The sequence below is a fragment of the Carettochelys insculpta genome, chromosome 20 (genome assembly GCF_033958435.1).
Source record: "Carettochelys insculpta isolate YL-2023 chromosome 20, ASM3395843v1, whole genome shotgun sequence".
In the NCBI taxonomy this organism is placed as follows: Eukaryota; Metazoa; Chordata; order Testudines; family Carettochelyidae; genus Carettochelys; species Carettochelys insculpta.
In genome coordinates, this window is record NC_134156.1 from 11,416,328 (window position 1) to 11,560,506 (window position 144,179).

At 42.3% G+C, this 144,179-nt stretch overlaps 2 protein-coding genes across 6 annotated transcripts; one reads left to right on the top strand and one right to left on the bottom strand.

Annotated features, from left to right (window-relative positions):
• Positions 1 to 3,034: 3,034 nt before the first annotated feature.
• Positions 3,035 to 66,343, bottom strand: MBTD1 (mbt domain containing 1). Of its 5 annotated transcripts, none has more exons than XM_075014531.1 (17): positions 66,299 to 66,343; positions 55,943 to 56,144; positions 54,196 to 54,329; positions 51,516 to 51,630; positions 51,333 to 51,415; positions 39,583 to 39,700; positions 37,553 to 37,687; positions 36,993 to 37,081; positions 36,157 to 36,391; positions 34,002 to 34,057; positions 33,644 to 33,748; positions 28,816 to 28,963; positions 25,899 to 25,981; positions 25,181 to 25,415; positions 22,775 to 22,852; positions 13,734 to 13,913; positions 3,035 to 7,395 (listed from the first exon to the last, which is right to left on the bottom strand). In XM_075014531.1, exons 1-17 carry the CDS (start codon positions 66,317 to 66,319, stop codon positions 7,277 to 7,279), a joined length of 2,136 nt encoding a protein of 711 aa, XP_074870632.1. In that variant the 5' UTR covers positions 66,320 to 66,343; the 3' UTR covers positions 3,035 to 7,276. The 5 variants fall into 5 exon arrangements, with proteins under 5 accessions (XP_074870632.1, XP_074870631.1, XP_074870634.1 ...); XM_075014530.1 differs by having other exon boundaries at positions 51,333 to 51,418; XM_075014533.1 differs by lacking the exon at positions 13,734 to 13,913.
• A 382-nt stretch (positions 66,344 to 66,725) lies between these two features.
• UTP18 (UTP18 small subunit processome component) lies at positions 66,726 to 95,166 on the top strand. The gene is made up of 14 exons (XM_075014524.1): positions 66,726 to 67,300; positions 68,575 to 68,705; positions 68,876 to 68,971; positions 70,021 to 70,097; positions 70,379 to 70,464; positions 71,633 to 71,758; positions 72,403 to 72,577; positions 73,478 to 73,578; positions 75,581 to 75,671; positions 78,825 to 78,948; positions 85,196 to 85,370; positions 92,656 to 92,798; positions 94,240 to 94,305; positions 95,098 to 95,166. Exons 1-13 carry the CDS (start codon positions 67,025 to 67,027, stop codon positions 94,262 to 94,264), a joined length of 1,626 nt encoding a protein of 541 aa, XP_074870625.1. The 5' UTR covers positions 66,726 to 67,024; the 3' UTR covers positions 94,265 to 94,305; positions 95,098 to 95,166.
• Positions 95,167 to 144,179: the final 49,013 nt, after the last annotated feature.

A 144,179-nucleotide genomic window follows, 5' to 3' on the forward strand; every position in this document is an offset into this window, starting at 1 on the left:
ATCACACTTATGCTTTTGCTGAGTCCGTCTTTGCGTAGAAGTATTGTGCCCTACATTCTGCATTCCAGGACTACCACTTAATAGGTGCCTTATGCCAGAATTTGAAGTTAAATTCCCAAGAGGAATAAATAATTCAGTTCATAAACTGAATAAACACTACAAAGGCGGTGAAGTGAAAATGTAGCATAGGGCAACCAGACTAGTGGGGGTGCCTGTTCTGAGTGCAGTAATGATTCTTGTAACTAATGGTGTGTAACAGTTCTGCAGCGAACAGGAAGATAATTGAATATCTTGACCCATTTCTTGCCCTTACTGTTCTGGGGGGGAAGCTTAAACCAGTCAATAAAAAAATCTTAATGAACAGTACTAGCAGACAGGATTATGTATCCTTATTAAAATAGCCCAGACAAACTTCTAGAGTGAGAAGCTGCTCCATTACAGTTGCATATGACTTTGATTTAAAATCTCCCAACATTTAACAATTCAGGTATAGGGTGGATGATGTCCCTGTGGATTGAACATTTCTACAGTAGGAATTACACCTGTGAGACTGTTCAAAGGAACAGGGATTCATTGGACTATGAAGCTTTTATACATCATTTTGAGCTATAGATCTTCCAGCACTTTAATGAAATAAGAATGAAGGAAGGGGCAATGTTTCCTTCAACTTTTTTCCAGTTGGGGCCAGAATAAATTTTGTATGTGCAAAAGGCATATGGTGATGTACTACCAGCTCTGGGTGACAGGACATGGTTAATAAGATGGGTGGCCCGAGAACTTAAGTTTAGAGGTGACAGCATAAAACCCAGCCTTTTGACTGCTATTCCTCTACTCTTCCTGGGACCATATTGGGCTTGTCTACACTTGCTCCCAACTCAGAAGTGGGCATGATAATCAGGGCTATGGAAGATTACAGCACTTCATTAGGCTAATTTTCCCCCACGGCAACTCTGAACTGCCCATAGTTACATGCATGCTGGTGCTTTGAAGTTGCTGGGGAGGGGACTAGCCTAATGAAGTGCGAGCTCATCACAGCACTCAATTAGTAATCTGTGGCCCTGATTACCATGCCCCCTTCAAAGTTGGGGGCAAATGAAGACCCAGCCATTGTGTCCTAGAAGAAACATTTGAGTACAGTTGTATGACATTTAAGAATAAACTGGTCCTATTCTGGTATGATAAAACCCTTAAGGCAACCTCAGTAATGAAGGCCCATATGGAACACAGCTTACCCACAAATTATGCAGCTGAGGCACTTAATCAGTAATTTATTTCACAAAAGATGTTTGTAAACTGTGCTTAAACAATACCACAACTAAATACCTAAATGTAATGTTCCATGAGCAGCAATTCTCAATTTTCAAGCACTCACATTAAACAAAGCCTGATTCAATTTAATATGATAATCTAGGTAGTACACTAACTTGTTTACTTTTGTAATGAGTTCATGTTTTTAGTTATGTACCAGTGACTGCCATGGAGAGGGTACAGCAGAGGGGTTTGCAGAAGAGTGAGTGGTGATATGCCAGCAGCCTTCAACTTCCTGAAGGTGGGTTCTAAAGAGGATGAGGAGAGGCGGTTTTCACTAGTGAGGAGCAATGGTCTCAAGTTACAGTGGGGGAGGTCTAGGTTGGGTATTAGGAAACATTATTTCACTAGGAGGATGGTGAAGCACTGGAGTGCATTACCTAGGGAGAGGTGGTGGAATCTCCATCCCTAAAGATTTTTATGTCCTGGCTGGGATGATTTAGTTAGGATTGGTCTTGCTTTGGGCAGGGGGCTGCACTCAGTGATCTCCTGAAGGCTCTTCCAGCCCTAGCATTCTATGATTTTATGTAAAAACAAAAAAGCAGTCAAGTAGCGCTTGAAAGACTAACAAAATAATTTATTAGGTGAACTTTCATGGGACAGATCCACTTCTTCAGACTCAATATTTAAGGCATCGAGAGCCAAAAACAGTAATCAAGGTTGACAAATCAGAAAAAAAATGATCAAGGTGAGCAAATCAGAGAGCAGAGGCGTGGGGGGGTTGAACCAGGATGCAAATTTTGCATACTTGGCTTAATCTAGTTCTTGACCCCCCGCCCCTGGCTCCTCTGCTCTCTGATTTGCTCACCTTGGTAATTGTTTTCTGATTTGTCAACCTTGATTACTGTTTTTGGCTCTTGATGCCTTAAATATTGAGTCTGTTCTGCTATGGCTATGGTCTGAAGAAGTGGGTCTGTCCCACGAAATCTCACCTAATAAATTATTTTGTTAGTCTTTAAAGCGCTACTTGACTGCTTTTTTGTTTTGATAGTATATAGAGTAACATGGCTCCCTCTCTGTTATGATTTTATGTATAATATTCAGAGGTAATAGCTCTCATGCTGCTTGGGGTCTATTGCATTGCCAAGCTGTTTCAGGCTGCCTGCATTGCAAGACAGTGCTGCACTAGTTTGTGCTTCCTTTTAAGTCACAGTTATGAAGATTAAAACCTTAAGATGCAAAACACTTCAGTCAGCTGGGGCTGCCCTCCTGTTGACTTCAGCTACTCTTCTCATCCTGATGGACTATCAGAGTTGACAGCAGATTGCTCATAGATTGATTCATCATGTCTAAATAGACTTGATAAATCAATAGTCAGTGCATCGGTCACTGCAGCATCATTCTATCAAATAGTGGAGACAAGCTCCATTATTAGCATCAGTGCAGTCTTACAGCTCCAATGCACTCAGCCAGGCTGTGGCAAGAACTGCTCACTGTTAAGTGAAAGGTTTGTGATCAAACTTGTGGCAGCCTTAAAAATTTGCCTCAGCAATAGAACCCTTTATCTCCAATTCCAGCAAGGAAACCTTCACAGTGTATATGGCATTTTAAAGGAACAGTGACCAATTTTCATTTCTATAGAAAAGCAAAGCTTTTAAAAATAATTGAAACATAACAAAAATTAAAATATTCCCCAGCAGTGTATTTAAAAATAGATTGGATTAATGTCTATATTTCAGTTATTTATAATGAGACAAATAAGATATGCAAATACATTGTGGTATCTGGATTAAAAAACAAAACGTACTATTCACAGGGTCTTATTTTAACATTTTTATTTTGTGTAAAAAAAGGCAAATTTAGTGAATTATTTTCATCTTGTACACAAAGTTATAATTTTAATGCTTTTCACATCCATGCTGAAAATCTGCAGTCTGGTAAAAATGAAAGTAACATTAATTTCTCCAAAAGCATTTTTCACTTAGTTATATACATTTCATGAGAAAGTTTTAAACACTTTCTCATGGAACACACAAATTACCAAGAAAATAAAAGATTAAATTTGTACAGATATTGATCTATATATCAAATGCATACAGAAATGATGTAAAAACCCTATTTATTTAATTTTGATCCCCAACCAAATATAGCTTCCCAAGGGCAAAAATTGATTTTGTGTTGTATAAATGGTTGTGACTTTACTGTTTTAAATATGAAAATTAAAAAGAAAAAAATTAATCACAGTTTTTTAATCCTTTCCCAATAAAGGACTGTTACCAAATATATTAGCACCATAGTACAAATATTGGTGGGAGAGGGTATTCACATCACATAAAAACAATAATAATAATAAAAACAAACAAACACTGAAACCCGTGTTAGTATCCGTAGAACAAGAAATTGATAACTGCTTTAGCTTTTTTTATACACAGCAAGGAAAAGGTTAAGAAGTTGCATTTAAAACAACATAAAAATCAAGGTCAGCAGTAAAATTCTGAGGCATAAAAGTAGGGGGCAGTTACAATGTAATTTTATCTATTTGCACTTCCCCTGGTTATTAAAAAAAACTGCTAGGCCAAATATTGAAATTACTGTTTGATCCACAATTTTAGTCGGCAGTAGAGATTTAAGACCTGTATGCCTGACCTTTCTTTTAGCCAAGGTTCACAGAATGAAGATTGAAAATTCTTTGAAACATGTTATTAAATTAATGCTAGTACAAATATAGTAAAGCCTGTATTAAGGACACCTCTGCCAACAGGTAACCCCACTGTTATAAGAGACCATCTTGAAGACCAATCCAAGTATCAGTCTGGTATATTTGCTCAGGTTTTTGCAGAAGCAAATCTCTCCCAAGCATGTGATTTTAAGTGATTCCTTACATGTTCACTTAGAACAGGTTTCATTGTACATGACCGGTAAGTGAAGCATTTAGATATTTGGATTCAGAAACCAGAGTGAAATTCCATCCTCAAATATACCTGAAATTCCAACTGAAGTCAGCATATGTATTTGAGGAGGAATTTGGTTTGCAGAGAGGAATGAATGTTTCATATCTACATAACTATTTTCAAGGAATACTAGAGGTTGACAGACACCAAATTATGACAACACAATTCTCCACCACTTCCCCTACAATCACATTTTACTATAAACCAATCAAATATTCCTCTTTAAATTTAACCCATATTAGGGATGTAATAGTCTGGATAATCCAAGTTCTGCAGCTGGGCAAAAAGTATAGGGAACTTTTTCTGCTCCCACCCATGATCTGACTTGCTCACTATGGACACAATTCCTCAATTCCTCTTCACATTAACCCTTATTCCTACAAAAGTGGTTCTCCTGAAGTCAAACAAGCTATTTGTGTCACTATGTCTAGTCTACACTAGTGCTGTAAATCAATCTAAATTATGACAATTTATGTAACTGAAGAAGCATAATTTAGGTTGATTTACAGCAATGCCTGCACCGCTGTGTTGAGAGGAGATGGTCTCTCACCAACACACCTTACACCTCTTGGGGAGTGGAGCACAGATGTTGATGAGAGAGTGCTCTGCCATATACTTAGCTTGTCGTCACCAGACCTGATAAATCAATGATTGCTGGTGAGCAAAGCCGTAAGTGTAGAGGTGACCTAACTGCTATTCCGTATAAGTAGAGCCAGTCCTTGTGCTCTGTAGGTCTAATTCTGCCAGCCCTCCTCACATTGAGTAGTTCTTTACACTGCATGTGAGCAATCCCAGTTAAATCAATGCCTGAAAGTATTAACCAATCTGAGGAAGGACCGACAGAATTTAACTATCTGACAGGTGACGGGGTGGTACTTGGTATGACCGAAGCTCACCAAAATGCCTATTTTGTATCAAGTATATGTAATCCAAAATTCTAAACTTGCCTTTATAGCCTTCTATCTGTGAACCAAGATTGAAAAACTATATTGCAGCCCTTGTTTTGGAAATTTTTATTTTGTGCTCTTTGAATAAAGTAAATGCACTGGAGACATCAGGGGCTGAAGGATATAAATATGAAACCGGTCAACCTTTACGGAGTCCTTTTAATATGGGGCTAAAATCTCTTTTCCACTTGAACTCACATTTCACACCTGATAATCCATCTTTTGTTTATATGAGGAAATGGTTGTCAAAAAGGGGGTCAATATTACAAAAATTTGACTGGGGCGGGAAGAGAAAGTGAAATGGTTTCCATACATTTCTACACTATACGGGACAAGTTTTATTTCCAATAGTAACTACAAAACTTTACATCATCATTAACCCCTCTTGCATAGAATGAGATAAACCTGTGCATATTACCAATGTTTATACCCAAAGCTAGAGCAATATTTTAGAAAATAATCAAATTGCTGGTTTTCATCTTTCTATGCATTTTTTTAAAATGTTCAAACAATAATATTTCAAAAATGGTCTCCCGGGGCTCTGTGGGCTGATATTGTTAAAGCATTTCTTAGGCTGAAGGACCACAGAAGTTAATAATTTTGATTGATTCTTCTAAGCCCTCTGTATGGGTCAAGAGTCAGATGATTATTGTACTGCTCTGAAGGGGACCTGCAAAGACCCAGAAGCACTTATAGAACATATGTTGTTTATTCCTGAGAGTTTAGTTAATGAACCTTACTGGTAAAAGCTAAAGCTCTCAACGCCCATTCTTCCAATCACAACTCCGCAGGATGGAAGAAAAAGAAAAAAAAAAAAAAAAATCAAGCTGCTAATCAACTCCAAGAATGAAGCCACTGCCAAAATCCATATGGATTTAAAAATGGGGAAGAAGATTAAATTATTGAGCATTCATTAAAATGACTCATATTTTCATGTTAGTCACCATAATCTGAGAATTTATCTAAAAACATCTGTTCAGTTAAAAAGAGAGTCAAGAATTATGAGATGATTAAAGTAAAACTGGAAGGATGCCGGTCTTTTAGAATCAAATGACTCCAATTTAGCAAACAGCAAAACTAATTTTCTTCTGATTCCAACTTCAGTGTTATATTTCCGAAAATCAGAATATTAAAGCCTCTGAGTAAATTTACTGAGTAAATTTTTGCCTTCATAGTAAATATTTGTCTAATTCATGTGGTGCATCTCTTTGGGGTGCCAACCATATGCAAGTGTTTGCAGAGATGGAAAGTAGGAGTCTAGACTTTTTCGGGGGGGAACAAAAACCAAGAAAAGTCCTCAGATTCCCCCATCTCACTTTTCATCCAAACGTAAGAGAGGAAGAGGTCCTGAGTTTCTAGTAATCGTTTCCTCACTAATTTAAACATTTCATTTTATGTAATTTTCCATGAACCTGCTGAAATTCCAGTTTAAACACAGGGCCCTGTAAACTTGAGCACCCCAATACTAAGGCCCCAATCCAATACTCACCAAAGTCACTGACTCAGGCTCTGAAAGAGTAAACGTTTTGAGAGGTTAATACCACACCTCGTGAGAGCACCCCAGAGAAATTGGAGCTACTCACACAGGTAAGGCTTGGCAGGGCTGGTCCCTTTAATCATTTATATGTTTTTATGCCCCAACACCAGGACATCAGTTTTTGCACAATGAAAACCAGAGGTGTGACTCCTACCAATCACATTAAGTCCAAAATCTCCCAACTTGTACCAACAAGGTTCATTTGTAATGACAGTTCATTTGTATTTGCAACTATATCTTCCTCAAACAGCTTCCTGCAATCCAGCTAAACTTTAATTTTACCAAAAAATTAGAATTTCAGTTTAAGAATGCACAATAAATCTGAATTTGAAAATATTACAAAATTCTTTCAAAAGCTTCAAATACAACACAAAAATGTCATTTTTGTTTAATAAACTGTAAAATTTTCTCACTAAAATAGTTTCCCCACCCCTTCAAAAGTCCTCAGCTGAAGTTTCATCTATAGTTAGCAAAGTGCCCCAAGTACAGCTATACAGCTGTACTATAAAAATGGGATAAAAAGTCAGTCAGTCTTGGAGACAGGCTCTTCTCCCTACCATCACCACCATGTCCCCTCACATTTCTGAGCTGTCTTATGGTTCTTGTTTGATGTAGTAGCTGGCAGACCCATTGCTTTCCTGATCAGATGCTCCTTGAAGAAAGTTATACTCCTCTCCATCTAGCAACTCCTCCTTCAACTGCAGTGAAGTCACTAAAAATAAAAGATCAAATTAAAGACACAGAAAGAATTCAAAAGAATTAAGATGTTCCTTCAGTTTACTAACACCTAACGTAATTTTCTTCCCATTAATAATGTTAAACTGGGCATTAAAGACTTCAGTTTATACAACATTTTAAAAAATTACCTAAAGAAAGAAAGAAAAAATATAAAATAGCTTTGGATTTGTGGATTTGAAGTGCAGCTATAATCATAAAAAAGACTGTAAAACACATATTTATATGTTTTTATGGAGGGCGGGGTCAGGGTGTTCCACATGGATTCCTTTTCAGTGAGTCCAGATCCAGCTTGTATCAAAAGATGATCTTCATTTACTCCCAGCCCAGTAAACTTAACTTGGGATCATGGCTGGAGGAAAGAGACCCCAACCTAAGCCAAGATGCATCTTTCTTATTACCTCCAGCATACATAGCCAGAACTTAGCTGACAATGTCCATGAGGCAGAATATATTCTGTTCATACTTCTGCAGTTGGGTTGTGTCCATATTGCTAATAGTGCAGTGGTGAGACATATTAATCTCTAATACACATTACAAAGATATAGTCCCCTTCCAGCCAAAAACCTAAAGACACATTTCTTGTTAACGACTCACGAGTTCCCTTGTGAGGTAGGCAAATACTAAACCGATTTCACAGACAGCAAGAGAGAGAGAGGGGGGGTAACGTGCCCATGATCACATTGTAAGCATGTGCTATAGAACAGTAAATCAGACTTCATGTCTAGCTCTTTGATCAGCCATCTTCTCTTGGGACTCCAATGCTCTCGCAGGAAGCAGATACTTTGACTTTTCTGACAATAACTGTACTTTTAAGCTACGCCCTTAACATCACTTCAGATGATTGGATAACAGCTTTACAAATGCCCCCTGAGGTTTAATTTCAGCTTCAGTCACTACATATCAATACCTCTGGGTCAGCTAATGATGGAAACTGAAAATAGATTATCCACTCTTAAAAAGAACAGACGTTAGACAATGATTGAAAGTGAAGTAACTCTGAAATTATGGTAACAATTTGTCTATAGGTATGGCTACACTGCTAAAAACAAATCACTTGTAGTAAGTAGACACATCCTAAAAGGTTCAGCCAGTAAGATGTGCTTAAAAAAAAAAAAAAAGGTGCTTTCTTAAAACACAAATATCCATGTTGCACAGCAAAATATTCCAAGTTCCAAAAGAAGATTTTGAAAAAATCCTCTGCAAAATCTGTCCTTCTGAGCCATCTGCATACACAGCAACCATCTTAGCACTAAAAACAGTTGACATAATAAGGAAGGCCATTTTAACACATGGTAAATTAGGCATCCACATACAAGACTAATATTGGAATTAAGAAGCACGTTACTGGAATTTCTCATTGTATATTGCTGAACAAGTGTTGCAAGTTTTGTGCAACTAAGAAAAACAGATGTAATTTAAAGTGTTTCACTAACTAGGACTGTGTTCTGGCAAAGTGACAGAATGAAATCTGCAGGCAGTGTTGCTTTAGCTCTGTTGGTCCCAGGATATTAGAGACAGGAGGGTGAGATGATGCTTTTTATTGGACCAAACTTATGTGGATGAGAGGTACAAGCTTTCACAGAGTTCTTCTTTAGCTTGAAATTTAACAGTTTTCTCAGACAGATGTTTGGCTTCCAGAAACAGAGTGATATGCTGTGGTTTTATAGAACTGGTGTACTTAGACTGGGTTAGAGCACAGACTAGATCAGCCACTCATACACAGGCTGCTTATTTGGGACAGTAGTTCAATTTAAGTGGAAAAGAGATCAGTAAGTAATACTTACATAGGGCTCTCTGGGTTTTGGTGCTCTCAAGCTGAGGTACTTTACCTCCTCCTGTAAGTCTTCTGGTTACAGAACTGTTTTTAAAAATCACTGCAAGCTAAAATCACTTCTTGCTAGTTAAGTATTACAAAGTGTTTCAGAAATTTGGTAGCTATGGATTTCTCTAGTTCAGTTTCACGTTTTAGAAGCAGGAAAATCTCACTTATTTTTCCTTTAACTTTTCCATGAATTAGCATATTTCATGGCAATGAAGTAAAGCAATCTGAAAGACATTTACAGTTACAAAATGAATGCTTGTATTTATTACTGTTATTTAACCTTTACTACTGTAGCATCAATCAAAAGCCAACCAGACTGGAGCTCTATCGTCCCTAGGCACTATGCAAATACACAGTGAGTGACAGATCCTATCCCGAAGAGCTTGCGGGCTGGGAAATTCTGCTTACGCGGGAGGAATGGTTGATGAGGCATCCTACACAAGTATTAAGGCTTTGATCCTACAATTAGATCCACTAGCACTAACCCTTGGATATTATTGGGTCCGATCACAGGATTGGGGCTTTAGGATTTTAAATTAAATGCAAAAGGTCAAATTCTGCCCTGGGATACATGCGCAAGTCTCCCAGTGACTTTAATGGGAAGGGCATCTCCAGAAATACACGCTGTTCATTAATTGTGCATGAGTGAGAGTTTTGGCTGTTAAACCAGTTTAAAAGGAGAACAGCAATCCACTTTTTCCTCATACGCTCAGCTCCAAATGACACCGGCATAATCACTTCCATCACTGTTCAGCAAGATGATTGCCATGAGGAACAGACAAAGAAATGCAGACTTTAATTAAAATTACCAGCATTTTAAGTTATCATTCATAGTTTGCATCCAAGGAGAAGAGATTATCCTGTGAATATGAAGATGGATACTGTTTCTCCTTCGTCTTCCAAAACAACAGATGGTGGAATTTAAAAGCTTTCTTTAGTAGAGATGCATAAATAAGGCTTTTGGAACCAAGTCACATTATTTTTGCTACTGATGGCAAAATTCAAACCTACAATTTCACTAGTTCATTTCATGCTTTAATTTTGGTTAAATAGAATTAAGCATGGTTAAAACCCAGGTATGGATTTTCAATCACAGATACCTCAATACCTGATTTACATTCATGGTCATTTTTGGTAAGCAACAGGCCGGAAAAGCTGTATACAACAGAGAGGTGAGAGGATATTTGCAACTATTTTTTATGGTCCAGGATACTTTTTTAAATCTTTCATCTTTCTGTTTTAAAAAAAAAAAAGTGATCTGAAACACAATGACAAATGATATTATGGATAGGAGTACCTAACATGTTGGATGCCTCTACACTAGGAACTAACTTCCAAGGTTGGCACTACATCAAAGTAGCCAGCAAAGAGTCTACACACTTTTTTCTCTTCCTTCAAATATCAGATAGGGGGCCGTGTTAGTCTTTATCTTGGAGAACAACAAGAAGTCCTGTGGCACCTTACAGACTAACAGATATTTTGGAGCATAAGCTTTCATAGGCAAAGTAGGGAGCCCAACTTCGAAATCCTTACTCCATTCCTGGGAATGTGTGTAGACGCTCTACTTTGAAGTTGCTTACTTTGAAGCAAACAACTTTGAAGTTCTTTTTGTAGTGTAGACACAGCCGTTGTAATTAACGTCCCAATCAAAGTGATACTTATCAATATATGAGCATACATGAAAAGCAGGAACACTGAAAAGAAAATATGGCAAAGTTTTCATTAAAGGTGCAGTACCCACATTAAAAGGTTGAGTAATATAGAAAAAAAAATGATGGCTATTTGATGACCAAATGAATGACAGAAGCATTAAAAGTTTCAGTTACTGGATAACAAGTTAATAACATGTCTTTTCAAATGCAAACATTATATGTGGTGAAATCTAAAAATAAGCCCTCTAACTTGTTGCTATTTGTAATCCTGTTTTGAACTTACAAGCCATTTGATTACTTTTATTATGGTCCTATATCATCTTTCATTGTGATACACACTCCTGCGTTAAATAAAAAGAAAATTTAGACACTAAAATATTGAAAAATCACTTAAAAAAAAAAAAAAAAAAAAGGCAGCAAAGCATGATGTAGACCTATGAAATCAAGCAACCTGATGACCATACAGGTTGAACCACTCTAGTCTGGCACCTTGTGGGAACCTAACTGGTGCCGAATAAGAGAGTTTGCTGAACCATGGGAAGTTAATACTTCTAAAAGCCCAGTAAGCAGTGGAAGACAACATTTAGGAATAACAGCACAGAACACTGACAGCCAGGACTGGTGGCTGAAAACAAACTTTATGGGACCACAGAAAACTTGGCCACATCCATGATAAGTGGACATCTGGCTAACTGAAATCATGCTTGACCGTGGATGTTGCTGGGTGAGAGCGTGCTGGACCCAGAGAAGTTCAACCTGTAGCTCACAGAAACCTCTTCCCTTCTTGCCTCATCCCAAATCCTTGCTTGTTGTCGCCTGTCCCCCTCGGTCACATCGAATGTATAGCAGGAATCTTTTATTAGTTTTTAGAGGACCATGCACATCTAAGGCATTAAATCATAAGCAACAATAGTGAGATCCTGTTCTAATTATGCTAATCCACAGAGGTTCAGATTCTTATTCTACAACTTGAAATGTTTTGGTCAAGTTTACATCTTTGCCAGTATTTAAATAATGCTTGTGGGTTTGCCCAGTACCTCAAGAATATCCAGTGAATTAACAAACTTCCCGTTTTGCCTTGGATCTGTTCCATTAGCACTAAGATCCTGACAGTTAACTATTTAATTACACTTGATTTTTCCCTGCTAGCAAATCTACAGAAGTCAACACCATGACTTTTCAAGCTACACCTACACAGTGCAACACTTGAATGACAAGCAAAGAGATAAATATTTAATTATAGTGTCTTAATCATTAAGCCATTTGGTCCAACATACAGCTGATGGGAGATTCTGAGCAGAAGAAAAGACACACTATGGGCTCCCTCTCCTCATGAGCTCAGCGAGCCATCTGTGTAGTGATCTCAGTACAGGAAGCCACAACTTGATCTCCCTTGTACCAGTGTGATGTAGTGTTACTAACAGCCCAACCAGGAAACATCAGATGAAACAAGGCCCTGACCTGATGGGACAACGCATGCCAATAAAGAAAATGGGACGAGTTTTAGAAAGTAGCTTCTTTCCGTAACTGCCCAGACACCATGCCTTTCTCAGTAGAGCTATCTGAAGGCTGCATTTTCATATATTACTTAGAAGTTTCAAAACACAGATGAAAACAAAAGAAAAGCAGCATGACTGTGCCAGAGAGCAAAAGTGATTATTAAAGAAGCAAGATGAAGTAACTGAATTCTATAACCACACAGGCACTGGGATGAGAGGGGAATGTAGTTACTTAACGAATCTCCTGAAGCTTTTGTGACAGAAAAAATGAATATTCCAAGCAGACTGGATACCAGTCTGCAATACATGGCTTGGAAAATGAGGGCCTCATCTTGAGAATGTCTGAGAACTCCCATGGGGTGCTGAATGCCTTCTGTTTGCAGCAAGTCACTGGGAGCAAACCCCAAATGTAGCAGCGGCCACTATAATGTAGGGAGAAAACTGCCAGGCAAAACATGATTTTAGATCAGCACCCAAAGCCCCATTACTGTTTTCACAGCATCACACCCTATTAGGTGTCATGGACAATTTGAGTATCCAATACCTCCTATGTTTGAAGGGAAATAGTGGTGAGCATCTCAGAGTTTTTTCCATCTCTATCATCCAGTATTGCCTTATGCAAAACCATAAGACTTACATAATAAGACTCCAACGTTTTAATTTACCAAGCAAATATCATTAATAAAACAAATTCTTAAAGGGTTTTCCCTATTCACTGATTAAGATGGATAAACTTCATTTTTGTTAATGTTTTTTAATGTTCAAATAAAATAACTCTTTTGCTTTGGGAGCAAACACAGGGGAAATAAAAACAGTTTTGTTTTAAAAGGACATAAATCCTTTCACATTATGTGTTACCATGGTCTGAAGATACTTAAGTAGCTTAAATTCAAAAGCTCTCCTTTTTCAAAACAGCTGTGTTCTTTTATGCAAACACAAATCGCTCTCTAGTTACATACAGTGCCCAAGCCTTTCAGAATAATGAAGAGTGTTTTAAACTATGATGGTGTGTTACATATTACAATTCAGCATATTAACTGAATGTATCTACACTCTTTCCAGTATGGTATTTAAATGACAGTGCCCATAAGCCTCAGTAACATGGAATACATATATTTGCCCTAGGATGAAGTTTTGAAGCAGTGGGAACCACTGTTCCCTCATTACACAATCAATGAAGTGGACAAATATGGGCCAGTGGAAGTAACTAGTCCTATTACTTTAAAGAAAGAATAAAAGTAAACAAGTCAGCATATTTCATGCCAGACCATGCTTTGTCCCCCACCCTGTTCAGCATTTCCCTCTGCAGTAACCGAGAGGCTTCAATGGTGCTAATTACCTGTTTTGAAGTTGGGACTGAACTCTTGGCTAGTCCTGGGAGGCTGGAAGGCCTCCGGGGCTGTCTGTGCTGGAAGAGTTCGATATGGAGGAGGAGTCAACTCTTCATTCCCAGAGAAGCTCCTCCGCACCCCTAGGCTCGCCAAACTGACAGGCTTCTTCCCAACTGGTATCTTCCTCTCTAAACATCAAGTCAAACTAAAGTAAACGCTTGGGTCAAACTGAATTAGGTAATGCAGACTCGTCATTGAGACAGGGCTGCCTCATTTTCCAAAATCCAAAGCTCAGTAGAAGGGTCTCCACGTGAAATGGCAAAATTCAATCATTTTGGGGGAGGTTAAAAATCCTGCATGGTGACAAGTATCAGAGGGGTAGCCATGTTAGTCTGTACCCACAGAACCAAGAGAACTCCTGTGGCACCCTATAGACTAACAAATTTATTGGAGCAAAACCTTATGGTCCAATAAATTTGTTGGTGTATAAGGTGCTGCAGGACCTCTCGCTGGTTTTGTTAAAAACCTCAACTCTCAAATCACTAAAGAAATTTTTCCAGCCCTAATCCTTTTGGTAATCTACCAATAAAATAGGAAAACTTCACAGTGTCACTGCAGCAGCTGCATTTTACAGCCAAACATCTGATCTCCTGATTGCATACTGAAACAATTTTGTCTCTAGTGAAGACGTGCAGTTGCTATTAGATATAATACAGAATACAGGAATATTTTGTTTGTGAACCAATCCTGCTTAAAAAGGAGCTTTTATTCTATTTTATTTTATTTTGCTAGTTCACTACATACAAAATTTTACTTGCGTAGCTCACCACCATTTAGCCTTTCCATAGTGCCTTACAAACATTAAATGTGCATTCTAAGTTATTGACAACCATAGCTTCATTACATAGGCCAATTTTCCTTCCCATTGCTGAATTTATTCCTGCCTCATCAGATAAGGAAATCCTACTTTGTTTTTGCCTGCAAATAGAGGCCTTGGTCCTGAAATCAACTCTTGGGGGGGCAAGTCCCTCTGCCTTGGACAGCCTCACTGCAGAATCAGGGCCTTGAACTTGAAATGACAGCATTTCAACATCACCACTGCATACACTTGTTCTCAAAGCTACACTCATGAATACTAAGATATTGTCAGTCTAACCAATGTACCTTGGGCTAACACAAGGGAATGACCCTTGAAAAAGCATTGAAGTCAATGAGACTGTTCATGCTGAGTTACACAAATGATTACGTTTCTTGTCTAAATCAGGGCACATGTGATTAAGAATTGACAGATCAGGGAATCAGTTTGTTCTTCTAAGAAGGAAGAGATGCAATCAAGTGGCAAGTTTTTATTTTATATATATGACTAGAACTTTAAAGAAAATGAGGTCACATCATCTTTTAAGTGGCCTTAAAAACAAAACTAATTACTAGGAAGCTGTGGTGCATGCTGTAAATTGCCATACTATTCATTAACTGTCAAAGCAAATTGATAGCTTGTTATCACCACTGTCTTTAGCAACATTATATTTGGTCACAGTGTACCAGTTCAAAATTTAATCCATTTCAAGTTGCTATTGAAATCAGAACAGCCTCCAAAGGTAACAGGTGCATGCATAATGTTTTTAATCTTGCGGTATTTTCCTTATTTGGGAATTATTTCAACCTATACCAAAAAACATTAGCAAAAATCAGATAAATAGGAGCAATCCATCATCTCATAATAATAAAATCCTGTCCATTCAAAATCCTGAGAAAATATGATGTGCTATAGTTTCATTTAAAACAGAATAATCATCTACCCAATGTCAGAGAGGTAGCCGTGTTAGTCTGTATCTTCGAAAACAACAAGAAGTCCTGTGGCACCTTATAGATGAACAGATATTTTGCAGCATAAGCTTTCGTGGGCAAAGACCTGCTTCATCAGATGCACGAGACATCTACCCAATGATAGATGCATATATGAGATGCATCCATCCAATGCGTGTACACAAGAATTCCAACCTGATCTCCCTACTGTGAATAAGAAACAAGCATCAGTGATGGACACACTGATGGACGAGAATCTAATGACAGAACTGAAGATGCAAAACACGGTCACACATTACTCCATCTGCACACAATTACATACAGTGCATATTGGATATTATCACTGTAAAATGGTGTCACCACAATGCGTGAAAGTTTTATGTTAACCTAAGTAGTAGTAGACAGTTATGAGTGATTAGAAATATATGCCCTGATAACTGGATCTTTCAATGAGCCATATCAACACCAGAAACCATAACAGTAATTTCTTTGCAATTCACCTGATAGGGAAAGATCCACTGTCATCCATTATAAGTGATTTGCATAGCAACATACAATTAAAAAAAATTAGATTAAAAAATTAGATTTCTTCAAGAAGGCCAAGGTAATAAGGTCAAACAGGAAGCTGGCTGATTTTTTTCCTTTCTTGATCATCTCTGTGTTCAAAATGGAGCCTTTTTACATTTTAACAGCCTCTTACAGGACTAACACAGGCTGTATTACTTTACACATCAATTAAATACCCTACAGAAAGGTTAGATTAAAATAAATGAAGTCAACCTTGCATTTTTCAAACAGATTCTGAACTCCAATGTCGATGCAGATGTTAATCAATATTAGAAGTTATTTTTCCTATGAGTTTTTTTATATGAAATGGGCAACAAAAACATAGCAAACAATACTTCTTAATCACATTAAGAAAACTATAAAAAAACCAATTTAGCCTTTATTTTCCCCCAGGTAACATTCAATGTTTTGGAATAAAAGCAATAATATAATCTCAGCACCAACATACTTCTTGTGAGCAGCTTTAAAAAAAAAACAAAACTGAATGGCTACATCTAGAGTGAAGAGATCTGTCGGCAAAAGATACACACATTGTGCAATACATTTGTGTATCTCCTACTGACAGTTCTGTCAGGAAAGGCTCTGCTGTCACTTGGCTCTCTGCCGACACCTCCCTTCTTCCTCGTGGAATGCTGTGGGATCCATTTCCAGTTAAATTGCTCCCATCATTCAACATTAAACTAGGGATCATTATTACCTGTGTTACTGCTTGCATTATTAAGAAACACTGTAATGACCTAATATGAGTCCTAAATTACTATTAACAGAGTTTAATCATCTCAGAGTCCACTATGCACGTTTAATAGAACAAATACAATTAGCATTCTCCTTTCAACAGCACGAACCCACTAAGAATTTGAAGTCTTGCATTAGTAAAGTTTCCAAATCACATTCAAAACATTTAGCAGAATGACTCAAGCCATTCTGAAGTGCAACATGAGTAAGTAGGAGTACAATGCATATAAATAATACATTTGTAAAAAGTTACTCAGGAGGTACAGTACTTTCTTGTTAAATCCCAGTATCTTGACTGTTTTTGCACATTGTGGGGAAAAAGCAACTTAATACCACATAGATTTCTACACTTCAAAAATGTTCTTTCCAAAACAAGATTCCCTCTCCTACCTCCCTAACTAAAGATGTCTCCTTGTCATCATTATTTAATGAGACAGCAGCACTTGTGCCACTAACTTATTTGGGACAAAAAAACCACGAGAGCCAGTTATAAGGTGTTTTCATGCTCTTGTCTCCTTCTTTTGGCCAATTGAAGACCATCAGATTCTCTTCTCTGTGCCACAGCGCAAATCCACTCCAGGCTAGTAAGAAGAGAAGAATCCATCACCTAAGGGCAAGAGTGTGCCTTGGTGACATTAGATGAAGGAAGCTTTCCTCTTGGGTTACACAGTTTATCACTAGTGTTGTGTGGTTTTCAAATAGCTTTAAAGAGATTCACAGTGGAAAGAGGGATAAAGAAAACAAAGAGAAAGATGTTACGCAGTGTGCCTAAAAAGCTCCTTTCAGCCAATCCTGGAGTTCTCCAAACAGAAGTACATCAACACGCAGTACAAAACTTTAAGGCTCATCTATACTAGCAAGTTCTTTCAGAATTTCAGGCCCTTTTTTTGAAAGAACACACGGCGTGTCCACAGACAAAATGTGCTCTTTTGATCCAAAAATGAAAAAGTGGTTCTTTGAATGCCCTCTTACACTCCCGGATCAGGAAAAGCACCTCCTTTCAAATGCTCCCCCCCCCCACAAACAAAAACAAAAACCCACATGTGTAAATACTCCATGGGCCCTTTTTTCAAAAAGCAGTCCTCATGGCAACAGATTTTTCAATCCCTGGCCCGTTCTTTCAAAAGAGCAGGGTTTGTGCGGACGCTCTCTATCGAAAGAGCAGATCAATTTGTCAGTCCACTTTTTGCATGTGTGGACATGCTCTTTCAAAAGATCTTCCAGAAGAGATCTTCTGAAGACCATCTTTCAAAAGATCACTGTAGTGTAGACGTGGCTTTCGTATGCAGCAGCAGGGTCCAAATATCCTGTTAGCACACTGCAAACTAACATGCTGTAGAGTCACATGATGCAATGATCTTCACTAAGTCTCCATACTGACAATCACCTAGAGCTTCTTTCAGACACTAAATCTTCAGAAGTTCCTTGAAGTGCATTACGTTCCAACGGGCATTTAAAAAAATGCTATGCAAAGGTTTTATAGCTGAAGCACAATTTATACATTCAATTAAGTTTAAAAAAAACCCACCACAGTGTAGCAGATCTTCAAAACAGTTATGTTACCAGGACCACTTCAGAGTAGGAAGTCTTAACAAGTAGCTAGAGGAAGGAGATGACAAATTAGCAATGGAGGATGAGGTTGTACCTGTTTGCTATCACTTATTGAAGGTCCCACTGCCTTGCTGCATTCCGTCCTTTTGGAAGACACGAGCAGCAAGCTCAGACCTTCAGTGGTTTCCTAGAGATGCCGGCCAGAATCTGCTACTGATAGAACTAGTAGGACTTGGTCCTTGATTATAAAGGCCGGGCAGGAGAATGCAAAGGTCAATCAAAGCCCAGAAGAACTAATAAGAGAACTGGCTACCTCTTTCAAATGCCAGTTCTGAATGAGGCTGTGATAGGAAAGGAAGAGTCTGTCTTAACCCCAAGAAACCTGGCCTGGTCAAGGAGCCTACCTGACACAGTTTGAACCTCTCTAGTCTGGCACTCCCTTATCCAGCAACATCCGCAATCTGGCACAATTTCACTTAGCAGGAAAACAACTTACCATGGGTGTGGCCAAGTTTCTCATGGATTTCATAAAGTTTGTTTACAGCCACCAGTCCTGGCTCTCAGTATTCTGTACTGTTACTTAGCTCTAATTTACCCCCCGCAATGTCTTCTAAGAGCCCAGAAAGCAGTGGAAGTATTGGGAAAGAGTTAGACAATATTGACCTCCCATGGTCCAGCAAATTCTCTCATTGAGCAACAGTTAGGTCCCAAGGGTGCCAGACTAGAGAGGTTCAACCTATAGTATGTTAACGTGTCAGTGAAGGACTATTGTCTTATGTTATGCACTTTTATGCCGATGCGGCCAGCTAGCATTAAGTGTCAGTTTATTTGCTGTAAAATTTAGATGATCCCTCTCTGCAGGACATTCTGGCTCAGATGAGCTGGTGATAATTGATAGCAGTAGTGACATATCCAAAATCCTCTTTCATCACAAGGGGATGATGGAAGACTTACTGAGGCAGCTGGCCCAAACATAGGCTCAGACTGAGCTAACATCTCAGCGAATTGCCAGCAGTGAATTCTGGGTAGTTGCCCTCAAGGTCTGAACTTACTGCTCTTCTCTTCCACAAAGGACAGCTTCACGGAGCTGCAACAGATCTCTTCACACAGACTCTTCTTTAGCAAAGGGTCTCAGAGCAGAGGTACAAGCTGGAAAGGCTAGAGTGTGGGGAGCAAGTCTCCAAGAAGAAATCTTGATCTCAAACAGGGCTATGAACCCTGGAATAAAGGTTATGAGCCCACTAGGAAGGCTGGATGCGAGGGCTTGTGGATGTAGCTCATAAACCCAATACTATACTAACTCGTTATTTGACGCATGAAAAATTTTGTTGAAGTTACTAGGGAACCCAAGGGGGAAAATGATGCACTGACTAGTGTGAAGATATGGCAGTGCTGCCTACTTGGCCTAACCTCCAATTAATCGAGCAGTGCCGTTGCCAAGAGAACCGCTTCTAAATGGACATCTGATTGTATTTCACATTGTTGTAATGTAACTGGACTGAAACTAGAGAGACCGTGTCTAGGTTAACTTGCTTGGAGGTGCAGATTCACTGCAAACAGACTGGACAGCTTTCTCATCACGCATTTACAAAAAACAGTACTGCTTACATATGAAGACTCAAAAAACTACAAAACTTGTTTTTGAGATGGCGGGGGAACAACATTCTCCTGTCCTTGAAGACATTTATTTCCAGGCACTCCTCATTTTAAGTTAATCAATCACCATACAAGTGTTTGTCATTCATCTCCTTATGCAAATTTGAATTTCATGGTACATTTGAATGTATAAGAGATTCTTGGACCACTTTACTTATATATGAAATGATGCTTAGCATTGATTTTGTTACAGTTGCTTACTACAGCCTCACCAATTTTTTCTTCTGGAAGACCCTGCTTACACGACTCAGTATTTTTCATATAAAGGATCTACAATAGTGAAATAAAACTTGGTTTGGTGTTTGGAAGAAACCTGGATCTAAATGATTTCATTTGTATTCAAATACAGTCAAAACACTTTTTTTCCAGTTATTTAGTGAAGAAGAGAATTTTTCTCCTCTGCAAATGCAAGCTGTGTAAAAGTCAGGAGGTAGGTACGTCTCAACCCTGTCACTTTTGCCATCCCCACCCACTTGATTTTTAAGGAATGTCACACCTTCAAAGAGACTAGAAAAGAAGTTTAAAGCATGAAGTTGAATACCTAATTAGGAAGCTGTCAATATTCAAAACTTTCTGCAGTGAGCTCACACTAATGGCTAACCACACAAAAGCATGAGGATTAATACTTATAAAATTTGCTGAAGATAACACATGGTATCCCAACAAAATTTTAACTATTGTACATGCCCTTGCATAGAAATCTTTTGAAATCTACGTTTTTGCCAGCAAAATCCTAACAATTTCACTTCAGAGTGAAAATGTAGAACTTGACAACCCGAACGGAACTGTGAATTAAATTTGTTTTTGTGTATTTAAGATACAGGTTGTAGCTGCAATAACAGCAGTTAAAAGAAAAAAAATGTTCAAGCTTATTAGGAAATTGCAAGTAATAATAAGTACCTTATAAGCATATAAAAAGGAATACAAAAACCTGACTTTTCCACCTCCACCAAAACCAACACACACCTTCTTTTCTATAAAACTGGAAATGCTGCAGGATAAGGAGCTCTTAACTCTAGATGTATTCAATTCACACTTAAATGAACTCTAGACTACAAAACAATGAACTAGTAGCTTCTCAGGAAGGAGCTCTGACTAGACCATAGTCATACAATACAGAACTTACTGGTAGTAATGGCCTGATAATCCAACTTGGAATTTAAACCTGATAATCAAGCCTAGAATCAGAGCGCCACACATTCGATCTCTTCCAGCCCTATATTAAAGGATGTCATGCAGGTCAACGACCAATATATGCTTACTTGTGGGGAAGTCGCATCTCTTGTCAGTGGAACTGCCCACTTTCTAACACAAGTAACATGCTGGCAGCCAAAATGAAGGCAACTGGACTGCAAGAGATCATGTACAATGCAAACGGATTAAAATTGATATATTTGCATTCTCACTTTTCTTGCAGTTAATTTTGTCCACTATATCATCAGCACTGACTAACAGCTGCTGTAACAAAATATGTCTCTCCTGCATGAAGGAAATACCAAGAATGTGAACATAGGCAACGACTTAACCAGTCTTCCTTATTGATACCACAGAATCAACCCTTCACTCTTATTCGCAGAAAAATGAATTACTCTCACTAGATATGGATTCTCAAAATTTTTAAAAATTAAGTGGCAGCTCTACCAGAATACTGTTGCGGCACTGTTTATTGTATATATTTTTACATGAGGCTCTTACCTTGAATTATTGTCTAACATTTATCATCCCACATTAAAATTTGCCATGCATTTTGTGCCAGTTAGCTGCTATCCTCCACTGCTCTCTTTCAGAGGCATCCAATCTTTTGCAAAAAACCTTACAATCCTTTGCAATCGAAGGTACAAGGTGAATTTAAGATAAATATAGATGGATCTGATCTCCAACAAGAAAGGGTACGAGAAGGTACAAAGCATTCTTGTGACTGGTTGTCTCTACTTCCTTTGTTGCAGACAGAAAACAACATTCATTTGAAACAGAGTCATAGAAACAGGAATTGAGGGGCAAGGGGAGATGCATCATTGTAAACTTAAAAGTTAAACAGATTTGTTTGAATACAATAATTTGCTCCGAGGGAGATACGATTAACATGGAATTAATTTGGACAGCTGTTAAATCCCTAGTTTTGAGTTTTTTTAAAGTAACGCTATGCTAATTGACAAGACTAGTTCACTAGTGCAATACTGCTGAGTACTTTTTTATGGCAACACTATTCCCCAAAAAACTGATAGGCATTTTAAAAATCAGTACCATTTCGAAAGGGGAGATTCATAAAGGAACTGAAAAAGATGATACCTTGTCCTTGGTTTTCTACATCTCATGGATCAAAACAACCTGGTTCTTACTTCTACAGCTTTGCTATAGAGAGTTAAAAAGTGAAGAGCCATGCATATATTAAGATTTTGCTCAAAACCACCTTTCTATATCTTCATGCTTGTACAGAATTCCTTACCTAGAATTGTTTTTAGGCGTATCAAAAATAATTTAAACTTATTTGTCCATGTACAAACACCACAGAATTTACAATATCAATCCTTTCAAAACCACTTACTTTCCATTTGATTATTTTGTTGCAAATTATAAAAATATGTTTCCCAATTAGTAAAATGCCTCCTTTTATGGTATACTGCACCTTTAAACATAACACTTATTTCACACATAAGAAACATTTCCAACCAGCATAATTTGAGACTTTATAAGAAGCTGAGAAAGGGCATATAAGCACCACTCTGTCACCCACTTTTCTTGTGTCCTTTGTACTGTTGTGACTTAGCTTTTTTCTTTTGCTTTGATGAACTCGACTGGCTATCTCTTGATGCTGAAAAATATTAAGAATTAAAATATCTGAATTAATGCTTTGGGAAAATACTGCACAATCTGTCCTATTAAGAAATATATAGGAGAAAAAGGATTTGCTCAATAAACAAATGAATACAGCATCCATGTAAAACAGAACATATTCACAAAGGAAAAAATCCTGTACTTGAAATGCACCCATTCCAGTCACCACTGGAACACAATTACCTACATCATGTTTCCTGACCTAATGTCTAAGACAACACACACACCTGCAGCCATAGCTGTGCTTCTTTGAGTAACTTGTTTTTTTATTGCTATAATTTTCCTGCCTGGAGAAAAACCTAAGTGTTGCTTGCACTCTTATTTGATAAAAGGCAAGAAGAAAATTGGGAGAATGGGAAAGAAAAATATTAGAAAAACAGACACATGAAAAAGACTTACATATGAAAAATGGACACAAAAACACACAAGTTAAGCCAGAAATAGCGATAACAAAAATTAACACTACAGAGACAAATTATGAAAAGAGGAGAGAACAGAGAATGAAACAAAAGAAATGAAGTACAGTAAGGCAATTAGGAAAAACATGATGAATAAACAATGTCAGATATTCTATATCAGTCATAATTTGTAATACATATTTTTATATTCCAATTAGTTCATACTTCTTCAGTATACCCATCTAAAGGAAGAAGAAGAAAAATCCTGTAAGTTGACTGAACTGATTACAGGTAGTCCCAAAAGCCTGCCAACATTTAGGCTACATCTACACTAGCCCCTTCCTTTCAGCAGGGGCATGGTAATGAGCGAGTTGGGAAGATGCTTATGAGGCGCTGCCATGAATATGAAGCACTTCATTAGCATAATGGTGGTCACGCACAATTCAAAAGAGCTGCTTTCAAATCATGCACTGCCCGTGTAGACGGGGGCCTTTTGAGAGGACCCTTGGACTTTGAAAGTCCCTTCTTTCTAAAACCAAACAGGAAGAAGGGGGTTTCAAAGTCCAGGAGGTCCTCTTGAAAGATCCCCGTCTACATGGGCAGTGCATGATTTGAAAGCAGCACTTTGGAATTGTGTGCATCCACCATTATGCTAATGAAGTGCTGCATATTCATGGCAGCATCTCATTAGCATCTTCCCAACTTGCTTATTACCATGCCCCTTCCGACAGGAAGCTCCTTTGTGTGACAGGGAGGAAGAGCAGGGCTGAGCTCCCACCTTACGTGCCAATGAAAATAGACTCGTGTGCCACTCGTGGCCCGAGTGCTGGTGGTTGCTGATCTCTGCACTAGTATTTGCAGGATCGAACCTTATCGTATGCACTGATTTACTTCCCAACTTGCTTATTTTTTCCGACAGGAAGGGGCTAGCACTGACGTAGCCTTAAAGTATGCAAATCGTAAATTGCCAACCATACTAAGATAGTAGCTAGTGTTTACATATTCACTCTCAAGGCTCTAGACAGGTTTATGGGACAGAAAAGCCAAGGATGCACATACAAGCAAATTGCCTGGGTTGTTCAAAGTAAATCAGTGCATACGATAAGGTTCGATCCTGCAAATACTAGTGCAGAGATCAGCAACCACCAGCACTCGGGCCACGAGTGGCACACAAGTCTATTTTCATTGGCACGTAAGGTGGGAGCTCAGCCCTGCTCTTCCTCCCTGTCACACAAAGGAGCTTGCTCAAAGCCATGCTGCCATGCATTAGCAAAAGATCAGTTAATACTACCAACCGCCACCTAAAATAAACATACAGAGATTTACCGCTTATTTATCAATGAAGCTGTTGAAAGTAGGACTATTAGTGACTTTTTAAAAAAGTATCACTGGCGCTCAGACTATACAATTTTGGCATTCTGCCTCGGAAAGGTCGCTGACCCCTGCACTAGCACATGTGAATAAACTTTATACATATGCATCCTACCACTGATTTCAATGCATAAATTTACCAATACATATTTGCAGGATCAAGGCCTCCGAGTATAAAGCACCATATAAATTGTGCTATAAAATGACGAATGTTATGTAGGCCTAATGCTCAGTAACCTGCTTCTTCTCTTACCCAAATAACATCAGTGAACCCCAGGAGTAGAAACAGAGCACAGCCATGCAAATACTCTGAAGTGGTTTATCAGTTATACAGTCAAAGAGATTAGAATGGTGTGCTGCTGAGCATTACTAAAGGTCTAGTCCATATTTTGTTCCAGCTGGCTGTAATTATGAGACTGACCATACATACATAAAACACAGAAAAGCAACTGATAAATTCTAGAATTAAAAAAAAAAAAAAAAAAAAAAAAAAATCAGAGTTGAGAGAAATCATTTACAAATGCATAGCTACTTACTTTGTGGTGCTGGAGGCTGTAGCTGATATCCAGTTAATTGGCACCACCCTACAGGATAGAGGTCAGGAGACTCACAATCCACCCACTGATCATATTCTTCTTCCCAGCCATCGAAATGTATCCTCAATAGGCGATGGATGATGCGGGTTACTGTGGCCACACATACAAGGCGTGGTTCCATAAGATCTACAGCCTCCAGTTTCATTCGAATGTGAAACCCATGGTTTGGAACTTCCTGGAAAGCAGAATGAAGCAAGAAACCCAAATATCAGGAAACCAAAATGTCCAACATTTTATTCTACAAAGATTAAATAAGTCACAGGGACTAATGTTTCAGTCAAGTTTAACTTCAAGTGGCATTATTCAGATGGTGAAAGTCAACACGGTGAAATATCAAGGAATCATTTAAATAATTTAGTGTGCTCCTATTTTGTTACATCATAAGGTTTTTTCGGAACTATGTGAGCATGCACACAAATGTTTTCCATTTCTGATAAACAATTTCTACTAGCTTTTTTCAAACCATACTCAAATGGACTTTGAAAATAACCGTTCCTGTGTTTCGTGCACAAATTAGCACATAAGTAAAGAAACTTATTTAAGATAGCTGAAGAGACTAGTTAACCTCATGGGACCCAGCAGGCAGGAATTCACAGCACAAAATGCACTGAAAATACCGTACATGCCATACAGTTGCTTTACCAATGACTTATCTTACCTTATTGAAGAGTTTTACAGGTGCTGCTATAGAGTCAGTTTCCCTGAGGTAGTCAAACCATTTGAAAGGGAGTTTTGCATAACCTGTGAAATTTAAATAGTACCTTCGTACATGAATTGCAATCTCAGTTAATTTAAAAACAACACTATTAGTGCTACATTGGGCACAGAAGTTAGATGCTAAACTGAGAATAATATTTTGATATTAAGTTATCTTTCCATATTGGGCTCCACACATACCAAACACAGAAAAAAAACTAAGTGCTCTAACAGCATTTTTATAATGATGTAACTAAAGACAAATCTGAAAAAAAAATTAATCTTTCTTGGGGAAGAACATAATTTTATCCTTGGAAAGCTGGAATTGTTTGGAGAAGACCGGCTGTAGCACTGTCAGTGAAATAACGTTTTTAAAACCTAGATAATAAGGTTAGAAAACAAAGCAACAGAAGTAATGAAGGACTTAAAGACTACTGGAGTGGGGGGCCCTCTCTTTCTCAATAATGTATTGAACATTTGTTTATTCTACTGAACTTGCATGAGACAGAAAAGACTGTTTTGAGGAGAGTTTTCCCCGCACACTGCTTCTTACACCCAATAGTCTCAAATTTTGGCCCTTGGACCAAAAATAGTTTGCATATTTCTTTGTGGTGCTCTATAATATTAAACATCCTGAAAAACAAACAGGTGATGGGGTTGGAGCGACAGGATCTCACTTGAAGTGAGGAGCAGAATAAAAAAGGGAGAGCCCTTGGTTTAGTCCAAGCTGCCACTTCAGCTCACAGTTCATTACGACAGGGTTATATTCCTCTGACATGTAATTAAACTTCAACAAAGAAACTACAATCCCAATCCTGGGATGTTGCACGTGTCCTCAACTTCAGTGGGAGCCGTGAGTGCTCCTCCCTTAACAGTATTGGCCCCTGTGATTTAAAGCCCCTTTTTACATAGTATAAAATGTTAAGCTAACAAGATGAATATGACAAGGGTGGCAGCAAATCAAGTTCACATCATCCTCAGGAACCGACATGTTTGATTGGCCGCAGATTCATCAAGACAGCCAGGCAAGAGGCACAGAAATTCCCCCCCCCCGCCTCCCTTTTTCAGTTAGCATACAGAGCTCTTCTGACACACACATTTAATTTTTTTTTTTTTTTTTAAAAAAACAACAAATATTATTCAGTTTGTCCTCACAACAAGCCTACGAGGAAAGACAGAAGCAGAGGATGTACACACCAGAGCTAAGAACAAGCACTACGTTTGATTTTAGCTTAAAGGCTGAGAACTCAGGACTTCCAGTTCCCAGCTCTGTAATTTAGCCACTAGAAACATAACTCTCAGAAGTATTAAGGGTGCCTTGACCATTATATGCCATTATTTCTGAAGCAAAATGCATTAACCTAATGAAAAGGTTAACATTCTGTGTAACAGTCTTACTGCTGCTTGTTAGTCATACATCTACACTAAGTTTTGCTAAACTGAACATGATTTATAATAATTGTCTAACAATGGATAATCCTATTGAGAATAGTAATGAGGGAAAGGCAGATGAAAGCAAACAAGCAGAAAAACTGCCTTGATGTAAGAAACAAAGAAGTATATTAAATGATATCAACATAACTTCACCTTATGTTAGAATCAGTGATTAAAGAGTAACATTTACTCAGGATGGTTCAAAAACAGGCATCTTTTATCAGCTGTTGTGTACTGTTCATTTAAAAGTCTGTTTTTATCAGAGTGTGTGCAGACATAAATTTTGTCATCATTAACATTTTCATTCTATAAATGACTCCTAAATCTTTGTTTTTTTGGAGAGCGGCAGAAAGCATTAGGAAAAGTGCACACAGAATATGGACTATATGTTTTCGGCAGTCCAGATTTCCCACGATTTTCCCTGCAGTAATTCTACTGAATGTCATATAGCTCCAGTAAAAATCTGCTAAGATAGAGATTCTCCAAACATTAAAAGCCAACAGATTCCGATCAGCAAATGGGAATGTTATGAAATGTTTTTCTTTTTGTTGCAGGTACAACTGTCAGAATAACATTCAGCTGTCAACAAATATGCAGAAAATCTCTGCAATCAGTGCCACTGGAGGCTTGCTCTTAGCCAGTACATAGGTTTTTCTTTTCTTATCCTTCCAAAATCTTAAGAGATTTTGAATAAATAGGGAACAGAGAGAAAAAAAAACAAACTTATGAGGGGGGAAGCCCAAAACAGACAGTGAGTGCCTATCATCTGCTATAATGCAATTACATATGGTTGCTAAAACAACGTAATGAAGTTTAAAGATGAAGGAACCAAAAAAACACTGGCAACCACTTTGAAGTACCAGCATGCGTCTAGTCATGGCGCACCCGCCGGTACTTCGAAGTGCCATGGCAACTTCGAAGTCCCCTTACTCCTCAAAATTTTGCCCCGGCACTTCGAAGTACCGGCAGGTGTGCCACAGCTAAATGCAGGCTGGCACTTCGAAGTTTTAAACTTCGGAGTTGCCGTGGGGGAGAATTTGCTTAATGAAGTGGTGCCTGTGCACAGCAGCACTTTATTAGTAGACTCCCAACACCCTAAGTACCATCCTTCCTTCGAAAGAAGGTGGTAGTGTAGACAAGCCCTCAGGAAAGTTGAGTTGTACAATGGTCCTCTTCCACCATAAATCTTTGTGTACTCATACTCTCCTGCCACCACTTGATTTGACCTTGAACTAAACAATCATTCAACTTGGGCTCTTCTATACACTGAGCTTGATGTCCCTTTCTCAGATAATTTTAAACAAGTGCTGAAGTTGATTTGTAATCAAGTTGGCTCAGACACGGACACAAACAGAGCAAAATGATTTAAGAAACAAAAAAAGTGATTACTTACAATACCACTGAAAAATAATCAAAACAGAAGTTGGCCAGAATTGTACAAGTACCTCTGGGTGGAGTTAGCTCAATCGCATTAATTTCACAGAAACCAACAGGGAAAATAGAAGGGGAGGTGGCATGGTAACAAAACCAGTCAGAACCATCTGCTGCTTCAGAACCATCAATCCCAATCATAAGGTATCCATCCGCTAAGACCTTTGTAAATAAAACAAATATTTTCATTAAGCACCTTTATGCTCTGTGAAGCGAAGGCTAGAAATTGTATGTCATCTTTCAAAGCAAAGAAAGAAATGAAACAAGCGATAAGCAAAAGTTATGTATAAGGGAATGTAAGCTTGAGGAAAGCCGCATCTCTCCAAAAATTTTTATTGTATATGAAACTGGCAACATTAACAGAACGCAGATTAGTGACTCAGATTTTTTTTCATTGTGCATTTGACAATGATTTGTGTAGTATCAGTTTCACTATGTTTGTTCAGTTTATTTTCCTATATAGTTTGTGAGGTAGCTGGGAAATCAAAAACACTGGCAGACGCATTCTGGGGGAGGGGTATTATCCAAACCTACCTTTAACTGTAAAAAAAGGAAGCAAAGCAAAGCCCAGATTTTGCATTGCTACTGCATCTTTTGGCCACAAACAACTTTCATAAATGCAATCCTCTGGCTGCGTCTACACTATAAACTTTCTTCAACGTTAACTTCAAAGTAAGCTGCTACTTTGAAGTAACATGCAGAATGCCTACACGCACTTTCCCTTACTTTGAAGTGAGGGAGGCTAACTTTGAAGTCACTACTCCATTCCGAGGGATGGAGTAGTAGCTTACTTCAAAAGTTAAACTTCAAAGTTAAGTGTCTGTAGACGCTCTGCACTCCTTACTTCGCAGCAAGGAGTCTGCCAAGCAGGCGGTCCCCCAGAGGACAGAGACACTGGCCAGCCCAGGCAGGGCTCTATGGTCCCTGCCAGCCACCTTAAAGGAAACAGCTCCCCACCAATCCCAGGCAGAAAGCTGGGACTGTGCCACAAAGCAGGGGCAGCATGAGCTTCCACTTGGAATGCCCCTGCTTGAAGCACCATAGCACCTCCAAACCCCCGGCCACCATAGCAGCACACCAGGACCTGCCTGCTTCCATGGACAAGGAGTCCAATAACTCACTGCGCCCGGGTCAAGGGCCGTGCCAGGTGGGGACCCTTGTAGACTGAGGATGAGCTGAATGACCTCCTAGCTCTGTGGGGGTAGGAGGAGGTACTTTGCCAAACTGGAGCCCGCCAGAGAAACGCCAAGGCCTTTGACTGGCTAGCCAGTGGCCTCACTGCCCGAGGCCATTCCGACTGCACTGGCTGCAGCGTGAGGATAAAAGTCAAAGAACTGAGGAAGACCTACATCAAAGCCTGCGATGCTGCCAGCCAACCAGTCGGGAGCACAGCCCGTTCACTACCCCCACTACCAGAAACTGCACAGACTCCTGGGGCCAAGGGAGGTGGCCACCCCAGAGCATGTGGCAGACACTGCCAGACCCACCCCACCTGCCCCACCCACAGACAGTGAGGACAAGGCAAGCCCCTCCGGCATTACCAGGCCCTGTGTGTGGAGCAGCCGACTGAGGGCAATGATGAGGGCTCCAGTGATGGGACCCTCGTCATTACGCTCTCCTCCGTGACACCCAGCACAGCCTCCTCCAGCTGAGCCTTGCCCGAGCCCCAGGAGGTCAGTACATACAGGACAAGTGGGATGTCGCCAGAGATGTCGCCTCCCACCCAGAATAGCCCCACAGCCCACATGCCTAGGGATGCGGGAGGGAGCATGGCCCAAACCTCACCAGGCAGGAACCTCTGGGCATCTGGGATCCCATGGGCCATTGGGCAGCAGGGGAGTGGGGTGTGGGCCAGCGGAGCAGGGGCATCATCCTCCCTCGGGTTGCAACCCAGCACTAATGGGTCATCCCCCGTCCCCTTCTGTCTCCACAGGTCCATTGTCGGGAAGGCAACGCAGCACACTGAAGCAGGCTGCAGCCCCAGGGGGCAGGGAGGCTGCCCCGTTGCCCCAGCCTGCATCCCCATGCAGTCAAGGCAGGGACTCCTGCAGACGGCACTGGCAGCTGCCTCCTCGTCCCTCCAACCGGGCAGTCGTGCAGGAGATGACTGGGATGCTCTTGCACTGGCTAGTGATGGAGTGGGACACGGGAAGTGCAGCTGGCCAGCAGTCTGGACTCTGTGGCCAGGGCCTTGGCCACCCACCTTGACCAACTGCCTGCCCCCCTACCCTCCCCAGCTGCTCACCTCCTAGCAGATCTGTCACTGCCTGCCTGCCTGGAGCTGGCTCAGTGACTGCTGGATGAGGTGGGAGCACCTGGCCTAACCCCAGTGGCCCCCTCGCCAACACCGTGTAGAAGCCAAGCTGGTGGCACCCCCACCCCAGCCATACCTCCCTGTGATCCCGGGTCCTGTTGCAGCCCCACAAGGGGCTCTGGATGCAGGGCGGTAGGGGCAGCCATGGCTAACATGGGTCCCGGCCCCCCACACCTCTGGGCAACTGAGCCTTTACCCCACCCAGCCCCTCTCATCCCCTTGCCTCCCTCCTGTGGACCGTTCTCCCCATGCACTGTAAATAGTTTCCCATGTAGTTCTGTTTTGTTTTGCAAAAAAGTTTACTGTCCCAACACTACTAAAATTCAATATTCCCCCCCAACCCCATGTCCCTGGTGCTTGGTGGGAGACTGGTGAGGTGGGGAGCCTGAGAGGTGGGGGGGGGGGGGGGCATGGTGTGGAGTGTGGATGGGAGGCTCAGCACAGGCCCTGGGTGAAGGCCTGGCACAAAGCCTCCTGGACGCTGAACCTGCCCTCTCTGCCTCGCGACATGGGGCAGTGGGTGGCTGTTCATAGCTGGTCCATCCCTGGATAAAGGGCTCCTGGTGGCCCTCCAAAAGGTCCCGGAGAACACAGCAGGGGGTGATGATGGAGGGGACGTTTGGGAGGCTGACATCCAGCCTGGTGAGGAGGCTGCGAAACCTTCCCTTCAGCCTCTGAAATGCCCGCTCAGCTGTGCCCCTGGCATGGCTGAGGCGACCACTAAAGGTATCCTGGGCCGATATGGTACATCTGGTAGAGGGCCGCCTGAGCCACAGGTGCAGCAGGTACACGGCATCGGCCGTGATGCCACAAGGCAGGAGCTCCCACGGGGGGGCGCGGGGGGGGGGGGGGAAACCTACGTGCCCTCCTGTATCCAGTGTCCCAGCCACAAAATCTGGAACACCCAGACATCATGGGCCCTGCCTGGCCACCGCATGCACACACCCAGGAAATGGCCCTTCATGTCCACCAGGGTGCGGAGTACCACCAAGTAGTACCCTTCATGTTAATATAGGCACTCCCACTGTGGTCCAGAGCCTGGATTGCCATGTGTGTTCTGTTCAGAGCTCTGAAACAACTGGGGAAGCACAGGTCCATGAACCCAGTGAGGGCCACATCCAGGTCCCCCAGGATCATGACTCATGGCAGGAGCACCCTGTTGATGGCTTGGACGACCTGGGGGGGGTGAGGTGGGGGGGGGGCGGGGAAGGAGGAAGACATATCCATGACCACCTGACCAGGAGGCCCCCCTGTCCCCTCCCCACCAGGAACCTCCTGCCCTTTGCCCAGTAGCCCTCTCCCCAGGGTAAGTCCACAATGGGGGCCAGACTTACCGCAATCATCACCACTCCAATGGTGGCCTTGCTGATGCTCAATTGGTGGCCGATGGACTGGAGGCTGCTGGGGTGGCCAGCCTCCACAGGGCAATAACCATCCTCTTCTGCATTGGGAGCACTGGCTGCCTCCATGTGTCCCAGTGCTGGAGGACTGGGGCAAACCAGTGGCAGAGGTCTTCGAATGTCTGGCGGATCATTCTGAAGTTCCTCAGCCATCGTTCGTTGCCCCAGTCCTCCTGCACCAGCTGGTCCCAACGCTTCGCTGGTGGTGGCAAAAGCCCACCCATGCCAGCTCGGTGGGGGGCGGGCTTGGGAGAAGGACAGTAGGGCTGTGGCCGGGGCCTGCAGGCTGGGTCCCATGTGGGAGACCTGGCCTTGCCACTGAAAAATCAGGGCGACCGGCATGGCCCTCAGGCTGGCCAGGGTGGAGAGGACCTTGTCCTTGGGGAGGGCGGGAAGCAGTCATGTTGCTCGGCTGTTCTCCCCAGCGCATGCTCTGTTGCTGTACGCAGCATGGCAGCCTTAAGCATCTACAGGGTAGGGGTGTTGGGAGGGGCTCTTTAAGGGGTCAGCTGGCTGCAAGCCCAGAAGGACTTGTTGGCCATGCGACCCCATGCCTGCACCATTTCCTGGCCCCTTACTTTGAAGTAGGGGCTAATTGTGTGTAGAAGCTTAACGTCAAAGTAGGGGGAAGCCTACTTCAAAGTAAGGGAGGGTGCATTTTGTGTGCAGATGCTCTTCTTTGAAGTATAACTTCGAAGTAATTTTGTAGTGTAGACACAGCCTCTATGACTTATTCACATAATAGTAAAACTGTGTAAGATAAGGGGAGGCTGTTATGTGGACGTTAGATTGTGTGAAAAATATCCAAGTGAGAATTAACAAGAGGTTCCATGGCACATTAGTTTCACAGGCATGTTTGTTTGTCAAAGTTCAGGTGGAATTTTGACCATGCTTGAATGTCCATATAATACTTTTCATCTGCCACTATAACAATCAATCATTTTTCATACCCCAGTAACAGCAAGCAGGTAATTAATAGAAGTAATTGGTAAGAATTCACAAAATATCAGCTTCTCATTATTTATTATTATTATTATTGTTCTAGCTGTAATTTTGAACATATAAGGCTAGAAACAGGATTAACAGGGTTCAAGTCCAATTCTCCCACAAAAGCATAAAGTCTCTCACCTTTCTAATGGTTGCAACACATATTGCAGACAGGTTTAAGGGATCGATAGCTTCCAATTTCATTCCCTCCTTGAACCATTCTCCACTCGCATCTACTTCTTTTACCTGAAGAATCACACAACAGCATTACACAGCCAGCCGAGGTGACAAGACAATATAGCCACATCCATGAAACAATGTTTGAAGCAAAAAGACCAGGAGACCTCTCACACTCCCTAGCAGCATTTAAAGAAGTAATTTCCAGTAGTGACAAATCTTTGTACAGTAACTTGGTATAGTTTCTTGGTTATATTTTGTGTCTTGATGCCTCTTCCAACTGTGAATAAACAACCTTAAGAGTTCTTGTTTAGAATCTTACCTTGGCAAATAAATGAGGGGGGGCATCATAGTGTCCGTCTTGTTTTTTTGTAATATCTACAAGGGAGTTACAAATCAGTAAGTATTTATGAAATATACAGCTGTATGCATGTAATATATATTAAAAAAACCCTTTTCCTGATGCAGAATCATTAAGGTAGCCATCATTTAAATACTCGTGAATCTAAAATATATATGGAGGCCAGAGCAGACCAACACCTAGAAAAACTGGCAACAAAGATCACTTCATTCAATGTATATATTTTGAGGACGCTGGGGGACAAGGGGTATGAGAGCATTTAGAGAAATTCCACTACCCAGAAGGATGGATTTTATCACCAGAGTGAAATGCATAGTCGCTTTTGCAGAAGTTTGTATTATTCAAGCAGGGAACTGACAAATGGAAAGCTTGTACACATAACTGACTTCAAGACTTAATATAATTTAATTTGGATTTAGAACATAGGAACAGCCATTCTGAGTCAGACCAAAGGTCCATCTACCCCGTATCCTGTCTTCTGACGGTGGCCAATGCCCCAGAGCGAGTGAACGGAACAGGGAGTCATTCAGTGATCCTTCTCCTGTTATCCATTTCTAGCCTCTGACAAAACAGAGGCTACGGACTCCATTCCTGCCCATCCTGGCTAATAGCCATTGATGGACCAAAACTCCATGAATGTATCTAGTTCTCTTCTGAAACATGTTAAAGTCCTGGTCTTCACAACATCCTCTGGCAGGGAGTTCCACAGGCCTACTGTGAACATCTTGGTATACTGTAGTCATGTTGTTTATTACCTCATTTTTTCACCAGATATTTTTGAGAAACATTTTTGTAGTGCACTGAGGTCCATAGGTCTGAAAGGGTGTTGAAGCAGAGAAGTAACCTGACATTTTCAGACATTTGGAGTTCCTGGTTAGATCCTCTTCTCTTAAATGAATTCCAGCAACTATATAAAAATGGTTTTATGTAAACTTCCAGGAAGCAGCTCTGAGCATGATTTCTTTCACCTGCTTCTCTTTTATTTTCATTTCAGTGAAGGTTTTCAGCAACTACAAATAAAAGTTGAACATCCTAAGTCCAGCACCCTTGGAATCTGACCAGTGCCAAACGAGACCTTCTGTGATCCAGCAAGTTCTCAATATTGTATAGCTGCATTACCAACACTATCAGTGCTTACTGGGCTCTTAGAAGACATTTACGGGTAAATTAGAGCTAAATAATAGCACAGAACACTGACAGCCAGGTCTGGTAGCTGTGAACAAAATTACAGGACTGCAGGAAACTTGGCCACACCTACAATAAGTGGACATCCAGCAAAGTAAAGTCATGCTGGACCACAGATGTCGCTGGCACAGAGATTGCTGGACTATGGAGGTTCAGGCTGTTCTGATATTTTAGAGTCCAAAGCTGGCACAACATGGAACTTTTTGATTTCTGTTCTATATTGCAGATGAGTGGCTTATGTACAAAAGGAGCAAATGTCTTAGCAACAAATGTTAATTTACCATTTCAGAAGATCACGAAGTAAAAATACTTTGATAACAGGGGACAAAAAAACTCCACTACATATTTGTCAGCCTCTACCTTTTCAGTCCCTCTTCTGCAATGCAGTTACAAGCTACCATACAAAAATATGAAGCACACAAAGAGCTTGACCTCAGATCAAAATAAACTGAACTCAAATCAATCGATAACACAAGCAATACCTGTATTGACTTTACTCTACCAGTGTATGGTGGAAGCTGGTTGGGCAATGCTGTGTAATTCCAGGGTGCCAGCAGCAACACATGCTAAACACACGGAACACCAGGCTTTGGGCACAGAAGCCATTTGTTTACTATTGCTCATAGTCTGAATATTCCTAGATACAATCTGATGGATGGTAACTCAGTAAAGTTTAGCTGAGCTCTTCCAAAACCCTGAAGGAAACACTGATCATTGTTTATAACTAAACCATTTGGAATGGAAATCTCAATGGTGAAGAGAGTCTTTATTAGCCTCAATACACATGTTATTAAAGATATAATTTCTTGAAACAGAAGCTATTTCAGCCAGATTATTCCTTTTAGCCATATCACTGCATGACGTATCCTTTAAGTAGGACTCTACCCAGACACTCTTGCCAGCAAGGATGTTTGCAATACAACTTGCTTACCAGATCTTTTGAAGCGATGTCCTATACTTCGGGACCAACCTATATGATGAATAAGTGGGCTGTACATATGGCACCAGAAGTCATCATTTTTGTCTTCGCTTTCTTCATATACCAATCTTAATCGTCCTCCAATTACACTGTCTACAACTGCTACCCGTGTTCGACAGAGATGCGTTTTGTCAATGACTTCTACTCTCATGGAAGGTTTGAAAGGGTACTGCATACTTTCCAACACCTTAAAATAGGGGAAATGTTTAGTCATCTGCTTTTAAAGCACCTTCCACTAAAGTCAGTCTCCAGTTTTTCTGCTGCAAAAACATTAATAAAAATTTTCTCCCATCTGTATCAGGATGATATAACAATGGCAAGATCCGTGAAGTGAACTTCTCACAAAAAGATATCCTGAAATGGTACAGCTATAAGGAAGGCCCTGATCCAACTCCCGCTGAAGTTAACAGAGCTTTTCATTGGCTTTAATGGGAGCTGGCTAGGTCATCAGTAATTGATAACAGTGTCTTGCAGAACAACAATTAATTTGTAAACTGATAGGAAAACAAACCAGTTTTTGCTTGTTTTTCCTACACACTCAAAGTACAAGATTAAAAAAAGTTATATATCACAAGCTTGGATATAGACATTCTCTGGGTAAGAAAAAGAGTAGCTGCACTTCTATCTTCTCCCACAAGAGGGTCAAAGTGCCATTACAAAACAGTTCGATTGCTTATACATTAGTGAGGTTAGTAACAGAGAGAAAGCTGTGCTAGTCTATATACTATCAAAACAAAAAACCAGGCAAGTAGCACTAGTGAGGTTGTGTTTATATCACATCAACTTACCTTCTGAGAAAAGTCAGGAGGAAGAGTTTTGGCACCAGTAAGTCGTTTCACTAGAAAAGCTTTCCAGTTTGTGTATTTGTGTTGGATTGCTGTTGCAAATGAAGGGGGAAGTCAATGATTACTAATTAAGTTATCTATCAGAGATACAAATTTAAAGTCAATATTTGTAAAACAATATTAAATGACTGCTAAAATATCAGAATTAAAATGTATCAAAAAATTTAAAAGGCTGAATTCCTATCCGCATACGTGTATGTAACTAGGGGTAGAAACTGACCTAAGATTTTAATAAGGAACAGCTCAAATAAAACTGAGTATACTTTAACAACTGATTAATTAATTACTTGAGACATGATCTTAAACATCCGTCTTCACAAGAGTTAGGGACACTTCATGTATCCCTTCTGCAGGATCTCGTCTTCACTGACCAGTAGGCAACAACATTTATTCACAACTCTAGATATGATTCCTAAATAAGTATCACAATGAATTCAGCTAAATATAAAAAACATAATATGACCACCTCTGTTACTGAATCAGGAATACTAATATTTACATACTTCTAGGTGGAACTAGAGGCTTCCCACTAGTTGCACACCATCCAACTGGGTGGATGTCAGACCCACACACGTTGCACCAGAAGTCAATACTTGAGTCGTTTTCAAACCCTTCATATCTTAGCAAAGCATTGTAGCCTGAAAGAGAGCAATTCCATCTTTAAAACCTATAGCTGAGTGGTTACAAAAATAATTAATACAACTCTACCCACCATAAAGCACGTCCACTGATCTTAATATTTTTTTAAATAGACTACATGATTCAGAAGGCATCTTGCTGGACTTTATGATAGTCAATACAAAAATTAACAAAAAATTAGGAGATACGTGTGTATCTTGTACAGCAGGAAAAACTGTATATTGTATTTGAGCTATCGTATAAGATCTTATAATTAATTACCTATGTATACGCAGTACAATAGTGTGTTCAACCATAATTTTTGCAGTCTCTGACTTTTGAGTGTTCAGTTGTGCAAACTTCAACTTTGCATTTACCTGGCGTTTTACTAAGAAAGGAGATCAGTAGTGGAGTTACAAGTTTACTGATCTGGAGCTATTTGATTTTTGTGTTTCCTGGATCTGAAACTTGCATAATATGAAGAAGCTGTTCCTTGAAAACTCGCCCAATGCAAAACACCTGAACAGGTGTAAAGCTGAGGTGTGTGCAAGCTCTAAAGGTGGGAATTTCTCTCTCCCTTATTACCTCTACAAGGACAAAATAGTCACACACTGTTCGTGCTGAAAAGCGCCTTCAAAGAAAACTGCTGATACTGAAAGCTTTTCCATAGACATTTGCTAAATGACTACTTTAAGATCCACTGCAGTGACATTATAACTCCCACTGAAGCTAACTGGAGCTGAAGGCCCACAGCACATCACAGAAGACAGTTGCAACACCCTGTTTACGACATTTGTCTTAGTGTTATAGTTCTGAGCAGGTCGACCAACAAGACTTGCCAGACTCCTGAGGAATGGGTAGGGTGTAAATGAAGTAGGGTGGGGAGGGAGTGGCTCTGTGCTCCCAAGAAGGGCTAGCCTTTGCCCCGCCAGCCCTCCAGCAACACACAGCACACCACCAGCCCCAGGCCCTTTTGAATGGCTGGGCACCCATGACAACTGCCCTCTTTGCCCTCCTCCTCCTCTCCCACACCCCCCAAGTAGGTGGGCCTGGCTCTGAAAAGCAGCTCCTTACTGCTTTCAAAGATGACAACACAGATCTCATTGACTTCAGCTGGAGGAGGTGCAGGTTTTGAGTCAGTTATTACAATAGACCAATTACTTACGCAGAGGCTGTGTTCTTGCACAACTCCATGTAAGTCAAATTTCACATGACTCTTGGCTGCCACTACAGACAGTAGCTGGGAAACTGACAGTGGTGGGCAGTTTCCTGTCTCCTATGACTGGGGAGCAGCTGAGAGCCAGACAGTGTTTCCCAGCAACTGTGAGTGGCAGCAGCGAAGACTCAGGCTGCTGTCCTTGACAGAAGCTGTGAAACCGCTGCTGTCAGAGGTAGCAGCCTGACTTGCTGCTCCTGCCACTGATGATGAGAGTCAAACTGCTGCTCCTGACAAGAGTAGTTTCCCCGCTCCTGTTCCTGTTGGGAATTGGCACCTGGCTCTGGGCTGCCTGCCACTCACAGAAGCCAGGAAACTGACCAGGGCTGCTGCACTGGTCAGTTTCCCAGATCCCGAGTGGTGGGCAGCCCAGAGCCAGGTGCCTGCCCCCCACCAAAGTCATGTTCACCCGAGATTCACGCAACTTGAATGTGTGTATCTCGGGTTTCTACAGTATTCCATCTGCATAAATCAATTCTCAGCTAAAATCTTTTTGCTCTTTTAAATCCCTCTCCCCGTCCCCAACTCAACTACATAGTACTCAGAACAGTGAGCCACATTCTAGACACTACTAGGATACCTTTTTGAAGTTTGTGTTTTACATCCTTCTTGCTTTTAAAAGATACTGCTCAATTCCCTGAATTGTGAATTCCCTCCCAATACAATCATCATCACACTCATTTTAATACAAAAGTTCACCTGCTAATTTCACAATTCCAGCTATCCAGAAGACTTTGGTAGGTAGGCTGCAGTCTGTGTTCGGAACTTCCACTCGCACTCCTTCTGAGATATCACCCCAGCATGTCCCCATGGGTGCCTGCAATTAAGTTAGAAGGGGGGAAAAAATCACATATCTCTATTCCATTTCAAAATGAAATATTCATTTTTATTTTATTCAAGCCTGATCAATGAGCTTAACAAAACTGGAAAAATATTCAGAACAAATAAAACACATTTTTAGAGAATTAGAACTCTTTGAAAGTCAACTTTCATTTGCTCAAAGTTTATAAGGATAAGGAGTTTTGTTATATAATTACCACCACTAAAACATTTCAGCAGTTCTATGACTCTCAGTTTAATAGCTGCAAAACGAAAACACTAGTAAACTTACACATACTCACTACCCAGCATCATTCCACAACATGTTTCAATCCAGTGAGGGAATCTGATCTCAGTGATGTTGTAAATCCACAGCAACTCTGACTTTAGTGACATTTATTTGGGTTTATATGCGTGCCTCATATCACTATCTATCCCATGGTCTCTACAGCAGCAGCTTCTTTTCAGAACTCTGAAGAGACCTTCTGGAAACATTTTCTGCAAATTTAATGGGATGGGGTTTCCCTTCTACTGGTTAATGCAGTTCTTATGTCTTTATAAGAACAAGCTTTTGCATGGCCTTCAAGTGATTATCTCCTCAGATAAGAGCAATGAGAGATGCAAGTCTATGTCAGCTGCATGCCTCCAAGGAATATTAATGGGAATTGCATGACTGGATTCTTCACACACTGCTTCGAAAGTTTAGATTTAAATGTGAGCAATAAAAATAAAAAAAGGCAAATGGACTTTAAGGGATTTTGTAAATTGTAGATATAAGTCAAATGTCCTTTTATATTCATATCAGAAGGGTAGCCATGTTAGTCTGCATCCACAAAAACAAGAAGTTCTGTGGCACCTTACAGATGGACAGATTTTTTGGAGCATAAGCTTTTGTGGGCAAAGACCCAACTTGTCAGATGCATGTAGTTGAGATTCCAGAGGCAGGTCTAAATATATAGGCTCATGAAAAGAAGGGAGTACCAGTCAAGAGGAAGGCCAGAGTCAACTCTTTGCCCCAGAAATCTTAAGCTCGAAAAAATCTGTTAGTCTATAAGGTGCCACAGGACTTATTGCTTTTTCATTCTGTTTGTGAAGGAAAGTTTCATTAGTTTGGCATGAGGAAATGTTATTGGCTTGATAACTGACTAGTCAAAGGGCATGCTGTAGGAACACTGAAAGCACGTGATATGCTGAACAATCACTAGGCTTTATAGTTTACTAACCTACAATTATTAGCAACAGAATCAGAATCTTTCCTGTAAAAAGTTATAACTTGCAATTATCACATTACTCAACTGTTAGTTATCTAGTCACAGATTAGCATTGATATCATATGAAACAAAAACTGTCTCAAGTGTTTCTCTAAAAAAAGGACAGCAAGTCCATGTTAAACTAAAGACTACCCAAAAGCAGGTATCCAGATTTTTGAAAATTCAGAATAGTGGCCAAATCCACACCAAAAGATGTACTGAGAAGAACAGAGTCCAAACAGCACAGAAGCAGATTTTGTGCAGGCAAAAAAACATTTACTTGTTTTGTACCGCACCAGGAAGCGAACACCTTTTATCTAAGGCTCTATGCTTTTTTACTAGTCTTCTTGCAAACACATAGACTTGAATGCAATTCACTGGAAATGCCACAGTATTCAATCCCTAGTCTCTCAGAAGCTAAGCTGTGAAAGAGAGGGGAAGAGGAATTGCCCTAGTTCTGAATACTTCGATGTGCAAGTCTGGAAGTTTGCCGGAGATCAGCTATGGCCACCTAGCAGTAGCAAACATCTAATTTATCATTACAGGGGAACACAGGTACCTTTTACTAATCAGAGTATTGGAGGACAGACAAGCATTAACTGTCTTCCCCAGTAAGAGAAAACATGTCCATTACAAATAAGACAATTTTGTTTTCTTGATAACTTGCCTCAATGTTCTATCACAATTCCAACACTAATCTAGACTGTAGGGCTTTCCCTTTGGCCATTAGAAACAGAGAAACAAACCTGAAGGAAGATAGTTTCTTACTGATGTATAAACAAAGCACTTTTCTACAGTGAGATTTCTCCATTTAGGAGGATCTCCTAATCCAGCTACAGTTTGGTCAGCTGTGAGACATTGTTTTTTCACTTTGACATTTTAGGGAGCTCTTATCTACTTAGCTTTCAGTGTGGTCCTACTATATATCCCCTACTGCATCTGAATTTTCATTTGTGGTTTTTCAGAAGAGGAAGGGGAAAATAAACTTAATTTTATGAATTGTCAGTAGCCTTCTAATACTATGCTACAAATGGCTGCAAACAGCTAGGAGTGTTAATATCTGAAATGATCTGATATGGGGCACAGCAGCTTTCCCTCTACATTTTTTTCTCTGGGGCAGAATAAATTTTGTTATGGGCACCAAGGCACACGCAGATGTGCACCACCAATAAAAACACATACTGCTGGCTGTGGGTGCTCTACTAATCAGCTGGGTGGCACCTGAATCTCTCTTGGGTGGCCACCCAAATGCTCAGCTTACAGGGAACATGGGTGCATGGCATTTTGTTTAAAAACACATTTTATTTTACTAAGAGTTTACATTTTTAGTTGATTCAGAGAACCCAAGTATTGGAATGGACAGGGCTCTTTCTTTCTCCTCTCCACAAGTCAACAAATTCCTGACTTGGCACAACACTTTTATAATTCTCAATTGTGGATTGGTATGGGGTAAATAGCAGAAAGTTAAATTTGTCCTTGTCTGTGAAAACAGTGGTTCTGCTAGTTTCTCCTATACCAATCCATATGGTTCACCCTTCAGAAGAAGAGAGCCATCCTGGGTAATGACCACCTTGGAAGAGCTGGGTATTGTTATTGTATTAAATGATGCTATACAATATATCTAATATACTGTATAGCTCTTTCATTTCTCACCAAATGAATGTTCTTAAGGGAGGAAGATTAGGTAACTCAGGGCTATGACAGCCATCTTCCTTCATGTCTTCTCACTCATCACCTAATTAATCAATGTTTGCACAGTGCTTTAAAAACAAACTTAAAGCACTACATAAGTGCGAAATCTTATTCACCTGCTCACTGGAAGGGGGATAACTCTGAAGTCTGGATTGGCATAGTATGAACTAGCAGAACCATAATATACAGCTAAGAACAAATTTACCTTTCAAACTCATGATGAATACATCCACCTCAGGTTCCTCCCCCATCAAGGAAGATCTTGTTCACCATTTCCTGATCCAGGGACCACTCGAGAGGGTTCATCTGAGAGTGACAGTCGCCTTCCCTGCAAGGTAAGTTGCAGTCAGGAAGATCCTGCTGGACACCATCTAATTTCAAACTTAAAGGGCCTCCTAAGACTAAAAGGCTGACTTTTGTAACTCTCTTCACAACAAGCACCTCACTCAGATAGCTTCCCCTTACTGGGGAAACACCTGATTTCTCCAGGCCCACCATGCCTTCAGGACTGTCCTGATTCTACGATTCTGATGTGGAACCTTGGACATAAATGCAATGAGATGCTGCTGATTCCCGAGATCTGAGAGGACAGTATTCTGATACCTTTTGTGCGGATATTGTCAGCACAAAGTAACAAGAGGAAGGATGAGAAAGGACAGTTAGAAGTACAGCAGTGCCACCTAGTGTACAAACCGAGAATGCTCCTTTTGAATCAAAGTGAACTAACAATTGGACTTTTCTGTGATAGGAGAATGAAGATATTTGGTGCCAAAATAATTTTCATCTTAAAGGAATTTTGAAACATATGCCACCAGATAAGCCTGCAACATCTATATTGGCAACAGTGTGGAAAAATCAAGAACACCACACTTGCTCATTAACTTGCCTATTAGCAAGCGTTGATTAGAATCAAAGTTAACCTTGTTCTGCTCATTAGGAACATTTTGTGGCATTCTCCCAATTTTTTCTGAGTGTTGAAGAAAATTAAGCTTGTTATAGAAATCAGGGATAATGAAACAAGAATTTAGGTTAGTTACAAAAATGGCAAATGGGAGGAGAGAGAGAGAGAAAAAAAAAATAAGACAGCCTATCTAGTGATGGACTATACTACCACTGGAGAGGGCCAATGGTTTAAATCAGGGGTGGCCAATCCATGGCTCTTGAGCTGCACACAGCTCTTTAAGCCATTAAATGCTTGGAGCCATGCGACAGGAGTGTTGTCCACTGCTCTGCACATGTGCCCCAGTGCTTGGTAGGAAAAGCACATGGTGGTGGTGGCAGTGGCTGCTGGAGCTCGGGGACTCGGAGTGCCTGGCTCTGGGGGGATATTTATTTTTATCTACCTAGATATATATTATAACTATATAGACAGGTAAATGTGTCTCTTTGCACAATATCCACATGGCTATTAGTCCCTAACTGTTGGCCACCCCTGGTTTAAATGTTGCACAGGATTTTGCCCACTTAATCAGACACAGAAAGGTAAGTGAAAGATAGTGTTTCAATGACTACAGCAAAGGGTCCAAATGCACAAATTTTATTTACGGCTCTGCCACCAACTCACTGTATGACATTAAATGTGTTACATCAGATCTTTACATCTAAGTTTTTCCACCTGTGAAATGGACATAAAAAGCACCTGATGCAGGTAAGTGAGACTAAGCATTGCTTGAAAAGCACATTGAACACCTTGGCTGTAAGGCATGTAGAAATACACAGGAGTATTATGAGCATCATCAACATACACCAAAGATTACAGTTTCCTCTCCATAAGCAGGTAGGATGGGGTGGGCAATAACTGTTGATGGCCCTCCCACCCCCAAGAATTTGGTAAGCGGTTAGGTGCTGCTCTCCCCTATGATATTAATGGAGGAGGTGCAGGGCCTGGGATGGAGGTTGGGTGAATCAGGAAGCTCAGGGTCAGAGACTGGGTTGCATGAAGAGTAATGGATTCTGGGTGGGAGTATAGCTGAAGAAGGGGCTCAGAGTACCAGGGTGGGGGCATGAGCTGTGAGGGAATTGTGAGGAGGAACGGTGGGTAGGAGCTGATTCAGAGACTTTGGATTGTGGCCTGGGGAAGGGAGCTAGGGGGGGAAAGGAGTGGGTGGGCTGCCAGATGCAGGCTTTAACCAGGAGGTGCTTACTGTAGTAGGTGGCTCCTGGCCAGAAGCCCAGCAATACCTTAAGGCAGGCTCTGTGCTCAGTGGCTGTCTCTCTCTCTGCAGTGCATGCACCTTGAGGATGGTGAGGTGGGGGTGGGGGTTGCCCGCTGCCTTCTCTGCGGACACAGCCTAGGCAGCTTCCATTGGCCAGAAACACACATGGTCTCAGCACCCAGATGCTCTGAATGGCTTCTAAGAGGGCAGCAAGCAGGGAGCCTGCTTCAGGGTCCTGCTGGACATTAGTGGCCCAGAGTATCATGGTGGGCTGTATTTGGCCCACAGGCCATATTTTCCTGCCCCTGAGATAGAGCTTCCATTAAAGCAAAGACCTCTGAAGGGAAAAAAACTCTTACCTTGGCATTACATATTGAGCACTGAAAAAGCAAATGCACACCTGAACTGCTGAAAAACTATTGACTCAATAGACAAAAGCACTTCCACACAAAAAGATCAACAGGACAAAATGGCTGCATCTACACGATAGTCACCCTTTGTAAGAGGAATGCAAATGAGGAAGATATAAAATGAAGGGCAGATTTACAAATCTTGTGCCTCATTTGCATAATCATGTGTGATCGTGTCTCGGGACAAGACTTTTCCGAAAGCAAGAATAGCTGTCTAGACGGGGTTCCTTTGGGAATGCCCCCATTTTCAAAAGAACCCTTGTTTCGGGAAGGGTTCTTTCAAAAACAGGTTTCTCCCCTGCTCCCCACGAAGGAACCCCATCCACATGGCTGTTTTTGCTTTTGGAAAAGTCTCTTCTGGAAACACAACTGTGCAACATTATGCAAATGATGCATGATTTGTAAATCAGCACTTCATTTGCATTCTTGACCTCCCTCATTTGCATTCCTCCTCCAAAAGGGGACTGTAGCATAGCCAAGGCCAATGGGATCTAATAACTGATTTTCTGCTGTTTAATCCACTCTGATTCTGTCAGCCAGAGCCTAGGGCTATGTCTATACTACAATGTAAATGTGATTGTCTTAAATGCAATTTTATAATGCTGGGTTTTATAGATTAGAATTTGAGTGTCCTCACCTCCCCACAAAGTCGAGTTAGTGCTGCCACACTGAATTGCCAAATATCGACTGTTGCAGCACTGCATTGTGGTAACCTACTCCACAGTTCCCTCAGCCCTACAGCATTCTGGGTCTTTTTTGCTGGTGCAGTATGGGGAAAAAAATGCCCCGCAAGTGGTTGTGGGTATGTGATGTTATCTTCCCACATTGCATTGCCATCATTCCCCTCCCATGGAAAGCAAATGGCCATTTTTTCAGAAGGAAAGAAGGAAAAGTAGGGAATCCCACGTGAAAGAAAACCAAATAGGCTGACTTCAGAAGGTGACTGAACCATGTAAACTGGTTGCTCAGCTTCTTTTCCCCATTGAGAGAACAGCTTTACGTATGACTTTTGCCCGATCAGCTAACTACCATACCAGGCAGGGGACTGTCATACCCACATGCCAGAATGACTCTGTGCCATCTCACACTCTGTGCCCACTTCAATTTCCTAGACTTCCTGGTGCCGAATTCAAATTCATGGGCTTCCTGTTACCTGCATCCTGCATACCTGGAGAGCAGTGGAGATGGAAGCAGACAGAGCAGACAATCACGGGTCACTGGGGAACACATACAGGACACCTCTGGAGGCCAATAAGTTCGATGTAAATAATTGTTGTTTCCACACTAGCATTAATCTGAACTTTTAAATTTGAACTTGGTGCTACACTGACTCACTCTGTGGGTGTAATACTATTGACCTTAGCCTGCCCTAAAATCGACCTAATGGCCTTCACAGTGAAGACAGTGACACTGTAAAAATTGAGCTAACTTCCCTAAAAATTGACTTTATGATGCAGTGTAGATATAGCCTGTGCAGCCAAATTTAGGGACAAATACTATAAAAATCTTAGTCTGGTGAGTACTCGTCACTCATGAGGTTAATTCTACTGACCTTAACCGGAACCGGATTAGGCCCTAAATCAGGGGTGGTCTGCAGTCAAAATAGTGACAAGAGCCATTTTTTTTTTCAAATTCAGTTACAAAAATCAGAACTTTAAGAGCTTCAAAGCATGTGAATACCAGACAGTCTTTAACACAGGGGTGGCCAACCTTTTTTAATCGGGGGGTGGGGGTGGGGGGTGGGGGACACACACGGTCAGTTTTTACATGTTCCAGGGGCCGAACACAAAATAGCCCCAAACCACTCCCCCGTCCCCAGGCTTAACCTCTTTCAGCCCCAAACTGCACCTGCCCCCAACTTCCAGGCTCGACTGCATAAAATATCAAACCAGTCACTTTGTAATAACATGGGTGGATCGAATTTTCTCCACATGCACATTTTTCAAGCATCATTGTTCAATTAATATTTCATAGTGTAAAAAAGTAAACACAAGTATTTCAAACCGCCCACTTGCCCACCTTAACCCCTGTCAGCCCCAAACTGCACCCACCTCTCCCAGGGGAGGTCTGCATGCTGCCACTGCTGCCTGCTCCACTGCACCTTCACCGGGCCGATACCTCTTCCTCAGCGTGCCTGCGCGGCTCCTCCCAGCCCATCTATGCCCTTCCCCCCCATACAGCGTGGGCAGCTCCCTGACCTGCTGTGTCTAAATAATTGGACTCAATTTGATTGGTTTAACAACCCGGATCCCTCCTGCCGGCTGTTAAAACAATTAAATTGAGTTCCATTATTTCGGCACCGCAGGGCAGGAAGCTGCAAGGGGAGTCAGAGGCGGCAACACCCAGAGTTGCAAATGTCTCCTTCAAGAGCCGCATGCGGCTCCACAGCTGCAGGCTGCTGACCCCTACCCTAGATAGATTTGGTTTGGTTTTGTAGCTGTGGAATGTGTGTTTATATCCATAAATTATAACACATAAGTAGTAAATAAACATCAGACGATTAAGACTATGGAACTATATTAATATACTTTAAGCACATGATACTGCTAGGACCTAAAAGGTTAAAAGGTTTTAACTTGATTGCCCAAAGTCAGTCACCTAATTAAAATGGGCCTGATTTACAGATTTCAACTTGCACTAAGGGGAGTGGCAGGTATTTCAAACCTCTAAGACTCAGGCCTCTTATGTCTTGTGCAATACCAAGCACCTTGTTAGATCTCACATTTGCTTTTAGAATTTTCTTTTTGAATTAACAAACCTAGTTAAATATTAAGATACATACTCAATACAAAGTCTTACTATAAAGGATGAAAACAGTACTCGCACTGGTCAGACAAAAAACAAAAGTTTTGTGTTTTGTTGCAAATTCTTATTACTGATTAAAAGACTTCCTGATATTGGTGCAATTAGCAGGAAAATAGAATTTTTCAAATTATTTAAGGAAGATGGTCTTAGAATGAACATAGAAACAGCTGTTACAATATTTTTAGAGTATACACAAATATTGCAGTACAATTGTCCTCCAAAACCAAGAAAGTTTTCAATTTAGTACCCTGCATAAACCAGGTGAAGATGACATGGATGTGTCTACGCACTGGATTATTGGTTTCTCATCAACAAACCACTTCCTATTCTTACGGGAAAAAATAACCGCTCTTACAACTTTGAATTCTTGATTTTTCAGCCAGTTGTATACAAAAGCTGTGGAAAGGCATGGTCTGGGCGTACCAACCACAAAAATCAGATCACTAACCTGAAGTCCAACTACTCTGATGATATAACAGCATTAGCAAAATTTGCAAGCATTTTCTGCACTAATGCAGTTCCACTGATGTTACCAATGGTGGAAGCTATAGCTCATACAGTATGCAGGTTCTGAGCTATCATAAGTGAATCAGTGATTAAAAAGTCACACAGCTTCGGGGGCTAGTAGCACAAGTGGAGCCATGCTGTTGAAGAAACATATAAAATTTCCCCTATCTGTGAAAGATGTGGAATTCTTTTGGTTTTTACATTTATGAAAAGAAAAATTCTGTGATCCTGTCTGGAAGTGGTAAATAATTATTTTGAAGAGCAAACAAAAACCAAGCAAACAAAAACACCACAAATTATAAGAGGACTGTGTTCCAGAAAGAACAGAGGAGTTATATGCCTACATTTCTTTGATGAATACTTTATACTATGTTCTTTGAAGAACAGTGTAGAGCAAAACTGAATACCAAATAAGACCCACAGCATATTGAACAATGCCCAAAGACTTGAGGAAGTGAGGACCTACAAGCAACCCTTCAGGAATGCTGCTGAACTTAAGGAACAGTGTACAAACACACTGCAGGGCAGGAAGAAGAAATAGGCTTCAGGTACAAGTACCCTTGGTGGCAGCATGCTGATTGTTCTTCAGCTCTGCCGGCACTCTGCATATCGTATAAAATTCAGGCTGAAGTAGGAGTATCAATAGTTTGTATTTTAAGTTACTAATAGGCTATGTGGAGTAATGCCAAAATGTAATTAATTCTTTAAAAATTAAGTATCATAATACTGTGAACAGGTCATGCAATTTTGTCAGGTTTTCTCTAAGTCCATTACATTTTCCTTGGGCTGTTCCAGAGTAAGGAATGAAGCAATCAAAAACCAGGACAGTGTACAACTTATAACAGTACACACAATCATTGATTTTTCTGTTGGAAATGTTCATTAGTTATATTTGAAAGCATAATTAGACTGAGTATCTTTTACAATCTGCTGTTGCAGTGGTACAGGCTCATCTTAACTCTATCTTTCACTATGTACTAATGAAATTATTTCACAGAATGTACATTATTTTGAAACCAAAATTAAGAGATATTCAAGCATATGGAGTTTGGCACCAAATCACAAAGCGACACTACTGCAGGGCTTTGTTCTGTGCAAAAAGGCCCTTAAGCATGAAGGGTTCAGTTCTATGAAGTGCAGGTGCCCTCAGTGCCCATTGACTTAGGAGCTGACACTGCACCTTGCAACATCTTGCATGAATTTTAGATCTGGTTGGTTTGGATATAAAATGTTCCTTTTTCTCCCATGGAAGGTTTCAACTAAAAACAATAAGGCTCCTTCTTTCTCCTCTTATTCCTGAGGGGACCAAAATAAAAATTTCAATAGAACATTTTGTATTTTCATGAACAAATCTAAAAGTTTTAGCTTTCAACAGATTTTCTTCTTCCAGTTTTCCAATAGAGAACTAGAATAAATTATATGTTATCTAGGAAGGCAAATGCTTTCTGTGAAAAAAATTCACTCTCAGAAACTCAATTTCCATAAGAAAATAGTTTGACTGAAAATCTATGAGTGCTAATTAATTTAATTTGCAGACATGAAGCAACAGAGAATTTATAAAAATATTGATGTAACTTGCATATAGAGCTCTTAATGGCTGGGTCTATACTAGCTCCCTACTTTGAAGGGAGCATGGTAAGTAGGGTGTTGGGAGATTATTAAGGAAGGGCTGCTCTGAATATGCAGCACTTCATTAAGTTAATTCTCCCCCGCGGTAACTTCAAAGTGTTAAACTTCGAAGTGCTGGCTTCCGTGTAGGCGCGGCTAACCCCCTGGTACTTTGAAGTGCCTAGGCAACTTCAAAGTCCTTTTGTAGCCACGGCTAACCCAACGGTACTTGGAAGTCCCCTTTAAGACTTTGGGACTTTGAAGTTGCTCAGGCACTTTGAAGTACCGGTGGGTTAGCCATGGCTACATTGAAGCTGGCACTTCAAAGTTTAACGCTTCGAAGTTGCTGCGGGGGAGAATTAGCTTAATGAAGTGCTGCATATGCAGTGCAGCACTTCATTAATAATCTCCCAACACCCTACTTACCATGCTCCCTTCGAAGTAGGGAGCTAGTGTAGACAAGCCCAATGAGTACCTTTTAATAGGATTCTGAAACATACACAAATGCTATCTGAAATATGAATTTGATATTGCCTTATGTAGCCAAAAACCCTCAGACTACTGATAGAAGCTTATATCTAAGTTGTTCAATGCTTAAATAAGCATTTTGTACTTTCATAATGCTATGTACAAAGGAAAAGAATGTGAATAGGTTTATCTTCATAACAACAGAAATTCTCCCTTTTTTCCAGTATCAGAGGGGTAGCCGTGTTAGTCTGGATCTGTAACAGCAACAAAGGGTCCTGTGGCACCTTATAGACTAACAGAAAAGTTTTGAGCACGAGCTTTTGTGAGCACAGACTCACTTCCAAGTAACCCAGCTGACCGTAAGAACCTGTTTAAGAAATAAGACAAAAACCTTGATCCAAAAGACCAATTTTATACATGCTGACATGTTTGACTTGGTCTACTAGGTAGTTTCCATTTTTATCTTTTACCATACCAATGGCTTAAGATACTAGCCTTCTGTTTTGTAACTCTGAACCTGAATCATATATAGCAGGAGTGGCTGATATTCAGAATGGTTTCAAGTGCAAAAATAAAGCATGCATATGTCCTTCTATAAATTTCAATTAAAAACGTTTAAATATTAATGTAGTGCTAAATGAACTGATCAAGTACTCTGCAACTGAGTTAGCTGTTGTTTTTTTGCTAAAAATAAATTAAAACATCTCACAGAAAAAACAGTGGAAGATACTTACATGTTTAAAACAGGTAACAGGAGCTGCTGTTAAATTATTGCTAGTAATGTAGTTACCCCAACTGAAACCTTCCACAGGGACAGCTGCTAAAAGAAAGTTACTTTGTTTAGGAAGCTGCACAAAGGGTGAATGATAGATATTATGTTTCCACAAATTAGTTTAATTTCTGTAATGCACAGTTACCTGTTTTAGTCTTCACTTGGTTCTGCAATGTAGCCTGGTACTGAGCATATGCAGCTAGTTTAGCCACTAAAGGTTGTTTCTGAAGAACTTTAGCCTTTTTAGTTGGAGGTTTACCCTGGATAACAAGACTTAAGTAAATAAACCCGTTCAAAAATCCCAGTTGGAATTTTTTTAAAAATGTGCATGCAATATGCCTCTTACACTGCTACACAAAATCACTTCAGAAAGGTTCAAGAATAGTACATTCTTAGTTTTGAAAACAAAATACATCTCTCACAAATACATCTCTCTTGGTTGGCAAAAATTTTAACAAACATAACATGAAAGTTGTCCATTCAAGTACTGCATGAGCCACACCCAAAAAAGCCGACGCAAGGGAACATCTGGAACGTTATTTTTGCCTGCATATGGAAACTTGCACAGCACATGGCAACAGCTGCTATTGCACAGATAATGGGTGAAGGGACTCAACAGCTGCAAACCGAAACGATGACTTAAATGGCAGAATCTTCTCTAGTTCTGAAGACCAGATCATGGCAATCATTAGTCGACACTCCCTCCCTTCAGCGGATGTGCCACGTGAACAGAGGTGAAAGTAACTTAAATGTCTTACAGGTACAGTAGGGTTGCAACATGTTGATTTTCGCGAATGGAAGGGGTGGCTCGGAGCCTGGGGAAGCTGCGGCAGCTGCCAGCACCCTGAGGAAGCCATGGCAGCTGCTAGCACTCCCAACCCCAGCGAAGCCTCCAGCACTCCCGCCCCAGAGCCGCTTGCAAATAACTGAATTCACGAACATTAAGTTCTCGAATGCGGAGACCTTACAGTACTGTCGTATTGCAAACCCTTAGCAGGGGGCCCTCACAACTGTGGAATGTGGGAGGTTCAGGGCACAGGTGGTGAGTGCAGAAGTCACGGTAGAGTGGGGCTCAAGGCAAGGGGGTTTTGCAGTAGCTCTGGGTGACTACCAGGCTGCCCAACTAACCAGTCCCTGGGACTGGAGCTTGGGTGTGCTTTAGCCACACCAGTTAGAGTGTAGCGACACACGCCATTCTGTGCAGGTGCAACAGCTTACTTCTACCTTTGAAAGTGAGAACCAATGTTGGGCTACAGTCTTGGTCTCCTGCCACTTCAGGGCTCAGCCGCTACTATTTTTATACTATGTTCTATGCTAATTAACATTTTAAATAAACCAAATTAACAAATGTTTAAAAAAAAAAAAAAGAATTCAAACAGTTTCCAACACGCCAGAGTTAATACTGCTCAAAAGGTCAAGCTCTATACAGGGCCCTTTTTAAAAAGTCAAATATGTGACTACAATAACAGGAGTAGTTTAGCCACTGTGATCTGTGAAGCCAACATGTACTTTGGGGCTATATCTATGGACTGTGGTGACTGCTGGAGAGGGACATATGACTGTCCCTGTGTAACTCCTCCCCCTGACATTCCTAGGCCAGGAGAGAGCCCTGCGCCTTCCCACCCCTGCCCCGCCCCACTCCACTCCACTAAAGGCCCTGCCTCTTTATGCCCCCACTCTGCTCCTCCCCTCAAACCTCTGCCCTGCCCCATCCCATTCTGCCCCTTCCCCTTAGTGATGCAGCTTGGGAGACTACTGGGGATCATGGTGCCAGCAGCAGGGGGTCAGACCCTCCAGCACTCACTTCCAGATGAGGCGGGAAGTGAAATGACCTGGCACCAATCTGCTGTGCTCCCAACCATAGTACTCCATTTGCTGATGCTGGTGAGTCCAAGGGTCTGTGAGTGGACTAGTTCCATACCTTCCCCTAAGGCTCCTTCCCTGCTCCCAGCAGTAGCACCCCCCGTCCCCCTGCCTTGCACTCTGCTAGTCCTCCAGGCCTGGGTGTCTGGGACAGCCGTTCAGGGAGGGGGCACGTGACCCTTTATGTCCCTCCCTGTGCTGACCCTGACCAAACACTTATAGTTAAAGAATTATCCAACTCTTTCCCCTGCAAGTGCCTTATGCCCTTTGCAGCACGAAATGAAGGGCAGGTCTACACTACAGAGACAGCGGGATCTAAGCCATGCAATTTGAGTTACATTAATAGTGTAACTCAAATTTGACACAACTTAGATCTACTTAGTGCAAGGTCCACGCTGTACTAGGTTGACAAAAATCATCTCTCCCATTGACTCCCCTTACTCTTCTCATTCTGGTAGAGTCTATAGTTGACTGGAGAGCAATTGGTGGTTAATTTATCATGTCTATGTTAGGCACCAACCCTCCCCATCTATCTGGCCTGCAGTGAAGACATGCCTTAAATACTCACCTGTTAGTGAGGCTGTATTTCAGATGAACACATTTCTGAAATCAGCTTTGGGCATTTAAGATATCTAACTTGATTTAACTTTAGCTTTAGTCATGTTGCTAATGTAACTTTGTAATCTTATTTTCCTGTAAGCGTTAAAAAGGCCAGGTTTAGGCTTAGAATTTACCCAGCAACAGGAAATGTGCACTCATTGTAAACAGCAATTGAACAATATGGTAAAGTTTTGACCCACAAAAACACCTATATTAACATGTTACTATGAGTTTATTAAAATAGCTACCTAATTTTTTTTTAAAAAAATCCTGTGTAAGTTGAGACAAACCAGACCAGACAGATAAATGCTTATAAACGTGCAAGGGTAAGTATATAAACAAGATGGTTTCGTTACCGTTACCTGAAGTCTGGCCAGAATGCTGGCCTTCTTGGAGTTTGATGAATAACTTCTGGAGCAAGAAACACTGCAGAAACGCTTTGTCTTAGAGTAAAAAGCATCTCGGACTCCAACCATCCCACACATCTCACAAGTAGCTAATCAGAGGAGAGAAAAGGCTCAGCTATACCATGTGACAGAAGTTCAGATTAAATGAGAAATAAAACCATAAGATAAAGATTCCATCATGAATGTCTAATGGGTTGCAGCCACACTTAGCATGTGTAAGTCTTTGCTGGATCAATAATATGATGTCTAAACAGTGAAAATGAAGCTAACATTACAAAATGACTAGTCCTACTGACTTCAGCGCAACTACTCAAATGCCAACTCTTTGTTGTTTCAAGGTTGAAATGGTACCCCTCCTCCCCCTACCCCCACTGTTTTCATTAACAGAAAGAAATGACCCTAACCCAAAGCTTATATTCACACTGCATGCTACCCAGTTCTAAGGTTAAAGAGACTTCTACAAGCATGCATCTGTGAATGTAGACTTCATTCGATGTTTGCTACTTCCAACCCAAAATAAGATTTGTGTCACTTCTCTACCGTTCCTTGAATCGCACACAAACCTCTCCCACATATCACGGCCAGCCTACACCCTCATCCTGCAGGAACAACCCACTTAATGGATTGTACTACCCACTTGGCTCTAGGACACACAGAGAAACACACATTGCAGATGACTTGTGCCCTTGTGATGCCCCAAGTGGGTTTTATCACAAAAGAATTCCACTTCTGGGCAGTGTAGCTGGCCTACTGTCCTTCTATGACAATGAAGGCGATCCTCCCTTTTTCTCAAACTAATGCAGTTACAAATGTGCGGGTCTGAACAGTTGCATGCTGACAGAGTTGACTTAACAGCAGTAAAGAATTTTTACCAGCACAAAAAGAAAACCAATATAATAAAGGCTTAATGCATTACAACATTATACAGAACAATGTAACCCTGGATTCACCTCGTAAAAGTGCTGACGTTAAGGCTATGTCTACACGTACTCAAAACTTCGAAATAGCCATGCTAATGGCCAGATCGAAGAACGCTAATGAGGAGCTGAAATGCATATTCAGTGCCTCATTAGAACGCCACTGGCCGCGGCACTTCAAAATTGCCGCATTTCGCTCCCGCGCGGCTTGTCTACATGAGGGGTGTCCTTTGAAAGGACCTCCCGTGTAGATGAGCCACGTGGGAGTAAAACATGGCAATTTTGAAGTGCCGTGGCTAGCGGCATGCCAATGAGGCACTGAATATGCATTTCAGCGCCTCAATAGTAATCTTCGATCTGGCCATTAGCATGGCCATTTTGAAGTTTTTGGTAAGTGCAGACACAGCCCAAAAGAGGGTAAATGAAACTTTGAAAGGAAAGACTGGCTTAGCATCTTAACAGAAGCCCGAGAACTAAATTGTATTTGAATACAAATTTAGTTGTTAAAAATAGAATACAAATCAAATAATCAAAAATATCTATGTAGTATTTGCAACTTTCTTGACTTGTGAATAGAAATTATTTCTCGTTTCTGACCGTTAGGAGTAAAAGTCTTCAACTAGTTTATTATGCTCTCACAAAGAAGGAGTCAATGTGTATCTTCATACCCACACAAATGACATCTCATCTTGAAATAAAACACAGAATATGTGAAGTGAGAAAGAGAAGCCAGTGGATGCAGTTAGAAACCCAAAAACTGAATTGCAGAAAACCTTTACACTCACCCATGCCAGATTTACCATCTGGATAAGTATAGACCTGTCCATTATTCTTGATAATGGGGAGACTGGATGGTAAGGGGGCAACTTCTTCTTCACTCTCATCAGAGCTGGAGCTGCTACTCGTGTCCTCACTACAACTATCATAACCATCAAACATCCCGAATGAGTCACGTCTCTTCCTTTCTGGCCGTGAAGAATGCTCAGTCTAAAAAGTAAAACATAAAAACAAAGAAAAATTATAATTCTCTGAATGTAAAGATTTTGCAGATCCAGTAAACTGCTGACTAAATTATCCTCTCTATATACACGGAGCTACGCTCAAAATAGAACTTCTAAAGGCAGAATTAACCAGTAATTTATACAGTTACATACAAAAAATAAATCCTGTCTCATAAAAGGCTGAAGGGCAATGTGACAAGTCAAATTTCTTCTTTTGTTGACATCACTTCAGAGTTCAATTCACCTGTAATCTGGAGTACTGATAGCATCAGAGCACGTAGGCAAATGAGAGCATCCTAAATGGCAGCAGCCAACTCCACTAGAAGCTTTAACATACCTGTGCTGCGCTCATCATAGACTTTAGAAACATTTGTGTGATGAGAAAGGATACTCTAGTGAGAAGGGTACTACTCAAGTTGGGAAACCAAATCTTTGCTCCACAAGCAACTTGTGTGACCTTGGACAAACCTCTTAGCCTCCCAGTGGCCCTTTTCCTCTTCTGTAAAATGTGGTACTTAAGATCGCAAAGCACTCTGATACCATGGTAATGGGGGCCATAAAAATAACTTCAGGAGAAAAGTGACTGATTTGTTACAGTTACATAGAAGAAGAAAATCCCACCTAATGCTGAGTGTCTAGAATATATATTTTATACAACATCTTTCACCTCAAAGAATCTCAAAATTCTTTATAGAGAACTACTGAAATGTCAGAATTGATAGCAAGAAATTATTGGTTGAACACACTACACAGTAATCCGAATGCGGGATTTTGGCCAAAAGACGCTGAGGCCCTATTCATATTAATTCCTCTTAATGTTCACACAACAGAACACTGTGGACCTCATTCTTCTTTCACTTACACCATTTTTAAATTGACATACATCCAAACAGCTGCCTTATTCCCAATCTATGATGGTGAGAGAAGATTCACAGGCCCAGCATCTATTTAGTCATTGTTCTTCACTGCTTTCCTTTTTCCTCTCCCTTTGTGTTAGCTGCTGAGCAGACACATCTGTTCATCCACTAACCTGCTCACATGTAACCTGCCACACACTTGCAAGTGCCAAAGTGCGAGAATCTCAAAGACTGACCATTTGTCTAGTGCTCCTTCCCTAGGACCTGAAAAAGGCAGAATCACACTCATAAAAGTTACAAAGCCAGACATCTATGAATGAAGACAACATTCATGGTAATGTGCATGTTAAAATGTCATAACAAGATGACATCCCTTGCAGACCAGAAAACTACATGTTACACAGAAAAGTTAGAAATAAAATGTTGGACTGATATACATCTATTGAATGAGATCTCAAAGCATTTATAAACAATAATTATGCTTCACAACACCCTCAGAAGTAGATATCCTCATTTTATAAAGGGGAATTTGAAACCCAAGGAATTTACTCCACTCATCAGAAGCTGGAATGGAAGGCTGTGGCCAAACAGGAAAAAAAGATCTAGTGCTCACCAAATCAACTGCTCTCCACCCCTTGGATATAAATTGAGAGAAGTTGGTTAGGAGCCAGATCAGCAGAACAGAGTAAAGAAAAACAAGTGATTATTTAAGCATGAGTTTGGGGAGCGAACCACACAGAATAGCAGAAAAAATGTCAGAGGTAGGTTTCGTTCCTGACATTTCTGATGAAAAACGGGGTGTTCAATAAGAGACTGGAAGTGATATAAAAAGACTGGTGTTCACTTTTCTTTTCTCAAACTGGACCATCTCACTGTACTGCTAATATAAAGCCTTCCCCACAATAATCCCCCAAGTCTGTTTCCTGATCAGCATACTATACAGCTGTTCCATTGAGAACATACTCATTTCACATTTGGCACCTGCTGGCCCAGTAACCCAATGTGGTGAGATCAACTGGCTGAGGACTGGAGCATTCTTAACCCCAACTCAAATTTGACCCAAACTTAAATCAATGAAAAAACTTGCAATGACTTCAAAAGGCCACGACCAGACCAGGTCCCAACTGTCAGAAAAAAGCCTCACCTGCAGGCCCTTATTTATTACTATTACAAGCCAAAGAGATGCAAGCTCAGTTATTACCTCCTGTGAGTTAAAATTAAGTTAGCAATTGAACAACATGTTGCCATGGATACAGTGTTCTACTGACAGTCTTGGTCAGTTACAGATCAGCACACTAACCAAAAGTAAAGCAAGTCTTCATCCTCAGTATTCCATTAAATGTACAACTTCTTACAGTTAATGTTTAATACTGTATAGACCATATCATCCAACCTAGGTCAACTCCGTTGTTAAATCATTCTTAGCTGCAAGGAATCATGCTAAGGGGAAAAAAAAGTGTTAACTTGTTTCAAGAATGTATGAAGCTATCAATCTATTCATCCTCAAAATTACCATACATATCAAATAGCAGCTTTTGAAATGCCATATATCAAGGGGTTATTAGCACATGCTCGCTAAAGGTGGCATAACATTCCTCCATAAATTTTGTGCTTGGTCAAATTGTCTCATTGTTTCTTAAGACACTGAAACGTGGAAGTTTTTGTTTCAAAGGGAGGGGGCAGCATATGTTTAACAAGACAGCTTCTATAAAATATTTTTATTCAGATTTTTGTGAAACTGCAATGGCCTCCTTCTTTAGGGAAGAATTTGCTTCTAATACTTTTAGTGCTGATTACTATTTGCATTCTAGATGTACGTTCATGGATTTAGATTAAATCTCAGGAAAAGCTTCCTAATTTTAAGACCAGTAGGACAATACAACAGACTGCCTCGGGATGCTGACATTTCTTCACTGGAAATTTTCAAAAGGAGAATGGATAGTTATGTCTTGGATTCTTTATACACAACAAAGCCTGTAACTTGGCAAGGGACTATTAGATGAACCTTGTAGATCCTTCTAACTCCATGATTCTATAATTTGTTCACAACACATTTTATAAACTGAAAAAACTGAAGTTTTTCCAAAAGGAAAAAATATACACACTTTCAAAATAGAAATTCTAATGAAGAATCTTACATATTAAAATATTTATATTACACACAGCCCCTAGTTATTTCATAAACCCATTCTCACTTGGCCAAATAATGCAATATATGACAAGATTCCACGATCAACATAGCTATCATGTACCAAGACCCAGCTTTTCAGAGAAACATTTTCAGAATATCATTAGCGTGTGTGTTCAGGGTAGGGGGTGGGGGAGAGTGTATTTAAAAAGTATACCATGAGACAGACATTTGTAATGTAAAACAAGCATCTGATCTATGCAGTGCTGCTGAACTACATAACAGATGTAGCCTATAAATAATAAAACATGTGGCAACATAGAAATTAAGTCATGTCATGGGAATCTATAACTTACTCAGGGCAATATTTCGGACTCTGGGGTCTGAAGTGTAAAAACACAAAAAGCTATAGATAATAAACAATATCTCTAATTCAATGGTTCAAACAAGAGAGAATTTGGTCTGCAGGACTGATTAAATAAAGATTCATGTGGACTTCGTGTTTATTTTTTGGTAGTAGGAACACACCTTTGGGGGAGAAGTGAGAATACCAAAGAACATCTTGAGCAACCAGACCCAGGAGGAAGTGTTAGCAGGCTCTCTCTCTTCTAGTGTCACGTTTTCCTTTTATATTTCAATCTTTTTACTCTGAACCACTAAAAGATGCCTGCAGCTAGATAAGGAAGTGAACTTGCATCATAATTCCACTTCTGTGACTTCGATTCCCTCATGGCATTCATGATGACTATTAGTCTATTTCATGCTGCCTGTGGGGAAGTTGCTAAGATGCAGGCACATAATCCTAATCAATTCTGTTGTTTCTCCCACACACTCTGGATACATCTGTGGGAATTTCCGCCCAAACCTATAACGTGTCTTAGACTACGTCTAGACTGAAGAGATCTGTCAACAAAAGATATGCAAATTGTGCAATGTATTTGCATATCTCTTGCCGACAGTTCTGTCAGGAGAGGCTTTCCTGACATTTGGCCCATCTACATGGGGCCAACTGTTGGGAAAACCCCATCTGCCAACACATCCCTTCTTCCTCACGAAATGAGGATGACCGGGATATTGGCAGAAGGCTCCCAGTGCAGCAGACTTCTGTTAGGAGACTTCCATGCTCCCAACAGAAGCCTGCAATCTAGACATAGCTAGTGTGTCCAAGAATACCTTCTTTCCCTTAAGGAGTCATGTGGTATGCAGTCACTAAGTCCCAGCAAACTCAGTATCTCCCAGAATTACAAGCTTTTGAAGAGCTATATACACATACAACAGACATCTAATGTGTCATAACCGTAACATTTATTGAACAAGATCTTGAGATCCGCTCTAGTAAGTATAGAAATAGGGGAAGGCATATATAGGCATGAGAAATGTAGGTAAACAAAAAGCTATTTAGTGAAACTGGAATTTTGCCAAAGCACACCTGACACCTCTACTCTTGCAATGTGTGCCACAGAAGCCTTTTTTAAATATCTTGTTAAAAGACAGAATCTTCTGCAGCAAAAGAGAGGAGTACTAGTTCTCAAAAGAGTGATACTGCTTCCCACTGGACTTGGGTTTGCTCAAATGTCCTATCTTGCTTAGATTGCAAGACCTGACATCGCAAACCAATTCGGAATAACCATAAGAAGAGTACCACGCACAACTTTCAGATTTGCAATCAAATACCAGAGTAGTAATAATAATCATTATCAATATGTGGAGAAGAAAAGCAGAGAGCACTGAGTTTTAAAAAACCCACTCTTTTAAAAAGTATGCCTGAAACTAACAGCAGTTTCTGTTTTCTCTAATGAACATTAAGTAATTGCCCACTAGTAAATAGATACGCATAGTGTGACCTGCACATGCAAAAAGAAAGGGAACAAGTACTTTTCAATGATGGATTTAGCAGGGAACAGGCTGTAGAAAGTTAGCATTAATGCCAAAATTAGAATTAGGATATAGGCCAGCTAGTGTCACATGCTGACAACACAAAGGAGGGGAGCCCTGCCCACAAGTATCCATTTGCAAAGCATACTGGGAGCGCAAGAGTCTAGGACCATATGGATTTTTTTAACCTCAGTCAATGAGAATGCTAGCATGGGAAAGTCACAGCTGCTGGAAAGAAAGTCCTGAATGTGGAATGATGAGCACTTGGCTATGGCTTGCTTCCTTAAAGGGATTATGGACTCCTCAGCAGGAAAGGCTTTCAGCATACTTGGGACACACTGAGCATTGAAAATATATGGGCATATGGGACTGAATGCAGCTGCTGGTGAAAAAAAATAGCTATGTGACGCTTTAAAGAACTGTTTCATCTGTGTCTTCTAGCACATAACCATTCTAACCCATGAATGAATGTCTGATGACATACGGTCTACCTATATGAAAAATCTGAAAACACTTAATCACTCCAGTAATCGGGTGCCATCACAGAAAAAGTTAACACTTCCCCCCCCGCAAAAAGCTGGGCACGCAAATGTGTCTAAATTAGAATGTGCCAATCAGATAAGCAGAAATTATGCTCCCTACCATATGTAATTATCTGATCCACATAACTGTAGTAGCTGCATGTAAAAACTAAGCATAAGACTTCATGCATTCTTATACACAGTAGTGTGCCTCTTTTTTCTTTTTTTTAAATTGGGACCATCCACAACACTATTGATAAAGGTCCTCCACACAAGCCAGAGCACAGCACAACACAAAACAAAGCAAAATAAACAAGTTACCACAATATCCAATACATAAATAATTAATCAAAAAACTTCTTAGATGGTGTAATTTTGGAGAGTGAACTCAAGCAGTGGCAGACCAACCCCAAAGTCCTCAGCTGAGAATATCCAATTACTGGGCCTGGGTAGCTTGATAACAAGATCATCAAGTCTGAGTTTAACTGCCACGACAAGACAAGCTGAAAGTACATGTAGGGGTGGGTCTAGATTCAAGACCATGCATACCATTCAAAAACTGTTTACGGAAGAAAACAAGGAACATGTGCAGAACTCTGAACCCCGTTTCAGAGATGACAAAGACCTAACCAACACAGAAGTGGACAGCTGCATCCTTCTTTAGGTTCAGTCTGCAGGGGATATTCAAAGCTAACGCTAAGTACACCACACAGAGAAGAGGTGAACGTAGCATGGATCAATTCTTGTGCATTAAAAGATCAGCAAAACCTTTAAGTGAGGGCGTGCAAAGTCACCACTTTCACCCAATACCCAGAACAGGGTTCAGCAACTGCCAGCAAGAGTGCCAAGGGCGGCACGCGAGCTGATTTTCATTGGCACGAGAGGCAGGAGCTCAGCCCCGCCCCTCCTCGTCCATGCAGCCAGAGCTTGCTCAAAGCCAAGCCACCCGTGGATTAACAAAAGACCAGCTCTGCTACCAACCACCATCAAAATGGTAAAGCTCTACATCTTTTTTTATTTATTAATGAAGTTGTTGTTAAGTAGGACTATTAGTGACTTTAAAAAAAGTATCACCAACACATGGACTGTACATAGAAGTCAAAAAATCAACTTTCAGCACTCCTAGGAAAAGTTGCTGACCTCTGATCCAGAAGCAGTGACTATTCAAGTAAATATTCTCAAGATCAGGTACTATCACTATGCAACATTTCTCTTCAAGTTAGAATGTGTACATTGCAGTATTCTTTCTAGTCAAGAGACTGTTGATATTTTATGCAATTACCTTAGTCTTAACTCTGGGCATGATCAAATTTAAACCAGCAGCTCTCAAACTTTATTGCGCCATGGCCCCCTTCTGACAACAAAAATTACTACATAACTCAAAGAGGCACAACCAAACCCTGAGCCTGTGTAAGTCCAGCCATCCCAGGCACAGTGGAGTGGGTAGGCAAAGCAAACACCCAAGGACAAGAGACCTTTAATCTGAGCCCTGTCACCCAGGGCTGAAGTCCTTGGGTTTCAGCCCTGGACTTCGACCCCAGTAAGTCTAACAACAGCCCTGACAAATCCATTAAAACTAAGTTATGATCCACTCTGCAGTCTCAACCCGTAGTCAGACAGCTTCTGCTCTAAAATAGTGATTCTCAGCCAGGAATGGATACATGTACCCTGTGGGTAAGCAACTTTCCAGTCAACTCATCTACATATATATCTGCCTAGTTTTATAATAGGTTGCCTAAAAAGCACTAGCAAAGTCAGTCTAAACTAAAATTTCAAACAGACAATGGCTTCTTTATATTGCTCTTTACACTGAAAGGTACGTACATTATATTCTAATTGATTTATTTAATAATTCTATGGTAAAAATACAGAATTGTTCAGTACTAGTGTGCTGCATCACTTTTGAATTTTCATGTCTGATTAGCTAGTAGTTCTTAAGTAAGGTGTTACTTGGAAGTAACACAAGACAAATCAGGAAGGGTTGAGAAACACTGTTCTAAAATACAAAAACTGGTTATACTGCAACTGTTCTTAAATCAAATCTGATCAAAACATCTTTCCCTACAGTCGCTTATTAAAAAGTTAGTTTTAGCATAATTGTGTCCCCATTGCACTGTGAATTTAATACTTTTTCACAACAGTAGGAAATGCAAGCAAGTTAGCAGCAATCAAAATGTAACATTACTAGCTAGCCTTAAAAACAAAAACAAACAAAAAAAACCTTCTCTATTTCTGATGCCCTGAAATCCCATAACTGACCGACAGGTTTTGGACAAGGGTTTTTGAGACATGTACAATTATAATCGCTATCTGAATGTTTTCCAAAAGTAATCTGTCAAATGACTAGCAGAAAAGCCATAGAAATACACTTTTATCTTCAGTGTGCACATTTGACATAATCTTTCATTGGTGGTTTCTCCTGTCTGTTTGCAGCTACCCTTTCACAAGCTTTTTGCACAACAGGGAGAGAAACTGATTTAACTGCCAGTTGACAGTGCTGAGCACCTTGAAAAGTCAGGCTGAATTTTAGGGATTAAGAGGAAGAATTGAAAAACAAGGAACACAAACCCTTAAACACATTAACCTGTATGTTCCCTCATCCAGTCATTTATTTTTATAAACCAGAAACTAAGGAATTCTTGCCTCTACACCCCAATCCTGTCTCACTGTATAAAGTTATTCACAGACTTAACTGCTTACGGGGCCAAAGCCTAAATTCTTGGTTCCTTTTTAGCATTAAATGACTTTCAGCTAGGAAACTCGTCCTTCCGATGTTTTCCAGTAGCCCCTTATAACTTGTTCAAAAAAGCTAATTAAAACTGACTATAAACCAGTGAATTACAAGGCTGCTGTTTTACAGAGCAAGTGACCTTCTTCCCCTACTTGAAGGCAAATTTAGTATTTTAGGTTGGGTACTGAAAAATGTAAAACATTTAAAGTATAGTTGTGTTATTTACCTCATTTTGAAGCTTTAAGACCCAACACTAAAAACGTCAAGGCACAAGCTGCCTCTCAAGCTTTAAACCAGAACTTCCCCTTAAAAGGAATGCCTCTTTTAAAGGGAGACTATCAATTTAAATATGGCCCAAAATGCACACTTTTGTAAGAATAAAGTTTTGTAAAGACCACCATCACAAATAGAACTAGTTAATCTACTAAAAAAAAGTCTACTATAAACAGCAGCTCCTTAAAACCAAGAATTTTCATGCAGTACTTGGAAATCCAAACCCGAAAGTGAAACTACCTTCAAAGCCCACTCATGCATCTGACCAAGTGGGTCTTTGCCCACAAAAGCTTATGCTCCAAAATATCTCTTAGTCTATAAGGTACCACAGGACTTCTTGTTGTCTTCAAAGTTATTACTCAGCTAAAGGAAACTCAAAAAGTGAACCAAACCATAGAGTAATACCGGAGATTTGTGAAAGTAAAAGCATTTTTAAAAAAAATCAAAAATTGCCATTAATAACAAAGGTAAACAGATTGTAACAGCTGAACAACGCAGTACTGCATTAAACCGTCACTGCAAGGGTGATAATACTAGAATAAAAAAGTATTATCCACATCGGTCTTTTGAGAATCACCGTAGGTCCGAACTGTTCAATTAACAACAAACAACAACACAAACCCCTCACTGCTATTGTTTCGAGATCTCAGGAGAACCTGCAGAGACAAAAAGGCAGCCTGCAAAGAGGTGAACCCTAACACAATCTTTTTAGTGGAAAAGAAATCACAACAAAAGGTAACCTGTCTGAACAGGGTACTCCTGTCCTCCACTTTACCAGTTTCTCGCCTGGCGAAGAGAGATATTGCAATGTATTTCAGCGAGACATTCAAAGTCTCTCTCATAACACTGCGGATCATTCCCCTCCCTTCTGCTTATTCACTATCCCAGCATGAGAACCTCCAGGTAACTATACTAATTATATATCAACTATATGCCACCTTCGCTACATTTGCTGCAACCTACTCTGGTTGCGGAGTACGTTCCCGAGCTGCTATGCAGATTAAAGTTGCACGAATTTAACTCCTAGCGAGAGCTCTCCCAGGAACTCAAGGAAGCCTTGCAAATTACCGCAGGAGGAATCGCAACAAAAGAAAGCAGCGAAGCAGCTCCGGAATCAGAGCTGCAGCCCTCCCTCCCTGCAGGCACACGCGAGGGGCCAGGAGGGGCGGAGAATCCGGAATGCAAGACACCAAACTAGCCTAAAGCCCCAGAACTTGTGACTACGGCTGTTCTCCTTCCTTTCCCACACAAAGCCAGCGATCTCTCCGGTCTCCTTCCCCACGCTTCCTCGCAGCCCACATGCCCGGAGGAGCGGGGGGATTAGGAAATGCAGCCGCCGCAGTTCCCCTCCACTTTGCACCCTCTTCCCCGCCTCCAGGAGGGACCCACGCACCTGGAACAACAGAAGCTTGAGGGTGTGCTCCTGGCAGCTCTCCTCCCACGCAAACGATAGGGCCGGCACAGCTGCTCAGCTCCCCCCACCCCCCGCAAGCATAAGAAAACCTCAGTCCCCCATCCCCCACTTCTGCTGGCTGCCGGCCGCCCACTCCCCACTTCTACAGCCTGCCCCACCCCCATTCCCCAGTTCTGTCCCATGCACCCCCTCCCGCAGTGTCGCCTCCCCACAGGGCTGCTGCCTTTCTCCCTCACAAGCATTGGCGCCCCCCACGCTGCATGCACCCCCCCGTATGCTAGAAGAGCTCCCCCCGGCAGCAGCGGCCACTACCCCATCTCCCCCGGGACTGTGCTACTCACCAGGTCCTTTGTGTTTTCCATCAGGCCCTCATGTGCAGGGGATGCCTGCTGCTTTCCCCCCTCCCCTCCGCTCTCCCCCCTCCCTCTCTCCCTCCTCCCCTCCGAGGGGCCGGGCCCGACTGGGACAGGAGGTGGCCTGGAAAGTTCAGCCTCTCACTTAGGCAGAGAAAGAAATTCAACTCCCTGCCCAGAATATCAACAATATTAGCATAACCGCAGCGCGCAAGCGCAGCGCCCAACCGACCGCGCGCTCTCATTGGGCTCCAAGGACTTCAGAGCCTCCTCGCTTGCCGTATGCCTCTGGACGACACCATTTTGGGCAGAGGAGGTTGGAGGAAGGAGGAGGAAAACGGCCTGTCATAAACAGCCAGGTCACCGAACTGTTCACTCGCTTCGCTGTTTCTGAGCCCGAAATTGCTGTCTGTGAACCGGGCTCCTAGAAGATTAGTGGTTATAAGTGGGATTGGTTCTTTCCGTGAAGGGAGTGGAATAGTCCGGCCTGGGCGCCTATCAAATGGAAAAAAGGGGCGAGAATAGATCACGTGAGAATGTCCTGCCCGAAAGGAGGCGGGGCTAACTGAATCACGTGCAAGAGGAGATGGAAGGGTAGGAGAGCCTATCATGTGGGGGGCGTGCGAGGACGACGCCAGGTTTTGATAGGATACGCCTTTCTATTTCCGCTTCCGGCTAATCAGCAGCACTTCCGCCGTCGGCTTGGGACCTGAGATGGAGCTGGCGGTTTCTACGGCTGCTAATCGGAGCCCCGCGTGCAAGCGTGTGCGGCTGGGGAGGAAGCGGCCGGGGCCGGGGCCGCGGCCGCGGCCGCGGTCGCGCACGACAGACCCTGGCGATGGGGGTGAAGAGGCCCGACGCACCCGGCACCTGAAGCTGTTGGCCGGAAAGCCGGCGGTGGAGCGGTGCTTGGAGGAGCTGGTGTTCGGTGGCAGCCAGGAGGCCGAGGAGGAGGAGCTACTACGGCGGTGGCAGGGCCCGGGCGAGCAGGTGAGGCGGGGGAGGGGTGGTAGGTGCCCGCTGGAAGGAGGGCTTTGGTGAAGGAAAGGGTCGGGAGCGGGCTGGCTTGAGGTGGAGAGAGGAACTGCGTTCTCCGTGTCCCGCTCTCCTTCCCTCTTAGCCCCGGCGCACGAATCCCGCCCCTGCTGCGGTTGTGATGAGGCTCAAAGCGCCTCTGGGTGGCTGCCCCCGCGGCTGTGCGCTAAGGCGTGGAGATTCTTTTGTACCTGCGGGTGGCTGCCCTTTCCCGGTGCGTGGAGTAAGCGTGCAGCGCTCCCTGTTATCAGCAAGGGTCTGAATAGCAGTGCAGACGGTGAGGTGCTGCTTAGGTGAGTACAGTCCCACCCGAATCCTGTGGGTATGCACCGATGTTTATATTTAGTGCCTTTTCCCTGCTCTTCTGTTGGTAGTGGAGTTATGTGCTGTTGCCCCTGCCACCACTACGGCCTTTAACTGCCATGTGTACCTACCTACATGCCGTGCTATGTAGCTTTCACTGTATAGCAAATCTGTAATATATATTCTGTAAGTAGATCTCTGCGTAGGCAAGGCTTCAACTTTCAGCTGCTCTGTGGTGGGAAGGCAACCCAGACTAGAATGGAGTAGGAATGGTATAAAGCCTTGTTAAAATTCATATGTGGTTTATTTTTTTCTGGACCCCTTTAAATATAGCATAAAACTGCTTCAGTTCGTGGTGGTTATTGCTACAGCCATTTGGATATACTGAACATGGTTTCAGAGAGAGAAACAATTCCTAGATCTAATGAGAATTTAATCTTTATTTCTATGGTGTTACTGGGCATTCTCAGTAAAAGAAATATAGGGATACAACTGAGCCTTAATGAAGTGGTTGCTGAAAAGTGCATCTTCTTACACTTCTGGAGCCTGTACATCTAGGCTGATTGATCCATAGCAAAAACCAGGTGGCATTTCAAAATGTGCATTATTTAGTACAGTAGGAGTAAACTGCTCTCTCAACTTTTACCTTTTCTGAGACTAATGTCCTGTTTCCATTGATGAGGCATTTGGGAAGGTTATGGGTAAATACTGAGAATCAAAGGTGCTGTTTGCATTGGAAGGAGAAACCTGTTCTCTCTGTAACCCCCTGTGGAGATGGGGAGACTGGTGGCTTTATTGTTGATTTTGATTATATTTCCCATATTCAGAAATATCTTAAAACTTTTCCGTGTTTAAAGTTGTAAATATGTTACATTTAACTAATGTTGATGACCAAATGGTATGTGGTGTGTTTTTTTTCTTTTAAGCTTGCTACAGTAACAGGAAATCTTCTAAAAGAGGATGAGAGTGACTTGGAAGTGGAGAATGAAGCAAAAGATAATTTTCCTCCATCTAAAAAACCAGCATGGGTGGACGATGATGATGAAGTTGAGGAAATGTGAGTTAAACTCATAATGTTGTAATGAGGAGAAGTAAAGATATTGACTTGGCGATTTGGAAGAACTATGAGTCTGTTTTAAATGGCTCCTCCTTGAAGACTTAAAGAAAATAAGGACTGTTATACTTTCTACAAAGCTTTAACATTCAGAATATGGGTTTGTTTCCTAGAGTTGACATGACCCATCGTTTTCGGAAAGACATGATAAAAAGTGATGCAGAGAAGAAGCTTACCAAAGGAAATCTTCAAAAGAGACTCCAAGAACAGTAAGATATTTAAATGGAATACATGAACAAACTTTGCTGCTAATTTTAGTAATTTCAAGTTAGGTATATATGTGTGGTGGTCCAAGTAAGTTTCCCTCTATTAGGAGCATTTAAGATGCTCCATTTGACCAAGGAATTTAGGTGAATAACTTAAATTCCTTCAAGCTAGAGCATCAGCCATGTTGTGAAGACTTAAATAACCAGTACAATAAAAAAAACCTGACGTCCTCCTTAGCTTATGATTGTATTGTTTGTCATTGGGATGCAAACAGTCTTGTTTCCTTACCATTATTCTGTATGTACAAGCAGATAATGTACCAATTAGACTTCAGTAAATCTGTCATATGTAACTAAATATATGTAGCTTCATCAAGCAAATTCATTTAGCCCTTCAGAGGGAACACATTAGCTGTCTTTATGTGTAGCAAAACAATTGAGAATAAGAAAGGAAGACTAATAGTTCAAGTCCCACTGCAATTTAGACAGCAAAATTACATTACTTTACAATTCAAGTAATTTATTAATTGGTATTATGTAAATAGCATAAATTTATATGCCATTTTGTGGGTGTTAATGTTATATTTGTGTGTGTTAATCTTACGTTTAAGGACCGTTTCTGTATCTGTACAAACTTAATCATACAGGCAAGTGTGAATAAATTGCATTTTACATGAGTGGCTATGACTTTTTTCAGTTTTAAAAGCATCACTGCTGTACTCCAGCATTTGGAAAACTTAACTTTTCATGCAATTAACAAAACTAGATATTTTTTTTTTCATATTTTGAGGATGAAAACTTTTTATATATGTATGTGTCATTTCATTTACATTTTGTACAGAATTCAGTTAGGGAAGCTGGAATAGAAAAGATTTTTTTAAAAAGAGCAAAAGAAATTCTGGCTGCTGAATGAGATGGTGTAATTGTTTGGCAGGCATTATTTTAATGCCTGTGTATTGCTGAGGGAAAACTTGCTGAAAAATCAGTTTTTGGCAATATAATGTACAGGCCGTTAGGAAGAATGGGACTATGAAAGTTATTTTTTCTTCTAGATTTCAGCGAGCTATGGGAGGTGTACCTTTTTGGGCCCAGAAAGGCAAGAGAAAAGAGAGAGAAAATTCAAACAGTGGTAAATATATTTAAATACATTAGAAAGGTATTCAGCTTTTCAAACATGATTCCTTATTTTGTGTGACCTCTTAAAGCAGGAAAAGGCGACAAATGATTATCTAATTATAAAACAGACTGTATTACATGATACCTACTGCTTTATGCTCTCTTTGTGATTTTGCTTATGGCTTTGACTTGTTGCCGCAGAGAACCAGAATGATATGCATTCTTTACAAAAATGTGGAGATGCAGAAACAAATTGCGGATTCAGTACTCTGTTTTGAATCTGTTTTTAATTAGATGTCAGTGATGAAGAGGATGAGTTGCTCCACAAAACGGGCAATTATGTTTCTACCTCTGAGTCTTTACCAAGAGGCATTTTACAGGTAACCCACTGTCACTTTTACTTCAAGGTGTTTGAACATAGTTATTGTAGATTTTTGTATGTGTGTGTGTGTGTATATCTAGAGAGAATTTTTATAACAAGATGTGTCATTCTGTTTTCATTGGTTCTGTGGATGGCTTGCTGCAGGGTTCCCAAAACTCTCAAAAGCTGAGATCTTCCCACTCCCTCCTTTCAAAAAAATAATTCTTGTTAGTCTGGGCTATAACTTGTAATGTGGTGTTCAAGGCCTGCTCATCTCTATATTTGCACCCCCCCCCCCCCCACTGTGCTCAAAGGCATTGGTATAGGTCTTCCTTTTTTTTTTTTTTTTTGCCCCTCTTTTTTGCATGCTTTGAGCTGTGACATACCCTAATATCAACAATAATTATCACTGACATCTGATTTTTTTCACGCTGAAATGACAAGTCTCTAGTCAGTACTCTTGTTTCGCATTTTGAAAATTTTCTTTGTAGTTGCAGTAGTTTAGAAAATTTAAATTGAGCGCCTGCAGACAAATTAACGTGTGTTTTTTTAATATATATATATAATATATATATACACACACACACCTCCATTTGGTCCTCTGATGCCCTCTCCTTTGGGCAGCGTCCTCTTGTTGAAACAAATAGTCTGCTTTAGGTTGTTACATTGTTTCCAATTAGCAGGATACCAATTTTGAAATTGTAGAAATTGGGTAAACTTGTTTTGTTTTTTTTAATGGCAAGAGCAGTAGCAAAATATATCAAATATAAAAACTCATCTCTACCACAGAGGCTGTTGTTTACTGTTGTTGCAGTGCGACATTTAAGATAACCACACATGGTTGTCATTCAAATAGTGAAGTGGAGGAATAGCAATATTAGGTTTAAAATGAAAGGTCAACTAAAATCTTATTTTACAGCTACTCTGTGTGGTGTAAATGACATGCTTTTAATGGACAGAAATATGAAAATTAATTTCAGAATACTGGTATTCTGACATGACTAGTTGATATTCTATAGTTATGCAGAACGATTATAGCATCTCCTGCACTTCTGTTTTCTAAAAGATCAGTGACGTTAAAATCCCACTAAGCCATTTTTCCATCAGTGGTAGTGAGGGAGGGACATGGAATAGTATAAGGAACTAATGCCTGTGTTTAAAGCACATTGACTTGTTCTTTTTTTCAGATGAAAAACTGCTTGCATGCTAATACTGAACGTCTTTCTGATGCTAAACTGACAACAGTGCAGTTCCATCCTTCTGCACAAGTAATTATGACGGCTGGGCTAGATCAGTCTGTATCCTTGTTCCAGGTGAGCAGTTAGCATTCAATTTATAAAATGTGAAATAAACAATGAACTTGTGAGACACCTTTTAATGTGTTTCTAAAATGATGGCTAACTTATTTTATATTTAATATATGTGAAAAATAAGGTGATAGGTTTGTTACTGAGATCACCTGTCTCCTACGGTTGCCCGAGTTGCATGGTGATATATTCTTGGTTGAGGGCCTGTGTCTGGATGCCATTCTCACCTGTGATCTGTTGGCCAAATCTGAAATTACATATAATTTTTGCTGTGTCTGTCCATCAGTCTGTCCAGGCAAGATTCTACCATGTTCTCCTCTTGCCAACGCAGAGCCCAGCCTAGCCCCCAACAGAGCTCTTTCCCAGGCCGGTGTGGGTCCCAGCCCATAGAGTTTGGGTGTGTATTACCAATTTGTCTAGAACTTTTTTCCAGCCCAACTTGCAAGCGGAGCTACAACCAGGCCTCTACTGTGTTGAATTTGTTTTCATCAGGCTGCTTAATTTGAAGGTTTGTTTTGGATTGAAAGAATTGTTGTTTTTTAAGCTGGTATTGAGTACATTTCCTTGGGTAAAGAATTTATGTCTGAGTGGCATATTACAGATAGACATCTGAGGAACAAAACCAACTTTTTTTTTTTCTTTTCTTCAAGGTGGATGGTAAAACTAATCCAAAGATACAGAGCATACATCTGGAAAACTTTCCAGTCTATAAAGCTCATTTCACTGCTGATGGAGAACAGGTTATAGCTACTAGTACACAGAGTAAACTGTTCTATGTGTATGACATGATGAGTGGAAATATTATTCCTGTAAACCAAATAAGAGGTGAGGTTGTATTGTAATGTTAAAGACTATAAATACAAACCTTTTGAAAGAAAAAGTAAAATGCTTAATAGTACCAATCCAGACTTACTAAAAATCTCAATCACTCTTAAATGAGATAAGCATTAAGTATACACACACAAGTTGATAGTTGCTAATCTAGTTGGCACACTCAGATAGGTCATTATTCTAATGAGGCCCTCTGCTAAAAGCTTATTTTTAAGCCTGAAGTTTAGAAAGTAATTTGTTAAAATAAAACTTGAACGCATTCTTATAGTCTCTCATAGCAAATCTCGTAAGAATTCAGATTGTGATATTAGCTTTAATGTGCTTAGGCCAGACATAGTGTAAAACTTGTTTAATGTTATCAGGCCAGTCACATGTTTTTAGTCAGTCTGCTCTTCCATTTAAGAAAAAGAGTTTAAGCAGGTGCCTTTATGAAATAGATTTTTTTTTTTTTTCCAGTATAAATCTCCTCTTTTCTTTAAGCTTGCATCGAAATTTCCGGTTTCTTCATCAAGGGGGAACTCTTTGAAAATGTATTTAGCATGAGTCTGGAAGTGTTACCTTTTTAATATATGCTATACTGCATGTATTTTATAGCACTTAACTCTGATGTCAGATAAACAGTGGTGTGAGTGACTCCACAGAAGTATATTGTATTGTGGTTTTCAGTCTAGTTAAATTTGTAATCCATTTTACTGCTTTTTAAATTATGTGCTCAAAAGGTGAGGGAAGGTATGGTCATTGGCGACAGCTAACTGTGTCTTCTGCTTGGTACTGAACTTTCAGAATAACTGCCTATTTTTCCTTTCTTCTCCCCTCCTTTCCCCCCAGCTATGAAGCTGTTCATAATGGTTGACTCATTGGTGTGAAAGTTTTGTTTTGTTTTTTCTCCTTAAGGAATGCATGAGAAATTTGCCAGAAAGTTTGAAGTATCTCCAGATGGATCCTTTCTGCTCTTTACCGGGTCCTATGGTTATCTTCATTTGTTGACAATGAAGGTAGCTGTCTTTCTTGTCATTAATAAGGGTGCTCAGTCCCCAGGTATTTGTGGTCATGGAATCAAGGAGTGGTGCTCCCCAGTTCATACTGCTAAGTGGGCATGGTGGGGTGAGGAAGAATTTGCCTGCTATGTGTTTGGAAACCATTTACTCTTACATTTGCTTAGCTTGAAAATACTTCTGTACTTCCAGTGAAGTAGCTTTACCATGCCATGGAATAAATAAGGTGTTATCACCATTTTTATTATATAACTTTTGTTTTTATAAATGGGTCCTATGTAGCAGAATTTTTTTCTGAAATTAGTTTTGTTGGTTGTTAGTGGAAGTGGATAAATTGTGACACTGGTGATAGATACCGAATTTTTCAACTCTGAAAAATCTGGTAGCGATAGACTTGCAATTTCTTAATGGCAAAAAGTATTCACACCAAGATTACACCCCACATGGTTCTAATTAGCATCTCTTTTGGCTGAGGTGTAGTATAGTTCAGTTTTCCTTTAGTATTCATTGCAGTAACTTATATCTATAGCTCCACTACTGTACCTCACAAACTTACGCTGCTGCTTAGATTTCTAAGTGCTTTCATTCTCAGGCCAGCTCTTGCATTCACACTAAAAATATCAATGCTCTCTTTTTTTCAGCAGAAGCACAATAAAAACCCACTTACAGCCTTGTAAGTGACAAAATATAGGTGTCAGAAAAATGGGAGTACGAATGAGCTAGTTCAGTAGCTCATGGATTTTAAAATATTACTGTTGTGTTCATAATTCTCCTGGCACGCTCTTACTTCACTGAGTGAATAGTGTTTTTGGCAGGTTACTACATATTAAACTACAAACTTCATATTGTATTTGGAACCAGCCAAAAACACGTAAAGAGATCCTGTGAAAATGAGGCTGTACTTGGGGTCGAAATACTTATATATTCACATTTTTAAGAAATATTAAAACCATTTTTTATAGGATCACAAAACTGAATAGGTTGTCCTTTTCCTTTTATATGTGCCCTCCCTGCTCTTGAATATCTGACAGTCCTTTCTCAAGAGTGATTACTTTGCCCTTTTGTGGGAGCATGTCTTAGGAGAAATAGCGGCAAAGAACAATTGTCTTTGAACTTACATAAAGCATTTAAAGCCATCTAAGGGAATGCTAATGGCTCTGGAAGCCGCCTTTTTAAAATCAACTTACTTGTAGTCCACAAAATGCTGTAGATCCATTTGTACCTCTCTTTTATTCTGCAGTCAGTGCTTTTTAATCTATATTTTGGTATTCAAGATCAGCATGCTTTCTGACATATACACGCCCATTTGAGTACATTGTATGCACAATCTGAGGCCCATAACAAAATACTAGAACATCATGGGGCAATAAGGACTGTTTTATATGTTGGGAAATATTGTAGCAGGTACTTCTGGGCTGTAAAGAGGGAGAGAAGTCTGACAGAGGAAACAGGAAAAAAAAAAAAACTGAGGAGAAGAGATTTAATTGAGTACTAAAAAAGTTTATATACAATAGGTCTGTTGTAATTGTGTGTGTTGCATTATAATGGAAATCAGAAAAGGTCCTAATTATAATTCATATATTGCTTGTGAGAAAAAAGATTTATACAGGAATTTGCCTCAAAGAAAATCTAGAGTCCTCGATTTAGATACAACAGGACAAAACAAACTCCTCTTTTTATAACATTTCCTATAACCCTAATCTGCAACTTGTAATTGTGCAGTGGGCATCCTTGCAAGAGCAGGATAGGACACTTATTTTGTAGTCCTGCTACATCTGATTCTTGAAGTCCTGATAAATGCAGGAAGAATTGGATATTTCTTAATATGCTTATTTGGATGAACAAACATGGGGGTGTTTGGTTGGGAAATCTGGCAATAAAATGGAAATTGTTGGCTTCCATAAATGAGGAAGATCTATTTTTTTTTTTTTTTTTTTTTTTTTTTTTTTTTTTGAATCTTCTGAATAATCATTTTAGTAAACATTACTCTTTGCTCTCTTAGACAAAGGAGCTGATTGGCAGTATGAAAATAAATGGAAAGGTTGCTGCATCAGCATTCTCTCCAGATAGCAGTAAAATTTACACAAATTCTGGTAAGTCATAATGTTTTCCTAATATTAATTTCCTAGTTAATCACATTTAAAACAAACATTTTATGGATTTTATTTGCAGTTGATTAGGCTGTTAAAGAATGGTATACCTTTAAACTTTTCAGACTCTATGTACTTTCCCAAGTCTGTGTATAACCCCTTAATTTGCTTTTAGGTATATCCTTTGTGTTCCTGATATGCAAACAAGATAAGGGATTGTTGAATACAAGGGAAAATAGGAAGAAGGGAAGTGAAAGGAAGTTTAACATACCTGTTCTGTTTTGCTCATCGAAGGATGAACAAAAATGGCAAAAATGCTTGGTCATTGATTTCTTGTAGTGAAAATAGATTTTTTTTTTTTAATAACCTGTTAAAGTTGCTTTTTAAAAATTTCGTTATAGCTGAATGCTTGCATCACAACCTGTAGTATTTAATGAAAATCCGTTGCTGGTATGAACTGACACATTTACTGTACCGCTTTTACTGCCATGAAAATTCCTTGCTATTCCTAAGGTGAAAGTTATGGCCTGTAAAAGGAAAATATAGTCCTAAAATATACCAGTTACTACTGAAATTTACAATGTTCAATGATGTTTTCAATGTTTCCTCTTTTTTGAAAGCCTCTGACAAGAGGATGTTATATTCTCTCAGGCTTTGAATCTTACAGCTGCTCATTACTTGAGAATTTTTATCTGCTGTCTGATGTTTATACTGCTGTTGGCTGTATGGACTAGAACACACAAACTAGTGCATTGTACATTACACGTGGAAGACTAAATTCTAGTCAAGACACTGACATTCTTCAGTTGTGGACAAACTGAGAGGTGTTGAAAGCGAGGTGGCCTTAATAAGCATACCTGGTGGTCCTTGATGACTGATACTCAACTTTGACTCTTTGAGGGGGTGGAAATTAGCATCAGGTAGGAGAAACCTATGGATGTTAACTTACACATTGTAGCTGTGTCAGAGAATTGTGAACAAAGCCGTCTTTCAGTATTTCTGAATGACAGGCTGCATAGCATCCCAGGAATCTTGACCCTTAGTTCCTCTAGGTCATTTTGATTGGTGTGGTGCTCGATCAAAGAAGTTCTTGAAATATAAAAATTTCTTGGGCTCAGATCTGTTCTTGAAAATATTCCTTCCCAGTTTCTTACTAGGGTACATTTCTGGACATGTTCATTCTGACTATACTGTGCACCTCCCATCTCCTATCACATAAATGCTATGAATATGTAGTTTTGTAAAAGCCAAGAATAGTCTTTAAATTTACTCTCAGGCCAGGGGTTGACATAATGAGAAATCATCAATTTGTTTTATTATTTTGAAAAAATGAAGTCATTCTGTGCTGGTGTGGCATTTTGGAGGAGTCATCTACCTATTCTTTTTTAACACATCCTTTCAGGTTGGTCTTCCCTTTTTCTCAGACAGAGGATTTCTGCTAGTTTAACTTAAATTTAATTGGGCTGCTGCTGATGGGCTGTGGTGCAGAGTCTTTTGTTGTGTTTTGAGCTTATGGGCTATGTCTACACTAGAAGTATCTGTTGACAGAATTAACCGTCAACAGGGAAATCTCAGCAGAATCTCTGAACAGATTGTATGTACACACAAGTCGCTTTGTCGACAGATAACTGCCAGACTGCACTGCCCTCTGTTGCCAGAAAGCAGAATGGCAGCTCTGCAAGGTGGGCTGCTCAGCAATGGGAAGTCCTCTGTGTCTGCAGAAGTGTCTACGCTGCATTTCTGTCAGTGGTGCTTTGTAGGCAGATTATTATGCCTCAAATTTTTGAGGGATAATGCTGTTGAGGCAAATGCAGAGTTCAGTTGAGAATCTGTTGACAAAACTCTCTAGTGTAGACCCAGCTGTGTTCTTTAAGTTGGGAGGGGAAGACAGGTTAAATTGGTTTAGTATTTTGGGGACTTGCATTTAAAACAATACTCTAACATTAAGTAAATGTAGTTCATACTAAATGAGAATAATAGTGAATGGGTAATATGAGCTAGATATAGTCTCATAGGTGTCTATGCCTTTTTTTTTTTTTTGTACAAAAAGTAGTATCAATAAAAGAGAAATGCCATATTAGGCCAAGTTAGTTTTTCATGTCACTCCCTTATCTTTAAGAATGTGCAAACAATTGATTTGCAAGTATGAAATTTGAAAGTTGCCCCCAGGGTGGTTGTGTATCACACCCTCACAGTTTTATGGTAAGGCTTTCACTGCTCATCTGACAAACTTGAATACCATAGATAGCTGGTCATGCAAAGTTCAGATTTCTCTAAAGTATAGTAAGGTCTCAGAGTATGGGAAGGTTCTGTTCCACGCACCCTTGTATAAACCCGGATTTCGCACAAGTTGGGGTCCAGCTTTTTCCCCCAGCAGAACGCATGTTCTGTAGCTGGGGGAGCAGCAGAAAAGTAAATCCTGGGTTGGGGGTGGTAGTTGGGGAGGATTAAGCCTGGTGGTGGGTTGGGGCCATGGGAAGTGGGTGGGCAGGAAGGGGCTAAGCCTGGGATGGGTTAGGACTGCAGGAGGGTGAGAGGTAAGGGGTGGAGTTGAGCACGGGTGGTGAGCTGGGCTGTGGGATGGGGGGCAGGGAGTTGAGCTGGAACCAGAGCTGTGTCTGGGTGGTGAGCCGGCAGGGGGGATCGCACCATAGCTGTGGATGGCGGGCAGACAGGCAGCTTGTGAGCAGCTGGGGGGGTTGCATTGGAGGTGGACAGGCAGACAGGCAGCTTGTGAGCCAGCAAGCCGGGGGGACACGGATGGGGGGTGTCGCACCAGAGCCTCGTGTGCCAGGCAGCTTGTGAGCTGGCAGGGGGGTCATATTGGAGATGTGCGGAGCAGGGGGTAGCTGGGCGGGCAACTTGTGCGTGCGTGTGGGGTGGGGGGGGTGTTGTACCAGAGCCACGCAGGGTGGGGGTGGCTTGTGAGCCAGCAGAGGGGGTTACACCGGAGCCATGCAGGGGAGCTTGAATCGGAGCTACTTGCAGGCGGTTTAAACTTGGCCAGGTGGGTGGGGTCACGTACTCTGAGACCTTACTGTAAATGTTAAAAATAAATGTTGATTGTGCCCTGTTTTTGCATAGTTATCTAATTGCTACTAGATTTTATACACAATAATTCATTACCAGTTATTTTTCCTTTTTTTTCATAACCAGATGAGGGTGAAGTTTTCATTTGGGATGTGAAAAGTAGGCGTTGTCTGAACAGGTTCACTGATGAAGGCTGTTTCCGTGGAACATGTCTTGCTGTATCAAAAAATGGCCAGTATGTGGCGTGTGGGTAAGTGATGATAAAACAAGTGTTTTAAAGATTTTGAATGTTGTGTGTTTCCTCAGTCATTTTGGCGTTCTTGCGTAAGCTGCTTACTAACTAGTCAGTAAAGGAAGAGTAGATAAAAATAAATTTGTTCTATGTCTACACTGACAGCAACACAGCTGTACAGTAGCAGTATAAGACTTCTCATAGAACCGTTTTATGCTGAACAGGACAGAGCTTTCCAGCTGGTATAATTAACCCACGCGTAATGAACTGCAGTAACTGGGTAGCAGGAGATGGTTACCTGCTGACATAGCACTATCTGCGTTGGTCCTTTTTGTAGGTCAGCGGTGTTTTTCTTTTCACGCTTCTAACCAACAGAAGGACCAGTATCGATGTACTCTGAGTTTGAGGTGGAGTGATGCCTGGACTATCAGATGGGTAGCTGTGTTAGTCTGTATCCACAAAAACAAGTACTGTGGCATCTTATGCACTAATAGATATATTGATGCATATGATTTCGTGGGCAAAGACACATTTTGTCAGACACATACTTAGATTACTTTCTAATGAGCACTTTACTCTTATGTTCCATAGGCATTCATAATACTATATGATTGCTATATCTCTAAATTTTCATTTCATTCAAATTGTGTAGCTGTAGGAGAATTCTGATTTGTTAACCAAGATTCTAATGAAAGGGCTTTCCTAATGCTGGTGATAGTTATTCAGGTGCACGTGGTTTGGTTTTTTTACCCCACTTGTTGCCGCAGCTTTGCACAGGCAGCTGACGCAGCCAAGTGAACTGCCCAATGACTACAAAATTTGTTACAGTGTGAGGGCACCAGGGCAGGTATTATTGTTGACAAAGCACTGTAATAATGCCCAGCAGACTGCATGAGGATACTAAGACACACATGCCTGTGACGGTGAATGCAGGTCAATAAACAGCATGATTTTTCATTCCCCCACTCAGGGAACTTGTATTTCTGCATATTGGCCCTGTTCTTGCCAAATCCTGAGAGCTTTCAAGTGTGCAGAGTCTGTCTGATGTTTACTTGCAGCCTGACTTCTTTACTAGCTTTATCAGCAAAGTTTGGCTTACAAATTTTGATTCAGGCTTCTTAGCAGGCTTCTGATACAAGGATATACACCTCAACCTCTCTTCCTACTACAAATGCTAATAACATTTGACTCTTTCATGCATATTTTTACTGGTGCAGAAACTGTTTGTGGTCTGACTACAGTACTGTTAATGCAAACTAGATTTCTGTGACCACTACATAGACTGAGGTGGGGGTGGTGGGGGAGCCTGAGGTAATATTTAGTTTTTTTCCTTTCTAACATTTTAATTCTCTGTTTGAACTTTTTAAAAGTTTTAGAGCACAGGAGTAAGGAGACACATTACTTTGTAGTAATGAAAATTGAGCAAGTAATATGCTAATACAAGTGAAGAAAAAAGTTGAAAAATGTTTTGCTTGCTTTTGCTCTCTCTTCCTGTGCAGTCAGTTTCACTATGCTCTTAGTCAGTCTACCTTTTGCTTTAGAAAGATCCTGAGGAAGAAGTTCAGCAGAACACTAGAAAAAACATCAAATATTTTTAAAGAAATGTGTAAAAGGCATGATACTTAGAGCCTCACATATCAAACTGGAATCTAATTGAAATATTGATTTCAGAATTCAGATTAATTCTTAATATAAAATATTTCCCGTATTCTCTTAATCCCCAATCTTCTTTAAAGAAATTGTGTCTGGATCCTTACTTCATAAGAGATGAAAATCTTGTCTGTGCGTACGAGGTTTGTTATACACTATTGAAATACTGAGGAGACGTGGGCTACGTCTGCACTTGCATTCCTCTTTTGAAAGAGGAATGCAAATGCGGCAAATTGGAAATATCTTGTGCTTTGTTTGCATAATCTTTTTTCGGAAGAGACTCTTTTGAAAGAAAGAGAGGACTGTAGCTGGGCTCTTTTGACAATAAACCTCATTTTGCTTCAGGAAAAAGGGTTCTTTCAAAGATGGGGTTCATCTTTGAAAGAGGCATGTCTACGCTGCTTTCTTCCAAAGATATTAGGCAAATAAGGCACACTATATGTAAATCAGCATCTCATTTGCATTTTCAATTTTCCTCATTTATATTTCTTTTTCGAAAGAGGAAAGTTAAGGCATAGCCGTACTGAATAGACATAATTTAGAACGTATTACTCTTTACCGTATACATCTTAGGTGGAGGGCACTTTTTAACGCTGAACTTCTGTAAGTTTTTTTTTTTTTTGCATCTTTTTAAACTGTTCAGAGGAATTAATTTTAAGACCAGACAGAATGCAGTAAATGGAATTATTTCCGCTTTTGTAGCTGATGTAACCTTCAGACTATTTATGGTTTTGTTTATATACAGCTGCAATGTTAAGGATTCAGAATTATTCCTACATTTATTCAAATTAAAGAAACTTAATATATGCCACTTACCAAAGCATATGGAGTAGGATATGATTCTTCACCTATAACCCTTTCAAAACCTAAAAAAAGTCTTGTGGCACCTTGTAGACTAACAGGTATTTTGGAGCATAAGCTTTCATGGACAAAGACCCGCTTCATCAGACGCATGAGTGGCGGGGGGTGGTTTCAGAGGGGTATTTAAAGAGTGGGGTCCCAGTAAAGGGGGAGGGCCAGAGCTGACAAGGTCTATTCAGCAAGGTGGAAATGACCCAGTATCAACAGTACTTATCAAAAGAGGGAAAAAACAAGTCAGATCAGACAGGGGGATGTGAGCCATTGTCAGCATCTAATGGGGAGCTATCAACACCCAGAGCAGAGAAACTGTCTTTGTAAGCTGCGAGCCACTCCCAGTCTCTGTTTAGTCCATGGTTAATGCAGTCAAATTTGCAAATAAATTGTAGCTCAGAGATTTCTCTCTCCATTTGATTTCTGAAATTTTTTTGTGTCAGCACTGTCACCCTTAAATCTGCCATTGAGTGTCCAGGGAGATTGAATGTTTATCCACTGGCTTCTGTACCTTAGCGTTCCTGATGTCTGATTTATGTCCATTTATTGTTTTACGGAGAGACTGTCCAGTTTTGCCACTGAAATTTGCAGTGGGGCATTGCTAGCAGATGATGGCATATATTACATTAGTAGATGTGCAGGTAAAGGAGTCCCTGATGATGGTATAGTTGATGTTCGGTCCTGTGTGATGTCACTGGTGTAGATGTGTGAGCAGAGTTGGCAGCGAGGAGTGTTACAGGGGCTGGTTCCAGGCCTAGAGTCACTGGTTTGTGATTCGTAGTGGCTGGTGAGGATTTGTTTAAGGTTGGCAGGCTGTCTGTAGGCGAGGACAGGCCTGTCTCCCAAGGTCTGTGAGAGTGAAGGATCATTGCTCAGGATGAGTTGCAGATCCACTGATGATGCGCTGGAGAGGCCTTAGGTGGGGACTGTATGTGATGGTCAGTGGTGTTCTCTTGTTTTCCTTGGGAGGCCTGTCTTGTAGCAGGTGGCTTCTGGGTACCCGTCTGGCTCTATCAATGTTTCCTCACTTCCTTAGGTGAGTATTGTAGTTTGAGAAAGCTTAGTAAAAGTCTTGTAGATGTTTGTCTCTGTCTGATGGATCTCAGCAAATACAGTTGTACCTTAGTGCTTGGCCGTAAACAAAGGATCATGTAGTATGCCCTGGATGGAAGCTGGAGGCGTGTAGGTAAGCATAGCAGTCTGTGGGTTTTCAGTATAGGGTGGTATTTATGTGACCATTGCATATCTGCACAGTAGTGTCCAGGAAGTGAATTTCTTGTGTGGACCGGTCCAGGCTAAGGTTGATGGTGCGGTGGAAACTGTTGAAATCACAGTGGAACTCCTTCAGGAGTTTCCTTCCCATGGGTCCAGATGATGATGATGTCATCAATGTAGCGGAAGTAGAGGAGGGGCACTAGGGGACGAGAACTGAGAAAGCGTTGTTCCAGGTCAGCCATAAAAATGTTGGCATGCTGTGGGGCCGTGCGGGTGCCTATAGCAGTGCCACTGATTTGGAGGTATAATTTGTCCCCAAATCTGAAATAGTTGTGGGTGAGGACACAGTCACAAAGCTCCGCCACCGTTTGTGCCTCGGTCTCATCAGGGATAATGATCCTAAGAGCTTGGAGTCTATCTTCATGTGGGATATTGGTGTAAAGGGCCTCTACATCCATGGTGGCCAGGATGGTGTTTTCAGGAAGGTCACCAATGGATTGTAGTTTCCTGAGGAAGTCAGTGGTATCTCAAAGAAAGCTGGGGTTGCTGGTAGCATAGGGTCTAAGTAGAGAGTCTACATATCCAGATAATCCTGTGGTGAGGGTGCCAGTGCCTGAGATAATGGGACGTCTGGGATTTCCAGGTTTATGGATCTTGGGTAGCTGGTAGAATAGACCTGGTTTGAGTTCAAGGGGTGTGTCTGTGTAAATCTGTTCCATTGTTTTTACTGTTGATACTGGGCTGTTTCCACCTTGCTGAATAGACCTTATCAGCTCTGGCCCTCCCCCTTTACTGGAACCCCACTCTTTAAATACCGTTCTGAAATCCCCACCCCCGCTCATGCATCTGATGTAGTGCGTCTTTGCCCACAAAAGCTTAGCTCCAAAATATCTGTTAGTCTATAAGGTGCCACAAGACTTTTTGTTGTTCTTGAAGCTACAGACTAACACAGCTACCTCTCTGATACTTTCAAAATCAGTTTATGCTTTGGAAGGAATTACCAATTAATAATAATTTTTTTTTTTTTTTTACCTTGATTTGAGTTTTTTGGAGAGAATCGCTAGATTGGTGATAATCTTATTCCGGTAAATGTCATTTGAACAAGATGACTTTGAAGAGAAATCAGTTACAGTAGCTAGAAAACGGTTACTAGTATTCCATTATGCATGGAACTATTCTGAGCAAGACCTGAATATTCACAGAAAGGTACCATTGGAATTGCATATTTCGAAGAATTGGGTAAGTTAATTGAGGATGGGTCCATCAATGGCTGTTACCCTCAAGGATCTGGGATGGTGTGTGTGTTTGCCAGAAGCTGAGAAAGGGCAACAGGATGGATCACTTAATGATTGCAAGTTCTGTTCATTCTCTTTGAATGGGTCATTTTTGGAAAATAGTATATTGGGCTAGATGGGTCTTTGATCTGATACAGTGTGGCCATTCTTATGTAAAGGTACATATTGTTTCTCCAGATGGGATCTAAATCTGAACATGCATACTTTAAATGAATAACTAGAATTTTTTTTAGTATTTGTTAATTTTATGGCACATATTTGGTAGCTTGCTCCAGATAAGATACTTTTTTAAGCAGAATAAAGCTGTGTCTACACGAGCTCTCTACTTCGAAGGGAGCATGGTAAGTAGGGTGTCAGGAGATTATTAATGAAGGGCTGCGGTGCATATGCAGCATTTCCTTGAGCTAATTTTCCCCCACAGCAACTTCAAAGTGTTAAACTTTGAAGTGCTGGCTCACATGTAGCCTGCTGCAGAACTTCATTAATAGTTCCCCAACGCCCTACTTACCATGTGCCCTTTGAAGTAGGGAGCTAGTGTAGACACAGCGTAAGTGTTTAGAATTGTGACATGTAATTTAAGTAACCATTTGGAAACTAGTAGTTCAGAATGATCAGTTATCTATTTGTGTATAGCATATAGCCTGTGGATTGACAGAAGACCAGCTAATGCTACCAGTCACTACCTAAGCAGTAAAACACTGCATCTTTAACTATTAACGAAGCTGTTTTAAGACTATTAGTGACTTGAAAAAGTATCATGAGCACTTTGACCATACATACAGGTCAAAAGGTTAAATTTTGGCACTCCACCTGGGAAAGGGTACTAATCCCTGGCTTACCACCTTGAATTCAGAATAATTCAGCTTTACCAGTTACCTCAAGGTTACTATATAGAGCCTTTTATAAAAGATATAGCACGAAGTTTGAGTTTTTCATATAAAACTATGCCAGATGGGACCATTATTATCATGTAGTCTGATCTCAGAACCTGGACTAGGGACCACCAGAGCTAAAAGCATTAGTTGCTGTAGCTTGAGCTAAAGACCCATTCTCATGTTTGAGACTTAATACTTTGTTTAGCTATTACTGTGGGTATTAGTAAATATTCATTTAGAAATAAAAAGATTAGGTTCAGCTGAATGATATGTGTAGATCATAAACTGCTCCTAATATAATCTAAAACTGTCACAATCTGAGAAAATGTTTCTTTTCCATGTGGTATGTTTGAATGGACTTTCAATTCTTTTTGTTAGGTCTGGTTCAGGAGTTGTGAATGTGTATGCCCACGATGTTTGCCTCAGAGAAACCAGTCCTAAACCCATTAAAGCGATAATGAACTTGGTTACAGCTGCTACGTCTTTGTCTTTCAACCCCACAACAGAAATTTTGGCAGCAGCTTCTAATGCAGTAGATGATGCTGTCAAGCTGGTAAGTCAAGTCTTTATTCTTTTCATTAAATGGTTGCTGTGATGCAAATATCAACATTGAACTGGATAATGGTGCAAGGAAGTGATCTTATTATCAATAGTCATATGTGCCTGTGCCAGTCTCATTCTGCTGATACTATGCTTATGAAACTCGCACCCTAAACTTGTAGTTTTTCTGCTGTATTGTTACAGTGCTTAGGGGCCCTTACCCAGTTTCCTTTGAAATTTGCAAATAAATAACTAAAAGATGCTCTCTGCCTTAGACAGCCTTTTTGAAGAGATACCTTGCCCTGGTATCTGCTTCTCTGGTACCTTCAGGAAACCTTATCCTCTTTGATCAGCCCTACTTGGTTTACAGTTTGAACATCAGGGTGCACATAACAGTTTAAGTACAGTAAACCCCCAGCTTACGCATAGGTTGCATTCTGGGGCAACCACGTGTAAGCTGAATTTTGCGTGAGTTGGGGGAGCTGGGAAACTGACCAGCGCTGCTGCTGCTGCACTGGTCAACTTCCTGGCTCACAGGACTGGCGGGGAGCTGTAAACCAGGCGGCAGCCTGGCTCCTGGCTCCCTTTATTGCACTGGTCCGTTTCCCGCTTCCCACAAGTGGAAGGGAGCCGGGAGCCACCTAATTTCTTGCTCCCCGCCATTCACGATTTTGACTTGTGTTAATCCAAGTAACGTGTAAGTCGAAATCATGAAAATAAGGGTTTTACTGCATATAATATCGGTTATTCAGACTTGGCTGTTGGCATTTTAATGCTTCCTTTTGTTGCATAAGTCTCTCTGTTATGGGTATTTTTCTCACTCTTTTTGAGGATTTTTGTTCCTTTTTCCTCTCCAGACAGTGATAGATCTGTCCATTGATTAACTGGAATAAAATTACTTTTTTAAATAAAATTTCCCCACACAAGAAAAAATATGGAATTAAATAAAGCCATATCCAGTGATTAAGGGGAAAATGCACCAATACATCTCTACATATAGTCCTTGTTCTTGTAGTTACTCACCAGCTTTGGGGGGCAAACTGAATTCTTGAGAACTTTAAACCACTCAAGAGCTGCACAGAGATAAGGATGGTTGGCAAAGCACAGCTACCTTCCTTTCTCCATGCTGCTTTTATCTGTTTTAGGCAAATAAGATGGTACTACTGTGCATGTTCATAATTGTAGTGGTTTGAGAGGCTACTGAGATTAATGTACAGTAAACTTTGATATCTGGCATCCACGGGACTGGGAAGTTATTCTTCAAGTGATTGTTCATGTGCATTCCAAGTTGGTTGAGGGCGGTGGAGCTCTCATGCTCAGAACAACTTGTGAAAGACATGTTAAACAGCAGGAAGCCCTCCACAAGGGCAACATATGTAGCTAAATGGAAAAGATCTGCGTGGGCAGCTCAAAAGGGGTTATCTCTGGGGCAGATACCAATACTGTTTATTCTGGAGTACTTTGTTGTCCTTGAACCAGGAAGGGTTCATAGCATCATAGAAGAGTAGGACTGGAAGGGACCTCGAGAGGCCATCGAGTCCAGCCCCCTGCCCTCACGGCAGGACCAAGCACTTTCTAGACCATCCCTGAAAGCCATCCATCTAACCTCTTCTTAAATATCTCCAGTGATGGAGATTCTACCACCTCCCTTGGCAAGTCGTTCCAGTGTTTGATCACCCTGACAGTTAGTTAGGAACTTTTTCGTAATGTCCAACCTGAACCTCCCCTGCTGCAGTTAAGTCCATTGCCTCTTGTTCTATCCTCAGAGGCAAGGAAGAACGAGTTCCCTCCCTCTGCCTTATGACACCCCTTTTTAGATACCTGAAAACTGCTATCATGTCCCCCCTCAATCTTCTCTTTTCCAAACTAAACAAGCCCAGTTCTTTCAGCCTTTCTTCATAGGTCATGTTCTCGAGACTTTTGATCATTCTCGTTGCTCTCCTCTGGACCATTTCCAATTTCTCCACATCCTTCCTGAACTGCGGTGCCCAGAACCGGACACAATACTCCAGCTGAGGCCTAACCAGCGCAGAGTGGAGCTGGAGAATGACTTCTCGTGTCTTGTTCACAACACACCTGTTAATGCATCCTAGAATCACGTTTGCTTTTTTTGCAACAGCATCACACTGACTCATATTTAGCTTGTGGTGGGTTGTCACTATCCTATCAAGGTGCGCTTAGCAGCCATTTCAGCCTTTTACCCTGGGCCGGGGCTGTCGTCGGTCTTTTCAGACTCCATGGTAAAAAGGTTCATGAAGGGAATGGAAAGGGTCAGACCGCAGGTGCGACCCCCTCTGCTGCTGTGCGACCTCAGTCTGGTATTGTCAAAGCTTATGGAGGCCCCTTTTGAGCCCTTTGCCTCCTGCTCCCTCCTATTTCTCAGTTACAAAAAAAACATTCTTGGTGGCCATTATGTCAGCCAGGAAGATGTCAGAACTAAGGGCTCTGATGGTGGACCCAATGCACATGGTGTTCCACAAGAATAAGGTCAGGTTGAGACCCCATCTGGCATTCCTGCTGAAGGTGGTCTCCCCTTTTCATGTCAACCAGGACATTGCCCTACCAGTGTTTTATTCAAAGCCTCATGTATCCCCTGGGGAGCAGAGTTTACATACTTTTGGACGTTCAGAGGGTGCTGGCCTTCTATATGGACAGGACCAGACCCTTCAGAAAGTCTCAACAGTTGTTTGTTGCAGTGGCAGACAAGATGAAGGGGCTTCTGGTCTCCTCCCAGCAGATCTCCTCCTGGACAGTGGCCTATATCAAAGAGGGTTACAAGCTGGCAGGGGTCCCCCTCCCACAATCGAGGCTCACTTTGCCAGAGCGCAGGCATCCTCAATGGCATACTTAGCCAGGGTCCCTATCCAGGACATCTGTAGGGTGGCCACCTCGTTCTCGGTTCACATGATTACAGTGCACTACACTTTGACGCAGTATGCATGGGAACATGCTGCGGTGGGCAGGGCTGTCCTGCATTCCTTTCAGGGCTCCAATCCCACCTCCTAGGCAGTTGTTTGCATGCACCCAACGTAGAATGCACATGAGCAATCACTGGAAGAAAAGACAGTTACTGTTCTGTAACTGGTGCTCTTTGAGATGTGTTGCTCATGTCCATTGCAAAACCCTCCCGCCTTCCCCACTGTCGGAGTAGCCAGCAATAAGGAACTGAGCGGGGGATGTATGGGCCTCCATACAGGCACCACTCTGGGGGCGCCTCACCAACCCTATGGCTACTAGCTATGGTAAAAGGCTACTGGCAACTGGGCATGTGCCAGAGCACACCCAACTTGGAATGCACAGGAGCAACACATCTCGCAGAATGCCGGTTACAAAACAGGTAACTCTCTTTTGCCAGATAATCAAATATTCTGTATAATAGGGAGTTCGCTACTCAGGGAGCCTGCTGGCTGTGCTGACACAGCACTGAGCAGGATGTTGCTCATGCTTTCATTTGTAGAATGGCCATGGGCTGTGGTGTGGGCCTGGGCAGGAAGAGGCATGTTTATAGCTGCCATCTCCCACCCCTAGGACTCTTGCAAAGCCCTCCTAGACAGAGCCCCACAGTGGAGGGGGAGGCAGCAGTAGCGGAGGGAGCTGCATGGGGCTCCAGAGATCAGGGGGCAGCACTGTGGGAGGGGAGCTGTGTCCGGCTCCAGAGTGGCCTCCTGCTTTCCTCATTAAGGCAGACAGCTCACTGCGGAGCCTGCTCCAGAAGCAGCTGCTCCACCAGGGGTAAGGGATGGCAAGAGCAGAGGTGCCTGCTGCATGTGAGTGCATCTCTGCTCTCGCTCGCTCTCTCTGTGCACCCACCCACTGTCCTCTGACTAGAACTACTTGGCTCTGAGTTATGCTGGTTACTCAAATACCAGTTAAACAAGAGTTTACTGTATACCAAATATTGAAAGATGTAGTTTTGGTCTTTTGGTTTTGGTTCTGCCTATCAAAGATCCTCCATGGTAAATCTAAGGCAAGACTGGGATTCGTATTCATTAGGCTAGTACTATGGTAGTAGCCAAGCCACATTAATGCTTAATGGTGCTAAACCTGTGATTTCTAATGAAAAGTAACCAGGGGCGTTATCATTATAAAGGAACAAAATGAGAGGTTGGTTGACTTGTCTCCATGTATAAAATGACTTAAAACGGTTCTGTATTATCATGGGATGAACTTGTGAAAGAGAAGCCCACAATCAGGGCGTCCACTACACTGGTTAGAGGAAAAAGGAGTATAATTTAAATGCATGTATCATATGATAGTTGCAGTGAAGATAATGCAGAAATATTGGTCTGAAGAAGTGTATTATTAGGGATAAGTGGGCACCCAAAAATCTGTTAATCTGTTTCAAGTACAGTTTGTACAGTGCAGTGCTGGGAATTTGATTGAAATTGTAAACCCTGTATGTTAAGGAAACCTCTTCAAGCCAGGGGTGCACCATCACCCCTAATTCCAGCACCTGTGCGCAGGTTACCATTAGCGGTGTTGCAATGCCAGTAGCAGTGCTGGAGGGGGACCCAATCTACCTCTTAAACTCCTGGCTCATTAAGCTGTATGCTTAAAATTCTTGCCCATAAATTAAGGAAATATGGATTGTATCCTTGGACTATAAGGTGGATAGAAAGCTGGCTTGTCGGTCGGGGCCCAACAGGTAGTGGTCAATGGCTCAATATTTGGATGGCAGTCGGTTTCAAGCGGAGTGCTGCAAGGCTCGGTTCTGGAGCCAGTGTCGTTCAAAATCTTTAATGACGTGGATGAGAGGTTGGATTGCACCCTCAACAAGTTTGTGGACGACACGCAGTTAGGGAGAGAGGTAAATACGTTGGAGGGCAGAGATAGAATCCAGAGGGACCTGGATAAATTGGAAGACTGGGCCAAAAGAAATCTGATGGGGTTCAACAAGGAAAAGTGTAGAGTCCTGCACCTGGGGTGGAAGAATCCCAAGCATTGTTGTAAGCTGGGGACCGACTGGCTAAGCAGCAGTACAGTGGAAAGGGACCTAAGGGTTGTGGTGGATGAAAGGCTGGATATGAGTAAACAGTATGCCCTTGTAGCTAAGAAGGCTAACGGCATAGTAGGGTGTATTAGGAGGAGTATTTCGAGAAGATCTAGAGAAGTGGTTGTTCCCCTCTATTCAGCAGTGGTGAGGCTACATCTGGAATATTGTGTCCAGTTTTGAGCCCTCCAGTATGAAAAGGATGTGGATGTTCTGGAGCAGGTTCAGCGGAGGGCAACAAAAATGATTAAGGAGCTGGAGCACAAGACCTATGAGAATAGGCTGAGGGATTTGGGCTTGTTTAGTTTACAGAAGACTTGAGGGTGATTTAACAGCGGCATTCAACTTCCTGAAGGGGAGCTCTAAAGAGGAGGGTGAGAAGCTGTTCTCAGTGGTGTCAGAGGGCAGAAAAAGGAGTAACGGTCTGAAGTTAGAGGGAGAGGTGTAGGTTGGATATTAGGAAAAACTACTTCACCAGGAGGGCAGTGAAACATTGGAATGCGTTGCCTAGAGAGGTGGTGGATTTCCTGTCCCTCATGGTTTTTAAGTCCCATCTGGACAAGGTCCTGGCTGGTATGACTTAGTGGGGGGTTGATCCTGCTTGAAGCAGGGGGCTGGACTAGATGACCTCCTGAGGTCCCTTCCAGCCCTATGATTCTATGCTGGCCAACCACTTCTGCAGGATTCTCTCTGCAGCTCAGCAGGTGCAGAAAGACAACTGAATGTAGAAGGGGCACTGATCATTTGTTTATTCACAAAACTGGATCTCTGGGAAAATACTTCAATGTTTAAAGTTGCTTAATGTGTCCTTCATCAGATTCGTGATGCAGAATTGGGGAGAGGGGAAACTGCAGCTGGAAGCTTCCAGGCTGAATAATGATCCTAGGTAGTCTCCAGTAAATGTCTGGTTTTAATTTGAAGCCTTCCCTTTAATTAATGGAAGGCACAATGGTTACTTTTTTCTACCTAGTCCAAAGCTTTGGCATTGATGTTGGAGTCCTGCTAATCTAACCTTTCTCAAGCATCCTAGCTCATCAAATGGCTGCCTCGATTGTTGCTCATAGATTTCCCAAGCTACAGCAGAATGAAATTAAGGAAATTTCTTGTTTTCCCTGATGACTCCCTGTTCCTAGTAGTAGTAAGTAAGAACAAGTGATTGCTTCAGGGCTGCAAAGCTGTGTGTTAAGGGCACAGCCAGACAGCCAGTAAGTTTGGGAGGACAATATCACTTAACCTCGAAATGTGAAATTTGTTTTTCTTCCTGAGCATGCAGGCCAGAAATGTAGCTTTAGTAATAAAAGCTTAGGTGCTGTACAAGATAATAAAAATACTCTGATCTTCCACATGGAAATAGATTTTTTTCAGACCTGTTATACTTTTAGTATATAGTATCCCTGAACAGTTACAATTATCTGGCTTTCATTTTAACAGCACCATGGTTTCAGCGTTTTAGTGAATCAGCTTTATTCAAAGAAATAAGTCTCTATATGAAACTCTTTAAATACTTGTTTTATTAAGGATGAACAAAACATTGATATATTTTGCAGGCTTTAAATATACCTTAAATGTTATGTCATTTGAGTTGCTGCATAATATTCAACTTACTATTAACAAACTCTGTAGTTTTTAAAATATGAAACAAAAACTCTTTCTTGAAAGTGTCTTCAGTTACTGAAAATCTTAGCAATCTATAGTAGAAATTGATCTCCATGCTGAGCTGTTTCCAGACAGCTCTGGGATTCTCCATGGACCAAAGTATTGATGCATCTTTCCTCCCTGCCTCACCCACCCCTCTGTGGCCAGAATGACTAATGCCAGGAAAACAGCCGTGCCTAAGGTCCTTGTGTAAGTGAGGGATTCTTAGTTGTGAGAGTTCCATAAGAGGCCTTCTGATGGAGAATACAGCTTTTTTTATCTGAATCAGACCCATTAATGTGTCTTAATGTGCAACCTGAAAGGAAATACTTTATACTTAGTACCAATATAAAGTGCACAACTGAAAAATGCAGAGTGAGGAGAACTCCAAAGTCTATTGCGAGGAACCATTTTATAGTGGGCATTCTCTGTTTTTCCCAAAATCAATTCAACATATAGAAAAAGGTGCTGTGGAAATTTAATGTTAAAATGAAATGTACTGCTCTGAAAACAATGGCTTAAAATGATACATAGAGGTATTCTGCTAACCTTTCTAAAACAATTTTCTATTGTTTTAAACTGTGTGAAAACTTTTATAGTAGTGTGTTGGTTTTTTTTTTTTTTTTTTTTTAAAATCTGGTCTGAATTGTTAACTATATACTTCTCTTAATAGGTACACATACCTTCATTTACTGTATTCTCAAACTTCCCAGTGTTCAGAAAAAAGATGATTAATCTTGCTCAGTCTATGGACTTCTCTCCCAGAAGTGGATTTTTTTCCATTGGAAACAACAGAGGCAAAGCTTTGTTGTATAGGTATGTATTGATTTAGCCCCCTTAATCTTTTTGTTTAAGAAGACCTCTTACTATAAAGAGGAGAGTAGATGGCTGCAGAGGCTGGTATGGTAATTGGATAGTCTTTGATCCTTAAGGCAATAGTTCCATTTGGAGACTTAAGTTAATTAGCTCTTATGCAATGTATGAAGTACAGTACTTGACAAAACATAGGACACGTTGCAAGTTCTAAAGAGCAAATCTAGTGGCCCTTTCAATGGGTTATAAAATGGGTTTTAATTCATTTATTAATGTCCATACCAAAAAGTGTCATAGTTGTTTCAGCAGAGGCCAAGGACGACTGAACAAGGCACAGACAGAATAGTTATCACCTTTATTTGCAGCACAGCTTTATTTAAAGCTTTGAGATGTGTACAGATTGCTGAGCAAACTACCAGTACTACTGAGTGGTGTTAATGGGTACTTTACTGTCTGCAATGGTATTGACCCACAGGAGGTGTCATCTGTCTTTTAAGTACACATTCATTCCCAGTAGGAAACTTTCCTTTAATGACACCTCAACTTGAAGGCGCAGACACAACATGTTTGTCTTCTTTGCTGGCACTTAAATCATATCAAACGGTGGGTAGCTTGCTGTTGGAAGAAATGTGCAGGATTTTGTTGCAGAAAGACCCTTCACAAGCTCCACCAAATCATGGGACACAAGATATACATGATGATGTGGGAGTATATTTTATTTTGTGGTAATGCTCAAAAGCCTCACTTAAGCCTTGAAGCCCTTTTATGTAAGGGACTCTAAAAATATGTTCTTTGTACTTAAATGCTTCAGTAGGACTTCAAATGGGAGAGACCGAGCTTCTTGATCCTTTGGCCAATTTAGGGTCATGGTCTAAAACTCCATGTTTAGAATCTGGGGTATAAATAAAGTTCATGACTGACTTGTTGTGGGTGATCTTAGGTTTACTGTTTTGTGGGTGGGAGAGAAATATTTCTAACAACTTTATGCTCAGAATGATTGGTAGTCAATTGATGTCATGAATGTGGATGGTAGTTTACTAACCAGCGATTAAAAATCTCATAATTTGACTTGACACATGTTGGGTGGTTGGGATTATGAGACTAAAGTTTACAACAGATTGAAAAAAAAAAAAAAAAGTTTAATGCATACACCTTGTCACTTCCTTTTAACATATTAATTTGAAAACCACATTTCTGATTCTTCATGTGCATCTCTTCTGAGCTGCTAACATTTTGAAGAACATATTTTCTTTGGATCTTGGAGAGCCAGCCTGATATGATGATGTAGCAAGAATTTCTGTTTTTAATATACATTATAGAGGAAAAAGTTGGGGAAATTCTAGCTGGGATACTAATTATGGTATTTCCAGGCTCAGTAATAACAAGTTATGACTCCCCACAATAACACTTTTAAAGTTGTTTTAAAGGCTTAACTGTGTTTCAGGTTGAAACATTATTCAGATTTCTAAGAAGAGGCAGTATGAGGAAGGCTACTTTGAATCACAAAGGTGTAAGTAATTTAGGTTAGCCGTCAATAGCATAATTCTGGGGAAGCCATTTCAATCTTGTTTCCTCTTCCCTTGTTTAAACTTTTGCTTTGTGTTGGGGGAAGTTTTGGAAGCATTTCATATTTTAGATTCTTAAAGAAAAAGCCCTTAAGGTTCTACATAATACAAGTCACCGTGATTTCTGTGTACTTGAGTGCTGAATTTTTTTTTTGCCAAGCAGGCCCCTTAAAAGTTTCTCCATAGAGCTTTTGGCAAAGAACCTCTCCCTTGTTTTTTAATCTCTGCTGTTCTGCTAATGAATTTCTTCCTAGCATACTACCCCCAGCAGTCATTAATTTCTTGTGCCACTTTTCTTACAAATAAAGCCCTTCTCTAATGTTGTAAATATTCTGGCCTCAACCTTATTAAACAATAGAATAATTTAAACTATTGACTTCACCATTTAAATTGGTTTATAATTGGTGTATATTGATTTTAGCTTGATTTGATAACCAGCTGATTTTGAAATTCCCTTCCCCTGCTGCTCCCCCCGCCTCAAAAAAAATTAGTTCAGTCGATGTGTGTGATATTGACACCATTTAACCCATTTATCTAAAAGATGTACAGTAAAACTTCATTACGTTTTGTTAACACATTTAGCTTGGTGGCTTCCACCAGTAACCAAATTATCGATTGCTGAATCCAAATGCCTGGAACAATGCAAACTGGAAGCAAATTGTATGCAAATATTCACTTATAGAGTTTCTAAAATCTTGCAAATGCTAATGCATTCCTCTTTACTGCTCTTTCCCCAGATGCTGTAATCTTCAGCTGCAGGCATGCTGATTTAAAATAAACAAATAAATAAACCTCTTTTTAAAAAATATTTTGCCTTTTTTATATCAAGGTCATAAATTCAAATGCTGTGCTTGTTTGGTGACTTTTGTGAGTATTGTGTTACTTAATAGAAGCACCTGATAACATTTTTCAGACAAGTCTTTTAAGTTTATCCCAAAAGTGTGTTATTGGAAGCAAGTTATTTAAGTTAGGTTTGAGTGGCTGGTATACTAATCCCACTGTGTGACCTATCCCTCTTCAGCAAACACTGTAATTCTTTTTGAGTTATTCTAGGGGTATCAAATGTTGCAGTGCCAGAGGTGAGCTAAACATATTGAACGTTAACCAGTTTACTCCATTAAATACTAACACTTCCACATAATTGGAACCTTAGTTGTCCTTAAGGTCATAAAATATGCTTATCTTATAAGAAACTAATGGTACACCTGAATTTCATCTGACTTATTTTATTTTTTGAATTGGCATAAACTACTTGGTAGTCAAGATACTTTACTTTTAAGGTAGTTAGTTATGCTTAAGTGCCACCTATCAGTTTGTCAACACTTAAACTTTCTACGCCACTCTGTGGACATGTCAATCAGCCGGGATGGTTTTGTAGATGGGGATGCTTAATCACTGGAAGCCAAATACACAGCATCACTATTTCACTCCTTAATTGGTCTGAACTGGTTTCTCTGCATAGAATCATAGACTTCAGGACAAAGGTGAGTAAAAATCTGTTACTGTATAATTGTAATGATTTTTGGTACTGTGTATTAGTAACCTTTTTTTAATTGGAGCAATAAGGTCTTTAAATCTTTTAAAACACTGCATTTCTGTGCTCATTAGAGGGCAGTATTGTATCACAAACAATGCAAATCTTCGAGGAAGTGTAAGCTAATATTTCAAGCTTGTTCTATGACAGTTCCTGTACTTTTTTTTAATTGAAGCAGCACATTTGCATTCATCCACGTATTACAACTGTGGGAAAGTTCAGTGATAAAACACAAACAATAGTATTTGAGGAATGGTTTTCAGAGGCTAGGAGAAGCCTAAACACTGGCAAGAATGAAATACTTCATCCAAGGAAGGAATAATTTGGAGAAGGTTAGTCGTGTGGGTGGTCTTGGTTTATAGAATGAAGCAACTGGATAAATGCTTCAAAATATTTAATCGTCACATCAGTGTGTAGAAAGTAAATGTCTCCATTTAGCTACACCTGCTCTTTGCAAATGGAGAAATCTTAGTGATTCAAAGTCATACAGGAGGTCCAGTTTGCTAATCTCAGGGTAGATATGGGAACTCCTAGGTCCCAATATCCATTTTAATTTTCTAGATCAGGTTATTTCTGATAGAATTGTGTTATGTAATTCCTTAATGCCCTGACGGGAAATAGGGGTAGTTAGTCAAATTTAAAAACCAAATAGACCAACCATAAATCTAAGCATTTTCTGATAAGCTACAAAGTAAAGAAACTGAAGTTCCAAAGTTAACCACTTTTTAGTTTTAATTGAAATTGGGAGAGAAACTATGTTGTTCTTAAGATTTAAGCCCTGCTTATTAGAGAATAATTTTTGCAAAATGAAAGGTAATGGACGTGCTTTGTAAGTGGATATGCAGTATCCCACATGAGCTTGAACCTGCATACCAAGAGATATCTAACTATTTCCTGTACACGGCTCACAAACCAGTGTGTCAAACTACATTTAAAAAAAAGTAGTGGCAGTAATACTTCAAAGTAAGCTTACATAAACAGTCCTCTTACAGCTCATTGCACAGAGCTCCTTTTTGGAGCTGAGGGGTCAATGCAAAAAAGACAATAGCAGGATTTTGACTCGTCCATTAAATGATGGAAGAGGTGGTTTTGCATTGTAGATGAGAATTGTCCATTTTAAGCTAAAAGCAATCACTACTTTTATCACCCGATTACTGGTAGTGACTCATAGGTGTAGCCAGTTATACAGGTTGCATCTCCCTCATTTGATGCACATGGGACCTGACTGGTCCCAGACGAGGGAATTTGCTGAATGAAGGGAGGTCCAGTTTGCTGCTCCTCCCTATCTCCAGTTCCACTTTTGCCCTCCCATCTCCAGCCCCTTGGCCCCCTTACTTCATGCCAGGACCCTGGGCTGACACCGCCCACCCATGCTTGGGCTGCCAACGGTGGTGGTGGGCTCCAGCCCCAGTCGAGCTGCTGCATATGGCCCTGCAAGTGCCACTGCCGGCTCCAGCCCTGGCCCTACGAGTGCTGATCTCAGCCTCTACCTCAACCCTGCGGCAGCCAGCTCCAGCACCAGCCCAGTCACTGGAGCTTGCTGCAACCCTGGCCCAAGTGCTGGTACAGCCTTGGCCCAGCAGGCTCCAGGGTTGGCCCTGGTCAGGCTTCTGGTGTGGCCCCATCCCCACAGCAGCCAGCTCTGGCTGGGAACACAAGCTCCCCAGCCGTGCGTACCTGGAGGCTTTCTTTGATCTTGGCTGGGCTGCCAGTGTGACACTGGCCCCACAGGCGTTGGACATGGCCATAGCACTGTGGGCACTGGCTTGAGCCCTAGCACCACAGGTGCCACCAGTGCAGCCCTAGCCTTGGCACTGTGGGGGCCAGCCTTGGCCAGGCCACCGGAGCTGGATGTGACCCTGGCTGGGCTGCCGGTGTAGGCGACAGGATCAGCCCTGGCCAGGCTGTTGGTGTGGCCCCAGCACTGCATAGACAGGCTCCAGATGAAGACGCAAGCCCTGCTGTGCTCCTCTACCCAGGGTGGCCAGGTTTCCCTATCATTGGGCTCTGGCTGGTCCTCCCTCCCACTAACATCCTCCCAGCCTGGGTCTTTGGTCCAGCAACATCTGCAGTCATGCTAGATGACAGATGTTGCCAGATGAGAGGATTCTGGTTTTGGGAGGCAGAACCTGTCCTACACTTGTACGCTACCCATTCATTACAAACTTCAAGATTCCAAATTAATTTAGTCAAACTTATTGTATAAAAGCAAAACAGTTTCATACAACTGAGAAATATGTATTTTTCCTTCCAGGAAGCAATTTGTTTCCTCATGTTTGAAGCACACCTTTTGAATAAGATGAACAAAGAGACACACTTGAGCTAGTGCTGTTTAAAGTTACAAAATGCCTTGTACTTTGAATTTTAGCATGCTGGTTTTGTGCCAGCTTTGTCCCCCGTCTATTGTCCCATATTTCATTTTAAATACTACATTCCAAGCATTGATGAGCCATGAAAGTACTCCCTAACTGTACTGGGTGAAAAGTGTTCATGCATCTTTCTGTTGACAAGTTTCCTATTTTCTAATGCCAAAGCTGGCTTCAGCTTTGCAGTGTTGTGAGATTCTTGACGGGTGAACCAAACTGGGGTAAGAACATAATATATTTTAGTTAACTTCCCAGCACTTACACATGTATTGTGTTGGTATACCATGCACAAAATATATATATAGGTAAACATCGGTGGGAGGAGGTGTAAGGGCAAAGGGGAGAATTGAATTGAAGCTTTTTAACCTTTAAGCCCAAGAGGTAGCTTCCACAGGAAGTACAGGTCATTATTTTGACAATGAGATGGTAAAATTACCAAAAATGTTTCCAGGCCTTGTCTACCCTAACCCCAGCTATCAAGCTAATCAACATGACTTCAGCTACATGAAGAGCAAGTATCTTCTCATCCTGGTGGAGTACTGGTGTTGAAGGGAGAGCACTCAATTTAGCGCATCTAAGCAGATGTGATAAAACAATGATTGGTGGATCAGTCACTAGTGTTTGATCCCTGGCATAGCGAAGACAAGCTCCCACAGTAAAATCAAATTATTGTTCTTCTTGCCTTGGGTCTCACTGTAACCTCCCTATTTGACTGTGCCTATTTTTCTGTTTCTTCCACTGAGGGTTGGGGGACCTTTATTTCAAATTGCATAGGGTGTTTTTTGCTTTTTCCTGTTGTCATCAAGTCGTACTTAGAACTGCATGTGATTTGCAGTGAATGGATGTGAAGCCAGGCTGCAGTTATCTCTATTAAGTAGTACAGCCAGCTCTCAGCTGGGAGTGGGAGCTTACTGCACAAATACAGTTTGCCTATACGCCATACAGAACTTGGTGGGGGAGGAGTAGCTCAGTGGTTTGAGCATTAGCCTGCTAAACCCAGTGTTGTAAGATCAATCCTTGAGGAGGCCATTTAGGGACAGGGATTGGAGCACATAGATGTCAGGGATGGTGCTTGGCCCTGCCAAGAGGGCAGGGGACTGGACTAGATGACCTCCCAAGGTCCCTTCCAGTTCTAAGAGAGGTGTATCTCCAATTATATGTATTTATATTGTTGGCAGGGGAAGTGTTGTTATATTCTGTTCTCAGAGAAACATTGTTTTGTAAATGAATGCTTACTGATGTTCCCATGAGGTTCAATATTGTATTTAACATTGTTAGTGAATCCTCCTTAATTTTCTCATGAAATTCAGCATTGTTTTGTTAATGAAATCCTGTTCATGTTCTATACGACCGAATAACTCTACCTCCCTGTAACTTACATTCTGTTAATAATCTATTGGTACTTCACCTCCTGCTCAATAGGGAATTACCAGAGCGGAATGTCATATGAGCAGTAGGAATTCAGTTTGAGCTGGAGGAATGGATAAAGGGAGTATGAGAAACTCTCCCCTGGTTTGTTGGGAGGAGGGATGAACAAAGGAGGAGAGAGGTATAAGTATTGCTCACTTCTTGTTGCAAGGCGCTCAGGCTTTGAGGAGAGATCCCCCTGCACCTTACTTGGCATGCCAAATAGAGTCTTCTTCCGCTCTCAGTGTGTTATTGGGCCAGCGTTGCACACTGGGCACAAACTGCCACTGTGCCACCTTAAGAAGGAGGCAACAGTTTTGGTGTCCCTGGGTGGGCCCTCTAAATTAAAGCCTTGCCCGGCTTGCCTCTTGGCGGGGGTGGCGGGAGACGGCATCAGACTTCCAGTGTGCACACCGGTAACTTTACCGGGGGGACTTGGTGTCCGGATTCCGCAGCCCCTGCCGGGGATGACACAACGGTGCAACGCAGCAACATGGAAGAGAGAGAGAGCAGAGGGTGGAGCGGCGAGAGCTGGACCTCTGAAACTGAAAGAGAGGGTGGAGTGGCGAGAGCCGGACCTCTGGACAGGTAAGACCCAGTCCCTTTTTGTGAAAGGGACTTCCGGGACGCCGGACGACTGATACAGGATTGGGGCGTTAGGCTATAATAAGGATGGGACAAGGTCAAAATAGCCCCAAGGATAATACTCCCTTGGGTTGTGTTTTGAAACACTGGAAAATTATAGGGGGTGGACCCTATGACCAAATCTAGATTAAGGAGACTCTGCACAGCAGAGTGGCCACAGTATAACCTAGAAGGGCAGGAGCGGTGGCCACCAGAGGGATCCCTAAATTATAACACCATATTGCAGCTGCTTTTGTTTTTACAACATACCGGTAAATGGGAAGAACATATGTATGGCCAATGTTTTGAATATCTTAGAAATAGACAAGAACTGCAGGAAATGTGTGGATTACCATGTACAGTGCAACCAGCTGTAAATAAGCCTGATGTAAGATTATCATGTGCAGTACAATCAGTTGTAAATAAGCCTAATGTAAACTGTCACCAGGACCCCACTTCGGCTTCTGCACCCACACCCCCTCCATATAGGGAAAGGGTTTCCCATGATTCGGGGATAGCCCCCTCAGTTGGACTGTATCCATTAGTGACTGAAACAGTGGTTGACAGACTGGGAGATGCAGATCGGCAGGCTACTACTATGCAGGTGTATTCCAACTTTTAAAGCCCAAGCCGGGGAGTTTTCCACAGGCCCTAGCCACTTTATTTCAATTTTCGAAGGGTGTTTAGCCAGTCATAAGCCTGATTGGAATGACTGTCAGGTCCTAATGAGAACCCTGTTGTCTGAAGTGGAGCGTAACCAGGTTGTAACAAAAGCCAGGGAAGAAGCAGGAGCGAAAGGAAGCGATTTGTCAAATCCCTGAGCCCAGCAATAGAAAACAACTGCCTGCCTTTTAGGGAATGGCAGGATTTTGAACCTGCGAGAAGGCATCAAGGAATGCATGCAGGTCAGGAAGCCCTGGTCCAATTATTAGAAAAGTACTTTATAGGAAATGGAATGAGATATGAAGCCAGATGGGTGGTTACAGACTGTATGGTACGTCAGAAAAATAATCCCCGAGCAGGAAGACCCGTGGTACCCTCCCCACTACCATCAGCCCCGGGACCGAGACTTGTGTGGCAAATTGACTTTACTGAACTACCTCGCGCCGGTGGGTTTCGGTACCTCCTGGTACTTGTGGACTGCTTTACAGGGTGGATAGAGGCATTTCCGTGTAGGACTTGTACGGCTAGCACGGTTACCACTAAAATCTTAAAGGAGATAATCCCCCGGTTTGGAGTACCAGAATGGATTGAATCAGATTGAGGAACCCATTTCACAGCTCGATGTATGGAGAAAGTAGCAGATGGACTTAAGATCCCATGGAAATACCACACGCCATATGGACCACAGGCCAGCAGAGTGGTGGAAAGAGGGAATCAGACTTTGAAAAGACATTTGTCAAAGTTGTGCCAGGAAGCTCAGCTTAAGTGGCCAGAGGCCCTCCCCTTAGCCCTCTTGAGGAGCCGAATATTGCCCAAAGGGAGGTTGGGATTAAGCCCATTTGAAATCTTGTATGGACAACCATGGCCAATGAATGGGGTGCCTGGTACAGGTATAGAATGGGGGATAGGGGAGGGATTTTTAAAGAAATATTTGCTGTCGCTGTCGTCGTCTGTTATGTCTTCAATTCACAGGTTTGTTCGTGACAACCAGCCCATTCCGTTGGACCAACCCCTTCACGATATCCAGCCAGGAGACAGCGTGTTGCTTCAGACATGGAAGGAGGAGCCCCTTCAAGAGAAGTGGAAAGGACCCCACCTCGTTTTATTGACCACTAAGACTGCTGCTAAACTACAAGGGGTCAAACCATGGGTCCATTTTACTCGACTGAAGGTCAAACCTGCTGAGGAAAAGGAGTGGACTGTGAGCCGTGTTACCCCAGAAGCTGAAGAGGACTTAGGACTGAAATTATTGTTTAAGTATTAAAAGATAAGAAAATGGAAATGCTACCCATGAATCAGGTTTTAAGTAAGGACTATGAGAAGACTCAATATGGGACATCTTGAATAGTAACAGAGAGTAAGACGTGCTAGTCTATACACTATCAAAACAAAAAGCAGTCAAGTAGCACTTTAAAGACTAGCAAAATAGTTTATTAGGTGAGCTTTCGTGGGACAGACCCACTTCTTCAGACCATAGCCAGACCAGAACAGACTCAATATTTAAGACACAGAGAACCAAAAACAGTAAGCAAGGAGGACAAATCAGAAAAAGATAATCAAGGTGAGCAAATCAGAGAGTGGAGGGGTGGGAGGGAAGATCAAGAATTAGATTGAGCCAAGTATGCAGACGAGCCCCTATAGTGACTCAGAAAGTTCACATCCCGATTTAAACCATGTGTTAATGTGCCGAATTTGAATATAAATGTCAGTTCGTCCATTTCCCTTTCTACAAAGGAGCGATAATTTCTTTTCAGTAACACACATACCTTGAGGTCATTGACAGAATGGCCCATTCCATTAAAATGCTGACTAACTGGTTTGTGGATCTGGAGTGTTTTAATGTCTGTTTTGTGCCCGTTGACCCTTTGTCTAAGGGAGTTAGAAGTCTGTCCAATATACAAAGCATCTGGGCATTGTTGGCACATGATGGCATATATGATGTTAGTAGAGGAGCACGACAAAGTACCCGTGATTCTGTGAGTAACCTGGTTAGGTCCAGTGATGGTATTTCCAGAGAAGATATGTGGACAAAGCTGGCAGCAGGCTTTGTTGCAGGGAAAGGTTCCAGGACTGGTGTTCCTGGGATGTAGACTCTGGCTGTTAGTAAGGATCCTCATGAGGTTGGGAGGTTGTCTGTAAGAGAGAACAGGCATGTCACCCAGGGCCTTCTGGAGTGTAGCATCCTGATTAAGAATAGGTTGTAGGTCTTTAATAATTCGTTGCAGTGGTCTGAGTTGGGGGCTGTAAGTGATGACCAGTGGTGTTCTGTTCTTGGCTTTTTTGGGCCGATCTTGGAGTAGCTGGTTTCTGGGTATGCGCCTGGCCCTGTCGATTTGTTTTTTTTACTTCTCCTGGTGGGTAATTCAGGTTTATGAATATTTGGTAAAGTTCTCGTAGTTTTTGGTCTCTGTCAGTTGGATCAGAGCAAATGCGATTATACCTGAGAGCTTGACTGTAAACAATGGATCTAGTCATGTGTGCAGGATGGAAACTAGAAGGGTGAAGATAAATATAGCGATCAGTAGGTTTTCGGTACAGTGTGGTACTGATCAGGCCATCCTTGATTAGTACTGTAGTGTCCAGGAAATGTATCTCTTGCATGTTGTAATCGAGGCATAAGTTGATGGTGGGGTGTAGATTGTTAAAGTCTCTGTGGAATTCTTCTAGAGCCTCTGTACCATGGGTCCAAATCATAAAGATGTCATCAATGTATCTTAAGTAGAGGAGTGGTAATAGGGGACGAGAGCTGAGGAATCGTTGTCCAAGGTCAGCCATAAATATATTGTGGGGCCATGCGGGTGCCCATAGCAGTTCCACTAATCTGGAGATATAAATTGTCTGGATGTGAACTTTGAGTCACTATAGGGGTTCGTCTGCATACTTAACTCAATCTAATTCTTGATCTTCCCCCCCACCCCTCCACTCTCTGATTTGCTCACCTTGATTATCTTTTTCTGATTTGTCCTCCTTGCTTACTGTTTTTGGTTCTCTGTGTCTTAAATATTGAGTCTGTTCTGGTCTGGCTATGGTCTGAAGAAGTGGGTCTGTCCCACGAAAGCCCACCTAATAAACTATTTTGCTAGTCTTTAAAGTGCTACTTGACTGCTTTTTGTTTTTGATATGGGACATCTTGAGTATTCTCAAAGGGGGGAAATGTTGGCAGGGGAAACATTGTTATATTCCGTTCTCATAGAAACATTGTTTTGTAAATGAATGCTTACTGATGTTCCCATGAGGTTCAATATTGTATTTAGCATTGTTAGTGAATCCTCCTTAACTTTCTCATGAAATTCAGCATTGTTTTGTTAATGAAATCCTGTTCATGTTCTATACGACTGAATAACTCTACCTCCCTGTAACTTACATTCTGTTAATAATCTATTGGTACTTTACCTCCTGCTCAATAGGGAATTACCAGAGCAGAATGTCATATGAGCAATAGGAATTCAGTTTGAGCTGGAGGAATGGATAAAGGGAGTATGAGAAACTCTCCCCTGGTTTGTTGGGAGGAGGGATGAACAAAGGAGGAGAGAGGTATAAGTATTGCTCGCTTCTTGTTGCAAGGCGCTCAGGCTTTGAGGAGCAATCCCCCTGCGCCTTACTTGGCATGCCAAATAAAGATTCTTCTTCCACTCTCGCTGTGTTATTGGGCCAGCGTTGCACACCAGGCACGAACTGCCACTGTGCCACCTCGAGGAGGAGGCAACAATATAGAACTTAATTCTTTTCTCTGTATTGTCTAATTAGCATGGAGTGCTGCCTTTTACCCATAGGGAACTGAGGCAGGGAGAAATTAAGTGCTTTGCCTACATTCTCACACACTGTGACTGAGTTGAAGCTCTTTAACCTGGACCTCTTGAGTGTCGGGTGTATGCCTTCACCACATAATCTGCCCAGCTGCCATCAAGAACAATTTCCCCTCCCTTACCCTCCTTGTTTCTACTGAAATATTTTTCTATCCTACATCAGAGTTAGTATATTGAGATTATTGACACAAATGCATGCAAACTAGAAATTCTTAGGTGTTCTCTCCCACCACAAATTCTAAACTGTGCCATCTTCATAAGTGACTCAGTAACTGTATTGGTATAGCTTATACCTGTATTAGAAGTAAAAAACTAAGCTGATATATGCACATTTATGTTAGTCCAGTTGCCCACATTCAAGGATGTACTCATGTTTTTAGATTTTTAAAAAATGTACCCTTTTCTGATATACTTGCACAAACTGTATGTGTGACCCAGGCTGAAACTTTAAGCAAAATCTTGACCAGTAAATAAACAGACAAATGGGAGAACAAGGTGATAGCAGGGTCGAGTGTTTTGAATCACTTGTGACAGTAGCCTCAGTAATCATGCATCATTGGCCATATTCCACCTCTCTTATGGTTGAAATATTAAAATCAGACCCTAGCATGCGGTTAATCTTCCAGAGTTCAATGTAGTGTGGCTAGCATTGATGCACTAAATTGAATTTACAGGGTGCACCCCCCCCCCCCGCACACATCATTACAAGTAAGGGAAGTTGACAGGAATGCTGGGTCCCACTGACTTCCCTTACTGGAGATGGCGCAGAAGTCCAAATTAAGTGATGTCAACTTTAGCTGTGTAATTAATGTAGCTGAAATTGCATACCTTAATTTGACCTTTCCCTGTTGCGTAGACCTGGCTTTGGCTATTTTCCTCAGAAGTGGCTGCATTTCACTAGAGTTGTAGTTGCAGTGTAGAGCTTCAAAAGCACTTTGGGCTCCTTTGGGAGGAAAGGGGCTATATAGATGTAAAATCTAAAGTGATTGCTAGCACTGGAGGGGGCTTAGTTCCAGAGGTGGTATCTCTGGAAGAATGTGGAATTGTAGAGAAAGTGAATCAGAGTCAGCTGCAAATTCACAACCTGACCAGTTTGCAGCATTAGGACCCCTTCCTACTGCTGTTCTCCTCATGGCTTCCCCCCCGCCGCCATGCTCAATTCCAGTGAGCCTTTTTAAATGTCAATTGCTTTAAATGTCTGTGAGTGAAGTCACAACAGTCACTCATGAAATTGCATTCATGGCTTTAGATGATTATTGAAAAGATAAACCCCCAGGACTTATTTGAATTCTGTGATTAACTGTAAGCTTTTCTAAATCCCAATCACATAATGATTGGGATTGGGTTGGTTTGGGAGTTTTTCAATCAGAAAGGAGAGAGGTGTTAAGGTGTACATGAATTAGGCTGGTGTTGCAGTTTAAAAAAAAATTACAAAAGTGGTTGGGGTGTTCATCATTTTCAGCATTCTGCACCTTGACAATTTTATGTTTCTTTTATAGCTGGAATCATGCACCACATCATGTAAAATGATAAACATTTCCATTGCATCTTTCCTCCATGTCTGCTAACATGTGAGCAATTCAGACCCCAGGCTTAAGCCCCCTGCCCCCCTCAAACCACCACCAGGCTTAACCCTCCTGCCCCCTTCCCATGGCCTCAACCCACCACCAGGCTTAACCCTCCACAACTGCACCTCCCAGCCTCAGGACTTACCTTTCAGAAGGAGCTCCAGGTGCTCCTACTGCTTCCACGGCTGCAGGATGTGTTTCCCCAGGAAAAAAGCTGCCTCTGACTTATGCAAAATTTGAGTTATATGAAGGTGTGTGGGAAAGGATCTGTCATGTAAATTGAGACACTATTCTTTTTGAATGTATTTCAAGATATCTACATTACACCCATGGTGCTTGGAGATACAAATCTCATAGAGCTGGAAGAAACCTCAGGAGGTCATCAAGTCCGGTCCCCTGCCTGCTTGGTAGGACCAAGCACCATCCTTTTTTCCCTTTTCCTCTCTTTGCCCTAGGTCCCTAATGGCCCCCTCAGGGGTTGAGCTCACAACCCTAGGTTCTTCTTCTAGTGGTCCCTGTGGGTGCTCCACAATAGGTGTTGGGCTCACCCGGCACTGCAGATAGGAAATCTTCCAGCAGTTTCTCCTGGATTGCGCATGCACCGGCGCGCACCGCCCCCCTGCGTGCCCCCGGCTGCGTGCACGATCCGGTCCCTGCCAGTTCCTTCTGAACCACCACCAGCTGCAGACGGAATCCACTAAGGCTAAGGCCAGAGTCAGATTACTTAGTGGTTTTTTTCCACGTGTAAATTGTTGTTTTTTGGTTATTAAACAAAAAAAAAAAAAAAAGAAGAAGAAGAGAGCAAAGACAAAGAGAATACCAGCAAAAAAAAGGGAAAAAGAGAGGAGCGGAAGAAAACAGAGCGGACATGAAAGGCCATTAGGCCTCCCGCTGCCACAGGCCGGTGATCACTCTTTGAGGAGGAAAGGCACGGATTAAGTGCTAAGTACCCTCTTAACAATAAAGGACTCACCACAATGGCCTCTTCAGGTTTATCACAGCGTGAGTCATGCTGTGAAGCTATGCCGGCCTCCGTGGGGCATAGCGAAGGCATCCGACGCCTGCGGGAATTGCAGGCTACCCGGCCACGTTCTCACTGTGCTCTGACCCCGCCCCAGTGCAGAAACGGAGGGAACTCTCCCTGGCTCAATCCTTGCCGTGCATCTGCAGCGAGCAGGACGAGCGGAGCACACAGCTACCGGCTGTCTTCTCCCCCTGGCTCGATCCTTGCCGTGCATCTGCAGCGAGCAGGATGAGTGGAGCACACAGCTACCGGCCGCATACTCAGGCAGCGGCACCGTCACAGGCAGCACAGACCCCCGCAGCACCAGCGGTGCAGGGGTGCCAGGCACGGAGCCTGCAGGCACCAGAGGGGGATACCCGCGCAGCACTGCAGCTGATGGTGCCGAGTGCGGTGCTAACAGTGGGGCCGAGATTCCCGGCAGGGGAGGGGGCGGTGCCGGCCCCGCAGCGGAGGGGCAAGGCAACATCAAAAACCTGGCACCACAGTCCATCTCTGGACAGGGCTGCGCTGCTGTTAACACCAAGCCCTCCCCCTGTGATACACACGCCGCACCAAAGGCCTGTGTCTCCACCGACCCATCAGGGGAAAAAAAAGAAGCTCCTGCCTTGTGTGCTGCTGAAAATCGGCTTTCATGCCACTCTTGGCACCCATGCCAAGTGTTGCTGACCTATCATCATCAGACACCAACGGGCACTGAGCCAATGGTGGTTGATGCCTCTCTCACTACTTCCTTCCATCTCTCCCTGTCCAGTGTGGAGTGGCTTAGATTCTGCAGACTAGCTCTGTACCAATCTACTATATCACCTACTCATTCCCTATGGGGGTCTGCTTCTCCTGTTCAAACTATCCATTATGCCTAATACCAGGTCTTGATTTTTCGTTCACTGTTCGTTCTGCAAAGATGCCTGAATAACTGTAATTTCTGGTGTATGACCTTCTGCACTAGGGTCTTTCGGCTGTATCTTCCTATATAATTGGTCGTTGGTGACTTTCTGCATTCATCCTATTCTCAGGATCTTCCTATAACAATTCCTTTTGAATGCCAATATTCTTCTATTCAAGTCTTTTGTTATCAGCCATGTCTCACATCTGTACAACATGCTGCTGAATACACACGTTTTCGAGACACTCAGCTTTGTTTCTTAGCTAATCACTTTGCTTTTCCAGATCTTATCCATTGGCTTCAAACTTGCCCTCACTTTTGCTATTTTAGTCACTATTTCCTCCTTACGATCAAGATCATACATTATGTTGCTCCCCAGATATGTGAGCTTCTCTACATTTTCTAGTTCAGTCCAATCTATGCTGATTTTTCTTCCTATTTCCTTATCTCCAAATACCATTGTTTTAGTTTTTAATCAATGTTCATAATTAGTCCATACCACTTCCCTTCCTCTTCTAGCACCTGCACCATTCTCACTAGCTTCTCTTCATCTTTCTCAATGATAACTATCATCTGTGAACCTCAAGTTATTAATTCTTTTCCCGTGCACAGATATCCCTTCTACCTCTTTTTGATCTTGTCCATTGCTCTCTAGGTGTGTGATGAAGATACTTGGCAATATTGGATCTCCTTGTCTCGTACCTCCACTTGTTCTAAACCAACTTCCAAACTCTCTGCACATTCTCACTGCTGTCTCCACATTGTCATTGATATCCTTCAAAAACCGTATCAGTCTGCTATCCACTCCATACAACTCTAACACTGCCCAAGTCGCTTTCTGATCTATACTGTCAAATGCCTTCTGAAAATTGACGAAGCAAGTGTAGATGTTCTTGTTCTTTTATTGAGCTTTCTCCGCTATCCATCTTAGTGCCAATATCTGCTGTATGGTATTTCTGTCTTTCCTGAACCCCACTTGCTCATCCAGTAGATGTTGTTCTATCTGTGATCTTAGTCTCTGACAGTATCATCATTAGCATCTTGCTTAGATGACTCGTTAGGGCAATTGTTCTGTAGTTCTTGCACTCTAATGCACTTCTTTTCTTGTGTATTGTCAGTAGCACAGATCTTGTCCATTCTTTAGGTTCCTTACCATCTTTCCATGCTATATTACATAATCGGCGTATTTCCTGAATCATACTATCTCTGCCATATTTAATCATCTCTCCCATGATCTTGTCATTTCCAGGGCTCTTGTTGTTTAGTCATTTCACTGCTTTTTCTACTTCCTCCTTCAAAATATGAGTCTTGCTCTCGATGCTCAGTGGAGATATCTCTTTCAGTTCTTTGATCAGTCTCTCTGAGACGCTCAAGTTTAACTGCTTTGTATAGATCAGTGCAATATCTCATCTATTACTGCACAATCTTGTTCATGAGCACCTGTTCGTTCTCATCTTTTGATCACCATCTGCTTCAGCTGCCCCTTCCTATTAATATTCCTACTCATCTTATACCCCTACCTGGTCTTATAGTCACCATAATACCTTTCTATAGCTTCACACTGCTCTTCTATCCATTTCGCCTTATCTTTTCTGGCTGCTTTCCTTATCTCATTGCATTTCACCCTATATTGCTATTCTGTCCTCTTGGAAACATTCCTTCTGATCTTGGACCAACTTCAGTGTCTCTTGTGTAATCTACTTCTTATTGATCTCTTCTTCTGGAACAGTCTGCTCAATTGCCTCTTCTATCACTGTGGCTGTCCCTTCAACCCTTTTACCTAGTTCTTTCTCTGTAGCAGCGTTCCTTATCTTCTCTTCAAGCGCTGCTCTGTACACATCCCCTATTTCTTCCTTGCCTAGCATTGCTATGTCTCTTCTTTTCTTAAACTTTGTCTTACACTTTCTCTTGAGTTTTATCTTGATGTTTGCAAACAATAGACTGCAGTCCGAGTCTATATCTGCCCCTTGGAAAGTTCAGCGCTGCTGCATTGATGTCACTCATCTTCTTATCAAAATTGTATCTATCATGTTCTTGAACTTCCCATCATTTGATCGCCATGTCCACTTCCTACAGTCCTTTTGTTGGAATCTCATGTTGCAGATCACCATCAAACTCTAATAGTTTCTCACCTTATTCATTTCTTTCTCCATATCCAAACCTTCCCATGACTCTCTCCCAACTTCCGTTATCTGTTCCAACCTTCGTGTTCCAATCTCGTCCAATGATCAACACATCTCTCTTCGGTATCTCCTACAGAGTCTTTTGTCAAGTCTTTATAGGATAGCTCAATTTCTTCCTCCCTTCTGTCCAATGTGGGTGCATACACCTGAATGACCGAGATATTGAATGGTTTTTCTTCTGATCTTCCTACCATCATTCTTGCACTTACCAGTTTGTATCCTAATAATGCTCCTCTAGCTCTTTTGCTAAGAAGGAATCCGGCTCCTGCCTCATGCTTCATTTCGTTCCCTGATCAAATGACTTCCCAACCGCACATCTTTCCTGATGCCATCCAATGCATCTCTGCCAGTCCAAGTACATCACATTGGTATTTCTCCATATTCCAAAGCAGCTCTAATTTTCCAGTCATCCACAGTGTTCGGACGTTCCATGTTCCAATTGATGGCGTATGTGTTAGTTGTAATTTTCTTTCAGTAACCAATTTATCAACCCAACCCCGATCGCTCGATTGGTGTCATGGACCTTATTTATCCAGGTGACTACCGAGCCAGCGTCTTTTATCATTTAGTCATACTGGCATCAGAGTTCATTCATGTTGTTTCATGGTTAGCACATCATCAATCATCTGACCAACCCTCCTCCTTTATCCAGGATTGGGTCTGGCATGGAGCCCCTAGAAGCTTCATGGCAGAGTTTGCTGACCCCTGGACTAGATATTTAATTAAATTTAAAATAATTTAATTATTTTAATTGGCATAAAGTTTCACCTTAAGTTATAAAGGTGTAATTTTATATGTAGATCAGACCTTAAAACTGTTCAAAATCCTACACTTATGATGTCAGAGAGTTCCAATGAATATTTTACCAGGCAATTATCTAGTCCTGCTGACCCTGGATTAGATAATTGCCTAGTAAAATATTTATTGGAACTCTCTGACATCACAAGTGTAGGATTTTGAACAGTTTGAAGGTCTGATATACATACAAAATTACACCTATATAAAACTTAAGATGAAACTTTTATGCCAATTTAATTAAATTGTGCAAATTTATTTGAATGCTCATATATTAGTTTACCAATCTAATGGAACTATTCTATACTGATGTGTGCATCCATATTTCAGAGTTATACCAGTTTAACAAAACCCAATTAAATGCAAAACCCTCCACAGATGAACCCTAAGAAATGTGTTAACATCTGGCTGTATGCTATCCTAGACTGGTGTTTTAGAAATTGCTCTCTGAGTATGTCTACACAGCAATGTAGTTTTAAAATAACAGCTGTTATTTCAAAATAATTTTGAAATAGTGGATGCCTTATTTGGAAGTTGGCAAACCTTATTGTATGAGGAATAGTACCTATTTTGAAATAATCATGAAATGGTGGTTATAGAAAGTGTTGTTTGCACTAAAATGTTTTTCACAAGCCTTTAATTTTCCCCCACAAATCATTTGTGATGTCCATTATTTTGGTTCTTTTTCAATATCGCATCAAACACTTGAACTTCAGCAGATGCGGAAGTTTGGCAGGCAGGACTGAGTAGCTACTTTTACAGTTTTTGCCTTCAGAACAATTTTGCTACGTTGTTGCCAGAAAGGAAAATCTCATGCCATAACTAACAGGTGGAATGGAAAGTTGTCTAGAGGTTATTTCAGTGGACTGGTCACCAGAACATCTAGCTTCAACTTTTTTACTGTGCGATATGAAGCCAGATGCTTAAATTCACTGTGTCACCGTTTGGAGTGAGGATTAATTGATATTTTAAAACGCTTGGAGATCGTGATGAGAGCTGCTGGAGATGTGTAATGTATTATTTTGATCTTGAAAGATCTACAGCCTTTCCTCCTTTCCCCTGGCCTGCTGCTTTAAAAGGTTAAAAATTCATTCCAATTAAGGCTGGAATCATTTCACTAATGAGAGTTAAAAATAGAATGTTGATGACATTTCCAATATTCAGGTACTGTTATAAGTCTTCCCCCATTTACAGAATGTCTTTGCATTAAAGTCAGGTGGTGAGATGTTTAAGCATTTGAAGCTATGGCTTATATAGTCAGTAGGTTTCTTTGCTGTAGAGTTTGCAGACTCTTCTAAAGTACAATCATAGTGTAATCTCTTCTCATTTTGAAAGCCTCAGCTCTTTGTGACTCAGTTTGCCATGGGTTAAAAGATTTTACTTTTCTGACCTATTTTCAAATCTTAGTGCTTATTTTTTTTTACTGCTATGGCTTATTTTTCTTGCCGCTCTATGCCTGAGCTCTTTTAATGAATTATTTCTCTCCTTTTCCCCTTTCTTCTGTTCCCATTTTCCTTGACAAAATAATTTGTATTGATGTAATTCATTAAATATTAAGTCTGGCTGTCCTTCCCCCTCAGGCTATGATCTTGTCTGATTGTACAAGCTAAGCTGGATCAGATCTGGTTAGCATGTAGATGGGAGACCACCAAGTAAAAACCCAGATGCTGCAGAGAGTGGTATTGGTGATTCAGGAAACAATCCAGGCACTGAAGTTACAAATATCTGGCTTATGAACATCTGCATGTACAGACAAAAGCTCACCTGCTTTCAGGGGAGCGGGCAAGAGGTAGAGGTGGTGGTAAACAGCACAAGTGCTTGTCAGAGGACTCTGGAGGAACAGGAGGCAGTTGCACAGCCAGGGACTGGAGAGAAGGGGCAGTTTTCTCTTCAGCCACTAGCTGCGTGGACACCCCCAGCTCTGTAGTCCTCCAGCCTGTGTGGACAAAATGCATTTTGGGTGTAGGTGCTCTGAGTTTTGTCTACAAGCCCCCAGTTTTGTCAACAAAACTCTCTAGTGTAGATATAGCCTCAGAGTCCAGGCTTGCTGCCTTTAAAAAGGGGGCAGAAAATTGTGGTTCTGTAAAACTTGCCACATGAGAAGGGGTGTGTGCCTCTCCACCCTTTCCAAATCTGTACCCTGAATATGTAGCAAGCTAATTGCAAGCCTATTTGGGAGATGATTCTCCAGCTTTCTAACTGTTGCCACACTGGAAGAAAGCTGCTTCTTTTCAAAGAGCGTCTGTCACTTGTAGCCAGGCATCAGTCTGTTGCCTTTCCCATGAACCTATTGTCACTTATGACAGTCAGCTTGGAGGGGAGGAGAGCGTATAATGCCAGGGACCTACCTTTAGGAGGAGGGTATAGACTTTTGGTCTGTATAGCCCAGAAATCTCATAGTGTTTCTGCTGTCCAGCATCTGGACCAAACCACGTACTACAATTCCTCTTGACCTATTTTGTCTTTAGTTTATTTGTAGGGTGAAATGATAGGACAAGAGTCCCAGTATCAAAATCTTAAAGTGTGGTGTTCACAAAAGCTCAGTTGTGTTGGTCTGAGCATCTTGCTCATATGGCTGACTCAAGAATTCTTCCCAGCTAAAGCTCCTGTTCTTGTGGTGGCTAGTATAAATGATCTAAAGATGCATTGAAGTCAAATTTGAAAGCACATCAAGCTTATGCCCACAATTAGGAAGATACAGCTCATGATAAAGGTAGTGGCAGACTTGTCATGTTGCCATTAACTGTTCTGAAGCAAGGCACATTAACACCTGATGTGAAAAAAACACAACACCACAAATCCAGAGTACATCATCTTGTAAAAGTTATGGATAATTTTGTCTGTCCTACATGTAACCACGTTTGCTGTCCTTACATTAGTCTGACCTCACATAGCAACTATAGCATTTTGCTGAATCCTAGGACAGCATCGATTTGAGCCGCCATTATCTGATGGTGATTTATTTCTTGTACAGTACCAGGATTATGCTGGACAGTTTACACTCCTACTTTCTAATAATCCTTTGTCTCTTCAGCTATGGCTAAATTGCGGAGAATTATTGGCAAAAGATACCCAAATATATTGCGCAATTTGTGTATCTCCTGCTGACAGTTCTGTCGGTAAAACCCTCTCTGCTGACACATCCCTTCTTTCTTGTGGAATGAGGATGGCTCCCGACAGAAACCTTCTAGTCCAATCATGAAACAATATTATTTGGTCTCAGAACAAAACATTAACATTAATGGTACACTCAAACCAACATGAGTCCTATGATTGGGTCACAATTATGAAACAGGAAGGCATAATCTGCCCTATTCAGAGAAAGTTTCATTAATTATGTCATCCCTCTGTATTTTAGCTTCTGGTTATTGCATTCTAGCTGGTAGATATATACAAGTTATATATTTACTTGATTACTTTGAGTTGCTTTAACTTGAAAGAAAGCCCAGCCTGGTCTTAGGGCAAGGCAAGCAAGGTGGTTGTCTTTGACCCTGTGCCTTTAGGGCCTTGTGCTCCAATTGGACTGTAGAATCCACCCCCCATCGGCCAGGTCCCACTGTCAGTGTGCTGCCTTGGTCACTAGCCAGCCTCCACTAGGCTGGCTCTGAAGAAAGCCTATTGGTGCATTTTGGAGTTGCTGCAATATGACTTAATTCTCATAATAAGCATGATAAAATATACTCCTGAGAAGATTAATGCATTTGCACAATACTCCATTTTGCTCCTAGTAAACAGAAGTCTCTTATGTGGCAAATGATCCTATGTGTAGTGCCTCTATGAATGTTTCTGTTAAATGAAGTCATTTAGCACCCCATTCACGGACGCTTTCCTCAGGTAGCTAATCACTTTTGCTACTCTTATAGCGAACGTTACAGAATTACATTTCTCTCTGAGGCTATGGCTACACTTAGGAAAAACTTCAAAATGGCCATGCTAATGGCCAAATTGAAGAATGCTAATGAGGCACTGAAATGAATATTCAGTGCCTCATTATAATGCTGCTGGCTGTGGCACTTAAAAAGTGCTGCTTTTTGCTCTCGCGCAGCTTGTCTACGGGGGGTCCTTTTTGAAAGGACCCTGCAAACATTGAAATCCCCTTATTCCTATCAGCTGATTTGGCCATTAGCATGGTCATTTCGAAGTTTTCCTAAGTGTAGATACGGCCTGAGTGCAGTCAATCCGCTACAGTTCTTTTATTCATTTATCACTAGAGTTAGAATTACTTACTGAGAGTAGATTTAATGACATTTTTTAATTCAATTATTCCATCAGGATCTCTGCTTTCCTTCCGACCCCCCACCCCTGACTATTTCTAATTCAGAATCTTTGTAGAAAGTTAAAAAATGATTGAGGCTTATTTGAATAAATTCTCATTATCTTGATTTGGTTGCCTGCATACTGTGATGTGATATTATTGAAGGGGTTGCACCACATGCTGAAATAAACACAATCCCAAACAGCGAGGTTGCTGTTTTGTGCTTTTGTTTTTTTTTTCTTTTGTCTGTTATCTGAGTGGAATCGTATTTCAGGGTTGCTGGAGAAGAAAAGATGAGAGCTTTGAAAATGTTAGGACAGTGGTTCTCAGCCTTTCCAGACTACTGTACCCCTTACGGGAGTTTGATATGTCTTGAATACCCTTGACTTTCACCCTTCTTAAAAACTACTTAAAACTCAGACCTAAAAATGCAAAAGTGCCATAGCATACTATTTCTGAAAATTTGCTTACTTTCTCATTTAGAATATAAATATTATACTTGTATTTAACTGTATAGCAGTGGTTTCCAATCTTTTCAGACTACTGTACTCCTTTCAGGAATTTGATTTGTCTTGGTTGCATGAAGATTCCTGAAATGGTTTCTGGAGGATTGTGGTTTGTGCTACTATGGGCCATGTAAAACTGCAGCACCAGGTGTTTAAATACAATAAAGAGGCTTTTTAACTATGGAGTCCCTTTCTAGCTCCATGGATAAGCTGTAGACCAGGATTAGTTTAATGGCATGCAAGTTTTCAGAAAGATTGATTCATTGCTGTTTTCTTAAGAGCACTATTTAAATCTGACATTGGCAGAGAGCCATAACTCTAAAATGCTCAGGTACTAATTCTGAATAGGTTTGAGATGATCATTTATGAGGGAGAAGTCTGTTTGGTGCTCAGATTCTCTGGGCACTTTCTAGATTCTGTGGCCACAGGTGCTCCAGCATTATCAAGTGTACCTTAGCATAAGCTGAACTTAAAATAGATGTAAACGGAACAATATTATGGAGAGCACAAAGACCCTTTACAGTATTTCCCTGCAACCTTGATCTAGCCCTGCTCTTCGCTGTGATTCACCATGCAAAGCAATGAAGAAGTGCTGTAGTTCCTAAAGATGACACTTCACTACAAAATACAAGCACTTTCATTTTAAGGAAAAACAATCACGTTTTCTCTCTCTCTCTCTGTTATCATTCTTTGGAATGACTGCTGCTGCTTGGACACAGCTGATGGCTCAGAAAATGCAGCCTAGTTTTAACAGGGATAAACAATAATAAAATATTGCTATCAAGTATGAGCCAAGGGAGTTGTAGTTTAGATTTGAATGGAAAGCTCTTGGGTAATAGGAAATTCAAGGTTACATTTAATTGAAAATAGACTGAAGTGGTAGAGTAAATACAACATGTAGATGACATGGATAAACAGTAAAAGACAAATCTGCTTATGTTTTGGCAAATTACAGAAAGTCCGTGATTTAGAAAGATATTTGTCCATGTTAACACGCACAAATTAGAACCCACATACATTATTCAGCAGGGTCAAGACCCAAAATTACAAGAAGAATTACCAAAACAGGCACAGACTGAGTCTCATTTCTCTAGCCACCCTCTTACGCCTACATATGGTAGCCTACTTTGCACTTTGTGTCACAGTGAAAACTGATCTGAGGCAGTAGCAGAAAGTGTTACATAACAAGTAAGATCAGGAATTGGGCATTACGACAAGTTAGTTATTGACTGAAGACTAGAGCTTGTAAACACTTGGAATTTCCATTTCACAAGAATTGTCAATATTTTGGACATTTGCTTTCATTCCCCATGGCACAAAATCAAATATTTGCAAAATTTCCTATGATACTGATTTTTTTGAGAAATTTTAGTTTTGGAAAATTTTTATTTCAGAATGACACAATAAAACATTGACATTTATTATTATGTTATTGCAGTCTCAAAGTAGCAGGAGAATAGGTAGGGTTGTACCAGAATTTTCTATTTTAGAAGATCTGTACCTCATAAGAACAGGCATACTGGGTCAAACCAATGGTCCTTCTAACCCAGAATCCTGTCTTCCCACGTGGCTGATGCCAGATGCTTCAGAGGGAATAAACAGAATGGGGAAATTTATGAAATAATCCATCCCTGGTCATGCAGTCCCAGCTTCTAGCAGTCAGTGGTTTAGGGACACCCACAGTGTGGGGTTACATCCATGACCATCTTTTATTACCGCAATGTCAGTGTCTCACCTTTGTTCTGAATCTTTCTGGGAATTTTGAACTAAATTATCAGCCACTAATTAATGATCTCCAGATGTGTATGTTTTATTTGTGGTGTTGAGGCTTTGGGGAGTTTTTTAAGGATATTTGAGAAAACAGGAGCATTATAAAAATCTGATTCCCCTCCCCCCACACTACTGCCTCTCCTGCTCCTTGAGCAATAACATTTTGACCTCAGAGAGTATCAGCCACTCAGCACCCCTGCTCTGCACTTCATTTGCATACTTGGACTTCTCTATGGCTAAGTCTACAAATTTGAGGAGTAAAGACACTTTGAAGCAGCACAGGCACTTCAAAGTGCCCATGACTAAACAGCCCGCTGGCACTTTGAAGTTGCCGCTGGGAAGAATTAGCCTAATGAAGTGCTGCATATGCATCGCAGTGCTTCATTAATAATCTCCCATCAGCCTGATTACCATGCCCCCTTCAAAGAAGGGGGCAAGTGTAGACATAGTCTATATATGTTTCATGGCAATGGCTACCTTAGAAAACTGATTTACTTCAGATTATCATAAAATTATTACAAACAAGGGTCCCAGGCAGAGCTGTAATGAAGGAAGACTAGGTTTGATTCATACTGGGGTGAGTTTTACATGGTTTCCTTCCAAAGGGTAACTGTTTGCTACTTTCCTCAAAAACTTCATGAATGTAAGATACAAACTTTCATCTCCTTTTCATGCATATTGTGTATCTGCGTCTTATAATTAGGTGGGGCAGGGGCAGGTCTGAAACTTTCTACGTATTTACCTTTTGAAAGCAAGCATGTAATTATAGCTGCAACTTCCACACGGTTTTCTGTTACTCAGTTATAAAAATAGCAATTCAGAGATTGCAGTAGAACTGAAGTTGCATTAAAAACAAACATGCTTGATTTGAAGATAGTTTAATTTAATTACTTTCAATATATTGTCAATATAAGTAAGTTGTGAAATATTCACAAAGATAACAGTGACAACAAGCATGTGATAAATATTACAAATATATGTGTGCTTTATTATTTAAATAGCCTATCTAGAAAAAAAAATTCTTTCTACTGAAAAACTTAGACACAAAAATTCATTTAACATTAATTAAGATTACTCTTGTCAATAAACTACAAAAGTTGAAGCATTATAAAGTTAAAGATTTAAAAGTTGCAAAGTCAAACACCAAAGTTAGGAAATGCCAATGTGACTGTTACAGTCAGAATTCTTAAATATCAATATCAGACAGTTGTGCTGTCCCTTTACATTAAGAGAAACAACTTTAGTGTTCTGATGGCCATTTTGAATCAGCTTTTTAGACTTCTCCTTTGTCATTTTTAAGCCAGGGAATATATTTTTAGTTTCTTTGTTTTCCCTGTTTCTCACTCTTGAGGCAGTGCTACAGCCTCACACTTATCTCCAGGAATGTTGTGAAACAAAATTAATATTTACAAGCTCCTTTGAGATCCCCGGATGGCAAACGTTACAGAAGTTCAAAGACTGGCAAAGGTGCTGGCTTTACTTTGTTCTGGTAGTTTTACCTCACCTACCTTGTCTCTTATTTCCTGGGACCAATATTGCAAACATGACAGACAGGTATTTATCTCAAAAATTACCCGATTATGCTGTCAACATGTTCTTTGGTTCCAATCATGATCACATAGTCTCTTTCATCTGAGAATCTACTACAAGCTGTCTTTAAAATAAGTGCACTAGAAATACTGGCTTAAAGATGAAAAAGAAGTCTGGAGTACTTTGGTGAGTTACACAGGGAGTTAGGACTGGTAACATAAACTGAGTCTTTTGACTTCTAATCCCTTGTTAAAAATGCTGCCTGAACTTTTGTTAGGATTTGGTCAACAAAATCTCTGTGTGGCTGCACAAGGTGTTTCCTGTTTTTACTACTGCTGTCTCTTGAATGGCATTTGTAGTCTTTTATTCATTCCCTTCCAATCCATTCCCCTCCTTAAGGACCTATAATAATTACTATGATTATGGGTATTTAGACTTTGTAATGACCAGCATTTTATTGGAAACCGACACTTCTGTCAGAGGATTTCCAACTAAATGGAAGGCACTGTCAATTTTCTGCTAAAATGGACAGAGATCTTGCAGTTCCTTAGGTTCTTCTGGAAAATATAGCACCATATCTAAATTTCTAAGTTTCTTTGGTTCTGATAGGAAGAGATAGGAAGGTGGGAGGCACATGGAAAAAGCAGATGATATGACAGTAGACTGTGGTCAGGAGCCCATAAGAATGGCTCACCTATAAATCATAATAATCCTGCCTAACTCTAACTTGGGAGCTGCTGTTTCTTAATGGGTTATATTTGCCCAAGTCCGATCATGAGCTCTCTAAGCACTTTCTATCTTCACAGGTTATTTAAAGCAACAAGTGATAATGTTAGGAGAACTCCCATACAACCCTGATCATCTCTTCCACCACGGCACAGACAGTAACTGGTTATATTCTTCTATGTCTATATACAATGCCTTGGATACCTCTATTTATGTTAGGTGTCTGGTTTCACCTAATGGATAATAAAGCAAGTCTGGACAATTCCACCTAAGTGTAAAAGATGTTATGAGTGGAAATAAAGACTATCTGGGCTTCCGTTTATTATAAAGTATAGTAATTACAGTCATTTGTGTGAATTTGCCTTGGTAATACTGCAAAGAGCAGAAGGTTCCCCAAGGATGTGCTTGCCAGTATGTATTGTGCATTGGACTTTTAGGCTGCAATAAACCTGCTGCCTTCAAGCTTTGGAATTGTCATGTTTGCTTGGCCCTTCAATGGCAAGCAAAGTTCCGGAGTGCTGTGCTAAAATCAGGCCTCAGACCTCCAAACAAAAGCTGTTGAAGTTACAAATACAATCTTGGCACGGTGTTGTTTAAAGTCACTACTAGATGACTTATCTATATAATGAACACATATTCAGTAGATTCATTCACCTGAATGTAGCACACACAAAAGCTGAGCCTCAGCATCTAATGTTTAGTATGAAACCGTTGACTTGGCCACTGGACGGTTTCAATAGTTTCAAATAAGTTTAATGGATAGTACGTGCTGTTGTATAACTGCACGGATTAGGTGTTTGGCTGTGGGACAAAACTGGAAACAGAGTAAGTTTCCAAAGCCTGTCTGAACTGAAAGAGATTAACCAAATCTCTCTCTATGTATATTTTGGAGTGCATTTTTCTGTCTGTACTAAGGTTGTTCAAGACCTCCTCTTAAATCATAAGAGCTACAACCACAAAATTTGGTGCAGCTTCCTCTTACCCTAACTTAAACCAACATCAGGGTTTATTTGTGCCTGGAAAGTGGGAAGTGTCTGAAATTGTATGGTTTTCCAGAACAGGGAAAGGGAGGGGCACTGAAAGGTGATATCCTTCAGGCTCATCAGTGGGGGCAGTGAGCTCAGGGATACCACAGTGTTACCACTGGGGGAAGCTGCAATAGGAAAACAATGGCCATGTAAAGACAGGGCTCTCCACCCTGCCAGCCTCCAGACAGCTTAATGCCCCTCTTGCTTTGGCCATAGGGCCCCACCCTCACACCATTCCCTCCAAAACTATCACCCACCTCCTGGCCCCCCTCTGAACCTATCCATGGGACTATTCCCCACCTCCCCCTGCATACTAGGGCTAGGAACCCTGCCTCACCACCTGCCTTCCATTTTAGTTTTATAAATGAGGGTTAACAATAAAAATAAGTCATAATAATTCTGATGATGTACATTCATTGCATTTCATTAAACATATCCAAAATCCAGTTGTATGCACAAAGCAACCCCATACCCACTTCAGGAAAAAAGCTAACTCTGTAGTATATGTAAAAACTGCATTTCTTGAGCATACCTTTTAAATTACACAGCTGCAACAACTCACCAACCATTTGAACAAATGTTGAGGCAATTGATTTCATCACCTCTGTGCAATTAAAACAATTGAACCAAATTTCACTGCAGTGTATTTCAAGATTACCTCTTGGTTCTTGCCATATGTTGATCCCTCCTAGAGGGAGAGATTCTCTATGTTTAATTTATAGAGCAACATATATTTTCAAAGTAAAATAATGAACCAATGCATGCTTGAACAATGAGAGGATATATGTTTGTGAGTGAGGGCATTTAGACCCAAAATATGGAGGCCCTAACTTACTGTTTTAGCTTCTTAAAATAATCCCAATATTGTTAGAACTGAGGACAACAGTAAATAGATCACCATCATCAGCTGAATTATGGGTATAAGCTCTCAGAAAGCATCCCAGAACATATGACTGTAAAGCACATAGTAAAATGGATAAATAAACAAACCGGGTCTCTAGTTCCCTATATTCCAGAACATATTTCAACCCAGCTCTGGAGAATTTTACTGCCTGAAGCAAAAAGGCAGGTTTTTTACTACAGGGCCCTTCTTTCATCCTTACTTCTGAGAGTTGCTGTACCTGTGACTGTATGAAATTAGGGGCACCTGAGTGCCTGGCTGGGGCCTAACAGCATTCAAGTGTAACCCTTCTGTTAATGCCAGATGCCTGCCAGAAGGGCTGGGTTCAACTTTTGTGGGGTTTTCCTATCAAGGATACAACCAACCGGCTCGAGCCCCCACCCAGTGGCCTGGGACAATTTCACCCCCGTGCTGGGTGCCTGTAGGGCGGTTCTCCCCCCCACTCGCAAGCACAGAGTCTGAGATAGAAATGGCTTGTTTAATGACCGTAACCTACCCCAAGGTTACAGCGACAGATGCAGTATATCTCAGCACAGAAGAGACAAAACCCCTTTTACCCAGATACCATCCCCATATGCAGTAGAACCCAGTCTCTTGCTGGGGCTCTTGGCCCTTTTCCACACACACACAGTTACAGGGTGTACCCTCTGCGGTGCAGTCCCAAACTCAAAGCCCACAGATACATCACCAGGGCAATACTAGCTGTCCACTTGTCTGTAGCCTCCCCTTGCTGTCACCAGCCGTCTGCCAGTCGCTGTCGTCTGCCGCCGCTCCTACCAGCCGCCCACTGGTCGCCGTCGTCTACCGCCGCCGCCGCTCCTACCAGCTGCCCGCAGTCGTCTACCGCCGCTCCTACCAGCCGCCCGCCGTCATCTACCATTGCTGCCGCTCCTACCAGCCACCTGCCGTCATCTACCGCCGCTCCTACGGGCCACCTGCTGGTCCTGCTGTTGTCTGCCGGTCCTGACCCCACTGCTTGGGACTGCCCTAAGGCACAACCCAGTGATTTCAGCTCTGTGTGGCCTCAGCTGCCACTCTGTGATTTCAGCTCTCAGTATCTCTAGTGTGGGGTTTCACAAACACCCTAGTATCCAGCTCTATCTTTTAACAGGTGGGGAGGGTTAGTCAAGCCAGGCTTATAGCTATATGGTCAAGGCACTCAGCAAGCTGACTCAACCAGTACCCCTCCCCTTTTTCTCACAATGCTTTAAACCAGGGAGCCCTGTGTAATCAATGTCTTACACAGCTAAGGTGACTGCCTTGTCCCCCACAACAACCCAGAGCATTGGTGAGATCTCACAACTCCCGCATTAAGTGTCAGCTTAAATTGTGATTTTACGACTACATGTTTACAATAGACCAAATCTCATGGCTTACTTGCTACCCATTAGGCTTTGCCTGAAAAGGTATCACACATGCACACCTTTTGCATTCTCATGCAGATGACCTCTGGGAGACTCATTCCGCCCAGCCTTCAGCAGCACTGCATTCCTTCTGCCACATTCCCTGCACGAGTAACAGCAGTTACAAGGAGATTTAGTGTTTGTAAAGTAGAAGGAATAACAAATAAGCTTTCTTCAGGCAGGGGCTGTTATGTACATCCTGCTTTCTTGGTATAAGCATTCAATGTGATTCTAGCCTTGGAATTGCTGATCTCCATGCTGTATGCTAATTTGGATGCCTTTCTGACCCCTCTTTGATGCAAATGAGGCTGGGGAGTTGCCAGAAACGTTTTGGCATGCCCTACCTTTTCATTGCTTTTTGCATGTCTTTTTTTCTTCTGACTGGCTTTGGCTTAAGTAGAGGCTAGAGTGGATGAGGTCTTTCATGAGTTGTGCTGGATAGTACACCTGGTTTCCCAAGAACCCAGAGATGGTGGGTAGTGTAACACTGACAGACCTGGGTTGCTGGTCCAGGGATAGAACTGCAAGCGTAGGGTCTAAAACCCTGTACTTTACCACCTGAGCTAAAGGCCAGCTGGTTCTCAGCTGAGGCTATAGATCAGAGACTTCACTCACCCTAGATGAGGCCTCCTTGCCTCTGGGTACTACATGCTTCCCTGGGCTGAGGAAGCAGGTCCTAAGCTTTTGAGACCAGTTCTTCCCACCCAATGCACCAGTTGTGATGCTGGCAGACACAGGTTGCTGGCCCTAGGGATAGAACCTACAAGCATCAGCTCTAAAGCCCTGTACTCTACCACATGCGCTAAAGCCTAGCTGGCTCTCAGCTGAGGCTATAGAGCAGAGACTTCACTCACCCCAGATGAGGTCTCAGTGCCTCTGGGTACTACAGGTAGCAAGGTGAAAGGATGTCTGTTGGTTTAGTTGTGGCTGTTGTCTTTAACATGCTTACTGTCGGAGTTGTATTTTCTGCTTGCCTGGCATTTTCAGAGATCCTAAGCACAACCAACATACTGTCCAGTGGGAGCCTTTCCTCTCTAGCATTCAGACATATGCAAGCAGGGGGAGCAAACCTAAGCCCTTAGCAGTCATTATTCACCTCATATTTTTAGCTTAACACTTGATGCTGTACATCTACGCAAAGTTATCTAGCATTTCCAGTGGAGCTACTTCACAGTGAGATTACATTCTGCTTGATGAGTATATTGTTGCTTCATTAGTTTTCTCCCTGACAGTTTGCCCACATCTTAATAGCAAATGATCCCTTGACCTCAAGGACATAGCAGGAGTTCACATTTCTGTGAAGTGTATAGCGTTATTAGGGTAGCTGCCATGAGAAAAGAATGGAGATGCTAGCCCTGCAAGGTAATACCATTTACTGATACGTTTTGGTATATGATTGGGTGCTATACACGTAAAGATTAGGTGTTATAAGGAGAAGGGAAAAACCAGTGAAAAAGTGTATTTAGTACATTCCGGTGATGATTTATTAAAAATTGTTGGGATCCAAGTGATAACAAGATGAATTTAGTCCAGCTATTAACATCTACTTTTTTGCTAATTCTTTTGTTAGGCACAATTAATTACCTCTGACTTAAACATTGAATGCTATTCTCTGCACTCAGGGTGATACCATAGGCCTTCTAAGCATCATTAAACATTGTAGCTGAAGCAAGACCACTCTAATGATATCCATTGTATACGTTTCTTTTTCCAAATTAATGCTATGGATGGCAATTTTAAAGGTACCCTAAGTCATTTGAGTTAGCCAATTCCTTTGACTTACTGACTTGGAGCCTGATTCTGCAGCCTTTACTCAGGCAAAATATTGAGGGAGTATTTGTAGTGTAAAGACTTTTCTTAGGTTATATAGGGCCCCATTTTTTTCACAGGGGCTGAACAGTGATCACTCCAACAAAAGTCATTGTGAGATGCAGGTGCTTCCCATAACATCTTGTGACAAACATAGAATTCATTCAATTTTGAGAGCTATTAAACCATGTGGCCTGGGACATGACATGTATGACAACCTCACTTGCAGCTATTCATCCCCTACCAAGTCTCTCAAATAGGAATTGAGTAACAACAGGAATTAGGCACAATGTGTGTGTGTGTGTGTGTGTAACTTATTTTTAATGCGTTCTATACCTCTACTGGTCAGAGGGTCAAACCTAGATCCTGCTAAACTCTATAAGACATTTCCATTTTGGACTACAACCTGGTTACTTCTCAGGTCTTTCATCATGTTATCTGAAAAGTTGCCTATTAGCTACTGAGAACCATTTGAAAGTACCTTGCATGTGTTGAGTCTAAAAGTCCTCCAAATAGTGAAATTGAACTCCTGTAACTGAGGGTAGAATTTGGCCCTAAACAATTATATAACTAACACACCTAATAGGTGTGGTTAACAGTCCCATATTGTGGCCCTTAGTTTGTCTCTCTGTAAGTGGTCAGGGTCTCCTCTACAGCTTTAGCAGAGAGCTAATCTGCTGGCTTTTACCTCAGACTGTAGAGGCTCCTGCAGAGTGGTTTCAGGTTCTAGTTTGCCTGTTGGTGGTTACAAGTGGGGGCTTGTCTGGTATTTTAACTGAGTCTCTAAAGCTCAGGACATGCTTGCTTGTCTACACTATCACCTTCCTTCAAAGGAAGTATGGTAATTAGGGTGTTGGGAGTTTACTAATGAAGTGCTGCTGTGCATATAGCAAATTCCCCCCGCACCCTTCTAGCTTCCATCCTGCACATATAACTAGATCCATTGTTTACAGCGAAGCTCTTAGATACAATTGCATTTTATCTAATCCAACTGACAGAGACCAAAAACTACAAGATCTTTACCAAATATTCATAAACCTGAATTGCCCACCAGAAGTAAAAAAGCAAATCAACAGGGCCAGATGAATACACAGAGACTAGCTACTCCAAGATCAGCCCAAAAAAGCCAAGAACAGAACACCACTGGTCATCACCTACAGCCCCCAACTCAAACCCCTGCAACAAATTATTAAAGACCTACAACCTATCCTTAATCAGGATGCCACACTCCAGAAGGCCCCGGGTGACATGCCTGTTCTCTCCTACAGACAACCTCCCAACCATATGAGGGTCCTCACCAACAGCCACAGTCTATACCCCAGGAATACCAGTCCTGGAACCTTTCCCTGCAACAAAGCCCGCTGCTAGCTTTGTCCACATATCTTCTCTAGAAATACCATCGCTGGACCTAACCAGGTTATTCATAGCATCACAGGCACTTTCTCAGTCTCCTCTACTAACATCATATATGCCATCATGCCCAGATGCTTTGTATATTGGACAGACTTCTAACTCCCTTAGACAAAAGGTTAATGGGCACAAAACAGACATCAAAACACTACAGGTCCACAAATCAGTTAGTCAATGGAGTGGACCATTCTGTTACTGAAAAAAAATTTTTGCACCACTATTCAAAGGGAAACAGCCAAGCTGTCTTTTATATTCAAATTAGTCACATTAACACGTGGTTAGAACTGGGATGGGAATTTTCTGAGTCACTATAGGGGCTCGTTTGCATAATTGGCTTAATCTAATTCCTGACCTTCCCCCCCACCCCCCCACTCTCTGATTTGTTCACCTTGATCATTTTGTTCTGATTTCTCCTCCTTGGTTACTGTTTTTGGTTCTCTGTGCCTTAAATATTGTATCTGTTCTGGTGTGGCTCTGGTCTGAAGAAGTGGGTCTGTCCCACGAAAGCTCATCACCTAATAAATTATTTTGTTAGTCTTTAAAGTGCTGCTTGATGGCTTTTTGTTTTGGCGTGAGACAGGCAGCCATTTTGTGAGGCAGAGTCACTGCAGCAACATTTTGTAGAGAAGAGAAGCCGACATCATGCTTGCGTGGGCTCTCTGCTCTATTTTTATTCTGTCTTGTTTAATTTGTTTCCGAGAAGGAAAAGTCATTCAGACTTTGTCTAGGAAAAAGCCCGCAAAAACATAACAGGGTCTTACTGTGTAGATCAGTGAAGTAGCCAGAAGGGCCCACTTGGGTGGGCCCTGATTTTGGGTGGGTGGGCAATAATGGGGAGCAGGGGTAAGCCCTGGGCCTGCTCCTTGGCTGGAGGGCTGGGCAGAGCAGGGTAACCCTAATACTCCAGACCTGCTTCCCAGGTAGAGCACTGGGCTGAGCTGGGTAAGCCCTGGCCCAGCGTCCTGACTAGAATGCCAGGTGGGCTGGTGGAGCAGGACAAGTGCTGGGGCCTGAGGAGAGCTGTAAAGGGCTGCAGGCTGAATCTGAACACGAAGTGGGTGGGCCATAGTCCACCCAGGCCCACCTGTGGCTATGCTCCTGGTGCTGACACTTTGTTCCCAAATCCAAAATATATGGGGTATTAGTTAGGATATGTCTCACGTATAAATAAAAATTCATCCCTTTTAGCAGAACTACCACTGGTACTTGGAGTCTGAGAGGATAATTGTTCTGTGGTTTCTTTGCCTTCACGACTCTTTTCAGTTTAAAGGAAAGATTTGTGATTTCTGTAAGATTTCCCCTTCCAAAACAGAAGAAACTTAATGACATTTGTAGAAGTGTTGCATTTTTTTTTTAGTACTGTAAACCCTTGAAGTGAGCCATTTCGAGTGGTGCTTAACTTGCATTAACACGAGTTAAGTGCCACTCAAAATCCTACTCCCTCCAGCCTGGGCTCAGCGACTCCGAGCCCAGTTCAATTCTGCTCTGGCTCAACCCCCCGCTGACCCTGGTTCAAACCGCACCACAGCTCTGGCTTCAGCTCACAGCCCCCTAAACATACATGACTCCAGATCACCTGCCCCAATTCAACCCTGGCACTGGTTCAAACCCCACTGTGTGTGGCTCTGGCTCAACCCCCCACCATTCTGATTCACCCTCCCTTATGTGTGGCTCTGGCTCACTATCCCAGCCTGTGGCCCTGGTTCCTCCCTCTTGTTCAAGTCCCCCACAGCCACCTGTGGCCTGTCTCTGGCTCAACTCCACCCCCAGCCCTAACGCATCACAGGCTTAACCCTCCTGCCCACCTCCCATGGCCCCAGCCCACTGCCAGGCTTAACTCTCCCTATCTGGCTCCCCCAGTCCCAGGACTTACCTTTCAAGAGGATTTCCAGGTACTCTGGCTGCAGAATGTGCATTTTGCTGGGGAAAAAGACACCCCCCTACAACTTAGTCAAAATTCATCTTATAGGAGGGGGCATGGGAACACAATCCTAGTGTGACTCGAGGCACTACTGTACCTTAAAGACTAACACATTTATTTGGACATAAGCTTTCATGGACAAAAATCCATGCATCTGATGAAGTGGGTTTTTGCCCACAAAAGCTTATGCCCAAATAAATATGTTTAGTCTATAAGGTGCTGCAGGATTCCTTGTTTTGTGGGTACACACTAACACAACTGCAAAACTTTGTCCTCCCTTAAAATTACATTACCTTTTTATAAAGTGAGCCTTCTGCATTTAAAAGAACCACGTGTTAATATAGTTAGCATGGGTAAATGTTCTCTCAGCAGCTCACTTACCCTAGGGTGTTGAACGTCATTTAAAGTTCAAGTCAAATTTGTATTATTCATATGCTCTCCTTGGCTACGTCTACATGTGAAGCCTACATCGAAATAGCTTATTTCGATGTAGCAACATCGAAATAGGCTATTTCGATGAGTAACGTCTACACATCCTCCAGGGCTGGCAACGTCGATGTTCAACTTCGATGTTGCGTGGCACCACATCGAAATAGGCGCTGCGAGGGAATGTCTACATGCCAAAGTAGCACACATCGAAATAAGGGTGCCAGGCACAGCTGCAGACAGGGTCACAGGGCAGACTCAACAGCAAGCCGTTCCCTTAAAGGGCCCCTCCCAGACACAGTTGCACTAAACAACACAAAATACACAGAGCTGACAACTGGTTGCAGACCCTGTGCCTGCAGCATGGATCCCCAGCTGCCGCAGCAGCAGCCAGAAGCCCTGGGCTAAGGGCTGCTGCCCACGGTGACCATAGAGCCCCGCAGGGGCTGGAGAGAGAGCGTCTCTCAACCCCTCAGCTGATGGTCGCCACGGCAGACCCCGCTATTTCGAAGTTGCGGGATGCGCAACGACTACACGGTCCCTACTTCGACGTTCAACGTCGAAGTAGGGCGCTATTCCTATCCCCTCATGGGGTTAGCGACTTCGACGTCTCGCCGCCTAACGTCGAAGTTAACTTCGAAATAGCGCCCGGCGCGTGTAGCCGTGACGGGCGCTATTTCGAAGTTAGTGCCGCTACTTTGAAGTAGCGTGCACGTGTAGACACGGCTCTTGTCTAATAACATGTTAAAAAAACATACATGTGATGTGGAATAGCGGTTCTTAAGTTATTCATCTATACTCAGAAAATACATTGCTTGCTCAAGCAAAACTTTCTTGGAGCTGAGAATTGTGCCCAAATAAGGTGGCTAGGGCTAGTTGATGGCTGTCTTTGGCTTGGACCTTATTTGGCTGCTAGTGGGATACGGATTCTCTCACATCGAGGATACTGGTTGAAATCCAGGTCAAATTGTTAAGTTGTCCTTTTGATGCCTGGCGGCTGACCCATGTGTAATGTTTTTGGGCTCTCAGTCTACCTTCTTTTGGACAAAAGGCAGTTTGTCATTTGAATATCACAGATGGCAAATTCGCTGATTGTTGTAGCGAAGTCCAAGGACTGAAAGGGCTGTGGAGATTGTTATCTTGTCCTCTGAGGTTTTTCCTCAAGAGCCAAGTTGTTTAGAAAGAATGTGTATCTGCTATCTACCCAGAACCTGTTCTGTAAACAGACAGACATTCAGAATCCCTGATCCCACAAAACTTCCATATAATTGTGGCTCTATCAAGTTTCAGGCACATTTTCACTACCATGCTTGATCTTCTGGAGCTTGATTTAGCACCTCAGGTAGGAACACACTAAATTGAACTCACAGGTGCCCCCATTGAAAACAGCACTCGGGCTTCCTGTGAGGAGTGAGGGAAGTTGATGAAAGCAACTGCTCCCATTGACCTTCCACAGTGGAGAAAATATGGAAGCTTGATTTAAGATATCTTGACTCCAGCTGTATAATTAATGTAGCTGGAGTTGCATATCTTAATTCAACCTTTGCTTTTAGTGTAGACCTGGCATTAGATCTAGTAACTGAGCCCAGGTCTACACTAGACCTTGAAGTCGATCCTAGATATTCAATTCCAGATATGACAATTGCATAGCTGCAATTGACATATCTAGGATTGACTTATCTGGCCGTCCTCAAAGACAGAGGTCTATGGGAGAAACTCCTCCACCGATTTCCCTTTCTTCTAATGAGAATGAGGAGTACCAGGTTCAATGGTTGAGCCCTGATAGTTTGATTTTGCATGTCTCCACTAGGCATGTGAAATTGAAACCCAAAGATTGATCCTGACTGGGGTGATCTTCTGGCAAGTATAGATAAACCTGACAGAGCTCTTTGGGAGGGGCAAGCCCCTTACAATGAAGCAGACTCTGCTCCTGTCTTTATGTCCCACCTCGTTCCTGCCTTGATAATGTACCTGACACAAATGGGACAGAGGTACAGACGAATTTGCTGGGCTGACTCCTGTCTAGGGGACATTTACAATGTTTCACATGCTTCCAGGCAACAGGTTGTCAATCCCAACACGGGCCTTGGTTTCAAGGAGCAAAGCTGTATGTGACCTAGCCTCTCATGCTGCTACTAGCTAGAAAGAATGAACTGAAGACAACTGCTGCAAGCCCAGGGGCAAGGGGGGAGACAGCTCCTCACCCCTAAAAGGGTGGGACCAAGGGCAGAAGGGGCGGAGCTTAGGGCAATGAGCCCTGCCCCCCTCTAGCACATGGAACCATGGCACAGCAGCACAATGCTCCATGCTTTTCCAGAGGGGCCCAGAGCTCCAGCCACCACTGCTGCTACTGCAGCAGTAGGTTGGAGCGCCAGGTTCCTTTGAAATGCTAGGCCTGGGGGCAATTGACCCATTTACACACCCACAAGTGGTGGGCCTGCCAGTCGGCCACTGAAAGCTCTCAAATAACATGCTCATAACTGGGCCAAACCATGATTTTTCTTTTTTAAATCTAAGCACACAAATGAATTTTGAGCTTGGACCAGACAGGACCTGAATCTGCTCCCTTTTTGTTGTGTATTGCTGTAGCACCTCATGGGCCAGGACCCTGTTGTGCCAGGTGCTGTGGATCCTGACCTTAAAAGTTTAAATCTCTTATGGTTTTGCAAAATTAAACTAGCTCCAGTTTTTCACCCCCCCTTTTTTTTCATAAGAACATAAGAACATAAGAATGGCCATACTGGGTCAGACCAAAGGTCCATCGAGCCCAGCATCCCATCTGCCGACGGTGGCCAATGCCAGGTGCCCCAGAGAAGGAGAACAGAAGACAATGATCAAGTGATTCATCTCCTGCCCTTGTTATGAAGGCTAGGGCACCATACTTTATCCCTGGCTAATAGCCATTTATGGACCTAACCTGCAAAAATTTATCAAGCTCTTTTTTAAACCCTAATAGAGTCCTGGCCTTCACAGCCTCCTCGGGCAAGGAGTTCCACAGGTTGACTGTGCGCTGTGTGAAGAAAAATTTCCTTTTATTAGTTTTGAACCTACTACCCATCAATTTCATTTGGTGTCCCCTAGTTCTTGTATTATGGGAAAAGGTAAATAATTTTTCTATATTCACTTTCTCCACACCATTCATGATTTTATATACCTCTATCATATCGCCCCTCAATCGCCTTTTTTCCAAACTGAAAAGTCCCAGTCTCTCTAGCCTCTCCCCATATGGGACCCTTTCCAAGCCCCAAATCATCTTAGTCGCCCTTTTCTGAACCTTTTCTAATGCCAATATATCTTTTTTGAGGTGAGGAGACCACATCTGCACGCAGTACTCGAGATGTGGGCGTACCATAGTTTTATATAGGGGAAGTATGATATCTTTTGTCTTATTATCGATCCCTTTTTTAATAATTCCTAACATCCTATTTGCCTTACTAACTGCCGCTGCACACTGCGTGGATGTCTTCAGAGAACTATCCACTATAACTCCAAGATCCCTTTCCTGAGCTGTCGTAGCTAAATTTGACCCCATCATGTAGTACGTGTAATTTGGGTTATTTTTTCCAACATGCATTACCTTACACTTACCCACATTAAATTTCATTTGCCATTTTGCTGCCCAATCACTCAGTTTGCTGAGATCTTTTTGTAGTTCTTCACAATCCCTTTTGCTTTTGACTGTCCTGAACAACTTGGTGTCATCTGCAAACTTGGCCACCTCACTGCTTACCTCATTTTCTAGATCATTTCCCTCATTTACCCATGACAAATGCATTGCGTCTAGCATTGGCTCAAGTAAACCTCTAGTATCATTTCAAGCATGTGTGTGGGAGGGAGATGGGGATTTTTAAAAAAAAAGATGCAATCTTCCTAAAATTTAAAATGAGCTGATTTTGTAACCCAGCAGATTAATTCAGGGGAAAAAAAATCAAGAGATACAAGGCAGAGGAAAGAGATTTTACGCACAGCTACAGTACATCAGGACAAATGATGTTAGCTTCATTGGAAAGTAATTATTTTTGAACATGAGTAGCATATAAATCACAATAACCTGGCTCGCCAAAGTACTCCTTGGTGCAAACAGGCAGCAAAAACAGATGTTTTATTTAATATTCAGATGCTAGCACTTCACAAGCACTTAATCCATTTAAAAATATATTTCCAAAGACTAAACCATCATAACACAGAAACATTGTTTCAAGTGCTGACCTGCAACTTGTCCTTGAGCATGCAAAGCATGCTGTGATGAGCTTGTTGTGGATTAAATGTGATGGGGAGGACAGGTGGTCTGTCTAAATGCTGCACTACAGTTAGGTGTGGGCTAATTCTCCTGGGAGCATTTTAGTTTTCCTCTTCAAATCCAGGCTGGTTGATGGAAAATGATGGCTGCTCATTGTTCTAGTCTATAAGAAATAATTCCCTGGTAGACAGGTGTTCTCATCATAAAATGATCATCATATTCAGAGCAGATTAGCAGCCTTTTTGGCAGTATCCAAAAAGTGTGAGAGACAGATGTTAAAATACCCTTTTGCACCCTTAGATTATATACCTTGTCATTTATACACATGTAAATTGACACAGTTGTAAATTGCTGCCCTTATTCCACCATTGACACAGAAGAGTGAGCAAAGGTGTAATGCAATGGACGATTGGACCCATTCTCTAACTGTTGGCAATGTGAGGTTTGCATTGATGCAGCCTGTGATGTGGGTAAAACAAAGGCTTCTGTATCCTTTACTTCTAGTAAGGTTACTTTACAAGTACTAAATATACAAATGAGTGGGCAGCTCTAGGAATGGTTAGTAGTTGGGCAAAAGAATATCAAGCTGCCAGTGTGCAAGAGAAGCCGAGGAGAAATGGTGAGTGGCGAGTGCAGGGAGAAGAGGGAGAAATAAATGAGAAATTTGGGATTTTTGAAGATTATCTGTCCAACAGACTGTTGAGGGGAGAGCAGTGTAGCATATCACCAGGACTGATGATGGAGGATCAGGGTGGATAATTGCACCAGGGCCCAGATATTCAAAGGAGTCTGGAGTTTCTGGCTGTGGCTGTGGTGGTGGCACCCAGAGCCCTGGATCCCTTTTGAATTGCCACTGGAATGTCACTCCATGCAGCTCAGAGGGATGGGGGAGGAGGTGCTACAGCCTAGGCAATGCTAAGGATTGACTGCCCTAGGCCCATCCACTTCCACCTAGCCCCAGGGCCCATAGTGACTGTTGACCCCTCTACATATCACTAGTTTTCTTGGGAACTGTGACTTGACTTAAACCCTGGTACTCCGAGTGAAGCAGAGGTCATCTACAAGTCTCCTCCACCTCACTCTGTCTTGGGAGAAAACTTCTAGCTGACTCCAGGAGTACCCCAGTTGTGGTCTTTCAATCTCAATAAATCTTTTCCACATTGTCAGAGGCCTTTCTCTTTTGTGTTTTCCTTTCAGGTTCCATTTGAGAGCTTGACGGACTATTTTGGACGATGGTTTTCTGAGAGTTTGGCCTAGCCATCCCACTTTCTTCTCTTGATTTGAGCATCAAATGTTCACTATATATAACTAAATATCATGTTCTTTGCATGTATGGAGCATCTTCCATTCAAGGACCTCAAGGGATCGGAGACCATATAGTTAAAGTATGTTGTAAGAGTTGGAATCTGCCAATCAGAATCAACAGCAGAGTCTCACCTGTAAACAGTTGAAGACAGATGTCTAGTTTTTGCTGTTTGAGATGTTTGTATCTGTAGTCCCAGCATATTAAAGCCGCAAGTTTAGAAGGTAACGTATTTTGTTGAACCAACCTATATTGGTGAAAGAGACAAGTTTCTGATCTACACAATGGGTGAGCAAACTTTTTACGACAGGTCCCGCTTTTTGTCCCTATAATTAGCAGCCCTTCCCTCCAAAACCACATAATGTAATCCAAACTGACAAAAATATCAGTGATGTTCATATGAAAAAAATCCCTTTTGGCATGTGTAAGAAAATAAGTATGTAGAATGTAAAAACTTTATTAATCAGTGTATAAATGTAAATACACACACATAAAAACATATTTCAACATTTTTAATGATATGGATGAGCCTGAGACCCAGTAGCCAATCATGCTGTGCCCCCATTATGAAATTTCATGCCCCCCTGCCCCCCGCTTTGCATACCCCGATCTACACAAACTCTTTAAGTTCTTCTGGCTGTCATTAAATGTAAACTAGTGAATGTTCTACTTTATTGTTCAAAGTTACCCTTTTCCCTGTAAAAACAAAGAGGAGTCCTGTGGCACCCAAAGATTAGCATATTTATTTGGGCATGATCTTTCAGGGGTAAAACCCACTTTATCATGTCTGACGAAGTAGGCTTTACCCATGAAAGCTTATGCCCAAATGAATCTGCTAATCTTTACAGGGCCAAAGGATACCTCATTGTTTTTGTAAACACAATGTCTAACACAGCTACTGCCCTGAGCCTTTTCTCCTGTTACTGCAAATCTTTTTCTTTTATCATATTTTACACAATATCTGCTATTCTCAATTGACTAAACCCACTTAGAATAGCATTTAAGGAAACTGAAAATCCTTTGCCTTTATGTTTCTTACCTTTACTATTTCAATTTTGCTTAGATCAGTGAGCATGGCTGTAAAAAGTACCAGATATGCTATTTTTCTCATGTATGGAAGATGGGTGGCCAAAAACCTCAATCACACATCAATTAAAGTTTAAGGAGGGAAATCTGCCTTCATGAAATGTGGCCTTGTAGGAAAGTGTTAGAGCCCAATGAGGCTTGCTGGCTGTATCTTGTCACCTGACACCCATTCATGGCAGTATAGGGCTAGAAAGCGTAGGGAGGATCAGATGCATGTCACTGGATCTCTAAAACAGGGCTGAGTGCATTGTTTGCATATGTGAGCTGCTCATCACTGCTTGTGCTCTTGTCATAGCCCTGATGCAGCAATCTCCTCCTCTTATGTGTGTGAAAACTGAGTGCCCAACCACCTCCTGCTCTCCTGAGTGCTTCATACAGGTACAAATCCCCCGACCTGCCCTTTGGGGAAGCAACAAGGCTTTCTTTATCTCATGCAATAATATCATACCAATTCAATGCAGGGCAGGAGTTAGCGCAGAGTATATTGGAAAATGGGAATAATTCCATCTTGTATTTATGACCATCTGCTGGTGGCTACAATTTCTGCAAGCTCAGCACACTTTCAAAAGGAAGAATTGTTTCATTTTTTTTTTTTGCAGAAAGATTAAAACTCTGCTAAATGAGACCCCCTCCTACTAAAATCTCAGCAGCTCAGACTTCTCGCTGACCTTTTCAAAGAGTATTTATTTGGTGGCAAATTTAGTATGGAGGCAAGGTATTACATTCTTTTTATTTCCTTCTGTGACCTCTACTATCTGAGCTCCTCACACATTAATAAATTTGACCCTCCATTGCCTTTCTGGGGTAGGGAAATATTAGACTGTGATTCAGCTGAGTGCCCTTAACTTCCAGTGACCTCAGTGGTATGGATTCTCAGAATCCTTTGAAAATTGAGCCCATAATTTCCTCATTTGTTAACAGAGGCACAGGGACTAAATAGCCGTGTGTACACATGCGCGCTACTTTGAAGTAGCGGCACTAACTTTGAAATAGCGCCCGTCACAGCTACACGTGTTGGGTGCTATTTCGATGTTAACATTGACGTTAGGCGGCGAGACGTCGAAGCCGCTAACCCCATGTGGGGATGGGAATAGTCCCCTACTTCGACGTTCAATGTTGAAGTAGGGACCGTGTAGTCGTTGTGCGTCCCACAACTTCGAAATTGCGGGGTCCTCCATGGCGGCCATCAGCTGAGGGGTTGAGAGACGCTCTCTCCAGCCCCTGAGCTCAATGGTGGCCGCATGGAGCGGCCCCTTAAAGGTCCCCACCCCCTCCCTTCCTGTGCAGGAAGCTGAGAGAGCGTGCAGGCAGCAGCAGTAACACGCGGCTAGCCTGCACTCTCTTCTGCAGCCACCCACACCCCCAACCGACCTGATGGCCGCCCGGCAGCGCCCCCAGCGCCCTCAGGGAACCCCCCCCAAGGGGAGCCAGGGTTCCCAGAGCAGGAGCTAGGCCGGGAAGCATCAGCGGGGCCCCTCCTGGATGGAGGCCGAGCTTTGGGACCTGCTGGGGCTCTGGAGCGAGGAGGAGGTGCTCCAGGTAATGGGGAGCAAGAGGCGGAACGCGGATGCGTTCGCTCGGCTGGCCGAGGGCCTGGCCGCCCGGGGTCACCCTGCCCGCACTCCGGACCATGTCCGGAGTAAAGTGAAGGAGCTGCGGCAGGGTTATGCCCGGGCCCGGGATGCGGCTGGCCGATCTGGGGCCGCCCCCGTCACTTGCCCCTTTTACAGGGAGCTCAGGGACATCCTGGGCCCCCGGCACACCTCCTCCCCTCTGGCTACGCTTGACACCTCGGCTGAGGAGCCCCAGCAGGCCCCGGAGGCGGAGTCCGCCCCGGAGGTAAGCCCCGCACCCCAGGGGCCCCCCCAGGAGCCCACCCCCGGGGCACTGGAGGAGGAGGAGGGGGACTCCTCCTCCACCGACACCGGCCTCCAGATCCTCCTCCCATCCCGGAACAGCAGCCGGGCGTCCGCCTCCCGCGTGTCCCCCGACTGTGGGAGTGGACCGTCAGGTATGTACTCCCCCCGGTGCACACCCCCGGGGTTGAGGGGCAGGGGTAATAGATATGTGGCCAGGGCCCTCCACATGCTCAGATGACCATGGCCCCAAGGACAACAGTGGCATGTCCCTCACAGGAGTGCATCAGCCCCTGCCCCCCCCAGCATGACAGTGCCATGCCCCATCCTTGGGGCAGGGGGGAGCGGAACCTCTAGGGTCCCCTGGAGGGAGGGGGTGGGACACCCAGCAACAGCAGCAGCAGCAGCAGCAGCAGCAGCAGCAGCATGTGATGGAGTGCGGGGAGTGCAAATGCGAGACTCAGGCTAGATATGAGCAACAAGCTGAATAGCTCCCAGTGGCTAAGGATGATCCTGGGGCTACAACTGGCAGGTTACACCTCTGCCCTGAACAAAGAGGAGGGAGGAGCCGAGCTGGGTTTTAATTGGGCCGCAGTTAGAGGCTAGGGGAAGGGAGAGCTAGAAGGCAGCCAGCCTGAGGAGGGGGAAAGCTACACCCCAGAGGGGCACCCCTCGGGGTCTTCTCCCCAGGACAGGTTGGAAGGACTGTCTCTGACTGCTGTACTGTTGCTTCTGAGAGAAACTGGGCATCTGTTGCCTAAGAAACCTCTCCTGTCATACCTGCTGAGTGAGTGAGAGTCACTCCTGCCAGCGGACAGGGTGCAGTGCAGGGGGACCCGTGAACCCATCACAGCAGCATCTCCCGGGGACGGGGATGGGGAACCTGCAGCACAGGGGTCGGGGGACAAGGGCCACGGCTCGGGGCCCACACTAATGGCTGTCTCCTCTTCTTCCCCCCGCCCTGTGTTCTGCAGCTGCACCATCGGAAGGACCGGAGAGCACTGGCGAGGCTTCAGTGGTCCCGGAAAGCCCTCCGGGGCCATAGCTCCAGGCCAGCCCCTCGGCAGAGGACCGACCGGCCCCACGGCGGGCAAGATGGTGGACCCAGCAGCAGCAGCTGCCGGCGACAGACTCCCAGCTGCTGGCCCTCCACCGCCGACAGGTGGAGGTCGCTGAGCAGCGGCTGCGGGTGGAGCAACGCCTCCTCCACCTGCAGGAGCGGGCACTGGCCTGGCGCCAGGAGGCATGGGGGGCCTACATGCAGACATTCAACTGCATAGCGTACTACCTGGCCCCCCATGACGCGCCAGCCGCCGCTGCGCCCGCCCTGCATGCTCCACCCGCTGCGCCACCCGCTGCTCCAGCCGCCGCGCCGTCCGCCATCGCCCCGCCACCGAGGGCCATTCCGCTGAGGGGGACCTGGGGCCAGCTGACACTCACCGGCCGTATCTTCCAGTCCGCCCGGGCCCCAGCCAGCCCTGGCCAGGGCTGCAGCCGAGGTGGGGATCCCAGCCGCCCACCCCCAGTGCTGGACTGTAGGGGCGTGGGGCCCAGGACGTGGCCCCCACCCTTTGTATATATTCCCCCCACTTTTATGGTTTTTTTGGGCTGTACATAGTTTGTATTTATTTGTGACCCCCATTTTCAATGTCTGATCCTTCCCCCCCATGTAAATAGTTCTCCCCTTCCTTGTTATCCCTGTTTTTATAATAATATACATACATATATATAAGTTAGAATTTCTATAGTTAATAAGAAGAGTTCCAGTAAACATGTTTGATTTGACAAACAAGTGTCTGCTTTTATTTGTACAAGAAAAGTCGGGGGTGTGTGCTGTTGGGTGCTCTGTGGTGTGGGCGTAGGGGCAGGGAGTGTTGTGGAGGATGGGGGGGCAGTGGGGGGCCTGCCAGCGTTCACCCCACAGCCTTATCAAACTGGGCCCGCAGGGCCTCCCGGACCCGGGTCCCTTCGGGGTCCACCTGGTGACTGGGGGCAGCAGGTGGCTGCACATCGGCCCTGCCGGCCTCCACAGCCCAGCCCTGAAAGAAGGCCTCCCCCTTGTTCTCCACCAGATTGTGTAAGGCGCTGCACACACCCACAATCTGGGGGATGTTGGTGGGGCCTGCATCCAGGCGGGTGAGGAGACACCTCCAGCGCCCTTTGAGGCGGCCAAATGAACGCTCCACCACCTGGCGCACGTGGTTCAGGCGCTGGTTGAAGCGCTCCTGGCTGGCAGAGAGATGGCCCGTGTACGGGTGCATGAGCCAGGGCTGGAGGGGGTATGCCGCATCTGCGATGATGCAGAGGGGCATGGTGGTGTCCCCCACAGGGATCTCCTGCTGGGGGATGTAGGTCCCCGCCTCCAGCCGGCGGCACAGGCCCGAGTTCTGGAATACCCGGGCGTCATGAGTGCTGCCAGGCCAGCCCACATAAATGTCCTGGAAACGGCACCGGCTGTCCACCAAGGCCTGGAGGACCATTGAGTGGTAGCCCTTCCGGTTGATGTAACGTCCTCCACTGTGCTCTGGGGCGCAGATGGGGATGTGAGCCCATCCAGAGCCCCGAAGCAACTGGGGAAGCCCAGGGTGGCAAAGCCTGCGATGACGGCATCTGGGTCCCCCAGCCTCACGAGCCTCTGGAGGAGCATGGCGTTTATGGTGCGGACGACCTGCAGGGGAAGCACATGGGAGAGCACCAATGAGGGGTGAGCAGGGTGTGCGTGGCCCTCCCCTGCCAGGGCCCCCCTCCCCTCCCCTCCCCTGCCCTCCCCTGCCAGGGCTGCCTCCCCCCCGCCCCCCGTGGGTCCTCTTACCTCCATGAGGACAGCCGCGACGGTGGCCTTGCCGATGCCAAACTGCTGGCCCATGGATCGGTAGCTGTCTGGAGTGGCCAGCTTCCAGACAGCGATGCCGACCCGTTTCTCCATAGTGAGGGCATGCCGCATGGCGGTGTCCTGGTGCCTGAGTGCGGGGGTGAGCCACTGGCATAGCTCCAGAAATGTCTGCCGGCTCATCCGAAAGTTCCTGAGCCAGCGGTCATCGTCCCACTCTCCGAGCACCAGCCTCTCCCACCAGTTGGTGCTGGTGGGGTAGCTCCACAGCCGGTGGTGTATGAGGCGGGGTGGGGGTGTTGCAGGGTTGGGGGTTGCGTCCTCCTCCCCTGCGGGCAGCTCCTCCTCTGTGGCAAGGAGGTGCTCAGCTGCCTCGTGCATGGCATGGAGCAGGGCGAGCACTGCTCCTACAGGGGCGGCTGGGTGGACCTCTGGCTGCTGCTGCTGCTGGGGGTCCATCATGACTGCGTCGCTCGAGGTGTGCGTGCCTATGGCTCTGCAGACTGCGTGCTGTGCAGGCTGAGTGTGTCTGGGAAGGGCCCTTTAAGGGAGCGGCTAGCTGTTGCCCGGGAAGCGCTAGTCCGCCCTGTGACCCTGTCTGCAGCTGTGCCTGGCACCCTTATTTCGATGTGTGCTACTTTGGCGTGTAGACATTCCCTCACAGCGCCTATTTCGATGTGGTGCTGCGCAACGTCGATGTTGAACATCAACGTTGCCAGCCCTGGAGGACGTGTAGATGTTATTCATCAAAATAGCCTATTTCGATGTTGCTACATCGAAATAAGCTACTTTGATGTAGGGTTCACGTGTAGACGTAGCTAATATGTGACAAAACCAGGGATTGAACCCAATCTTAATCAAAAGACTATCCTTCTGGAACTGGGGACCAAAATAATCTATTTGCCTGTGGAACATGTGCCATGCAAGCAAGGGCAGTGGATTTCTCTCACCCTGCAATCTACTATAAGTAGTACCCCAAAAGTTTCATCTAGACTGCTGATTTTGGTGGAGGATGCATAATTATTTATCCGAGTCATGATTCAACCCAGTTAGTCCCAGCTATGGGGTGGGTTTTGTGATGTGATTATCTTTCTGCCAGGAACAGGACTGAGACCATCATTTCACTTAATAAAGGCCACCAGAGAGCCATAAGACAGAAATGAATTGCATACTGCTGACCTTGGTGTGGTTTGAACGGATAATGTAGAATTGAACAACTTTCCCTCACTAATGACCAGCCTCCCGAAGCATGTATTCTCCATACGTACCTTTTGGAAGGCAGAATTAAGGCATCTTGTGATGAGATGTGTATCTGTCTTCTGTGTAGCAGTTTTGGTTGGGTATTCATGTGTTACTCTGCTACTGTTCAGAAAGAATCATATTTTTACAGCAACATAACCCATTTTCCCTTTATTGTAATTATTTTGGAATAAGAAGTAATCATCCAGGACTGACCAACTTGCTTTACTAAGCGTTCTGTTCTCACTTCTGGTAAATTGCTTTGAGAATTGAGCAAAGCTCTGTTCAATCATGCAAGATATCCATTCCAAAGAATACTAGGAAAGTAAATCTACTTTAGCCCACTACAGTCATGCTTTTTACTTCTTAAATATAAAGCTGTGTAAGAGCCTGATTCAAATGCGTGGTACTTAGGAGTCTTCACTCATTAAATAAGGGAATTAAGTTGATCCAATAACTTCATATGTCTCCCTTAAATCTCCAGGTTTGACAAGTGTATAATTAATAATTTATTAGCAATAACCTCCTACTTCATCCCTGTATAGAACCTTCCATCTGAGCATTTCAATGTGTTTTCAAACACGAATTAAGCTATGTAACTCTCCCACTTAATTTTACAAAAGGCTACATAAAAAGCACTGACAAATATCTAGATGAGTTGATGCGCCCTTTGGAAAACCTCTGTGTATGCTCAGGGACACAGATGACCTTTGGGAGACCACCGGCCACATGACTGGCCCCAGCTTGGTGCCAGGCCCCCCCACCCTTGACTGCCCCATCCTTCTTCCCTCAGGCAGCGGGGGACTAGAGAGGCCAGATGGCCAGCTCAGACAAATTATTTCATTAGTCTTTAAAGAGCTACATGACTGCTTTTTTTTTTTTTGTGAAGACACAGACTAATATGGCTACCTCTCTGACTGTGAAATATAGTAAGTTTTATCACACCCAAGACTTGCACTGGTCTGGTGTGTGGCGGTAAGGTATATCTGTACCCCACCAAAGCCGTCACCTTGTGCTCTGGAATCTCAGCTTTTCTTTTAAAAACAGGTCAGTCCTTTTCCAGAAATGATCACAGTGGTTTAGCTAGAGGTGTGACATTAAACCAGGGCCATTTTGTGTGTGGACACTCTTACATTGATTTAAACCTTAAATTGGTTTAGCTGCACTTGTTTAGGGCCAGTGTTCCCTATAAGTGAGCACTTGCACAGCTGGAGAGATTCAAGTGCTTGCCAGCTGATTGCCCACCCACAGGAGCTGCCCAAAGCTGGCAGTATGTGTTTCTATTGGTGGTGCACGTCTTCACACTCCTTGGTGCACATCACACAATTTATTCTGCCTATGGATGGAAAAAGTGAGCAGGAATGCTGTTTGGGGCTTGTCAACACACAAACTTACATAAGTTTAATTAAACTGGTCATTTGGGCACAATAGTTTATCTTGCTCCTGTAGATGTAGCTGTTTCTTCTGGTACAAGTAAACTCTTGTAAGTTTGAGTGAAGGTATTATGGCTGACATCTAGATCAGTGGTTCTCAACTGGGGGTACGTGTGTGCAGGGGTCTGCGCCACCTCCTTCTCCCTTCGTGCTCATCAGCAGCAGTGGGGAAAATGCAGCAAGGTGGCCCCAGCTCATGCTGCTTTCTGGCCATACCACTCTGGGGAAAGGAGCAGGGACTGCCCCCACACCTCCTGGCAGAAACAGAGAGGTGCAGCTGCAGAGTAGCATGGGCTGGAACTGCCTTGCTGCACTTTCTTCTCTCTGCTGCTGGTGAGTACAGAGGGTGGGAGGCAAGGATCCTTGCTGACAGAGTCCCCTGGGCTGCCTAGTGGAAGAAGGGTGGGCCAGTGATGGGGAGAAGGTGCGGTGTGGGGCAGAAAGGGGCTGTTTTGGCCTTCCCCAGGTTGGGGCTGGGTTCATGGCCAGTGGCCCTCTGAGGTCCTCATCACTGATCACCTCTGTCCCTGAAGATACACAGAGGTCTTCCAGTGGTACATCAACTCATCTAGATATTTGTTGGTGCTTTTTATGTAGCCTTTTGTAAAACTAAGTAAAGGCAGTATGAACTAAAATTTTGTATGGACACTGATTTGTTTGTACTACTCTATATACAATACACTGAAATGTAAGTGCAATATTTGTATTTCAGTTGGTTTATAATCATATGTAAAATGACATAGGAAGTCTTGTTTCAGTAATAGTGTACTGTGACTTTTTAAAATATCAAAACAAAAAGCAGTCAAGTAGCACTTTAAAGACTAGCAAAATAGCTTATTTGGTCAGCTTTCGTGGGACAGACCCACTTCTTCAGACCATAGCCAGACCAGAACAGGCTCAATATTTAAGGCACAGAGAACCAAAAACAGTAAGCAAGGAGGACAAATCAGAAAAAGAGAATCAAGGTGAGCAAATCAGAGAGTGGAGGGGTGGGGAGGGAAGGTCAAGAATTAGACTGAGCCAAGTATGCAGACGAGCCCCTATAGTGACTCACAAAGTTCCCATCATGATTTAAACCATGTGTTAATGTGCCAAATTTGAATATAAAAGCCAGCTCGACTGTTTCCCTTTCCAGAACGGTGCGATAATTCTTCTTCAGTAACACACATACCTTGAGGTCATTGACAGAATGCCCCATTCCATTAAAATGTTGACTGACTGGTTTGTGGATCTGGAGTGTTTTGATGTCTGTTTTGTGCCCATTGACCCTTTGTCTAAGGGAGTTAGAAGTCTG

Excerpts from the sequence above, each read along its gene's own strand:
- MBTD1 (XM_075014530.1), bottom strand. The coding sequence starts at position 66,319 with ATGGAAAACACAAAGGACCTG. Across the intron at positions 51,631-54,195 it reads GCATTCTGGCCAGACTTCAG|GGTAAACCTCCAACTAAAAA; the intron begins GTAACGGTAACG and ends CTTGTTATCCAG. Across the intron at positions 28,964-33,643 it reads GTGTTGCAACCATTAGAAAG|GTCTTAGCGGATGGATACCT; the intron begins GTGAGAGACTTT and ends TTATTTACAAAG.
- UTP18 (XM_075014524.1), top strand. The coding sequence starts at position 67,025 with ATGGAGCTGGCGGTTTCTACGGCTGCTAATCGGAGCCCCGCGTGCAAG. Across the intron at positions 70,098-70,378 it reads GAGAGAAAATTCAAACAGTG|ATGTCAGTGATGAAGAGGAT; the intron begins GTAAATATATTT and ends GTTTTTAATTAG. Across the intron at positions 75,672-78,824 it reads TAAAATTTACACAAATTCTG|ATGAGGGTGAAGTTTTCATT; the intron begins GTAAGTCATAAT and ends TTTCATAACCAG.